Consider the following 144179-nt stretch of genomic DNA (forward strand, 5'->3'; position numbering starts at 1 on the left):
CTTCAATCTTTCCCAGGATCAGGGTCTTTTCAGAGTTAGCTCTTCCCATCAAGCGGCCAAAGTACTGGAGCTTCAGCATCAGTCCTGCTAATGAATAGTCAGGACTGATTTCCTTTAGGTTTGACTGGTTTGATCTCCTTGCAGTGCACAGCAATCTCACTAGTCTTCTCTAACACCACAGTTCAAAACCATCAGTTCTTTGTCATTCAGCCTTCCTTATGGTCCAGCTCTCACATCCATACATGACTACTGGAGAAACCATAGCTTTGACTAAATGGACCTTTGTTGGCAAAGTAATGTCTCTGCTTTTTAATATGCTGTCTAGGTTTGTCATAACTTTTTTTCCAAGTAGCAAGCATCTTTTAATTTCGTGGCTGCATTCACCATCTGCAGTGAGTTTGGAGCCCAAGAAATAAAATCTGTCACTGTTTCCATTGTTTCCCCATCTATTTGCCATGAAGTGATGGGGCCAGATGCCATGATCTTTGTTTTTTTGAATTTTGAGTTTTAAGCCAGCTTTTTCACTCTCCTCTTTCACTTTTATCAAGAGGCTCTTTAGTTTCTCTTCGCTTTCTGCCATAAAGGTGGTGTCATCTGCATATCTGAGATTATTATTTCTCCCGGGACATCCAGTCTCATGGTTTAATATACCATGTGCTATGCTTAGTCGCTCAGTCATGTCTGACTCTTTGTGACCCCATGGACTGTAGCCTGCCAGACCCCTCTGTCCACGGGATTTCTCCAGGCAAAAATACTGGAGTGGGTTGCTTTGCCCTCTTCCAGGGGATCTTCCCAACCCAGGGATCAAACCCAGGTCTCCCGCATTGCAGGCAGATTCTTTACTCTGAGCCACCAGGGAAGCCCTAATATACCATATTCTCTTTCAAAATCCTGTCTCTAGCTTAGACCTTTGCCCTGAAATTTATAGACATATATCTAGGCTTATATATTCAGTCATGTCCTACTCTTTGCGGCCCTAAGGACAGTAACCCAGACCTCCTCTGTCCATGGGGATTCTCCAGGCAAGAATACTGGTGTGGGTTGCTGTACCGTCCTCCAGGGGATCTTCTCACCACCATCAACTGAACATCAGAAAGGACCTGATTCTCCCATCTCAGTTAACAATAATATTCTTCCAAGTTCCTCAGTGCAAAGATCTTGAGTCCTTTTATTTCTCTTCCTATTACTCTCTACATCTAATTTATCAGCAAACTTAGCTGTACCTTCAAAACATATCTAGAGTCTGACCAGCTCCTTTCAAGCCCACTACTGCCACTCAGATCCAAGTCACAATGATCTCTCCAGTGGATTAGTTATGTAGGTTTCCAATTAATCCTTCAGTTTTAACCCTTGCTCTTTTTTAGGTGGTTCTCAACACAGACGCCAGAGTGGATCTGTAAACTAGATCATATTTCTGTTCAGAATGAAATCTAAAGTCCTTTCAATGGTCTATGAGGTTTTACAAAACATGCAACTCAACAATCAGATTTTTCATGCTGCCACCTACCCTCCACTCATTGCTTAAAAGCCACGCTGGCCTCTTACTATTCCATAACCATGCCTGCCCATGTTCCCAACTTAGAGATTATGTATTTAGTATTCTTGCTTGGAGAATTCCATGGACAGAGGAGTCTGGCGGGCTACAGTGCAAAGATTGACTAAACCACCACCACCAACACCATTTGTCTTTCTCTTAGCCTGAAATGTTCTTCCCACAGATATTCCCATCATTAGCTCCCTTGGTTCCCTTAGATCTGTACTAAAAGATCTTCTTAGTGAAGTTTTCCCTAACTACCAAATTTAAAATAGGAATCACATTTACCTGAATTCCTTCTATCCCTGCTTTATTCTTCCCCAAAGCACTTATTACTACTAATATTTTGTGTATTTTACTATTTACTTACATCTGTGTATTTGTTTCTGGTCTCATTAGAATATAAATTCTATCTATCCCTGCTTTATTCTTCCCCAAAGTACTTATTACTACTAACATTTTATATATTTTACTGTATACTTACATCTGTGTATTTGTTTCTGGTCTCATTAGAATATAAATTTCATAAGGGCAGGCTATTTGTTTTGTTCCTTTCTATATTCCTTATTCTGAGAAGAGAGCTGTCTAATAGCTAGGTGTTCAATATATGTTTGTTGAGTGAAGGATAAAACAGTATCCCCTAGAAATATGATGGTATCAACTTCTCCCTGATGAAAAGATACTTCACTTCTTTCTACATGTTTGTGCTTAAAAACCCAATGATAGAAATGGTTTCAGAAGGAGAAAAGTGAAAGAGAAAGTCACTCAGACTCTTTGCGAACCCTTGGAATGTAGTCTGCCAGGCTCCTCTGTCCATGGGATTCTCCAGGCAAGAACACTGGAGTGGGTGGCCATTCCCTTTTCCAGGGGATATTCCAAACCCAGGGATCAAACCCAGGTCTCCTGCATTGCAGGTGGATTCTTCACCAACTAAAACACCAGGGAAAGTAGCATAATAAGTCATTAGCATTCTGCTCATACTTCTTTTTAAAAGACAGTGATATGTTAACAAGACCTCACATTTTTACTAAAAGTTGCATCATTTGAAAACATTATTTTGATTATCTTCAAAGATGTGAGAAAGTCGAATCAATTACGTTACCTTTAAATGAACATTGATAATTTTAACAAAAGCAAATTAATCTCACTTTTAAAAAGCAGATAGAAATATGTTATTTTAATTTATTAAAGTGATAGTTAATTTGTTTAGAAGAATTAACTTATTCTCCTGAAATGCATACATTTATGAACTTTGCATGCTCAGTTGCTAAGTTGAGTCTGACTCTTTGCGACCTCGTTCTATGTGATTTTCCAGATAAGCATACTGGAGTGGATTGCCATTTCCTCTTAGAGGGGATCTTCCCAACCCAGGGATTGAACCCGTGGACCTGTGTCTCCTGCATTGCAGATGGATTCTAATTTAACGCTTCCATTAAATTAGATGGGCTTCCCTGGTTGCTCAGGGGTGAAGAATCCACCTGCAATGCAGGAGACACAGGTTTGATCCCTGAGTAGGGAAGATCCCGTGGAGAAGGAAATGACAACCCATTCCAGTGTTCTTGCCTGGATGATCCCATGGATAGAGGAGCCTGGCAGCTACAGTCCATGGGGTCACAAACAGTTCGACGTAACTTATCAACTAAACAACAACACAACTAAATTAGATGAGAGCTCAATTCTCTTATACTGTCCACCACTACTTCCCTACTATCCTCCACCTATTAAGTGATATCAAATTTTTCATTAACTCAATGAACACTACTAATATTATTGTGACTATCTTAATACTGTTTATCTGACATTACTTTATAAAAACTCTGGAACTCATTTTTAATTTTTCAAAGGTTCTTCTTATGATAGTTCATTTTCATAGATATGGATTTTAATTTGAGGATAAAATACCTTCTCTTGTGTGTCTGGGATAATTCAAGAAGGTTTTTTTAGATTTTTTCCCTACTATCTGCCTTTTCCTTTTTTTATATCAGATCTTTCTGTTTTGATCTCTTTGTCTTGACTTAAGCAGCCTTAGACTATATGGTTAACTTTGGCTGACCAGTCATATTTAAAATCAAAGCTTTACAAAGCTTACTGGATGTTCTGTGTCTAGAGGTGGCGACTGTTAATTTAAGGCTTCACTATATTGTCCTCGTGTGGCAAGCCATTTTTCTTTACCCACCTTTTTTTTTAACTTTAAAAAAGCCTTCTCTCTCAGTATCTAAAGGTTGTTTTTCTGTGATTTAGATAAGAAGAATACTTTCTTTCATCCTTGGGGATATAGACTTCATTGCTTGTTCACATTCTAGTATTTGAATAGTAAGAAAAAGACCTGATGCTTCACCTTGCAGATTGGCTCGTAATCACAATTTTTAAAGATGTCACACACACCCAGGGCTAATGTTTCCTGACTAGCCAATCTGAAAATAGTCACTCTCAAATTATGTTATCTTTAATCTTCTGCATAATTCTTGTCACTATCTGGTATTTTTGTTTGTCTCTTTATATTATCTCTATTCCCTTCTAGAATGGTACATAAGATCTTATCTGTTTTGCTCACTTCCTACTACATAGTATGTAGCTAACAAATATCTACCAAATGAATAAATGATTATATGAATGAATGAATGGGATCTGAACTCACTATTAATAAATTTCTCCACAGAAAAGATGCAGATTAGGAAGAGTTGGGAATGGTGGACAGAATTGCATGACTTACCAGTTGCATCTTCTGTCTCTTCCACTCTCAACACAGTTTCTTTAAAACCAGTGCCCATATTTTTTGCTCAGCATCTCAATCACATGGTCTGGTGAGGTTTATGGCCCCCAATTCTGGGCCTATTTCATTCTCTGTGCACAGATTAGTGGTTTCCATGGTTATCCACACTACACAGCTACTCAGCTACCACTCACTCCTCTATCAGCTCTGTCTTCTTGCTCTTCTCTTAGTCCTGAGGAGTTAATACTTCTTTTATCTCTTCTATGCTATTTATGTGGGAGAATCATAAATGTTCTAAACAACCGTGGTCTCTCCATCATGCACACCTAAAATCAGAGTACTTTGATATGGAAACTGAGTGTTTTATTTTTCTTTTCTTTGTCTCACTATAAGGAGTGGTTGCCATTTACTCACATCTCTATATTCAAAATAATCTTTTAAAATTGCAAATATGACTACTGCAGACTCCTTGCCCTCTTAAAATACTTCAATGACTTTGCACTGCTTTTAGGATAAGGGCCTGAAAGCCCTCTTCTTGTAGAATAGCCCTGTGTTGCCCAGCCTGCCTCTCTGGTCTCAGCTCTCACAGTTTTGGACAGCTAAGCAGGGCTCTTTATTTTAGGATCTCTCACATAACTTAGCTCTCCCTTGCCATAAGACCTTCTGCATAAACTTTTAGCCCTCCTTAAAGTCACTGCCCCAGGACATTTTTCCTTGACCTCCCAGACTAAGTAAACTCCTTCTAGTCTCCCACTGAACTGTTCTGTTTTACGTGTAATAGCACCTAACATAGCTGTGCATGAGTGCTAAGTCACTCAGTCAGGTCTGACTCTTTGTGACTTCATGGACTGTGGCCCACCAGGCTCCTCTGTCCATGGGATGCTCCAGGCAAGAGTACCGGAACGGTTTGCTATGCCCTCCTCCAAGGGATCCTCTCGACCCAGGCATCAAACCCACGTCTCTTATGTCTCCTACGTTGGCAGGCAGGTTCTTTACCACTAGCATCACCTGGGAAGCCCTAACATGGCTGTGGTTAATTTTTAACTTGGCATTATGTTCTCAAAACTAGTGAGAGAGAGCGAACTGTTAACCTCCCTGAGGTCATTAACATATGTCCACAACCTAGTCTGATTATTTGGCATGATACAGGTTCTCAAAAAATATTTTCTGAATGAACAAATAAATAAATGCAATCAAGCACAGAGTTCCAAGAAAAGACAAGAAGCAAGCCCCTACAGAGCACAGGGATCTTTGTCTTTTTGATCCTTACATTGTTTATTGGCTTCTCGTGTGATCATACATCTTGCTCTAGGCTTGGCCTGTAGGAGAATTTGGTAGCTTTACATGCAGTGTTACCACTGACTGGTATTTTTTTCTTGACATTCAGTCTTTGAATGTAAATTTGATTCAAAACAGGCACAGGTTTCAAAACTCCAGTACTATATTTGTTCTTTTGTGGGAGGCAACAGCCAAATGAAACTAGCCCTAAATCTTCTGAATTGCTCAATTCTATCATTCCTGCTACTATATACCATTGCACCATTGGTCTCTCAATGAAAGACTTGTTTTAATGATTTCTAAGAATTCAAAACATGGGCCTAGGGTAGTGACTTCAGGTATTTCACAATGGTGAATTAACTCTCATCTTAAAAAATACAAAATCTACTATTTTATTCCTCAACTGGAAACAGAAATCAAGTTTGCCCCAGTGTATCATCATAAGAATTCATATCAAAAAACAAAGAAAAGAATTCATATCATCAAATCAGGCTGTCAACAATCTCACATTTTGTCTACCAGAATTTGTGAAAAGCACTGATGACAAGAATCCTTATTAAGGTGTGAGCTAATGAGAGCATTAAAAATTGAACCATGAAAAGCTGACCTTACTTGGGAAAGCATAGAAAGCATACACAATTGTGGCACTGAATTCATGGTTTTATGCCTTTGCTACTGTCAGCTGTGTAAGGAAAATAAGTAAGAGGCACTTGCTTGCCCCTTTTCTGAACTGTTTCTCCTTTATCTCATCCTTTAGTGATCCACCCATGACTCAAGTAGGTGAACCCTAAGGAAAAGCCATCGGATGCTCTTCAGGCCATAAATTTGTGGAAAATGCTTCTTTCTTGACAAAGAAATACAGACAAGAAAGAAAATCAGTCCTCAGGTCTGAAATTTCCTCACTGAAGAAGGTAATTTTCTTGCAGTGAAGACTTTAGATGGTCACGTTGTTTATTACTATATGAAATGAACGTACAAAATGGAGCCAATAAAGGGGGAAAATGGCGCCAATAAAGGGGAAAAATGGCTTTAATTAGGAAAGTTGTGACAAGGACTCTTATTTTCTTGGTTTCTAATTTTTATCTGCTATTTTCTAAGGAAGAAATGTAATGAACAAGGCATTGAGCTTGCTGAAGAAAACATTTATTTTTAGCTACTTATCTGGTATCTTTAATTGCTAATTAATTTTTCTTTAATTGACAGGGACATTCTTGAGGTGATTATCTCCAGAATTCTTTCTGAATTAAAGGGCAATCTTTCTTAGACCTTGACTTGAGGATATCAATGTGTAACTTGTCTTAAGTATAACTCTGAGGTTTATACTTTGCCAATGTCATTAGTCCATAAGAATGCTATTCTTTTGTGGAATTCTTTCCATTACAAGACCTGTGCTTAATAAATTAATAATAGGGTCACCTGAAAGAATATCAATGCTTAAACTTTATATTTTAATCATGTAAATCATATACTTGGCATGTTTGCATGTAATCAGCCTATAATCAGATAAGAAAAGAACAGACACTTAATTTGAGAGCTCATTTACGTGCCATAGATAGGTGTATTTGTGTAATGCTCTTAGTCTAATCTGAATACCCATGTATGAAATTACAAAAGATCACTGAAGTGGATTTCTTTGTTTAGCCTTGAAATTCTGCAGAACGTATAACTTTGACAATCACAAGAAAAAAATAAACTGATTTGTGAGTTTTATGTTGCAGTTAAATAGGAACATGGTTCTGAAGCTCTCTAGAGACTGGCAGGGCACTCCATCATTTTCCCTTGCCATCTGACACCTTAAAGGAAAGATAAAGTGGAGATGAAAGGACTTACTCCAAGGAAAACTCCAAGGTGAGTATCAAATGCTGTCAACTCTCAAGGAAGTTGAAATATTATTTCTACATAGATTTTTTTCTGATAGAATTCTGCCTTTCCAGAAGCACACCAGTTAATCAAGGAATCTGAATGCTGGTGTTCCCATGCAGTGATATTTTACCCAAATAGTGCACTGTGAGAAAACTAATTAACTTTGACTTCACTGCACCTATCCCCAGAAGATTCAGCTCTCTTGTCATTTGGGTAGAATAATTAAAGAAAAATAAAATTTCCCCAAAGAGAACAACTTTTGGTTCAATACTGTAAAACAGAAATGAAATAAATTGTTGCCTTGGAAAGAAATGAACTGCAAACTCTTTCCATCTGTTTATTTAGGCAGGAAGGCAGGTGACCTCATCTTCACTGCCACAGACGATTATTAGCTCTTTTGTCCTGACTTCTGCAGCATCAGGACTTGCTCATCTGTCAACGGCTTCACACACTAGGCCTGGCTGTGCCTATCTTTGCCAAATGATGGGTAAGTGAAGTATGATGCCCCAGAACCTGGCTGTAGTGATCTATGTCAGCCTCCCAGTCAGCTTTGTTACATTTTTAACTGCTGCTCAGAAAAGGACAGCAGAATTTAAACCTCCAGGGCAAGACCCAATCACTGAATCTTCAGTTCAAAGCCTGAAATGTCATCCCTAATCAGTCAGTGGTTAGGGATCACAGAATATTCTTTTAGTTTTTATTCTGAAATTGGCTAGAGATTGAATATAATGTGAAGAAACCAGAGATTATCACACATTCCATCAAATTCCCTTTTGTGAGATAACCAGTGGATAAACTATGTCATTGGTGGCCGAAGTCTTGTTAATTGGATGGAGCACTTAGATTTTGAGTAGAAGATAAATAATTTTTCTAAATTAGAAGCAGTTTCATAAAAATAAAGTCAACTTTGTAAAAACCTTTGAAAAGTTCTAAACTCTTTTCACCAAGTCCCATGAATTGCAAGACTTTCTGGAGTTGTTAATTTAAGATAATAGGAAAAGTTTGTGAACCTTATGTCTTTGATTTACTTTTTAGGCTATAAATAAAATTTATACAAAACAAACTCACCACTCACATTTACAGTGATTGACAAAAGTGAATACGGGAACCAAAGGGATTTCTAAAGGATAAAAAATTATGCTACTTGTTTCAAAAATATTTTTTAAAACTGTTTTAATTGTTAAGCATTCTTATTTGAAGCTGGCAATAACTTGTGTTGCTCGGTTTTGACTCGACAACTGAAAGCAGGTCAGCAAATTTCTGTCTCCACAAACATTCTGAAGCTCATGTGAGATCTCTACATGGTAACCTAAAGTTACACAATTTTGGTAAACTCATAATACTTGAGAATAAGAATAGTGCTTTTGATACTGCTCCTTAAGGTCAGAGTACAAGGAAGGCTGACATTAAAATTCTGTTTGAACCGTCTGTCAGCTCTTCCTTCATGGCTTAAAACATGAAACAAGTTTTTGACCTTCAAAGACTGGAACAAAAACACCATATGTCTTTGACATTTCATGCTCAATAGACAATGTTTTCTGTTTTTCTGTTCTTAATTTTGGCAACATTTTATTAATTTGAGGCATGCTGCTCATGGGACAACATTCTTTTGCTTTTGGTCTCAAAACCAAGGACCCAGCTAATTAGCCTAGAAGATAAAATAGAAATTGATGTTGGAAATACATAACTTAAACTCAGTTACAAGAAATGTTAACTTCCAAAGACAAAACCTGAAGAAACGCCATAGAATGTTTGGCTATCTGCCTCCTTGGAAGATGTGGCAGGGAACCTAATATATTCCAAATATATTCTTCCATTCAATGATTTAAATTTAAATTCTGGGCTCTCAACTAAAACATTTCAAAGGAATGTTCCTGTGGACCCTGGGGTGGACTCTGGGGTGGACTTCGTTTCACCGTATGTTGGGTGTACAACCAGTTCAACAGGGCTCAGGGCAGATACAGCAGCATTATGTCAGCAATGCCGTACACTAGCCAAGGAACTATTTATGGGCCCGGTGTATTTCCTCCGTTCACCTAGAAGGGAGCATTCACTCTGGCCTCTGTGCCCTCAGGAAAGGACCATTAAAGTGATGTACATACAGGTGCAAGGGTGCGGGGGAGTGCTGCGGGGAGTGGGGGAGTCAATTTCAACTTCTGAGTTTCAAAATTAACTCTGGAAATACATTGGAGGCAATAGTTTTAAAGAAAAGGTTTTTGACTCTCCAAAGGCCAGAGGCTTAAAAAAAAAAAAAAAAAAAAGGCCAGAGGCTAAGGAATCCAAGTATAAAGTTAATGCCAAAAAGAACATGTTTGGAAGACTAGAGAAGATATAAGACCAAATTTCTGTTACTCCAGTGATTTTAAAATATCCCTCTGAAGTGGAGGTGAAGCTAAATTTAAGAATTATCAATTTGAGAGAGTGATGTGGGCCCTGAGAAGAGACAAACATGGGGGGGGGGGGTGCCCAAAGTAGAAAGGCCTTGTGTCCTGCCTCCCATGATGAGCCTGGAAGTGGCAGCCTTGCAGGATTCTCACCCAGTACCTAGTGTGCAAGTGTCAGCATAGAGATGGCTAAACGGACGACAGTGCTGGAGACAGAAACGTTTAGCCTGTCACAGTCTTAGGACTGTGTGGCAAAGAAGGGCATTTTATAAGCCCCCCAAAGTGAAAAGGGAGAGTCATTCAGTCGTGTCCAGCTCTTTGCGACCCCATGGATTATGTAGTCCATGGAACTTTCCAGGCCAGAACACTGGAGTGGGTAGCCTTTCCCTTCTCCAGGGGATCTTCCCAACCCAGGGATCAAATACAAGTCTCCCACAATGCAGGTGGATTCTTTACCAGCTGAGCAAGGGAAGCCCAAGAACACTGGAGTGAGTACCCTATCCCTTCTCCAGCAGATCTTCCCGACCCAGGAACTGAACCGGGGTCTCCTGCACCTTTACCAACTGAGCTATCAGAGAAGCCCAAGCCCTCCAAAGGGGGCAGAATTTAGATGAGAAGGGTGGGATGGGGTGGGAGGTGGGAGGGAGGTTCAGGAGAGAGGGGGCATATGTATACCTATGACTGATTCATGTTGCTGTATGACAGAAACCAATACAGCATTGTAAAGCAATCACCCTTCAATAAAAATTAAAAAAAAAAGAGTTGGTGAACTCAAAGAGGCCTCAAATGAAAAGCGACAAATTTATAGAAATAAACACAGCTGTCACCACAGACAATATTGGAAAGTGAATGTCCAGTGTGTCGGCGTGGAGGGCTGGGAGTGGCCAGGAGTGGACACTGGACCACAGACGCAGTTACAGACACACGACACGTGAGGACCAGCCTTTAGCACAGGGCCCGGCCTTAGTGCTCCAGAGTCACCCAGAGCTGAGGTGCAACCTGGGAGAGAGCGGAGAGGAAAAGTACTGAACTGCTCAAGGCGGAATGATCAATGGCCACAGCACGGATCTTGAAGTGTCAGGAAAGTTCTGTTACAGAGAATGTATTTGTCATAAAATTGCCGTCTTTGCACATGCTTGTGGCCCAATCTCATACTCCCTTCACGAATGAAAGACTGACTTGAGTAGATCAACTGCTCTCTAACTAGATACAGGAAGCAGTAAGAGAAAGCCCTGAGGAAAGAAATAATGCTGTTTTCAGTCATGTACTGTAGTCTTCTTCATGGCTACTTAACATGTCAATATTTGCATTTCTGACACAGGATTTGGCAATTCATGGCTCCTGAACCAAATTCAAACTGCTGCCTTCCTGTTTTGTTATAGCTTGCCAATTTAAATTGTTTTAATATTTTCAAATGGTTGTAAACAAATCAAAAGAATATCATATAAAATTATCAATATCTGGAAATAAACTTTTACTGGAACAGAGTCATGCCTACTTGTTTATAAAAGTAGCTTACTACAGCAAAGTTAAGTAGTTAAAACAGACCATACGACCCTGACAGCCCAATATTTTTGCCATCTATTCATTTACACAATAGGTTTGACAGCCCTAGATCTAGTAGGAAACTTCCAGGTTGAACATACACAGAACTCAAACTCATCAAATGTGTTTACTAGGATTCTGTGGCAGTTGGATACTAACCTATTGCTTAATTTGAGTGGGTGTCTGTATATACAGGGCTTCCCTGGTGCTCAGATCGTAAAGCATCTGCTTGCAATGCAGGAGACCCAGGTTCAATCCCTGGGTTGGGGAGATCCCCTGGAGAAGGGAATGGCAAACCACTCCAGAATTCTTGCCTGGAGGATTCCATGGACAGAGGAACCTGGTGGGCCATAGCCCATGGAGTCACAAAGAGTCAGACACAACCAAGCAACTAATATACACACACACTGTATGTAAAGGTCAGGAACAGAGTCTGATATACAGTAAGCACCATCTAAGTGATAGCTAATCTTCTCATTTGTAATCTTGTATAATTTGAAATTGTACTTTTAGCTGCTGCTAGGATTTACTTCTATGGTTTCAATATTATTATTTTACTTTTTAAACTCAACAAACCAAGTTTCCATTCATCAGTTAAAGTAAAAAGTCATCTAAATGTTGCAAGTCAAACCAGTAAAAGTCAATCATCATGCCTTGTTTACTCTGAAATATGGACCTAGATTATGAAAAGATGTCACTATTGCTCCAATATTGTTTCCAATAGAATAATAATGATAACAGCAGTTAGCTGTTCCTTCCAAATGTTAAGCATTTTAAATGCATATTTCCACTTACCTCTAATGACATCCCCACAAGGTAGTGCTATTCCCAATCTATAAATGAGGAAAATGGGGCTCAGAAAGACCAAGGAACTTGCTCACAGTTGTGGTTCATAATTGGCAGATCCAAGACCCAAATCCTCTATAAATCTCAGGTCTCCCCTGTAAACTGTATCACTTTTTTTTTACAATTTCTAGCTTCAAGTATCATTCACTCCTGTCTTCTTTCGATAAAAACTGGCACTAACAAGCTGGTTAAGGAGACCCAGCAGTCCAACTGATGGCTGGGAGCAAATTTACTTCCGTCAGACAAGGCCCTGTGTGCTAAGTTCACAGCCTTGCCCTCTTCAGCACCCCCTAAAGGCCTCTGTGGCCCAGCAGCTGGGTTGTCCGTTGGCCTCCTGGGGTGACAGTCTGCACGAAGGCAAATGTGCACGCACTTACCGGTTTTTCTTATGAATAACCCTGTCATTCAGACATTGCTGTCCTGACCTTTGCTTGTCAGGTAAGAGAGCTGCTGTTCTCTCTAGGAAGGGAGCTTGACTGAAAAGACTAGTGAGCCTCACAGCCCTTGACTTTACCAAGGAAACTGCCTGTTCTTTCCTGGACATTTTGGTTTTCATAACCCCGTCTTTTTGATCCTCAACAAGCATAGGCTGGGCATGAGAGGCTTCGGTGTTCTCTTCAAAAGTTCACTCCTTAAAGTCAGGAAGAGAAAAGCAAATATCATATAACATCACTTACATGTAGACTCTAGAAAAATGGTGCAAATGAATTTATTGACAAAGCAGAAATAGAAACAAAGATGTAGAGAATAAACGTGTGGATACCAAGCGGGGAGGAAAAGTGCAGTATGAACTGGGAGACTGGGATTGACATACATACTACATATATATACACACACACATACTGTGTGTGCGCTAAGGCATTTCAGTCATGTCTGCCTCTGCGACCCTAGGACTGTAGCCCTCCAGGCTCTGTGTCCCCAGGTGGGAATAGGGGAGTGAGCAGCCCTTTCCTCTTTCAGGGGATCTCACCCCAGGGATAGAACCCACATCTCCTGCACTGGCAGGTGAGCTCTTTACCCCTAGTGCCACCTGGGAAGCCCCGCACATGTATGTGTGACTATGGACAAACCAGGCAACTCATGAGAACCTGCTGTATAGCACAGGGAACCCTACCCAATGATTTGTGGTGACCTAGCTGGGAAGGAGATCCAAACAAACAGCGGGTACACGCGGACACATACCCGGGAGGGAGATCAAAACAAACAGCAAGTATACCCGGACACATAACTGGCTCAGTTTGCTGTACAGCTGAAATTAACATGACATTGTGAAGCAACTCTACTTCCATTTTGTTTTAAGTTCACTACTTAGAAACAGAAGATAACACAATAGATTCAACCTAATTTTCTAAGCTAGCTAATTTATTAGCTCATCTGAGAGTATATTCAACTGATAATTGTTTTTTCCCTCACACATTCTGCCTCAAATTGAATTTGCCAGTCTCCGGTGGAGTGTCTGGGACTTTTCTCTCTGCCAAACTAAGATTTTTTTTTAATGTGTTGATTAATAACCACCACCATGTTTGAGGCTTTATAAGACCCCATACAATTGTTGCTTAATAGATCTTTCTTGCCAGTCTCAGAACTTCTTTATGATCTTTCCAAATATCTTTAAATAATTTGATTCATTTCTGCATAAGGTTGAACAATAAAGCTGTATGCTAAGCAGACACAAAATGAAGACTATATCATCCCTGTCCTGGGGTGCTGTGCTAGTTAGAATTGTACTCAGCTAACGACGCAGTGCTTGACCTCAAATACACTGAGCGTTAAGAGTTTAATTGTGCCCCCCTCCCTGAAAAAGATATGTAAATATCCTAACCCCTGCTACCTAAACGTGGCCCTATTTGTAAATAGTGGTTTTGCAGATGTAATCAGTATAAGATGAAGCCATTAGTGTAACTCAGTATGACTGGTGTCCTTAAGAGAAGATGGAAGTTTAGACACACACACAGGGAGAATGCCGTGTGAAGACAGAGGCGGAAACTGAGGTTCTGTTGCCGTGAAACGAGGAATAGCTGGAGCTGCAAAAACTGGAAAAGGTGAGGAAGGGCCCCGTCCTAGAGGCTTTGGGGGGGGGGGTGGCCCGTCCTAGAGATTTCGCGGGGGGTGCGGCCCTGCTGACCTCTGGATTTTACACTCCTAGGCTCAAGATGTGTGAAAGAAGTTTCTGCGGCTTTAAGGCACCCAGTTAGGGGCACTTTGTTATGGCAGTCCTAAGAAACCAATGCTATGGATACACAAGTCCTACACATAAATGACTATGGCAGAAAGTGAGGGCTCAGCTCCTAAAAGTGATATAAAATGTGAGGAAGACTCAGAACTGGGAATCCAGAAAAGTTTCCTGGGACAGAGACACAAGATATAGATATGTAGGAATAGCAAAGTTCAGACATCCGGAAACAGGGAGCAGGGCTTTCTAGATGAAGGCACAGTCAATTGCATGGATATTGAATAGCAAAAAGGAGCAGCACAGGATGATAAGGTAGGAGAACTGAATGGGGAGGCTAGAAGGACACTGGACTAGATGGTGTGAGAGGTTTGAATGCTGAGGTGTTTGCTCTTAGGGAAATAAGGAAACCATTGAAGGCCTTTGAGGAGGTGAGTGATAACACTAGGACTTTGTTTTTAAAAAATCACTTTTTGTAGGATAGGTTGAAGAGGAGAAAGATTTAGAGACAAAGAGACCAGTTAATAGGCTATTAGAGTAGCCCAGGACACAGGCAATAAGGAATTGATCTAGGATAACTGTGATGATAATTGAAAGAGAAAGAAATATGAATATAAGACATTCTGCTTGTCTGTCTGTGTCTGCCTTATACAGAGCTGTGTCTCCTTGAGGCCATAGACCATACTGCTCTGCAGTCTCAAGGTTGGGGTCCAAATGCCAGCCCCATACCATACTAGCAAGCTCCTCTCTGGGTGCTGTCTGTAGAAGGGGGATACAAGCAACATCAACCACATGGATTGGTGTGAGAATGATAGAATGTGTGAAAAGCCCAAGAAATGTGAATAATTGTTATGATTATGCCACTCTTAATTTTCACTGTTACATGTTCTGTGTAGTGCTTAACACATAAAAGATATTGTTAAGTCTTCTGAATAAATTGATAAGCTAACAGATGAAATATATGGAATGAAGTGGGTGCTACTGAAAAGAGATAACAAGGGATTATTTGATTGAACAGGGACTAAAGAAGCAGAAGGGAATTAAGGGAATCAAAGGGAAAATTGACCTTGGAAAGATAAAGGACTTTTTGCCTAAGTATGTATATATATTTTGAAAGCCTTTGAAAATCAAACGTTTTAACTACTCACACTTGGTAGTTTTGGTTCTTGATCTTATTTTTTGCTGTTTCAGTGTGACTAAAGGTACACAGAGCACATCAGATAGGACTTTCTCTAGATCAGTGAAGATCAAGGAAAACCTATTTGTTACATCCTGAGAGCATGCTATTTTACTTTCTAAATGTAATGGGGCATAGACAGTATTTATAAAGGTCACAGGATGTTTCTTAATAAACATGCATCATTTGCAATATAAAGAGAGGAATTATATCTTTACAGATATTAAAATATTTCCACCTTCTAAAGCTCTACAGTAGATTTCACAAAACAGAGTGTAGTTGCTTTACTTGACATTTAAATTGTCACTTTCTTGACTTGACAGTTGGGGCACCAGTATATTTATGCCACTATGTAATTGGTCCACAATGCTTATAACTAGATGAGGAGTTAAGAACAATATACTTTAACAATGACCCTGCCAGAAATAATTTAATATAGTATATGAACTATTAAGATATCAGTATCATGTGTTAAGAAGTAGTATCTAAGATAAATAAATCTAGTTAGCAGCATCCAGGAAAAGAGCTCTGGGAGAATGGAAGGCTATACTGTATTTTCATAGTCTTCATATATTAGAATAGGATTCCTATCAGAGTTAAATGTGGGCCATTTCAGAATCAAAAACAATCGAAAGTTAGAGTTGGAAAGGAAATTAAAGATTCCTTTCAATTCTCTAATGTGTAGCATTAGAGAGGCCAGGAAAATTTGCCCAAGAACATGAAAAGGAAGAGCCGGTAGGACTGTGCTGGTTCACTGTCTTAAGGCTGGCATTGTGATGGATCTGGTGTTCAGTAAGTTCCTGTATGTGTGTGTGTGTGTGTGTGTGTACCACATGGACTATAGCCTGCCAGGCTCCTCTATCCATGGAATTTTCCAGCCAAGAACACTGGAGTGTGTTGCTATTTTCTACTCCAGAGAATCTTCCTGACCCAGGGATTGAACCAATGTCTCTTGCATCTCCTGCACTGGCAGGCAGATTCTTTACCACTTCATCACCTGGGAAGCCCCTTCAGTAAGTAGTTACCCTGAGAATAACCAACTAAATAAACGCTTGATTGAAACTCTTGTATGCTTACAGCTCAAACATTAAACATAATTGTGCCTTTCCATTTTGAATGAGGAATTACAAAGAATATGTAATATGTCATCTTTTTAAACAAAAAAATTATTTCCCTTTAATAATACTCTTTAATATTTATCTTAATGTCTAAGAAAGAAACTAAAACAAAAGTGCAAAAGTGAATTCAAGGATAATTTTAAGTGAGTCCACCTAAATTGAGAATGAATAATTTTATATTACATTATGTAAAAAGATCAATTATTTTTAACTTTGAAAACTGAAACTATGAATTATGAAAATAAGGTGATTTAATTTGTATCTTTAAATGTCTTGTTATAATTACAATTTTGCACTAATCTTTCATACAATGACTCAACTATTCATTGATTTGTATAAGAAATATTTATTCTAAGAAAATTGTGTTATGGCATATTCTACCCTTCAGATTTGAATTTCATATCACAGAAGCAAAGAGGCTCATTCTTGTTTTCAAGATTCACCTTTTAGCCTTTTGGTTTTCATATTATCCCCTAGGGAAAGCCCATCACGTACACACCATGTTGCTTCTTTCCTCCAACTTGAGTCTCACGTTTTACGGGCTGTGTATGAGAGCCAGTTGGTTTTCCCAGGTCACTTTGTAAAGCTTGACTCTTGCACTTTCAATCTTCAATCAAACTGAATTGTATTGTTGGATAACATAGCAACTGATAATCCTCAAAGCACTGATTGATTATATGACAAGATGCTGACTGACATCAATATTGTGTTAAAAAAGGAAGGATATTCCACTGGGCATTAATCTTCTTAGTGCTTAGTTACTAATTAATATTTTAATTTAAAAAGTATTTTATATTGAAATATAGTTAATTTACAATGTTGTGTTAGTTTCAGGTAACACAGCCATGTGATTGAGTTATATATTTGTCCTCCTTAACACAACATGATTGTCTGTTTTCAGGTAACAAATAAGTGGATGATACTTTTGAACACTTACAGAAATCATATGATGTTTTATATAAAGTTCCAGGGGATGCATTGTTTATGTTCAAAGTATCACAGACATCACATTCAAATGGAATTTTCTAAAAAGTATGAATTACATTTGAATCATCTTAGAATGGTAATCCTGCCTCACTTCAATATCCATCAGCAAAACTGTCTAAAGATTATTATCTCTGCCACACCTGACTTCTCCAGATTCACCCATCAAATTAGTTTTTACAGAAAGTTTCCACTTTTTCAAATGAATAAAGTTCAGAGTCCATAAGATAAAAGGAATTTAAACTTAAAGAACATGACATTTCTTCCATTAGCCTCTAAGAATAAAGTTCTCCCAACCTATTTTCAGTTTTAATTTCACTTTCTAAAGGTTTAAGAGTGATTTCACCAACAGATATGTACTCACTGAGACAGCCTTTTGGGGAAAGATGAAAGTTATGCTATGTGGTTTAATATACTAGTATTTATATAATTTATATAAAATTATGTATATTTGTTTTCTTCCCTAAACTGCACTTTAAAAATGACAGGCTGAATTCTCAATGGTAGGAATTATAAGCCTTCAAATATCCTAAATGACTACATACTACTTGGATATATCTTAACTTAAATTATTATAGCCAAAACAGAGACTGTAAGTTGAATAAAACTAACTTTGCCACCTTTCTTATATAACTTAGCTGGTTGTGTAACTTACAGAGAAAGATTACATCAGAAGAGTCCTAGTTTATGATTTATTCAAGTACTAAGAACCATAATCCTAGCAGCAAGATATGCAAATCCCTGTGATTATTCTCCATTCAGTACAGAGAAAAAAATGTTTTCTGACTGGTCTATTTTATATAAATTCTGACAATACAGTTTCATTTATCTTTCCACATAAATTTCAACATAAGTATTCTGAAAGTCTTTTAAAAATTAGTATACAAATTAGTCCAAAAAAATGCATGACTTGACACACAACACTGGCAATAATATCTGATGACCTTTCATATAATTAAGAAGAACCACTCTTTTATTTCAACTTAATTTAGTTGCAATCTAGCAAGTATTTATTAAGCAGCTGTCTCAAAGTAGCAACTGTGGAGATGTGAAAGGGCATAAAAGTTACTTCCTCAGATTATAATCCGTGGCAGAAATAATGCTTACAGATCTGAAACTATCACAGACTTAAGAGATGAATTATAGTTGGCTCAAAATTGAGGGACCCCCCCCCAGACAGCTACCTAGGTGCCCCCAACTCTTTGGTGTCCCCTCCCTTTTAATATGTAAACACTGCAACTTTACTTTATCTCATGTGCTATGAAAAACCCAGTCACCACTCCAGTAGATGGGGATCATCGGGGAAGCGTTTCCCCTACTGTCCTTGGGCTTCAGTTTCCTGACTCTGTTCTTGAACAGTTTACACTCAACATCTCACTTCTGCAGCTGCCCCCCTTGGTCTGTGCAGCCGTGCTCCCCACTGGCCGCAGCTTGGATTCCTTCACTCCTTCAGGACGCCACTGCACAGGTCAGAGGTTTACTTAAGGTCTGGCACTGCGGCAGGTGGGCTTTCAGCACAGCACCAGCGTTAACTTAAAGCTAGTAAGTGTATTATTCTTCAGCCTGCCCCAGGCATGGGTAACTTCTCACCATCCCTGCTCCCTTAGCGATATTAGCTACATTTTTTCAGACTCCATGTCATCTCTTCTCCAGTAGTTCCAACTTCCTACCCTCTCTCGTACACAACCTCAGGTAATCCATATTTCTGCTCTTTAATTTGAAGAATTTGGCAATCTTTCAGTAATCTATGCTACAAGGAAGCTTCACTATTCCCAAAGAGTCTATTGAGTTTTTTCCCTAAAAAAAGAGTCATCTCCCCTTACATGAAAAAGCTACTTGTCTAGTATATGAAAAGTGGTTGTAGTCAATTCCTGGTTTGCATATAAATTTTCATCTTCAGATTTCATGAGCAAGTGAGGATCAGTAAATGAGAGTTCACTGCAAGCTGACTTGTCCACTAGGCTTCATGCAGAACATGGGAACTGGGCCAAATGCAAGGGTCATTAGCATCTGAGTAGATTGAAAAGAGAAAGATACACAGAAGAACAAACAAATATGAAACTATGAGTGATTCACGTGGGAGAGTGAGAGAATTACATAATGAGAATTGAGAGGTGGTGAATGGCGGAAAATGAACTCAGAGAAATAGTTTGGTAGCCAACTATAGCATAACTAGAGAGCATGAAAATAATTTAAACTTGGAATAATAGAAAACAAGAAATAGAGACTTTGTGGGATTCCTTAACAGAAGTGTGGGTGAAGAAATATTTGCTGTAACAGAGGTGGGTTGATGGAATAAAGGCCTAGCAGCTGAGACATCAGTCTATATGACATAGTGGTAACGGTGAGGGGAGACAGGAAATGCGCCAGCCTGTTGACCCTGGAAGGGAGGACACTGTGAGAATTGAGAAATAATACAAAGGATCCACCTGCCTGAACTTAAGGCTGCACACAGCTACACAATCCTGATGCATTTAGCAATGAACTGGGACAGAGAGGTGGATAAGAGAGAAAGAGCTGTTTATCCTCCAAACCGCAGGGGTTGTGATCAAAGCTACAATTTAATGGTCCTTTTCTACTCAGTTTGCCTCTCAAGATTTTTCCTTTGTACCTCTCTAAACTTATGTAACACTGTTAGCATAATTTTAAAATACGTATATATCTTAATCTTTTACAAGCTATTTTTGTTGTTTTTTATAACAAAGACAATAAATGTTGATTGAAGAAAACATATAAAAGAAACATAAAATAAAAACATCAAGAATCCATCATCTAGAGATACACCTGCTAATATTCCTTTGGTAAATATACTGTTTATGGGGCTCTCAAGGCAAGAATACTGAAGTGGTTTGCCATTCCCTTCTCCAGTGGACCACATTCTGTGAGACCTCTCCATCATGACCTGGCCATGTTGGGTGGCCCTACAGGGTATGGCTTAGTTTCACTGAGTTAGACAAGGCTGTGGTCTGTGTGATCAGATTGGCTAGTTTTCTGTGATTGTGGTTTTAGTCTGTCTGCCCTCTGATGCCATCTCTCATGCCTACCGTCTTACCTGGGTTTCTTTTACCTTGGACGTGGGGTATCTCTTCACGGCTGCTCCAGCAAAGCACAGCCACTGCTCCTGAGCATGGACATGGGGTAGCTCCTCTTGGTTGCGCTTTTGCGCCATCCATCACAGCTGCCTCACTTCCAGAAAACATCTGTTTCTGCTTTATTGACTATGCCAAAGCCTTTGACTGTGTGGATCACAACAAACTATGGAAAATTCTTCAGGAGATGGGAATACCAAACCACATGACCTGCCTCTTGAGAACCCTGTATGCAGATCAGGAAGCAACAGTTAGAACTGGACATGGAACAACAGACTGGTTCCAAATAGGAAAAGGAGTACGTCAAGGCTGTGTATTGTCACCTGCTTATTTAACTTATATGCAGAGTACATCATGAGAAATGCTGGGATGGAAGAAGCACAAGCTGGAATCCAGATTGCCAGGAGAATTATCAATAACCTCATATATGCAGATGACACCACCCTTATGGCAGCAAAGAAGAACTAAAGAGCCTCTTCATGAAAGTGAAAGAGGAGAGTGAAAAACTTGGCTTAAAGCTCAGCATTCAGATAACAAAGATCATGGCATCCGGTCCCTTCACTTCATGGCAAATAGATGGGGAAACAGTGGAAACAGTGGCTGACTTTATTTTTCTGGGCTCTAAAATCACTGCAGATGATTATTGCAGCCATGAAATTAAAAGACGCTTCCTCCTTGGAAGGAAAGTTATGACCAACCTGGACAGCATATTCAAAAGCAGAGACATTACTTTGTCAACAAAGGTCCATCTAGTCAAGGCTATGGTTTTTCCAGTGGTCATGTATGGATGTGAGAGTTGGACTATAAAAAAAGCTGAGTGCCAAAGAATTGATGCTTTTGAACTGTGGTGTTGGAGAAGACTCTTGAGAGTCCCTTGGACTGCAAGGAGATCCAACCAGTCCATCCTAAAGGAAATCAGTCCTGGGTGTTCATTGGAAGGACTGATGCTGAAGCTGAAACTCCAATACTTTGGCCACCTGATGCAAAGAGCTGATTCATTTGAAAAGATCCTGATGCTGGGAAAGATTGAAGGTGGGAGGAGAAGTGGACGACAGAGGATGAGATGGTTGGATGGCATCACCGACTCAATGAACATGGGTTTGAGTAAACTCCGGGAGTTGGTGATGGACAGGGAGGCCTGGCATGCTGCAGTTCATGGGGTCGCAAAGAGTCGGACACGACTGAGTGACTGAACTGAACTGAACTGAAATATACTATATTTTTAACAGGTTAATGTGTTTAATTTTGTCTTCTGCATAGTTCACTTGTATTGTTTTTAAACTATGGCTTCTACAAAGGCTTTCTTAAAAAGACAAATTCATTAAGCTTTCTGTCCTTCAATTTCCCTATTTAAACCAATAAAGAAAAGAACACTTGATATTTTCTGGGTATTGCCAGGGCAGAATGGTTAAGGAAGGGAAAGTGGGAAGACAAGATTCTGAGAAAGACTTTCAGTAACAGAAATGTGTCTCAGGTTTTGTGATTCCATTCTTTTTGGCCCATGACATTAACCTTCTCAAAAACTTGATGTTTTTAAATGATTCATGTTTAATAAAGAGAAGCACTGGCAAAGTATATGAAGGCAAGAAAAGATATTTTGTACCTTGAATTTTCACTGACTCCAAGATCCGCAAACGTTTGTTTTTCAGGTACTAGATTCAAAGAGAGGTTTTTCTTTCTGCCTCCTATGGTAGCCAGGAATGAAAAACCATAATAAAATATACTATTTGAAATCAAATGCAACAGAATATTCTGGGACATCATTTATTTTATTTAGTAACTCTCGCTATGGAAAACTCAGTAACTCCTACAGGGACCTATTCTTTAGAATGGAGAACTATTTTCTGTCCATAAATGATGACATTATTTTTGAAGAAGAATGACTTGCCATTTTCTTCTCAGGGTTCTAAACATAGTCCAATTTAAACTCTGCTATAAGTTGTAAAACAGTATAACCATTGCTTTTCTACTCTTCAGTTCTGACAATAAAATATATTTCTTATTTTCAAGAGTTTTATAGACCTTAACTACTTCTTGGAAATAAAGTGTCTAGGAAGAAAGAAGGAGCTACCTTGGTTAAGTATCTTGGGGATTTGAGATGAGATCTGGTGAAAATTTGTCAATAACTAGTGTATTGACCTTAGGAAGGCCATTTAGTCTCTCTATATTAAGACTTGATTCTAATATGCTTTCAACTATTCTTCTCATTTAGCTAAGCCATCACTTACATAGAATACTAGGAGAAACAAAAGAAACAATGGTTTTTAAGCACAGAGCATATAAAAGAGTGTCTACATGCTAAGCAGAGTTACCCACCCCTTATACAGAGAAGTCAAGTTGTCCAAATGACTCATGGAATGACTTCACTTCACATATTTGGAAATAAGATGCCTAGTGATCTCAGCGGAGAAGGCAATGGCACCCCATTCCAGTACTCTTGCCTGGAAAATCCCATGGACGGAGGAGCCTGGTAGGCTGCAATCCACGGGGTTGCAAAGAGTCAGACATGAGTGAGTGACTTCACTTTCACTTTTCACTTTTATGCATTGGAGAAGGAAATGGCAACCCACTCCAGTGTTCTTGCCTGGAGAATCCCAGGGATGGGGTCGCACAGAGTCAGACACGACTGAAGTGACTTAGCAGCAGCAGTGATCTCAGAGTAAAACAAAATAGCCACACTTTTGACCTTTTCAGCATTCCAAAATGCTTAGGAGCAATAAACAAACAAAAAACCAAAAAAAAAATTTGTTTATTGCTTACAGTAAACATATTGCCTCAAAGACATACAATTTCCCTTCTTAGAAAGAGGAGAAATAGGTCAAAGTCATGCACGTGTAGTTCTGAGTGAATATCCACTGATGATTTTGAATTAGAGAGAACTTTCACGTCATAATCCTCAGCCTCCTGCTCGCCTTCCCTTCCCTCGAAGAGACTATCACTCTAGACTTCACACCATGCAGTGCTTTTATTTCCATGAGCTGAAAAGGGCACCCATCCCAGAATACACCTAGAACATACCAAGACGAGGAGGGCAGAGGGTAGGCAAAAAAAGAACCAGCTATAAATTTGTCATCTGGTTCTGCGACTTCCAGCATAACCTTAAAATTTCAACTTTGTATTCTCAGCAATACCACTTTTCAGTGTTGTGCGCTATCAACTTACAGTTTGAGAGGAGGGCTATTGTTCATGCATTGTGAAAGGAAACAGAAGTTAGGTCACCAGAGGGCAACGGGTTTGTTCTTGCTTATTTTCTGATAAGTAACAAACATTTATTGAGTACCCACTATATGCCCAGGGCTGTGCTTGGACCTCCCGGGAAAACATGAAGATATATTAGGTATCAAGAGCTTTCATTTAATTAAGAGAAGAGAGGAAAATACATCACAAAGGGGCTGCCTAGCAGACAAAATGAGGTCCAGTGGGCCAGCAGCCACTGGTTCACCTGAAGTTAGCTAGAAACACAGACCCTCAGACTTCCCTGGTGGTCTGCTGGTTAAGAACCCACCTGCCAATGCAGGGGACATGAGTTCCATCCCTGGCCCAGGAGGATTCCACATGCCACAGGGCAACTAAGCCTATGCACAACCAGTGAGCCCAAGCTCTAGAGCCTGCAAGCTTTAACTACTGCACCCACTCACCCTGGAGTCCAGGCTCCCCAACAGGAAAAACCACCACCATGAGAAGCCCGCACACTGCAGCTAGAGGAGGACTGTGTGCAGCAGGGAAGACCCAGCACGGTCCAAAAAACTCAAATAAAAATTTTAAAGGCATCTCAATATTGCAATTACCTCTGGCCTAACTCCCAGCTACTCTCTTGTGTAACTGTAATAAACTATGTATTTTTGAAAAAGAAAAAAATAGGGGCTCGCAGGCCCCATCCCAGGCTGATTGCATCAGAAGTTATAGCTGAACAAGATTCCCAGGTGATGCACAAGAAGGTGTAAGAAGTGAGGACAAACAGAACAATGTTTTCCCCCCTCAAAATCTATGCTACAACATTAGAGACGGCCACTGGTCCAACCCACATGCCAAGACTGTGAACATGCATGTTCACGGAGGACAAGGAACCATTTAAATGGAACATGCCTAGAAAGCAGGGCTTCCCTTGTTGCTGGTCAGTAAAGAGTCTGCCTGCAATGCAGGAGACCCGGATCCTATTCTTGGGTTGGGAGGATCCCCTGGAGAAGAAAATGGCAACCCACTCCAGTGTTCTTGCCTGGAGAATCCCATGGACAGAGGAGCCTGGCAGGCTACAGTCCATGGGGTCACAAGAGTCAGACACGACTTAAAGTCTAAACCACCACCATGCCTAGAAAGCGGGAGAGGCACAGACAGCCTTAGCAAAGAGGCTGTTATTCATTTATTAGTGCCACCGGAGTACAAAAAAAACCCCTGATTATTTAGCTTGCTACTTGTAAACCTCTAAAAGGTAAAAATTACTTCTTTACAGTGGGAGAAAAAAAATCTAATGTCTGAAATTTGTCTACATTACAAAGATAGATAGTATCTAGAGGTTACTCAATACTGTTCATAAAAAAATGTTTCTGATTTAGTGATTAAGATTCTTGTTACATTTTTTTCTGGAATTAGCATATCTCTATATTAACAAAAATATATCAGCTAAGGAAGATTTTACTCAAAGAACATTTCAGTTTGTATATAAAGGGGAAAACAGTATCAGGGTGAGTTGTGAAAGGCTGAAATATGTAGTTTAAGTACACCCTAAGCAATACAATGTCAAAGCACTTTCATATTTATTGGAAATCAACAATAGATAATTTTTTTACTCAATAAGATAAACTTAAAAACCAGTTCAAAAGTGATGACTGACTCTGGCATAAAACATATATTTGCTTTGTGTCACTGGACCATGAAGGAAACATCTAAGAATTTTCAGTGATTACTAAATTGCTCTTCACAGTACTGATTACACTTTGTACTATATTGTGCAATTAGGTCAATGTATAATTATTATGCATTACCATTATATTACTATTCTTATACATTCGTTCTTTATTCTTTCAGATTTGTTAAAGAATCAGCGACACTCCTTGAAGCTAAAATAGATTTCATTTACATTAATGACGATTTTGATTAGTTAATAGAAAATAATTCCATGTAACTTTCTGTACTGAATTACCTCTTACATTTTTTTCACATGACTCTCTACTCTTTGTTTGACATTAGCATTTGTGATACAAAATACAGTTCAAAGAAGTAAGGTGTTTTTTTTCTTTTCTGACTCCATTTAAATGCAAGATTAATCACATTAATCACCAAGTGTGATTTCTGAAAGTCACATTGGTCATTGAAGGACTATTTTTTCTCCTTCTTTGTGAACCTCAATTCCCAATAGTGATTAAATCTTAATATTAACTAAGAGATGGAAAATATAGCTGTGATACTAAAAGAAATTTAAAAGATACTCTCTTCCCAGTATTTCTGTATTAATGAGAACATAAATTTGTAGGAGCATGGCAAAGGCATTTGCTTCCACTCAAAGTATTTGTCCTGCTTAGCCTGATGCTGTGAGATACAGGTTAAGAGAGGCTGAAATAACTATGTAAATGGCCAGTCCTTTCTCAGTCTGGAGAATGTTTTATGCTGTTGTTCCATTTTTTTTTTAATAAGTTATCAGTAAAGTATTACTTGACCCTAAAATGCAAATATTTTGGAAAATAAATATGTAAGTACATCCTGGGAAAAATATAAAATATATTTAATAAATGTATATCAGTGTAATACATAAAATGTGTAAGTTTATATAAAATGTCAAATATTGAAACTTTTAGTTCCAGATTATAAAGTTTTGGTTTGTCATATACCTTAATTGACACATATTTCTTCTTAATGAATTCTTCTAATGTATTCTACAATACATTTATTGTAAAAATACAACTTGGATTTCATGGTCATTATGGTTCACATCTGAGATGAGAAAAATTATTTTAAATAGGGTGAGTAGTTTCTATTTTCTCAGACTCTCCAGCACCTATTTTGTAATCATATCCCCATAGTTGCAGTTCCCTTCGATTACAAACAAAACTATTTTAACATTTTAAACTATGGAAAAGAATCAATATCTCATCTTTTTCAGTATGAGGGAGCCACTTTTTGGGCCTCAGATAGACTCATGGAGATGTTGGTGACCAAAATAAGGAAAGCTTAAATCAATGGTTCACTTATTTTTCAAGTCACATAATAGGAATGAATAAATTAGATAATGTCAGTTATGAAAACAGAATAAAATAAAAATCATAGAAGAAAAATCTTATGTAATGAAGCCAGAATCAAGTAAGGAAGAAAATTCTTAGAATTATAGACTTCATGCTAAAGTTATTCTGTTTATTTTCTTAGTGTTTATTGAGGAATCATAGACAGAGATTTTCCATACATAATCTTTTTGTGAGTGAAAATCTAAATCTTTATGGAAGGCTTACATATTGTTTAAAATAGTACCCTGCCATTAGAAACTTCTATGATGATGGATAAGTATAATGTCTTTCTGAAGACAAAATGAATACCCATATGGAACCACAAGATGGCCTCATCTGCTTTACAAAACTCTAAATTGTCTGAAAAACTATCCATTTGTAACCAACAGAATATTACCAATACTCCTGCTCCTTTGGTTCAATGTTTGCATGAGAATTTACTCAAATACATGAGAAAGAAGAGTGATGTGATACCACCTTGTCCTATGCTGTGGTGTATAAAAGGTTCTTTCCCAGAATACAAACAAAATGGCATTTTATATAAAGTGAAGTGGAGCCTATTATACAGAGTGAAGTAAGCCAGAAAGATAAAGACCAATACAGTATACTAACGCATTTATATGGAATTTTAAAAGATGGTAACATTAACCCTATATGCAGAACAGAAAAAGAGACACAGATGTACAGAACAGACTTTTAGACTCTGTGGGAGAAGGTGAGGGTGGGATGTTCTGAGAGAACAGCATTGAAACAAGTATACTATCAAGGGTGAAACATATCACCAGCCCAGGTTGGATGCATGAGACAAGTGCTCAGGGCTGGTGCACTGGGAAGACCCAGAGGGATGGGATGGAGAGGCAGGTGGGAGCGGGGATCGGGATGGGGAACACATGTAAATCCATGTAAATCCATGGCTGATTCATGTCAATGTATGGCAAAAACCACCACAATAAAAAAAAAAAAAGACAAAAAAAAAAAAAAGTGAAGTGAAGTCGCTCAGTCGTGTCTGACTCTTTGCGACCCCATGGACTGTAGCCTACCAGGCTTCTCTGTCCACGGCCTTTTCCAGGCAAGAATACTGGAGTGGGTTGCCATTTCCTTCTCCAGGAGTACTTCCTGACCGAGGGACTGAACCTGGGTCTCCCACGTTGTAGGCAGATGCTTTACCATCTGAGCCAGTTAATTTCATAACATGTTATATACAAAGTACCTACTATGCGAGAAGTACAAGGCATTGTGTTAGGTCCTGTTGGAGAAAAGGATGTAACAAAACAAATACGACACAACTTGATAAGAAGATTGCAACTCGTAGAGATGGAAGTAGCACAGTTACTCTAAGTATACTTCAGTTCAGTTCAGTTCAGTCGCTCAGTTGTGTCCAACTCTTTGAGACCCCATGAATCACAGCAGGCCAGGCCTCCCTGTCCATCACCAACTCCCGGAGTTTACTCAAACTCATGTCCATTGAATCGGTGCTGCCATCCAGCCATCTCATCTTCTGTCGTCCCCTTCTCCTCCTGCCCCCAATCCCTCCCAACATCAGGGTCTTTTCCAATGAATCAACTCTTTGCACCAGGTGGCCAAAGTACTAGAGTTTCAGCTTCAGCATCAGTCCTTCCAATGAACAGCCAGGACTGATCTCCTTTAGGATGGACTGGTTGGATCTCCTTGCAGTCCAAGGGACTCTCAAGAGTCTTCTCAAACACCACAGTTCAAAAGCACCAATTTTTTGGTGCTCAGCTTTCTTCACAGTCCAACTCTCACATCCATACATGACCACTGGAAAAACCATAGCCTTGACTAGACAGACCTTTGTTGGCAAAGTAATGTCTCTGCTTTTTAATACGCTATCTAGGTTGGCCATAACTTTCCTTCCAAGGAGGAAGCGTCTTTTAATTTCATGGCTGCAGTCACCATCTGCAGTGATTTTGGAGCCCAGAAAAATAAAGTCAGCCACTGTCTCCCTTGTTTCCCCATCTATCTGCCGTGAAGTGATGGGACTGGATGCCATCATCTTAGTTTTCTGAATGTTGACCTTTAAGCTAAGTTTTTCACTCTCCTCTTTCACTTTCATCAAGAGGCTCTTTAGTTCCTCTTCACTTTCTGCCATAAGGGTGGTGTCATCTGCATATATGAGGTTATTGATATTTCTCCTGGCAATCTTGATTCCAGCTTGTGCTTCCTCCAGCCCAGCGTTTCTCATGATGTACTCTGCATACAAATTAAATAAGCAGGGTGACAATATACAGCCTTGACATAATCCTTTTCCTATTTGGAACCAGTCTGTTGTTCCATGTCCAGTTCTAACAGTTGCTTCCTGACCTGCATATAGGTTTCTCAAGAGGCAGGTCAGGTGGCCTGGTATTCCCATCTCTTTAAGAATTTTCCATAGTTTATTGTGACCCACACAGTCAAAGGCTTTGGCATAATCAATAAAGCAGAAATAGATGATTTTATGGAACTCTCTTGCTTTTTCGATGATCCAGCCCCCACCAAAAAATAGTGCCATGAGAAAGATTTAAACAAGGAGTAGACCCTGATGGCTCAGATGATAAAGAATCTGCCTGCAATGCAGGAGACCCAGGTGTGATCCCTGGGTCAAGAAGATCACCTGGAGAAGGGAACGGCAACCCACTCCAGTATTCTTGCCTGGAGAATCCCCATGGACAGAGGAGCCTAGTGGGCTACAGTCCATGGGGTCGCAAAGAGTTGGACACAACTGAGTGACTTTCCCTTCAGACAGACATAAAAAAGAACAGATAATTTCTTAATAGAGAATTCTGAGGGAGGAGACATTTGATCTCCATACATGTTTTGTTTTCAACTCCCATATTCAATCACACGTTAAAAAATAACCACATCCCCTAAATTGCTACCAGCTTAATTTCATGGGTTTTGGTCATCACTCTGGCATTTGCTGGAATGTCAACAATTCCTCCACGAGACCTCCACTTGTCTCTAATCAGTCCAGCACTCACTCTCTACATCATCTCCATTGTTAGGCCTCTTCATATCTCCTCCAAGTGTGAAGGGAACTCTGGACCTCTGCTCTACTTAGACTTGATAAGCCGCCCCTTAGATTCCCAATGAGAAGTAAAAAAAAAAATCATCTTTAAGCTTCTCCCTCTATTTTTTGGAGTCTCCTCTAAAATTTTCTACAGTTATTATATATCTCTCCTATGGAGGATACTACTTTGGCGTGGAAAGATTTGATGGCAAAGATCCTTGGAGTGAGCACAAACGGACAGCTTGCTGAGACATGGCCATGATTTTGCCACATTGAGATGACAGCTTGAAGCAGCCCCTTCAGGCTGCAGATAGGTAACTTGAGGGAGGTCAGGATAATGTCCGGGTTGTCCGGGTGTGAGGTGAAGGAAGAGATGGCTCTGTCAATTACCCCACCCAGAGTGAAGTTATGATACAACAACATGATAGAACAGCCATTTTCTCAGTCATTCCTCCATGAGCACAGTACATCTAATCTATGTTTCATCCAGGTACTTGTCTCTTTGAGACCAAGCCTGGATCATCTCTAAATTCTTAGCACCTAGTTGAGTCCCTGACTTAATCTAGGTTTTTCATTCATTAACTTATCAGCTAATTACTAAAGAAGTTCAGGAATATATATATTGAATAATGGTGCTAAGGAATAAATCACTGAATATTTGGAATGAATGATTAAAAGAAGGTTACTATGCAGTTCTAATAATGTTGCTTGTATACTATTTCATTTTGATCATGTCACCAAAAAGTTATTCTAAGTTTTCACACTGAATAAGTTCAAATCACACCACCAATCTTGTGCTTTAAAAAGTATAAAAGCCAGATATTAAGTCTATGTGAATTAGTAACCAGTAATATTTAAATATATGGCATTTTTCTGGAATCAACAGTGAATGGGCTGTTAAAAGTTTCACTTATAATAGTGTCCCTTATGTACACATAGGTGCACCCAACAGTTATTTTTTAAAAAGAAAACTTAATCACTGATGAGTTCATGTGCTTACCTACTCAGAATTCTCACTTATGAGGCGATTACCAGTGAAGCACATAGGGACCACTGCTACAGAATATGAACTAGACTCTTCCATGGCTCCTATACAACATCAGTTCAGTTCATTTCAGTTCAGTCGCTCAGTAGTGTCTGACTCTTTGCGACCCCATGAACCGCAGCTCGCCAGGCCTCCTGTCCATCACCAACTCCCGGAGTCCACCTAAACCCATGTCCATTGAGTCGGTGATGCCATCCAACCATCTCATCCTCTGTCGTCCACTTCTCCTTCTGCCCTCAATCTTTCCCAGCACCAGGATCTTTTGCAATGAGTCAGCTCTTTGCATCAGATGGCCAAAGTATTGGAGTTTCAGCTTCAACATCAGTCCTTCCAATGAACACCCAGGACTGATCTCTTTTAGGATGGACTGGTTGGATCTCCTTGCAGTCCCAGGGACTCTCAAGAGTCTTCTCCAAACCACAGTTCAAAAGCATCAATTCTTCTGCACTCAGCTTTCTTTATAGTCCAACTCTCACATCCATACATGACCACTGGACAAACCATAGCCTCGACTAGATGGACTTTTGTTGACAAAGTAATTTCTCTGCTTTTTGATATGCTGTCTAGATTTGTCATAACTTTCCTTCCAAGGAGTAAGCGTCTTTTAATTTCATGGGTGCAATCACCATCTGCAGTGATTTTGAAGCCCATAAAAATAAAGTGTATTTTCAGCCATTTTCTACTGTTTCCCCTTCTATTTCCCATGAAGTGATGGAACCAGATGCCATGATCTTAGTTTTCTGAATATTGAGCTTTAAGCCAACTTTTTCACTCTCCTCTTTCATTTTCATCAAGAGGCCCTTTAGTTCTTCACTTTCTGCCACAAGGGTGGTGTCATCTGCATATCTGACATACTTTTTGATAAATTGAACATACCTTACACATTGCATTTTTCCAACTTAGCATGCTTATACGTGGCTCTTCCCTGTTCACATTTTCCTTCATGAAATTAAAAAAAACACATTTGCTCCTTGGAAGAATAGCTATGATGAATCTAGACAGTGTATTAAAAATAGAGACATTACTTTGTCAACAAAGGTCCATATAGTCAAAGCTATGGTTTTTCCAGTAGTCATGTATGGATGTGAGAGTTGGACCATAAAGAAGGCTCAGTGCCAAAGAATTGATGCTTTTGAACTGTGGTATTGGAGAAGACTCTTGAGAGTCCCTTGGATAGCAAGGAGATCAAACCAGTCAATCCTAAAGGAACTAAACCCTAAATATTCATTGGAAGGACTGGTGATGAAGCTGAAGTTCCAATATGTTGGCCACTTGATGAGAAGAGCCAACTCATTGGAAAAGACCCTGATCCTGGGATAGATTGAAGGCAGGAGGAGAAGGGAGCAACAGAGGATGAGACAGTTGCATTATATCACTGACTCAGTGGACATGAGTTTTAGCAAACTCCAGAAGATAGTGAAAGACAGGGAAGCCTGGCATGCTGCAGTTCACGGGGTCACAAAGAGTCAAACACCACTGAACAACAACAAAGTACATAAAGCACCCTGAAGTTTATCTCTTCTCAGGTTCCCTGTCTCTTCCCTTTGGCTTCTTCAATTTACTTTTCTTATTATTTTTCCTTCCAGTTTTATTGAGATATAATTGACATATAATATTGTGTAAGTTTAAGGTGTAAAGTGTGATGATTTGATACATATATATATTGTGTGGGTACCACAATTTTAGGGCTTCCCAGGTGGCGCTAGTGGTAAAGAATCTGCCTGCCAATGCAGGAGACACAAGAGATGCAGTTTGATCCCAGAGTTGGGAAGATCCTCTGAAGAAGAAAACAGCAACCCACTCTGGTATTCTTGCCTGGAAAATTCCATGGACAAAGGAGCCTGGCCGACTATAGTCCATGGAGCCTCAGAGAGTTGGACACAACTGAGTGATTAAGCAACAAGCATTAATCACAATAAAGTTAGTTAATACACCCTTCCCCTCACATCATTGCCACGTTGTTGTCGTTACAGTGAGAACATTAAAGTTCTACTTTCACAGCAACTTTCAAATACAGAGTACAGTATTGTTAACTACAGTCACCAAGCTTCATATTTGTTGTTGTTCAGTCACTTAGTATGTGCCATTCTTTGCTGTATATTAGGTTCCCAGAACTTATTCATCTCATAACTGAAATTTGTATCCTTTAACCAACACCCAGGATTTCCATCATCCTTCTGCCCTGACAACCACCATTCCACTCTGTTTCTGAGTTTGTTTTTCTAAGGTTACATATACAATGAGATCACATGGTATTTGCTTTTCTCTGACTTATTTCACTTAGAACAATGCCCTCAAGGTCTATGCATGTTCCTTCTTTCTGTGGCTGAATCATATCCCCAGATGTGTCTGTGTGTGTGTGCATGTATGCTGCTTTATCTTATTTATCCATCAGTGCACAGGTAAGTTGTTTCCTTGTCTTGGCTGTTGTGAGTATTGCTACAATAATGACCCAATTAATTTTGAATTTCTGCCTTGGTTTGATAAATTTTTAAGAAAACATTGTAAATACATCTGTGCAGAATTCCAAAAGTGTAGATCTTGAAGGGTTATTTGTATGTGTCTTTGTAAAGTTGTACATGCTAGTCCCTTTGCCGAAGAGCCCATCCTTATATGTTTGTTTTTCAAGATTCAATTCAAATGTCATCTTTCTTAGAAACCAACTCTTATCTCCACACCATTTTACTGAAAAGGAGTCATTAATTTTGCCTCTATTTCTCACTGCGACAGTTTACACACATCTCAGTTCTTGTATATATATAGTACCTTCTTATAATCATCTCTTTACAGATTGAATTCCCCTTACTACATTTTAAGATCTGTGAGGTCAAGGATTATCTCTTTTTAATCTTTACCTCTTTAACTATTAGTACATTGTCTCTTTGCTTAGTGAGTGAATGGATCATTCACTAAATGCCTAAATCTTAAAGAAGGCAAGAACAAAAATATAAGTACTCTTATTATGTGTACAAAGAAGTCAAGACTATGATAGAAGGTGTACAGTTTAACAACTCAGTGATGAAATGCAATTTAATTTCTGGGCCTTTAGTCTAGTAAGCTACTACCATCCCCTATATCAGGCTATCTTCACAGCAAACTAGGAACAGTTACAGGACTGTAAAGCCAATTTCATGAAACTACCAGGAAATGACAATTCAGTTACAAGTGGTTTCCCAGGGTTAGAACCCATCCTGTGAGTGCATGTGGGCTCAGTTGCTTAGTCGTGTCTGGCTCTTTGTGACCCCATGGATTGTAGCTTGCCAGGCTTCTCTGTCCATGGAATTCTCCAGGCAAGAATACTGGAATGGGTTGCCATTTTGTGCTGCAGGGGATCTTTCCAACCCAGGGATCGAACCTGCATTTCCAATATCTCCTGCATTGGCAGGGAAATTCTGTATCACTGAGCCATCTTAGAAGCCCTAAAATCCATCCCATACAAGTGTAACTTTTCTTTATCCAATTTTGATGATAATAATGATTATGTTTAATGAATCCTTGCCATATGCCAAGTAAGTTTTAAGTATTTACATGATTTAATTATCACAACATCTCATTTAGTCTGTATTTTTTATCCCCATCTTATGGATGTGGAACACAAAACATATAAATTCTATTATCTACCCATACCAAAACTGGGGTAAGTGACAAAATAAATTATATTATACACTTTTACATTAAGCCCACTGTTATGATTGATTGTTGCTAACAGACCATTTTCACAATAGGAGCGGCCATGGCCACGTGCTTCCCCCTCATGTACATGGTGCTCATCCGCACTTCTCGCCAGAGAAGCCTGCTGGACAACAGTGACAACGGCCTCCACTCTCAGTTCCTGGCCTTGGGCACACCTGAACCTCCAAGCCTCTGTGACTGAAATGGGAAAAACAGAGCATTGCCTCTCTTAATTAGCCCCATCTCTATGAGGAAAAAAAGGGGGGCAGAGGAAGGATTTTGTGAATATAAAAGATCATACAAATGTAAATGGTGTTATTAAATGTGATTTTCACCACACTGTCTGCATTCAAGCAAGGACTTTATTGTGAACCTCATACAGAGGAGAAGAGCTTCCCTGAGGCTCAGGGTCGCTTTACAGGCCTCTGAATGCTTTAAGGGATGAATCTCGGCTGGACCCCAGAGATCTGCCTCCCCACCAGCACCTCTTCTACCATGTCATACTGCCTTTCTGCATGTGGAGTTTTGCGGGTTTCATGTCCACATGATTCAAACCTTCACTTTTGAAATAGAAAAAGAGCCTGAAATGTTGTGATCTAACTTATTGGCCTATATTTTGGATGCATAACTGAATAAAAATGAGAAACTGCACCATCAACTTGTAAGTGTTGTTTATCCATTAAACAAAAGCCCCACCAACCACAGCTGTGCAAGTCTTCACATGTTACCGTGATGATCAATTTCAGACCTCTCTATGAAGTGGAAATAGATTCGAAGCTTCATGTTAATTTAAACATTTCCTTCTCTACCGAGACTAGCAACAAGGCCACCATTTGGCATCCTTTTGATTTAGCATTTAAAATAGCTCCTGATCACAGTAAAGACCCTGCCATTTTCTTTACAGGGGTAGTTTCAATGGTTTCCATTCCAAACTCCAGTCATTTACACATGATGTACCTACCACAGAGCAGCAAATCACCTGCACAGCCTGATTTGATAGATGGACAAACAGATGTACGTATCTTGGATATGTCCTTGGGACTCCTGAGGTTGGGTTTCCTTTCTGGAAAATAAAGACAAGCACAGTAAGTACAATTAGATTAAGCACATATATATGTTCACATTTTTCATTCTCACACACACAAATATAACATTTAAACATATTTCACTTAATCAATAAGAAACAAAATAATATGTCTGTTAAATATGTTTTGTCACACTGAGAATCCTAGATTTCTATTCCCTTTTTGGCATATCACGTGGTAACCATAGTTAGAATCTTGCTGTAGTTGCAATTGTTGGCTTTCTGTGGCATTTGGGTTCCATTCTAAAACATTATTAAAAAGGTGACAACTTAGGGGTGGTGGGATGGAGTGGGAGAGGAGAGGGGGTTCAGGAGAGAGGGGACATATGTATACCTGTGACTGATTCATGTTGATGTGTGTGTGACAGAAGTCAACATGATATTGTAGAACAATTGTCCTCCAATAAAAAGAAAAGAATTTTAAGTTTTTGTTTGTTTGTTTGTTTTAAGAGGATTTCCTAGTGGCTCCGATTGTAAAGAATCTGCCCACAATGCAGGAGACCTAAGATCGATCCTTAGGTTGGGAAGATCCCCTGTAGGAGGGTGTGGCAGCCCACTCCAGTATTCTTGCCTGGAGAATTCCATGGACAGAGGAGCCTGGCGGGCTACAGTCCATGGGGTCACAAAGAGTCAGACACGAATGAGCAACTAGCACTTTAAAGAATATACTGTTTGACCTCCCATCAGCAGATGAATGGATAAGGAAGCTGTGGTACATATACACCATGGAATATTACTCAGCTGTTAAAAAGAATTCATTTGAATCAGTTCTAATGAGATGGATGAAACTGGAGCCCATTATACAGAGTGAAGTAAGCCAGAAAGATAAAGAACATTACAGCATACTAACACATATATATATATGGAATTTAGAAAGATGGTAATGATAACCCTATATGCAAAACAGAAAAAGAGACACAGAAGTACAGAACAGACTTTTGAACTCTGTGGGAGAAGGTGAGGGTGGGATGTTTCAAAAGAACAGCAAGTATATTATCTATGGTGAAACAGATCACCAGCCCAGGTGAGATGCATGAGACGAGTGCTCGGGCCTGGTGCACTGGGAGGACACAGAGGAATCGGGTGGAGAGGGAGGTGGGAGGGGGGATCGGGATGGGGAATATGTGTAATTCTATGGCTGATTCGTGTCAATGTATGACAAAACCCACTGAAATGTTGTGAAGTAATTGGCCTCCAACTAATAAAATAAAATTAAAAAAAAAAAAAAAAGCAGAGACTTGAAAAAATAAATAAATAAATAAAAGAGCCTCTATGATCAACTACATTTAAAAAAAAAAAAAAAAGAATATACTGTTTGACCTGAATTGAAGGCAAATTCAGGCATTAATAAACCTCTCAATAAAATATTATTTCAGTTAACTTCATAGCTCTATGACCATATAAATGAATCTTGAAAATTCAATGAGACGTACCATAGATACCTAATAAAGTAGTATCTATGATGCAGCTTAATAACTTTTAAAAAATAAGATATAGTAACAGCAGTGAGGGTGACACATTCAGTTTCCACCTTCACCACTGAAATGATGGGAACACTATCTAAGAGGCTGGTGGGAGGTCCTGAATCCCAGACCCTGCTCTACACTAATGCAGAGCCAGGCTTGCTGTCTTTGGACCCCTCTGGATCTGAGCAGTTCCACTCTAACGCTTACATCGTGCCCTCTTCCCCTTGTAAACCCGCTGTGAGCCTATTAAACACCGGAGGATCTACAATGCAAATAAGATATGGCAGGGGATACTAAGGTATCATTCCTATCCTCAGAGCATTAATGAGAAATGTAATGAAGAATAGATTTAAGGAGTTAAGCAGAGAGACACTGAGAGTGAAAAGGCTTAGCCCTTGTATTAGTCAGCTAGGGCTGCCAAAACAAACTACCACCCCCTGGGTAGCTTAAAGAGAATTTTATTTTCTGGCAGTCCTGGAGACTAGAAGTCCAAGACCAAGGTGCCATCAGGGTGGTTTCTGGTGCGAGCTGTCTGGCTGGTTTGTGGATAGCCACCCTGCCGCTGCATCCACACAAGGACATTCCTCTCTGTGCACAGACAGGGAGCACTCTGCTGTCCCTTCCTCTTCTTCCATCAGTTATGAGAGATCAGGGCCCCATGCATACAACACCATTTAAATTTTATTACAACATGAAAGACCCCAAGTCCAAATACCATCACACTGGGGACTAAGGCTTCAACGTATGAATTGGCGGGGGGCGGACACAATTCAGCCTATGACATCTCTCTTTTAGGTCCACCATGTAGAGCTCAATGTTTCAGACCAAACTATTTAACTTCAGATTCTTGTTTTCCTTACAGAGAAAATAATAATCATGCATTCTTCAAGAAGAGAGTATGAGGATTGAATAAAGATTACAACATACAATGTTATAAAATATTAAAGAAACACTACTCACTAATATTATAAAAATGGGGGGGTCCCCGAGATGGTGGAGGACTAGGATGGGGAGACCACTTTCTCCCCCACAAATTCATCAAAACAGTATTTGAATGCTGAGCAGCTTCCACAAAACAACTTCTGAACTCTGGCAGAGGACACCAGGCACCCAGAAAGACAGCCCATTCTCTTTGAAAGGAGGTAGGACGAAATATAAAAGACAAAACGAGAGACAAAAGAGTTAGGGATGGAGACCCGTCCTGGGGAGGGAGTCCTGAAGGAGAAGTTTCCAAATAGTAGGAAACCCTCTCACAGGCGGATCTGTGGGGAGTTTTGGAATCTCAGAGGGCAACATAACCAGAGGTGGGGAGGGGAAAAAACCCACAGAAAATGCGCCTAACCTCGACTGCCAGCAGAGAAGTAGCCCAGATGCTCGCGTCCACCACCAGCGAGCCAGGGCTGGACAGGGAGGCGGCGGCTGCATCATTGGTGCTTAGGGTAAGGACCGGGCCTGAGTGCCCTGAGGACAATCTGAGGGGGCTAACGTGAGATAGAAACTCAAACTTGGATCACCAGAGAGAAAAAAGAAAGAGAACTTTCCTAAGAAAGGCTCTAACGCACAGCCTGGCCTGCTCACAGAACAAAGCATTGAGCGAACACCAAAGGAGAGCTAGCCAGGTGCATACAGACCTCTCCCCACCCCCTGCCGGAGGCAGAGAGGCAGGCGTGAGATAGGCAGGGTGGAAGGCAAGCGGCTGCTGCACTCTCAGCCCCAGAGAGGGCATCTTCCACCAAACTGTGAGCTAATCCCAGTTGCTAACCACGTCCTGGGATGCTGGATGGTCGACATCCGCCAGGAGGGTCGCAGCCTGAGATCAGCTCCCTGGAGGAGACACACGGCACACCTGAGACCGTGCTCTCACGGCGCACCCGGGAAACCGAGCAGCCAGGACGGGGAGGTGATGCAGATGCACGGCCCCCCTGGGACAGTGCGCGCACCAAGCACCTGGTCCCCTGAGCTGCTGAGACCTGGGAAGGGCATGAAACCCAGGGCCCACCTGTGACAGCGCCTCTGTACAGCGCCCCTGGAAAGCACCGGGGAGCCCGAGCAGTGTAGACCCAGGAAGCACACGCCACCTCGAGCTGGGGAAAACTCAGGGTGGGCCACACTGCGCGCACTCCCCACACACGCCAGCAATGTTTGTTTGCAGTGTCCCTCCCCAAAGCACAACTGAACAAGCGAGTCTAAATAGGTGACCGCCTTCGCCCCCTTGTGTCAGGGCAGAAATTAACACTGAAGAGACTTGCAAAGAGAGGAAGCCAAAATAAAGAGGGAATCGCTCTGGAAGCGACAGGTGCAACAGATTAAAAGCCTGTAGTTAACAATGACTAAGCATCAGGAGGGGGCCTATAGAACTTGAGAACAAATACAAGCTGGAACAAGGAACTATCCGAAACTCAACTGACCCCACAGTGCCCACAACAGCTCAGGAGAAATTCCTAGATATAGTTTTACTATTATCATTTTTTAATTTTTTAAAGTTCTTTATTACTCCTTTAATTTTCATTTTTATAACCTACTATAACCTTGTAAAAAAAAAAAAAAAGACCCCATTTTTAAAGCAAGCTTCATATATATATATATATATTTTATAATTTTGTGATTGATTTCTTTTGTATTTTTAATATGTTTTTGAGAGTCTAACCTCTACTCTAGATTTATAATCTTTGATTTTTGCTATTTGTTATTGATTTTGTACCTTTAAGAATCCAACCTTCAGTATCCATTTTCACCTGGGGAGTGAATACTGGCTTGATTGCTCTCTCCCCGTTTGATTCTCCTTTTTCTCCTTATCACCCTTATCTCCTCCCTCCCCCTACTCTTCTCTACTTAATTCTGTGACTCTCTCTGGGTGTTCCAGGCTGTGAAGAGCACTTAGGGAACTGACTACTGGCTAGACTGTTCTCTCCCCTTTTGACTCCCCTTCTTCTCCACCTGGTCACCTCTATCTCCCTCCTTCCACTTCTTGTCTCCATGTAACTCTGTGAACCTCTCTTCATGTCCCTCACTGTGGAGAATTGTTTCACCATTAACGTAGATGTTTTATCATCTGTGCTGTATGGATGGAGAAGTCTTGAGGCATTACAAGTATGACACTGAAAGCCAGAGGCAGGAGGCTTAACTCCAGAACTTGAGAACATCAGAGAACTCCTGATTCCAGGGAACATTAATAGACAAAGCTCACCCAAAAGCCTCCATACCTCCACTGAAACCAAGCTCCACCCAAGAGCCAAAAGTTCCAGAGCAAGACATAACATGCTAATTTTCCAACAAAGCAGGAACAGAACCCTGAACATTAAAAGACAGCCTGCCCAAAGCCAGGTGAAACCCGTAGACACCCCCAAAACTCACTACTGGACACTTCATTGCCCTTCAGAGAGAAGAGATCCAGCTTCGCTTGCCAGAACACAGATGCGAGTTCCCCTTACCAGGAAACCTTGACAAGCCACTAGTCCAACCCCATCAACAGGGAGCAGGCGCCACAAAAAAGAGGAACCACAAACTTCCAGCCTACAGAAAGGGCACCCCAAACACAGCAATCTAAACAAAATGAAAAGGCAGAGAAATATTCAGCAGGTAAAGGAACATGATAAATGCCCACCAAACCAAACCAAAGAGGAGGAGATAAGGAGTCTACCTGAAAAAGAATTCAGAATGATAGTCAAGATGATCCAAAATCCTGAAAACAAAATGAAATCACAGATAAATAGAGACAAAGATTGAGAAGATGCAAGAAATGTTTAACAAGGACCTAGAAGAAATAAAGAAGAGTCAACCAATAATGAATAATGCAATAAATGAGATCAAAAGCACACTGGAGGTAAACAACAGTAGAATAACTGAGGCAGAAGATAGGGTAATTGAGGTGGAAGATAAAATGGTGAAAATAAATGAAGCAGAGAGGAAAAAAGAATTAAAAGAAATGAGGACAACCTCAGAGATTTCTGGAACAATGTTAAACACCCCAACATTCAAATCATAGCAGTCCTAGAATAAGAAGACAAAAAGAAGGGGCATGAGAAAATACTTGAGGAGATAATAGTTGAAAACTTTCCTAAAATGGGTAAGGAAATAGCCACCCAAGTCCAAGAAAACCAGAGAGTCCCAAACAGAATAAACCCAAGGCAAAACACACCAAGACACATATTAATCAAACTAATGAAGATCAAACAAAAAGAACAAATATTGAAAGCAGCAAGGGAAAAGAAACAAATAATGCATAAGGGGATCCTCATAAGGATAACAGCTGATCTTTCAATAGAAACTCTTCAGGCCAGAAAGTAATGGCAGGACATACTTAAGTGATGAAAGAGAAAAACCTACAACCCAGATTACTGTACCCAGCAAGGATCTCATTCAAATATGAAGGAGAAATCAAAAGCCTTACAGACAAGCAAAAGCTGAGAGAATTCAGCACCATCAAACCGGCTCTTCAACAAATGCTAAAGTACCTTCTCTAGACAGGAAACACAGAAAAGATTTATAAACTTGAACCCAAAACAACAAAGTAAAGGGCAACGGGATCATGTTTACCAATAATTACCTTAAGTGGAAATGGGTTGAATGCCCCAACCAAAAGACAAAGACAGGCTGAATGGATACAAAAACAACACCCCTATATATGCTGTCTACGAGACCCACCTCAAACCAAGGGACACATATAGACTGAAAGTGAAGGGCTAGAAAAAGATATTTCATGCAAATGGAAACCAAAAGCAAGTAGGAGTAGCAATACTCATATCAGATAGAATAGACTGAAATAAAGGCCTTGAAAAGAGACAAAGAAGGACACTACATAATGATCAAAGGATCAATCCAAGAAGGAGATATAACAATTATAAATATATATGCACCCAACATAGGAGCACTGCAATATGTAAGGCAAACACTAACAAGTATGAAAGGGGAAATTAACAGCAACTCAATAATAGTGGGAGACTTTAACACCCCACTCACACCTATGGATAGATCAACTAAACAGAAAATTAGCAAGGAAACACAAACTTCAAATGATACAATAGACCAGTAGACATAACTGATACCTATAGGACATTTCACACCAAAACAATGAATTTTACATTTTTCTCAAGTGCACACAGAACATTCCCCAGGATAGATCACATCCTGGGCCATAAATCTAGACTTGGTAAATTCAAAAACTGAAATCATGCCAAGCATGTTTTCTGATCGCAATGCAGTAAGATCAGATGTCAATGACAGGAAAAAAACTACTAAAAATACAAATATAAGGAGGCTAAACAACACGCTTCTGAATAACCAACAAATCATGGAAGAAATCAAAAAGGAAATCAAAATATGTATAGAAACAAATGAAAATGAAAACACAACAACCCAAAACCTATGGGATTCAGTAAAAGCAGTGCTAAGGGGATGGCTCATAGCAATACAAGTTTACCTCAAGAAACAAGAGAAAAATTAAATAAATAACCTAACTTTACACCTAAAGCAACTAAAAAAAGAAGAAATGAAGAACCCCAGGGTCAGTAGTAGGAAAGAAAACTTAAAAAATTAGAGCAGAAATAAATGAAAATAAGAGAGAGAGAGAGAGACTCTAGTAAAAATGTACAAAACTAAAAGCTGGTTCTTTGAGAATATAAATAAAATTGACAAACCATTAGCCAGACTCATCAAGAAACAAAGGGAGAAGAATCAAATCAACAAAATTAGAAATGAAAATGGAAAGATCACAACAGACAACACAGAAATTCAAAGGATCATAAGAGACTACTATCAGCAACTATATGCCAATAAAATGGACAACTTGGAAGAAATGGACAAATTCTTAGAAAAGTATAACTTTCCAAAACTGAACCAGGAAGGAATAGAAAATCTTAACAGACCCATCACAAGCACAGAAATGGAAACTGTAATCAGAAATCTTCCAGCAAACAAAACCAGGACCTGATGGCTTCACAGCTGAATTCTACCAAAAATTTAGAGAAGAGCTAACACCTATCTTACTCAAATTCTTCCAGAAAATTGCAGAAGAAGGTAAACTCCCAAACTCATTCTATGAGGCCACCATCACCCTAATACCAAAACCTGACAAAGATGCCACACAAAAAAAGGAAACTACAGGCCAATATCATTGATGAACATAGATGTAAAAATCCTTAACAAAATTCTAGCAAACAGAATCCAACAACGTATTAAAAAGATCATACACCATGACCAAGTAGGCTTTGTCCCAGGGATGCAAGGATTCTTTAATATCCACAAATCAATCAATGTAATACACCACATTAACAAATCGAAAGATAAAAACCATATGATTATCTCAATAGATGCAGAAAAAGCCTTTGACAAAATTTAACATCCATTTATGATAAAAACTTTCCAGAAAGCAGGAATAGAAGGGACATACTCTCAACATAATAAAAGTTATATATGACAAACCCACAGAAAACATTATCCTCAATGGGTGAAAAATTGAAAGCATTTCCTCTAAAGTCAGGAACAAGGCAAGGGTGCCCACTCTCACCACTACTATTCAACATAGTTTTGGAAGTGTTGGCCACAGCAATAAGAGCAGAAAAAGAAATAAAAGGAATCCAGATAGGAAAAGAAGAAGTGAAACTCTCACTGTTTGCAGATGACATGATCCTCTACATAGAAAACCCTAAACTCTACCAGAAAATTACTAGAGTTAATCAATGAACATAGTAAAGTTGCAGGATATAAAATTACCACACAGAAATCCCTTGCATCCTATACATGAACAATGAGAAAACAGAAATTAAGGAAACAATCCTATTAACCATTGAGACAAAAAGAATAAAATACTTAGGAATAAAGCTATCTAAAGAAACAAAAGACGTATACATAGAAAACTGTAAAACACTGATGAAAGAAATCAAAGATGACACAAATAAATGGAGAAATATACCATGTTCATGGATGAAAAAAATCAACATAGTGAAAATAAGTATATACCCAACGCAATCTATAGATTCAATGCAGTGTCTATCAAGCTACCAATGGTATTTTTCACAGAACCAGAAGAAATAATTTCACAGTTTGTACGGAAATACAAAAAACCTTGAATAGCCAAAGCAATCTTGAGAAAGAAGAGTAGAAATGGAGGAATCAACCTGCCTGACTTCAGACTATACTACTAAGCTACAGTCATCAAGATAGTATGGCACTGGCACAAAGACAGAATTATGAAATAAAATAGAAAGCCCAGAGATAAATCCATGTACCTATAGACACCCTATCTTTGACAAAGGGGGCAAAAATATACAATGGAGAAAAGACAATCTCTTTAACAAGTGGTGCTGGGAAAACTGGTCAACCACCTGTAAAAGAATGAAACTAGAACACTTTCTAACACCACACACAGAAATAAACTCAAAATGGATTAAAGATCTAAATGTAAAACCAGAAACTATAAAGCTCCTAGAGAAAAACATAGGCAAAACACTCTCTGACATAAATCACAGAAAGATCCTCTATGACCCACCTCCCAGAGTAATGGAAATAAAAGCAAAAACAAATGGGACCAAATTAAACTTAAAAACTTTTGCACAACGAAGGAAACTATAAGCAAGGTGAAAAGACAGCCTTCAGAAAAAAAAGGCAGCCTTCAGAATGGGAGAAAATAATAACAACCAAAGCAACTGTAAAAGAATTAATCTCAAAAATACACAAGCAGCTCATGCAGCTCAATACCAGAAAAATAAACTACCCAATCAAAAAGTGGGCCAAAGAACTAAACAGACATTTCTGCAAAGAAGACATACAGATGGCTAACAAACACATGAAAAGATGCTCAGCATCACTCATTATCAGAGAAATGCAAATGAAAACCACAATGAGGTACCATCTCACACCACTCAGAATGGCTGCCATCAGAAAGTCTACAGACAATAAATGCTGGAAAGGGTGTGGAGAAGAGGAAACCCTCTTACGCAGTTGGTGGGAAAGCAAACTGGTACAGTCACTGTGGAGAACAGCATGGAGATTCCTTAAAAAATGGAAAATAGAATTGCCATACGACCCAGCAGTCCCATTGCTGGGCATACATACCAAGGAAACCAGGATTGAAAGACCCGTGTACCCCAATGTTCACTGCAGCACTGTTTACAATAGCCAGGACATAGAAGCAACCTAGATGCCCACTGGCAGTCAAATGTATAAGAAAGTTTTGGTACATGTACACAAAGGAATATTACTCAGCAATTGAAAAGAAAGCATTTGAATGAGTTTTAATGAGGTGGATGAAACTGGAGCTTATTATACAGAGTGAAGTAAGCCAGAAAGAAAAACACCAATATAGTATATTAATGCATATATATGGAATTTAGAAAGATGGTAATGATGACCCTATATGTGAGACAGCAAAAGAGACACAGATATAAAGAACAGACTTTTGGACTCTGTGGGATGAGGCGAGGGTGGGATGATTGAAAGAATAGCATTGAAACATGTATATACCATATGTGGAATAGATGACCAGTCCAAGTTCAATGCATGAAACATGGCACTCAAAGATGGTGCACTGGGACAACCCAGAGGGATGGGATGGGGATGGAGTTGGGAGGGGGTTTTGGGATGGGGCACATGTGTACATTTGTGGCTGATTTATGTCAATGTATGGGGAAAACCACTATAATATTGTAAAATAATTAGCATCCAATTAAAATTAATTAATTAATTAAAAATATTATAAAAATGATTACTGCTTGGAATAGTAAATTCGTTTGGAATTGAAAAAAGCATAATCTATGGATTACTGTTATCAGAAAGCATTGAAGCTGAAACAGGAATACAGTATCTTGGTCATGAGTAAATTATTTTTTAATCACAAAACCTTGAGTTCAAGTCCTGCTCTTACTTACCATGTGAATTTGGACAAACTTTTAAGCTAGCTCTCTCACCTTTAAAATGAACAATAATATCGCCTCTATCAGATGTCATAAAAGTGATAATATTGCAGCTTCAGTTACTAATAATTTAATAAATACTGCTTATTATTAAAAAAGACAGTAAAGGATATGTGAGAAAATGTAAAAGTGTCCATAGGAATAGGTAAGTGTATTTAGTGAATAGAGAACAGTCAGGGAGTAATGAGTTAATTTTAAACAGAAAAAAATAATATATTTGAAAAGATTAAGTTAAAGGAAAAGAGGTTACTATATAATAAACCACTTTGAAAACTCAGTGATTTAAAACAATAGTTATTTATTCTCACAGGGATGGCCAAGGATGATCTGGAGTGGACATGGTTAGGTAGCTCTATTGGCTGGCTGGGCTGAGCTCCTCACATCATATTGGGCCTATGCATACTCTGTGTTTCTCTCATCTTCCTTGGACTAGTAGTCTAGCTGGGTCACGTGCCTCTCACAGGAATGACAGAAGTACAATTTGGCAAGTCCAACAACCTAAGGGCATTTCATGACTTTATGTTGTGTCTGCTACAACTCTCTTACCAAAGTAAGTCACATGGCCAAGCCCCTAATGGAGGGTGGAAAGTCCATTCTGCCTACTAGGAAGTCAAAGCAAGTCTCAAAATAATATCAAAGCAAAATCAACAGGGTGCTTAGGAGTGAATAGTTTTCAACAAGACTCTAATACATTACACTAACAATATAAGGCTTTAGTTTGAAGACAAATGGGAAAACTATAAAGTTTTTAGAGCAGAGAAAATGTATGGAATCCATGTGTTTCAGAGACAATCTTCTATAGATATTGAAAGGAGGGAGTCAGGGAGGCTCGCTAAAAGGCTAAACATTTCAGCCATCTGGAAGGTGACAGTCTGAGCTAAATTGGGGGGTAACCTGATAATCATACTTCAAAGAAATGACAGATAACAAAATCACATTAACATAAGAAGCCATGAGACTGAAAAGTTCTTCAGATAGAGGAAAACAAGTGAATTTTGGAGGAGTGGTGAAAGAGCTGCATAATCAATTACCCCAAACTCTGTGGCATAAAACAGCAATGCTTCTAATCTCGGGCATTCTCTGAGAGAACTGGGAATTCAGGAACCATTTGGCTTGGTGGTTCTGGTTCAGGGTCTCTCATGTGGATGCAGTTAATGGGACAGACGTCAGCCTACCATCCACAGGCCTGAGTGAAGCCAGAAGAGCCACGTCCACGTGAGCTCACACACATGGCTGGCACGTTGCTGCAGCTATGACTGGAAGGCTCTGCTCCTCTCCACATGGACTGTGAGGCTGCCCTCACAATATGGTGGCAAGTTCCTCCCACAGCGAGTGACATAAGAGCAAGCAAGGCCCAGAAGCGGCCAAGTCTTTTATGACCTAGCCTCAGAACTCACACATGCCACTTGTGCCACATTCTATTCATTAGAAGAGATTATTAAACTCAGCACACATTCTTTTGAAGGAAAGAATGTCAAAGAATTTGCACAAATAGGAAAATAAAACCAACCACAGGAAAATAACTACAGTATTTAGTTTTAAATCTACCCAAGTTTGTGATAAGTAAAACAATCAATGGAAAGAGCAAATGGACAGCTTAGCTATTAAAATAAAATATGGGCCAACTCATTTTGGAGTTCTCTTCCACATGGTTGTTGTAGGTGAAGACCTAAAGGTGGCTGAAAACACTGAGAAATGAAATTCAGAAAGAAAGGAATAGGGTCATATGTACATTTTAAGAAGTAGAACAGAAGGACGATATCAGAAAAGAAAATAAAAACAGAGAAGAGTCAAAATACTAAATTTTATGTAAAAATCAAGGATAGTAAACACATTGCAAGTGCACTAACATATCTTTGGTACTAGATAGAGATATGACTAGGAATCAGATGGTAAAGAACCTGCCTGCCAATGCAGGAGTTGTAAGAGACATGGATTTGATTCCTGGGTTGGGAAGATCCCCTGGAGGAGGGCATGGCAATGCACTCCAGTGTTCTTGCCTGGAGAACCCCATGGACAGAGGAGCCTGGTGGGCTATAGTCTATGGGGTTGCAAAGAGTCAGACACAACTGAAGCGACTTAGCACAGCATGAAGAGATAATTGGAGGTGAATCAGGAAAATTGTTCAGGACAATTGCTCTGGAATTGCTCAGGACAGTTGCTCTGGACAAAGCAACTGAAATATTGTTAACAGCATTTTCTATATTTAAGACAATTTTAGATGGTGTAAGTGATTCTTGAGATTGCTATAAAAGAACATTCAGGAGTAACATGTCTGGACTTCACAGAAAAAGCAAACTAATGATAAAATCAAAAAGCAAAACAATATTTGGTAAAGTGAAGTGGGTTCAAAAAAAAAAAGTTTGAGAACACAATACAGTGTAGTTGTGTGGGAAAATTTACCCATGAAGAAATCCTGCTAAACCTGACATTTCCAATCATAGCACTCTCACAAAGTATTTTCAACTATGCAGTAGTGGATAAAGGCAGTAATATGAAAACATGCATTTCTTTTTATCTTTGTTTCAATAGAGTTTAACCAACTAAAGAAATCAAATGCATTCTAAAATATAAGGTAAAATTGACTAAAATTCCCATCAGGAAGTCCAAAGTGTTGTCAGGAAAAAAAAGAAAAAAGAACAATAATAATAATCTTTCTCCAAGTAAAACCTCAGCAAAACTATGAACAGGCTCTGTGATCCCATTTAAAAAATAAGGACTGACAACAGACTTCCGTTTGCCAACCAGATAGAAAATGACATCACCTTACAAAATAACCTCAGTACCCATGGCCGGATTTCCAAATAGCTATTACGTTCTTAGGTTGACTTTTTCATGGCTAAAAGAATTTTATACTTTTTTTCTGCAGGCAGAAGGGTTCTACATATTTTGTTTAAAGGTTTGGTTCCCTTTGGTTCTTTAAACAGTATACAGGTCCCAAACCCATGAAACTCACAAATCTAGCTTCAGCATTCATGTTCTAAAGAAGCTGCCTTTCTACAAAGTGTCCTTGTGATGTCCGTCTGTCTGGGTTCCGTGCAGGTTCAATTGCTTCATTGAAAGCATAATAATACTATGGAGAATGGAACTTGGTGACCTTGTTTCACAGTTTTCCAAAGCACAAGAAAAGAATCGAGGGCATTGAAAAGTGAGTCCCAACTTTTATGGTTTTTCTTTGCCCCAGACCTCAGACAACAGCATTGTCACGAAGCAGTAGTATTCCTAAAGGGGAGTCTGGGTATTGATATGCAAATTCAGGCTACAAACATCCCATTTGGCTCCAGCATTCCTTCGTCCAGCACTGTCACACAAATAGTTTTTGAATCTGAGAAGTTTATTCAGGGCCATAAACATGTGTTTCACCCTGGGAGCAAATTCTGTTTGCTCACAGAGCTCACAAGCAGTGAAATACAAGGTAGGCTATAAACAGCCCCATTGGATAAGATGTGCCTTGAAGCAAAGACACTTTTAAAATGAATCCCGTTTTTACTTACTGCCCAAGATTTCTATGCAAATGTAGCATACCGTAGATAGTAAGTGTTTTAAATTATTAATTTAAGGTAGGTCCTCTGTATTGAAAAATCTTACTTGCTTTTAGAAAAAGACGTAAAACAATTTTAATTCATGTGACTAAACATTGTTAGTAAAGTCATAAAAACCTTACTATTGCTTAACAGATCAAGTAGTGAAAGGAAGAAAAATAATTTTTAAGACATCTAAAAAGGAGATGGAATGCGGATGGAACTTACTCCGGGAAACAATGTAAATCAACTTCTACAATAGCTTGAAAAAACATTCCAACCAGCAGAATTCTACTTATCTCACAAAATTTGTATCAGCTCTACCCACATTTCCAGTGCTATTTCCAGCTCCTCCCAACCACCCTTCTTTCTATAACTGTCACCTCACCCCCTCCTGCAAGGTAGCTGCTGGCACGCAGCAGACACACGGGATTCTCCCCATTTCACACTTTACTATAGAATACACATAGGGCAGTGTGAGGCAGAGTAGGGGAAAGTACTCTTTTTTCATGAGCTCCATCTTGATTCTTTAAAGCACTGAACCCATGATTATGTGTCTGTTTTCATAACAAATTAAAGCTGAAAAAAGTTAGAGAAACTCAAGATTCCAAAGAAAAGCATAAAGCATACATGTCTATATGGATGAGTCCAACAGGGCACATAACATCAAAACAGAGGCCAAGCTGCACTATTCCAAGTGCATTCTTCTTCGGATGGCTGCAAGATAATGAACAAATGTAAAGCCTGTAACTGCACGTCAGATAGATGACTGCACCCACCCACAGTCGACGTTGCTTTAATTATCAGTATCAGATTATGCGGTTCTTATGCAGAGAATCTCATTCTTGGTTTTCCTTCCCTTGATTCTCTCTGCATTCCCCAGACACGGACATGGAAATGGATGAGTACTGAGTCACAGTGGGTGAAGAGAAGGAGTGCTTTCTCAGAAATTCAGAGGAGTCACAACAGGCTACACAGTTCCTTTGTTTGAACACCGCTATTAAATCACACAATTTAAAAATTAACAAAATTCTGTCATTTTCACACATGTGCTTTACATGTTAATCCTAAACAATTACATATTTCATCTAAAGCATTCTAGAACCATAACATTTCTCTAAACAAATAGCTTCTCAGAGTATTTCTTAAATCTCTTAAGTAGGGTGATATATTAAAGATCTATCTAATGACAAATTAATACTGTTATGTGTTTCAAATCATTAATTTGACCAAATTAGATAAGTTACTATAACATGTTAAAACAATATGCTATCATACCTCTCAAAAATATTAAGAAATCCTACTTTTTAATATGACTTGTGAACTTTAATCAGTTAATAAAATCCATTAAATCTGCCTCCTTAGCGCAGTAGGCAGCACGTCAGTCTCATAAAATCCATTAAGTTTGGATAAAGCATAAACTTTCAAATAATGGAAATGGTGAATCTAAATTAGTTAAGTTGTAAATAGTTAACATCTAAGATAGTCTAGTTTCTTATATTAAAAAAGAAAGGCAGTAAGGGGCTTTTAAAAAATCAAAGAAAAACAAAAGATCTCAAGAAGTTGTGAGTAAACATTTGTTCATTTTTAATTTTAAAAGAAAAGAAAAATTGTTAATCAGTCCACTGGGAAAAAGAACATAACAATATTCAGGAAGGAGGATGTTATGATTATGAATCAAAGCTTTCAATGCCAAGAAAACTTTGAACAACATTAATTTTCTCAAGTTAAATTTTGGAAGTATTGGCTCTCCCTTGCTTTCCTTTTCTAGTTTTCAGCACTACCTAATGTATGTCTTTTCATTTGTTGTAAACAGTCAATGAGCTACCAATTATAATGAAGACAAAGGACAGCTTAGGAAAAAGGAGAAACTGAATAATCTCTATTCCTTTTTTGATTGTTTTTATAAACTTTTCAGGGAAAATACATCTAAAAAAGTCATTTTGGAATTCATCCTAACCGTTGAGGAGACTTACTTGCTGAAATAATCTCCCAGTTTGTGTTACTTTTTTTCTATGTAGTCTTTACTTTCCTAGAATAACTGTGAAGAATTACAAACTGAAAATTTGAAGACATTTTTAGAAAGATAAACATGTCATTTTATTTTGCATTTAACTGAAGATCGGAATGATTCTGTAATATTGTCTTGGATTTTAATGACATCTGCTTACTTTTAAATGTGGGCTCTTTCTAAATTTAGCCACATGAGTTTTATTTGAGGCACTAGTGGCATCTGCTGGACACAAATAAAATTACAGATTCACAATTGCTGTTCTGCATAAAGTCTTAACAACTATAGACTTTGTTCCTAAAAATGGAATCTTTGTAAAAATACTCATTATTCTTTTTAATGTACCTGAAAAATATTTATCTTCAGACCTATGTTTCAATTTGTCATTCTGGGACAGATTATATTGAAAAGTCATTGTGGAATATTTGCCATCACAAATATACTTTTAAAGTATATTGAACATTCAACAAAGCATGCATTGAGTATTTTAGGAACACAAGATGTAAAGGACTCAGGGACTGGCCTTCAAGATACCTGTATTCTCATGGGTTGATAGGTTGAAATAAATAAATATAACACAATTAAAATGATGTCACAGAATAATTCCATCATTCTTATGAAAAACAATGCAAAGATTACCTACTCAAAAACAGCATAGAGTATACTAGGTATGGGACTTCAGACAACTGACCAATTTTGCAACTGGGAAATGTAAGACTAAAACTGTAATGTCTTATTCAAATAATATTGCTAATTGGTGCCAACCTGAAACCAGAACCCAGATCAACTAGTAATGTTTTCATGATTTCCTCTTTCTACACAATCATTTCTTACTGGTTATTTTACAGATAACATAGTGAAGGTAAAAATACTAATAAAAATGAAGGCATGTAACAGGCAATAAAGACAATATCCAAAAGAAAACGTGATACACAAAATGGAAAATTATGCAACCATAACAAGCAGAAATCTTGCCATTTTTAACAACACTGATGGATCCTGAAGCCATTATTCTAAATCAGACCTAGAATGATAAATACTCAATTATATGTGGAATCTTAAAAAGAAGAACAAAGACACAAAGAACAGGCTGATGACTGCCAGAGGCAGGGACTGGGAGGTAAGCAGATGAATGAAAGTGGTTAAAAGGTGTGAACTTCTAGTTATAAAATGAAGAAGTCCTGCAGATGTAATGTAGAGCATGATGAATGTAGTTAATAATACTGTGTTGAATATCTGAAACTTGTTAGGAGAGTAAATGGTAAAAATTCTTATCACAAGAAAAAATGTGCAACTATGTGTGGTGACGGATGCTAACTAGATTAATTGTGGTGATCATTTCATAATATAAAAGTATACTGAATCTTCTAAGTTATACACCTGAAGCTAATATAATGCAATATGCCTATTATATCTCAATTTAAAGTAATAATAACATCCAAAGCATAAAAAGCAATGAGAAAAAGTATTTCAAAATCTTCTCACATTTTTTAGTCATACATTTATGTTTGTTGCAACTGATTTAATGTATGCCCTTTTCCACTAGATTATAAGCTTACATAACAGAGTCTAGTATCAATGCCTGACAAATGCCCAGTAGGTCTGTGATGAATGCAGATTGGTGTATATAAAAAGAATGAATAAAAAATTGATAGGGTAATAAAGAAGGTTGGAATTTGATCTTATTTTATTCACATACACACTGGAATCCCTAAAGAAAGAAAAAAAAATTGAAGTCACTCAGTCGTGTCCGACTCTTTGTGACCCCATGGGCTGTAGCCTACCAGGCTCCTCAGTCCATGGAATTTTCCAGGCAAGAATACTGGAGTGGGTTGCCATTTCCTTCTCCAGGGGATCTTCCCAACACAGGGATGGAATCTGCATCTCCTGCACTGGCAGGCAGATTCTTTACCACGGGCCACTTGTGGAGCCCACACTTGGGTATAGTGGATACAAAACTGTAATGTCTGGGTGCTTTTTTCACATTCATACCAACTAATATTTCTTGAAGTACAAATATATGTTGCAACAAAATTACAAATGACTAGATGCCATGGACCTTGGGAACATTTAATCACACTGAATTAGATCATTTAAGGTTTTGAACACCATGATAAGTATGCTTCTCTGCATGTTGTATAAAGTCAATTAAGACTTTGAATATTAAAAAGCACAGATATCTGTTGAGATGCAGTCTAAGGAATAGTGTAGTGAATCACAGCTCAGAAGTACTGGCCTGATTATGCCATCAGTTAACTAGCATCATCATTAGTAAAAGAGACACATTCTGGGTGTTGTTTTTTTCATGCCTCATATGTTTTTAATAAAGACTACAAACTGAGTGCCGAAGAACTGATGCTTTTGAACTGTGGTGTTGGAGAAGACTCTTGAGAGTCCCTTGGACTGCAAGGAAATCCAACCAGTCCATCCTGAAGGAGATCAGTCCTGGGTGTTCATTGGAAGGACTGATGCTGAAACTGAGACTCCAATACTTTGGCCACCTCATGCGAAGAGTTGACTCATTGGAAAAGACCCTGATGCTGGGAGGGATTGGGGGCAGGAGGAGAAGGGGACGACAGAGGATGAGATGGCTGGATGGCATCACCAACTCGATGGACATGAGTTTGAGTAAACTCTGGGAGTTGGTGATGGACAGGGAGGCCTGGTATGCTGCGATTCATGGGGTTGCAGAGTTGGACACGACTGAGCTACTGAACTGACTGACTTTGTACATAAAGGCTATGGTGAGTATATAGTGCTGTTCATTAATAGATGCTTATGTTGATGCCCAGTTACTATGATTTTATAAAGACATAGTATTTATTCTTCTTCTACTCATATATGTTATTCTAGAGTCTGAGAAAACAGTGGTAAGTAAATGGACATGACCTCAAACTAACAGAAACACGTTTTTTAATAAAAAATATTTTGGCTTACACTGGGAATCTATTTATTCCCAGATATATTTGCATTAATAAATACAAGCATATGGTGCACTGGGAAGACCCAGAGGGATGGGATGGAGAGGGAGGCGCGAGGGGGGATCGGGATGGGGAACACATGTAAATCCATGGCTGATTCATGTCAGTGTATGGCAAAAAACACTAAAATATTGTAAAGTAATTAGCCTCCAACTAATAAAAATAAATGGGAAGAAAAAAAAGAAATATAAGCACATATAAGTTATATGGAGACCATGTTAGATGATATTTTCTTGATTTTTTGGTGATTTTTGTAAAAAGTTTAACAAAAGAAGATAATTCCAAAATGGTGGAAGTTACAGAAGTTTGCAATTTGTTGATGGGTATGCTCCAAAAGATACAGTATATAGTCTGAATTTTATCTAGACAGAAATCACTAAAGAATTCATTAAAAATAAACAAAACCAAATAAAGTTGGTAATTTAATCAGGTTTTGTGGTTTATTTTCCTAAAATTGACTCAAATATGTTAAAAGATAATCCCCTTTAGAGGGTTTCCTAGATTTGCATTCTATCCTATAATGAAAAGAGGTAAGGATATTGTGTACACAAACATAAACAAAAATTCTGCTTATACATAAATACATATGCTGTATATACATATCTTTGAATAGAAGGATTTATTTAGGTGAAATATATCATAGACTTTTGAAAATGTCTTTAAAATTCTTCTTTCCCATAATGAAACACACTAGAAAAAAAAAGGATCATTTTACAAGAGGGTTTTATTGTTGCCATATTTCATCATATTTGAAGAGAAGCAAAAAGTTAATCTTATGGCAATGCCAGACTCTGATACGCAATACTACTTGGTTTTCACTGCAGATGTAGCTATAGATAATGAGATTGCCACTATTCAACTGAATAAAGCAGATCGACTGACAGTAAGATTGATAACAAAGATATTAAAGCCTTTTGCCAAATATACATACTCACACACAGAGCTAGTTCACAAAAGCATATAAACTTAAGTCGTTTGAGAATGATTTACTAACAATCAACTACTTTGCAAAATACGAAGGCAAAGCTTACACACAGTCTTCGGGAAAATTATCCAAGTCCTGTTTACATTTGAGCAAGTATCTTCAGCTATATTTATATGAAAAAAATTAAGCTGATTTTGAAAGACTCTATGAATTCCAAAGTTTCTCTCTGAAAACTCAGCATTTATTGAAACTATTTTCTTCCATGGTTTTCACCTCCTCAAATGTAAGAAATTGCATATAAGGCATTAACAGATCAAAATAAAATTCTTCAAGGTGAGAACTGAATTCATTGAAGATAGAAGATACATAGTTTGAAAGTAATATTTGAAAATTTCAAAAACTTAGTCATTTCTGACTTAGTCATTTCTGGACAATTCTTCTTTGGGAAAATGAAGTTAAATATACTGGATTTGTCCATTTAATAGAGAATTCACCCCTTAACCACAGAGGAGAAACTGTCCAAAGCAGATGAAACAATCAGTCATAATTGTGAACAGCTGCACACCTACAGAAACTAAGGAAAAATCCTTATAGAAAAAGGAGAAAGAAGCATTTGTTCTTTTTAGCCAAATGATTTCCCATGAGGAGCAAAACTTAACAATAATTGGTCAAAAACTATTGACCAAGAGAAAAGTCAAGAATAAGAAAAAATACATATGACGGGAAAAATTCAGTTAGGCAGAGCTTAAATTTAATCTGTCAGATGTAAAGGCACTTCTTACACTCCAATGTTTAAAGAAGGGCATGTGCCCAAGGGCTGAGAGGGCCACCAAGTCCTCTACTGGATTACCAGATCATTGATAATCCGATTAAAAGAGCATTAAGCTGCAAGGGCTGAGGGACTGAGTATCCAAGTGTATCCTCTGGGGACCAATGTCACTTCCATGGGATCAAAATCATAGAATGTTCCCTCCATCAATTTGTTGTATTTTTTCAATAATTTCACTACAAATGCCATATGCAATGTATCCTCATGTGTCTAACTTGGCAGACTCACTCTGGAACAGAATGTAAAAATTTACTATGCCTTCTTTTGTTAATGCCATGGAGAAGGAAATGGGGTCCATGGAGAAGGAAATGTGACCATGGGGTCACAAAGAGTTGGACATGACTGAAGCACGACTTAGCACTTTGTTAATGCCACTGGATTACACACGTTCAAAAATGGAATCCAGTACAAATGACGCTGAAGACGAGTTTGGCCACTTATGCAACCTGATTGAGCGTCAGCCTTTCTTTCTCTCCCGCATCCCCTAGTCAGATGTTGAATACGAGTTCCAGGGGGCAGCTGTGCAAGGGAAGTACGGACATCGCGAAGAATACTGATCATTAAGAGACACATTCTCCATCAGCAATGAGAAATGTCTATACCTAGCACTAAACATTTCACACCCCACATCCTGAAAGTTGAATAACCCAGCCCCCAACTGGGTCAACTTCTGAAGATCCTGTACCACAGCAAAATTATTTTTGTTTCTTTTCTAAGGAAGTTTGCTTTCTCTTTTACTTTCACTGCTGTTGAGCGAATATTTGTTGTTCAATCGCTCAGTCATGTCTGATTGCAGCCTCATGAACTGCATGCAACACACCCGGCTTCCCTGTTCTTCCCTGTCTCTCAGAGTTTGCTCAGATTCATGTCCATTGAGTCACTGATGCCATCTAGCCATTTCATCCTCTGCCACCCTGCTCTCCTTTTGCCTTCAATCTGTCGCAGCATTAGGGTCTAATACCATTCAAAGGGTAACTTAACAGAATTACAACTCAGGTAATATTTTACAAATGTAAAATTTTTAACCTTGACTTTTAAGAGTAAATTGTTGCTGTTTTAAATTTCCTTTGCTTATCTTTTAAAATAATCTTGTAAAATTTTTGTTTTACTGATGTTAAGTGAATATGCAGTTGCTTCCATTGAAACTTGGTAGAATTATAATTCTTAAGATATTATTTTATAAATATAGATTATTTAAATGTGACTCATGCACAAACTGTTGACATTTTATTCTAGTTCTAAACAGCATACATGTAGCATTTTGGTTTTCATTTTTAATAAATCCCCTATAACCTGAACTATAGAACAATGGAATATGTGAGAATTAAGGGTCATGTCTGCATTCCAGGGTCTGTATTTACTCTACTTATAAAACAAAATGAGGGAGCTTGATATCTGTATGACCAAATTTTAATTCATTTTTAAAAGTAACTATTAATTGTTCTCTACTATCATATGTGGGCTTCCCAGTGGCTCAGTGGTAAAGAATCTGCCTGCCAATGTAGGAGACGTGGGTTCAATCCCTAGGGTGGGAAAATCTCCTGGAGAAGGAAATGGCAACCCACTCCAGTGTTCTTGCCTGGAAAATCCTGTGGACAGAGAAGCCTGGAAGGCTACAATCTACGGGGTCACAAAGAGTCAGACAGGACTTAGCAACTAAAAAACAAAAACAACAACAATTATAAGTAATCCTCTGTTCTGGCCTGTAAACTACATACATAAAATGGGCAGTCTATGCCCTTAGAGAGTTTACAACAAAAAAAAGTAACCATTTAAAACTTTCTAGTTAAAATTAAAGTTTAAATTTTATATCCTTACCTCCAAGAGCACACATGCAGCTTCCACTTTTCTGTATGAAATGGCATCCATTTGTCCTGATGAAACATTCCTTCTAGGCAGGGACCATCAGTGCAGTTCAGTATCTGTGAATACAGTAGACCTATAACATATTGCACATTGATTGATGATACAGTATGAACCTATTACACATTCACACAGCATTTGTTTTGTGTAAAATTTAGTCATAAGTACTTTATGATAACTAATCATTCTCCTGAGGTAAATATTATTACCTCTTATTTAAATATGAGTAAACTGAGTTACAGGGAGAATAAGTAACTTATCCAAGGACACACAGCTCTCGGTGACACAGCTAGGGTTCGAATCCAGGTGACGTGAGATCATGAGTCCACCTATTTAAACACCGTACCATTCTGCCTTGAGTGAGCAGCAGCAGCATCCAGTGATTGAAGCTAGTATCAGCAAGCACTGTTGTGAGTGCCACAGTCATTAAAATTTTATATTCTTCCAGTCTAAATTCTTTTTGATCCAGGTAACTTCTTTTACTCTCTGAGACTCTAACATTTTGCTAATTGTTTATACATTGACACAGAGATTTGCCAACAATTAGTTTAATAATTGAAAAGTAGCTATATGAAATGCTTTATCTAATGTGGATGGAGTCATTTATACAATGTCCTTTTCCCTGGAAGAAACATCCATTTTCTGCCACATCTTTAGAGGTGTGATCAAATGGTTTGCTTTTCTAATAAAATCATTCCTCAGAAGTTCTTTCTGACTTTCCAAAAATGAACTAAATACTCAAGGAAAATAAGGTCTTTGAGAAAGACAGAATTTATCCTAAAAGAAAAAGAATGTACAACAAACATTCTAGGACAACAGTATGTAATAAATCTAAGAAAATTTTGCACTGTCCTCACCATAAAATGCTAAGGTTATCACTGAGAAATTATCAAAAGCTTTTATCCCTCAAGCTGCCTACTTGGAACTGAGGAGAGGGCCCTGGACTGCTGTAAAAACTCTTCAATATTCATAATTGTAAGTAATTCAACCCTGTCTGGGGCAAATATTCAGAGGACAAAGGGCTCCTGTCTTTCCCTTTGTTACTGAGGTTCTCACTTAATCTCCTTTTTATGACAAACGACTTGTTATCCATAAAGTCACATAATTTTGGCAAATATTATATAATTCTGTCAGCACTTGAAGTCAGACTTGAAGGTGGTCAGGAAGGAAGGCTCTAGCCAGCCTGGAGGTCAGAAGTATTATTCTTGGGGAAAACTGGAAAGAGAACAGAAGGTCTCTCATCCACTGTTAAGTATCCTGTGGGGCCAGAAGCTGAATCAGTCACCGCCGGTCTCTTTAGGAAATGCAGTTGAATTAGCCCCTATTCTCAAGAAAGAAAAAAAAAAAGGTGCAATAAGATAGTCAGATTACATAGTCATGCACTAAAGATTAAAAACGGTGTCAACAATAACCACATGTGACAAAAGATAACACCTATGTTGATTTTGGTTTGAAAAGAAAGCCAATTAAAATAAAGTCAGAAGTCAATGAATACAAGTTTCACTACTAAAATATTTAATAATACAGCTATTCCAGAAGATAGAATAAATGTATTTAGTTAAAAAAAAAAAACTGAAAATAAAGTGTAGATCCCAAAGACATTTTTCATTGAGATAACTTAGAAAGTAGAAAACAAAACTTACCTTTTTTGTTCCTGTTTACTAAGATAAACAGCTAACATCACAAAAAAAGCCGGTCATAACCTTGTAAAATCATCTACAAGCCTTTAGACTAAAGGCGGATCTTGAGAGATAAATAGGTAGGTAGACAGACAGACAGATGATAGACAGGGATAATCTATTCTAAGAGGAAAAGTGAAAGTGAAAGTCGCTTAGTCATATCAGACTCTTTGTGAACCCACGGACTATACAGTCCATGAGATTCTCCAGGCCAGAATACTGGAATGGATATAATTCTCTGTGCCTTTCCCTTCTCCAGGGGATCTTCCCAGCCCAGGGATCGAACACAGGTCTCCTGCATTGCAGGCAGATCCTTTACCAGCTGAGCTATCAGGGAAGCCCATTCTAAGCGGAAAGTTGCTAATAAATAATGAAATTTATAGCTTTATTTTATTGAAATAAAGTTGATTCACAATGTTGTGTTCATTCCTGGTGTACAACAAAGTGATTCAGTGATACACACACATATTCTTTTTTATACTCTTTTAGGGTATGAATTATTACAGGATTTTTAAATTTTTATTTATCTATTTATTTTACTTTACAATATTGTATTGGTTTTGCCATACACTGACTTGAATCCTCAATGAGTGTACACGTGTTCCCCATCCTGAACCCCCTCCCACCTCCCTCCCCATCCCATCCCTCTGGGTCATCCCAGTGCACCAGCATAGTTCTCTGTGCATACAGTAGGACCTTGCTCTTTTTCTATTCTAAACTGAATAGTTTCCATCTAGTAATTCCAAGCCTCCAATTCAATACTCCTCCACTCCCCACTCCCCCTTGGAAACCTTAAATCGGTTCTCTGTAGCTGTGAGTTGATTTCTGTTTCATAGTTAAGTTCATTTGTGTCATATTTTATATTCCACACATAAGTGATATCATATGGTATTTGTCTTTCTCTTTCTGACTTACTTTGCTTAAGTATGCTAATCTCTACATCCATCCATATTGCTGCAAATGGAATTTTTTAGGTCTGAGTAATATTCCACTGTGTATATGCAGCACAGTATTGTTACCCATTCATCTGCTGGTGGACATTCCCGTTGTTTCCGTTTCTTTGCTATTGCAAATAGTGCTGCTATGAACATTGGGGTGCATGTTTCTTTTTGAATTACAGTTTTGTCTGGACATATGCCCAGGAGTGGGATTGCTGGATTATATGGCAACTTCACTTTTAGTCTTCTGAGGAACCTCCATACCTTTCTCTATAGTGGCTGCACTAATTTACGTTCCCACCAACACTTTGGGAGGGTTCCCTTTTCTCTACAACCTCTCCGGCATTTGACATTTATAGCTTTTGTCTTATAAATACTTACTCTAGATGTTCATTCACAAAACTTATAGATTATGAGCTAGTCATGTCAATGCAATTAAAGATATATATACAGTCACACATACACACACACACACACATATCTGAAGTTGGAGGCAGCATAGAATAGAAGAAAGCACATAGGTTTGGAGATAGAAGGACCTTTGTCTAAATTGATTTTCTGCTACTTACTAACTCTATGATATACAGAATATATGTTAATGGGCAACATGCTAAGTGATCATCAAAAGTAATCTGTTTATAACTATTCTTCTAAGATTTTAAACAATTAAAAATAAGCATTGAATAAGCAAATGAGACCTAAAGATATAACTAAGAAAACACATAATTGCTACTATTCACTGAGTTTCAATAAATAAAACTAGTTTCAATAGTCAAAGCTATGCTTTTTCCAGTAGTCGTGTATAGATATGAGAGTTGGACTCTAAAGAAAGCTGAGCATCAAAGAATTGATGCTTTTGAACTGTGGTGTTGGAGAAGACTCTTGAGAGTCCCTTGGACTGCAAGGAGATCCAACCAGTCCATCCTAAAGGAGATCAGTCCTGAATATTCATTGGAAGGACTGATGCTGAAGCTGAAACTCCAATGCTTTGGCCACCTGATGCGAAGAACTGACTCATTGGAAAAGATCCTGATGCTGGGAAAGACTGAAAGCAGGAGGAGAAGGGGATGACAGAGGATGAGATGGTGGATGGCATCACCGACTCAATGGACATGAGTTTGAGTAAACTCCGAGAGTTGGTAATGGACAGGGAGGCCTGGCGTGCTCAAAGAGTCAACTGAGCCACTGAACTGAACTGAGTTTCAACCCATGTAATAGGCACAATAGGTGCTTTTATGTATAATACTCAATCTTTCCAGCAGAGCTGTCAGTTAGACACTTTATTGTTCTTTTTCAGATGAGAAAATAGAGATTTAGAGAAAGTAAGAAAGTTACCTGAGGCCAATGAGCTAGGAAATGATACAGCTGGTAATCAAACCCCATCCTTTCAGTAGCCAAAACTACTATAAACCCTTAAAATGTATCAGCCCATTTTGGGTGGTTGTAGATCTACTGACTCTCTGTAAAGTCCTCAGAAATTCTTTAGAAAATTTTCTCAAAATGTCAATTCATATATAGCACCATTCATAGATAACACATAACTGAGACCATAGTGGCCTCTGGAGCTTTGTTGCTAAGTTCACTATGAGAAGATGCACCAGTGGTAAGAAACAACCACATTTGAGAAAGGCTCAACATAGTAAATCCAATTCCAGAAAACATTTTTTTTGCAAGAAAGTAATAAAGTGGTTTCACGGAAAAATTTTGCAGTAGAAATTGAAACATCTCTGGAAAAATTTAGACTTCTTCATTTTTGAATTAAGCATGTAGTATAACGTCCATAGTTTATACTGAGTGGAATAAATGTCAAAGGTAAGCAGAATTCTTTCCTATGATTTCACTCCACCAAAAATATTTAACCTGTATACCAGATGAATCAAAGTTACGTAAGATTTCTAAAAATCTTTTTATTAGTTAATGCCCTATTGGTATTACATACTAATTTTCCAAATCTGTAATTCTAAAAAGACATATTTCCAAGAAGACCCACAAATTCCCAGAAAATAATATTTCAAACTCTAGATTATAACAAAAGATAAGTGGTAACTTTTTTGGCATTATTATCTTCAGTATTTAACCTTCAAATATTACAAAGATCTTCATTCAAGGCAGAATAGTAAAAATTTCACTAAAGATTGCCTGTGAATATCGATGCCTTATAATTGTGCCTGGAAATATAAATATGTGTGGGTGTGTGTGTGTGTGTGTGTGTGTGTGTGTGTGTGTGTGTGTACACACATGTTCCCTTTTAGAAATAGATTTTTGTGAGCATGGAAATATTTTCTTCCATGACTCTCTGAAAACATGACATTTGTTTTCCCAAATTCGTAACTTATTCCTAACAATTTCAAGCCATCTTGAATATCTAAAATATATATACATAATCATCTGTATGCTTATTATTATTATTAAAAAACTATACAATAATAATAATGCTGTATTATAATAGAATCATAGTATCATTTTCCTGAATAATATAAGCTTTATTATCTGAATGAAAGGTTTAATTTTTTAAAGATCCACATTATATTTGTTTTAGTATATATTATGTTTGATTGTATAATACAAGTGAAGGGTTAACCTGAAGTCAAATAAAAATTTTCAAGGTTATCTGACAAGTATTTTAAAAGTTGCAACTTGGTTGGTATCACAAAATACATTTTAGAAATATGAAAGAAAATAAAACTAAAAAGTGCTTGGATTTTGGAAACACAAAGCAAAAGATTAAAATTATAAATGATTAGCTGTCATCTCTTTTCTTTGCCTATCCCAAATAAACACACTGTTTATTACTCATTGACTTCCACTCTATGTCTACCTCCCACATTTCTTTCTTCATATTTTTTTATTCTGGTATCTCTCCTGAGCCGTTAGTAAGAGATTTTAAAGGCAGCAAAGGAGACAATAGAAGCAATTTGAGTTTCTAGGTGGACTTCATCAGTGATATTCTGTACATCTTACTACAACTCAGGGAGAGCTCCTGGAGATGCTAAACAGCCTTAAACAGTCTGACATTTAACATCAACCAAAGCATTGAGGATAGCCATTCTGACCATAAGATTGTATTTTACCCTTAGAAACAATGTTCTGCAAATAGGCCGTCAATATTCATTGCTAGAGAAGTTAAGGTATTCTCTTAGTCTTTGTATGTCTGTCTTTTAGATCTCAATAATCAGGATTTAAATTCCCATGTGACATTAGTGGTAAAGAACCGGCCTACCAATGCAGGAGACATAAGAGATGAGGGTCTGATCTCTGTATCGGGAAGGTCTCCTTGAAGGAGGGCATGGCAGTCCACTCCAGTATTCTTGCTTGGAGAATCCCACGGACAGAGGAGCCTGGTGGGCTACGATCCAAAGGGTCACACAGTCGGACAAGACAGAGTGACTTAGTATGCACAAAGAGGACACGTGGGCTAAATAAATATATAAATATATATTTATATGATCTAATATAATTAATATAATCAAAATAAGGTAATTATATGATTATATTATTATAATATAATAAAGTAAATGCATAATTAACTATAACAGAATTACATAATTATATATAATTAAATAACAATATATTATAACATATAATCTATTATCATTATAATATATGATAATATATTATATAATATAACAATATACAATATTATAAAATATTAAATATATTAAATAACATTAATATATATTAAATATATTCATAGAAAATATATTGAGTATATTAAAAATATTAACATAAATATATTAAAAATGAAAATAATATAATATAACAATATATAATATATATTGTATGTATTATATATAACATATATGTAATATATTATATATTATATATATATTATAGATATCAATAATATCTTTATTAAATATAATTATATTATATAATATATAATATAATAATAAGTATTATATATTATAAATATAAATAAATAAATATGAATATATAAATATTAAATGTAATTTAAATATCTACATATATATATGAATATATAATTGTATATTATATATAGTGTATATTATAGTATATATCATAGTATATATAGTATATATAATATATATAGTACATAGTATATATATGACAATATGTAAATATATATTTATATATGAATATATATTTATATATAAATATATATAGCATATACAATATATATAGTATATAGCATATGTAGTATACATACTATATATATGTAGCATAGTATATAATTTTATAATATATAAATCTATTATAAATATTATTAATATTATACATATGATATACTACATATAATTATATATATTATATAATAAATATATATATTATATACTGTTATAATGTAATAATATATATTATCATTATAATTATCATTATATATATTATATACTATATATGTATATATACATATGTATATGTAGTATAGATACAATTTATAACATATAAATATATTATAAATATTATTAATATTATTAGTAATATTTATAATATATAAATAAATATTTATATATACTAGTATATATATAAATATATATAATTATAGTATATATAGTATATTTAATATATATAGTATATAGTATATGCAGTAAGTATATATATAAGTTATAGTCAGATGTACAGAATGTCTTACATTGCTTATATATATATACATGTATATATATATACATATATATATATATATATGAAGTTTCTAGGTTGACTTCATCAGTGACATTCTGTACATCTGACTACAACTTATATATATACTTACTACATATACTTATATATATATACTTACTACAACTATATACATAATTATATATATTAAATATAAATATTTACATATAAATATACATCAATATATAATTATATATGTTATATATAATATAATATAAAGACTATATATAAATAAATTATGTAAATATATTTAAATTTATCAATTACATATAAATATGGTATCTATTATATACATTATATATAATATATTATAGATATAATAAATTAAAGATTATATGTCTATAATTATATATTATATATAATTAGTATAATATATAATGATTATAATTATATTTTATATAACTATAATTATAATATCATATATGATATATTATATATATATAGAAAAGACCCTGATGCTGGGAAAGATTGAAGGCGGGAGGAGAAGGGGACAACAGCGGATGAGGTGCTTGGATGGCATCACCGACTCAATGGACATAAGTTTGAGTAAACTCTGGGAGTTGGTGATGGACAGGGAGGCCTGATGTGCTGCAGTCCATGGGGTCGCAAAGAGTCAGACACAACTGAGCAACTGAAGTGAACTGAACTATGATGTCAAAATTACAGTGTGGAACTTTTAAGTAAATAAAAACTAATCTAAACCATCACTGCATGCATGCTAAGTCACTTCAGTTGTGCATGACTCTTTGTTACCCCATGGACTGTAGCCTGCCAGGCTCCACTCTCCATAGGATTCTCCAGGCAAGAATTCTGGAGTGGGTTGCCATTTACTTCTCCGGGGGATCTTCCCAACCCGTGTCTCTTACCTCTCCTTCATTGGCAGGCGAGTTCTTTACTACTAGTGCCACCTATCATTGACAAGGTGCAAATTAGACTTTATGTTCAAAAAACATGTGTAAGAATTATGCAATCTTTTATAGAAAAACTATGAAAATTTGCATCAATTACCTTTGAAATGCTTTATATTTATAAATCAAGATGAAATTTATGGGGCTAAACAAATCAATATAGAAAAGAAATCCCTTAATCGTTTAAATTCTGTATTAGTCAACTTTGTGGCACAATAAATAATCCAAAATCTCAGTGGCTTACTAAATAAGCATTTGTTCCTTGCCCACTTTACAGGTCATTAGTTCAGCATTAGCTTCTTGGTTCTGTTTGTCTCTGTCCCATATGTTTTCTCATTTCTGTACTCAGGCTAGGGAAGCAGCTCTTTAGGAGAAAAATCTCATAAAATCTGGAAGAGAGAAGAGCAAAGAGAGGCTAGCCTAAGCAACACCACTGCATTTAAAGCTACTCTTTATCTGTGGACAAAGTAAGTCACGTGGCCAAGCCAAAGAGCAAGGGAAAAGGACATATACTTCTCTCACAGGAGCTAGTAAGTCACACAGCATGGCATTGTATATAATCCTCCTACTTGGAAGGAGGAAGTAAGTAATTGTGAATGAGATCTATCTCAGTTCACCTTCTCAATCACAAATACTTTCTACAGTTCTTCACACAAAATTCACTCATACCTACAAGGAAGACATCCTAAAAGTTTCAGCCAACCAAATCATCAGCCTTGAAGAGCATGAACCTATCTACATCAAATCCAAATTGCTCCTCTTAATTTAGCCACATGTGATTTAAGTAGAAAACTATCTACCCCACATGCACTGAACATAAAATGGTGCAAAAGAGGCAGGACAAACATATAAACATTCTCATTTGTAAGTGGAAGAAGTGGAGAAAGAATACTCACTGGTTCATAGAAACTCTGAAATCCCACCAGGGAAACAGAAGGGCACCGGGGATAGGGAAAATGAAGTGTATTTGATTGGGAGCCTGTGACTAACCCCTCAGATAATTTGCTCTTGGAGTACAAAATGAAGCAAGGTAAAGGCTAACAGAGTTTTACAGAGAGAGCACACTGGTGATAGCAAACACCCTCTTTCAACAACACGAGATGACTCTACACATGAACATCGCCAGATGGTCAACACTGAAACTAGATTGATTATATTCTTGGCAGCTGAAGATGGAGAAACTCTACACAGTCAGCAAAAACAAGATTGGGAGCTGCCTGTAGTTCAGATCATGAGCTCCTTATTGCAAAACTGAGACTTAATCTGAAGAAAGTAGGGAAAATCATTAGACCATTCAGGTATGACCTAAATCAAATCCATGATGATTATACAGTGGACGTGAGAAATAGATTCAAGGGATTAGATCTGAAAGAGAGTGCCTGAAGAACTATGGATGGGATTCGTAATATTGTACAGGAGGCAGTGACCAAAATCATCCCCAAGAAAAATGATGCAAAAAGGCAAAATGGCTGTCTGAAGAGAACTTACAAATAGCTGAGAAGAGAAGCAAAAGGCTTTTGGAAAGATATATCCATCTGAATGAAGAGTTCCAAAGAATAGAAAGGAGAGATAAGAAAGTGCTCTTAAGTGAACAATGCAAAGAAATAGAGGAAAATAATAGAATGGGAAAGACTAGAGATCTCTTCAAGAAAAATTAGTGATACCAAGGGAATGATTCATGCAAAGATGAGCACAATAAAGGACAGAAATGGTATGGACCTAATAGAAGCAGAAAATATTAAGAAGGGATGGCAAGAATACCCAGAAGAACTATACAGAAAAGGTCTTAATGACCTGGATAACCTGGTCACTCACCTAGAGCCAGACATCCTGGAGTGTGAAGTCAAGTGGGCCTTAAGAAGCATCCTTATGAACAAAGCTAGTGAAAGTGATGGAATTCCAGCTGAAGTATTTCAAATCCTGAAAGATGATGCTGTGAAAGTGCTGCATTCAATATGCCAGCAAATTTGGAAAATTCAGCAGTGGCCACAGGACTGGAAAAAGTCAGTTTTCATTGCAGTCCCCAAGACGGATAATGCCAAAGAATGTCAAACTACTGCATAATTGTCCTCATTTCACATGCTAGCAAGGTAATGGTCAAAATCCTTCAAGCGAGGCTTCAAGAGTACATGAACTGATAATTCCATGCGTACAAGCTGGATTTAGAAAAGGCAGAAGAGCCAGAGATCAAGTTGCCAACATCCATTGGATCATAGAAAAAGCAAAAAGAGTTCCAGAAAAACATCTACTTCTGCTTCATTGACTATGCTAAAGCCTTTGTCTGTGTAGATCAAAACAAACTGTAGAAAATCCTTAAAATGATGAATATAACAGACCACCTTACCTGCCTCCTGAAAAACCTGTTTGCAGGTCAAGAAGCAACAGTTAGAACCAGCGATGGAACAACAGACTAGTCCAAAATTGGGAGGACAGTACATCAAGGCTGTATATTGTCATCCTACTTATCTAACTTCCATGAGGAGAGTACATCATTCAAAATGTCAGGCTGGATGAATCACAAGCTGGAATCAAGATTGCCGGGAGAAATATTAGCAACCTCATATATGCAGATGGCACCACACTAATGGAAGAAACTGAAGAGGGACTAAAGAACCTCTTACTGAAGGTGAAAGAGGAGAGTGAGACAGCCGGCCTAAAACTGAACATTCTCTATGGCTAACGACAACCTGGAGCGATGGGATGTGGGGGGCGGTGAGAGGGGCACACAGGATGAGAGGACACATGTATGCCTGTGGCCAGTTCACACTAATGTACGGCAAAAACCACCACAATATTGTAAAGTAACTATCCCCCAACTAAAATGCATCAATTAATTTAAAAATAACATTCAAAAAACGAAGACCATGGCATCTGGTCCCATAACCTTATGGCAATTAGTTGCAGAAAAATGGAAACAGTGACAGACTCGGGTTCCAAGATCACTGTGGACGGTGACTGCAGCCATGAAATTAAAAGATGTTTACTCCTTGGAAGAAAAGCTGTGACAAACCTAGACAGCATATTAAAAAGCAGAGACATCACTTTGCTGACAAATATCCATACAGACAAAGCTATGGTTTTTCCAGTAGTACAGAAGTGAGATTTGAACCACAGAGAAGGCTGAGTGCAGAAGAATTGAGGCTTCCAATCTGTGGTTCTGAAGAAGGCTCTTTAGAGTCCCTTGCACAGGAGATCAAACCAGTCAATCCTAAAGGGAATCAACCCTGGAAACTCACTGGAAGGACTGATGCTGAAGCTGAAGCTCCAATACTTTGGCCACCTGATGCGAAGCGCTGACTCACTGGAAAAGAAGATCAGGGTCTTCTACTCATGAAAGATTGAGGGCATGAGTAGAAAGGGGTGACAGAGGATGAGATGGTTGGATGACATCATCAGCTCATTGGCCATGAGTCTGAACAAACTCCAGGAGACAGTGAAGGACAGGGAAGCCTGGCATGCTGCAGTCCATGGGGTTGCAAAGAGTCAGACATGACTGAGGGACTGAACATCAATTTTCTCCAGCACTGTCGGTTCCCACCTCTTCCTTCCCTCTTCCTTTGCCTCCCTTGACCACACCTGAACAGAACATTGGAAAACATGCCCTCCCTGGAGCTGAGTAGCACTTTTGGCCTGCTTCATTTCCAGAGAAAGCTGGAGGTCCACAAGTCAGTCTAAGATATTAAAAAAAAAGCCTCCCAACTGCTATATCAGGCTGGAGATACTCTGCATTAAAACTCATCTCAATTTTTTTTATCTCTTCTTTTCTTCTATTTATTTCATCTATTCTGCTCCATATATTAAAAGACATGTTCACTGTTCTTTTACCGATCTGTTTCTCTCTACACTGAAGCACACATGTTGGCTTCAAGAGATCATTCCTTTGGCTTCTTTTTCCTGAACCATTTTGTCCAATTGAAAGGATTTAGTGAGGGACATCTTAATCCAATCAAAAGGTTTTGTGCACATGCCAATAATTTGGGCTTTGTCCCTAAACTGAGTCTTAATCTGTGTCTTAATTAGCCTTTGGGACTCAAAGTGTTTCTATTTTAACCAGTTAGAGATGAGAAACAGTTTGGTTTTATAACCCTGTGAATCCTGTAGTTTCTCATTTTAATTTCCTGTTCATCCTAAACAAGTCACTTATGCTTGAGATCATTGTCCTTCTTGTGTTATCTTATCAAACACAGCTTCTAACAACCGAGTCACATTAGCAACATTTCAAATCTTCTTTACAGAAAGCCTTGAGAACATGATATTCATGTTTGCCTTTCAAGTTACCTCAGGTAACGTTTTACCAAATGTTTATTTACTGAATAAAAAGTGTCACCAATTTTCCAGCCTCCATCAAGTTCCCTCATGGCTAGGTCTCCTGCCCCCAGAATCAGGGTCACATATTTTAAGTTTTTATATGGGAACACTCCTTGTCTAAGTATCAGATTCTGTACTTTTCAACTTTTCTGCATAACAGCTGTAAAACCTCATGAACTTACAAAAACAAGCATCTCCTTCTTAATGTTTCACAGAGGCAGCAGCTGAATGGATGCAGCCACAGTGGCTCTGCTTGGCCTGGCTTGGCTCTGTGGGTCTTGTTGGAAGGTTTGGGCTGAGGTTGAAGCCTTTATGTGGAGCATACCATTTTTCAAACTAACATTTTGAAAAGCAAGAGGCTGAGCCAATGCTTAGAATTTAATTTAAAGCTTCTAACTGTATATAGTGCAGTCATATCTGTTCACATTCCAATGACCAGAGAATATTGCATGGCTATATTCAATACCAATGGAGATGGAAGGAAAATATATACTCTCCACAATAGGAAGCAGGCAAGCCCCATGGCAACGAGTTGGAAGACACAAACTAATACGAGGAAGGGGTACATTGTATAACTGTGCATAGAAATACAACCTACCAAATGCATAGCTTAGCAGTTTCTTAAAATGATCTATGATGTAAATACTCCGAGTAAAATAAGACTCATTCCACTTTCCCAGAAAATCAAACCATTTATGGAGCTTCAAACATAACCTCTGTTTTAAAAAACGGTATTAAACCTCGTTTTAGATTTCTCTCATTGGTAGGAACTGTTTAGGAAGTTATTTCTCTGCTCCAGAAAACCTCCCATTCTCCTATCTCAGTTGGGCCAGATCAGAACAGCTGCAACTATAATTACCATATTTACAATAATCTCTGGCACACACCTGGAAGACGAGGGCCAAGCAGCGGGAAACAAAAAGGAGTTCAGGGGTCATAACTTTGTCATTTCTGTTCATTTGAATCTTTATGGCTATCACTGTCATTACCAATATGGGCACTGCAATGAGACATGCTAGGACCTCAAGGCCAGACCTCAAGGCTGGGGTACAACAGACATTCTATTACCATCTCTTGAATGCTGTTAAATAATCTAACATTACCAGATAGAAACAGCACATAAAACCCTGCCCAGCTTAAACTGGTTCTGCCTCTTTAAAAAGGTGGATCAATTAATTAAACCTTTAGTTATCTTACAGAGAAAGCACTGCACATGTGCAGGGTAGGAATTATATCTCCAGGATATCTTAAAGCCAAGAATTATCAGTCTATGGAACTCAAAGAACAGAAATATTGCCATCAGAGCTCTTTAAGAGTATTTGGCTTGCTGCTGCTGCTGCATCACTTCAGTCACGTCCGACTCGGTGGGACCCCATAGACGGCAGCCCACCAGGCTCCCCCGTCCCTGGGATTCTCCGGGCAAGAACACTGGAGTGGGTTTTCATTTCCTTCTCCAATGCATGAAAGTGAAAAGTCAAAGAGAAGTCACTCAGTTGAGTCCTTCTCTTAGCGACCCCATGGACTGCAGCCTACCGGGCTCCTCCATCCATGGGATTTGCCAGGCAAGAGTACTGGAGTGGGTTGCCATTGGCTTAAAGCAGCAAAATTAGCTTATATGAACTGATTTCAGACTAGCTAATCAGTTTCCAGAGTAAAGTGTCTGCCTGCAATGCAGGAGACCCAGGTTTGATCCCTGGATCGGGAAGATCTCCTGGAGAAGGAAATGGCAACCCACTCCAGTACCCTTGCCTGGAAAATCTCATGGACAGAGAAGCCTGGTAGGCTACAGTCCATAGGGTCGCAAAGAGTTGGACACGACTGAACAACTTCACTTTCACTTTCCAAATTTGAAACTCCTCTAACTACTAAAAATTTCCCCCAAATCCTGGACCACGAAGACAAATTTGAGACCCTCGCCTCTGTCTCCTTACCCCTTATCCTCACAATAAAGCTCTTTCTTTTCTCAAAAGCTGATGCCATGGTATTAGCTTCTATGCAGGTCAGACAAGATTACTGGGATAGAATCTTTAAATGGTCCCCACCATAAGCCTATCTGCTGAGTCTGGGCATATAAGCAACATAATTCCACTGTGGCCCTCACTACATTCTCTCTCTCGAAAAACTGCCTTAGAACCTAATTATATATTGATGCTGTCTACTTCCAAAAATAACTTGTGTTAAGATGGACTTGATTTCATCCTTTCAAAAGATATTTTCTTTTCAAAGAGGAAATATTTGTATTCAAAAGTTTTTTCTGGTAAGGGAAAATATTGTCGAGAGAAAGCTGCTTTTCCCTCAATTTCAGAGTTTTGTCCTGACAGCTTGCTACCTGCCCAGGGTGTTCTTTGCTATCCCAGGGACATTATACATGAGGTTCTTCCTAGAGCTTTTTCTTCCACACTCCACACTTCCTTAAATAATTAATCCCTAATTTTCTTATAAAGCAAAGCCGAGGAAAGATTTTCATGACCCTCTAGATTAGTTTATCACCTTCTGATGGAGACTTTTCTAGAAACACATGCTTCTTGTTCCTAACACTGACCATATTTGAACACTTCAAATTATCTCTGTAATTGGTTAGTGATTGATTGTTTCTCCAGCTAGAATTTTATCTCCATAAGGGCAGAGACCACATCTAACATCTTCACAACTGTATACAGGATGGTTATCCTATGTGGTTACCATCACATATTTGTTGAATATATGACTGTGACTGAATATATAAATGGGAATTTTACTTTAAATTCTTGCTATATAATTCATTTTAGAAAGAGCAGCAACTTTCTACATAGCCTCCTGAAGGAGGAAATATGGCAGAAAAGCTCCCAAGTGCTTTCTCACTTCCCTACTGAATTCATCTACCCACTCTTGGTGGCCTCTTCCTGTTGGCTTACCTTAAATATTCCTTAGTATTTCCTGAACTTTTAGTACTTCATGACCACCCACAACCAAACATGTCTCAGAAATTCCCCTAGTTGCACAATTTCAAGCTGCATTGTTTGCATGTGTGAGTGTGCCTGCACATTTGTGTGATTTAGGAACTATGTCTTGTTTAACTTAAGACATGATTATGTAAGAGACACAACTTTTTTAAAAAGCCTATTGTATTTTTTTTTTAATTGCAATCTGGGAGGTACTGAAAATGATGTCATTCCCTAATGACCTCATTCATGATAGAATTGTGAAGTGGGTTATGACAATGAAAGCATTACTGGGAGAGCGTCCAAATCCATCTGGCAAGCACAGGCCATATATTTTAACAGTGATCACTCAGTTCCAAATATGATGTGCCAGGACTCAATGTTAAATCACGGGAAAACTAAACATCAAAGACAGCAAACGTAAATGACTAGTATTAGGCCCAAAGCAAAAGGAAACTTTACATTCTATGACGTGGTTATCATGGTTTTCATACATGAGTATCATGAACACACATTTACTGGATATTTCTGATTTATGCTTACATTATTCTACTCTAATAACTTTTAACCAATTTTTCCAGATAATGCATTTTTAATCAGCTTTATTAAAATATAAATCATATATAGTATAACTCACCCAATTTTAAATTGTAATTCAATTACTTATAATGCAATTCTGACATATTTTTTCCTTCAAAACAGAATTGTAAATTTTATGAAAAAAGAAAATTACATGAACTGTAATCTCACATATCAAAAATTTCTTTTTAAAGTGAATTTTCAAAAGCACATAGGTCTTTTGCCCATTAAGAGCTTTACCTTAGAGAAATAGAAGATAAGATACATGGGGGAAATTAAAAAAGAATTAAGCTAAAAAATTAAAATTAAAAACATTAATAAAGTGAACTTTCTGTATTGCTAAGCAATGAATGTGATATTATTATGAAATCATTAATTTTTAAATCACTTTAGAAAAAAAATTATTTACTAACTCCAAGTCACCCAGGACATACAATTTATTAAACTTAACTTCTCATCCACTGAATTTCTCAGGTGAGGGTCAGACCCCAGTTCACTATGCCCAGCATATATCCAGTACTGAAATGTCTTTTCAAGGGCTCTTCTCTCTCTCAAATGAATATAAAAGGAAAAATCTCCATTCTGCCTACCCATCAAGTTGGAAGAGTTATTACAGCATTCAGATACTTCCCTCTCAAATATTCCTCTTAATCTTTAACTATCTTAAATATTTAATATTTTTGATAGAAGTGAGAAACTTAAAAACACTAAAAATGGTTTATGACACATCCTTTGAAAATTACATACAGATGGCTAACAAACACATGAAAAGATGCTCAACATCACTCATTATCAGAGAAATGCAAATCAAAACTACAATGAGGTACCATTACACACCAGTCAGGATGGCTGCTATCCAAAAGTCTACAAGCAATAAATGCTGGAGAGGGTGTGGAGAAAAGGGAACCCTCTTACACTGTTGGTGGGAATGCAAACTAGTACAGCCACTATGGAAAACAGTGTGGAGATTTCTTAAAAAACTGGAAATAGAACTGCCATATGACCCAGCAATCCCACTCCTGGGCATACACACCAAGGAAACCAGATCTGAAAGAGACACGTGCACCCCAATGTTCATCGCAGCACTGTTTATAATAGCCAGCACATGGAAGCAACCTAGATGCCCATCAGCAGACGAATGGATAAGGAAGCTGTGGTACATATACACCATGGAATATTACTCAGCTGTTAAAAAGAATTCATTTGAATCAGTTCTAATGAGATGGATGAAACTGGAGCCCATTATACAGAGTGAAGTAAGCCAGACAGATAGAGATCATTACAGCATACTAACACATATATATGGAATTTAGAAAGATGGTAACGATAACCCTATATGCAAAACAGAAAAAGAGACACAGATGTACAGAACAGACTTTTGGACTCTGTGGGAGAAGGCGAGGGTGGGATTTTTTGAGAGAACAGCATGTATATTATCTAGGGTGAAACAGATCACCAGCCCAGGTGGGATGCATGAGACAAGTGCTCGGGCCTGGTGCACTGGGAGGACCCAGAGGAATCGGGTGGGGGGTGGTGGGAGAGGGGATCGGGATGGGGAATACATGTAACTCCATGGCTGATTCATGTCAATGTATGAAAAAACCCACTGCAATGTTGCGAAGTAATTAGCCTCCAACTAATAAAAATAATTGAAAAAAAAAAAAATTTGGCATCAAGATTCTTCTAACTTCACTTTGGAGAACAGTGTGTTCTCCAGTGCATAAGCCAAAAATTTCAATCTAACTTTAATTGTTTTTGTACACAGTTGCAGCAAAACAACTTAACTAAAGACTTCACTAGTAGGTTATCTCCTAAGGACTTGACTTAAACTTTGTTTTTCAAAGGTACACAAGAAATTTCCCCTGACTATTCCTGGGATACCTGTAGTAAATTACTAATTGTTAACTCAAGGAGGTGGGAATGCAGGGGATTGGAAATTTCCACTTCATTCCTATCCATATGTATACATTTTTGTATTTTTCATGTGCCTCCAGGAAGATATATTACTTCTATAATTTAAAACATGTTGAAGATTTGAAATACAAGTAAAACATAGATATAAAAAGTCTAAAAATAAAACAATAAAGCAGAAAGTAAAGATTTTCCTAATAAGCATGGAATAAGGAGAGAATTAGTAGAAGAGATATCTTTCTTCATTCAAAATGACTGCATCAAAAAGAATTTTTTAAATGGTTACATGGGACTTCCCTGGTGGTCCAGTGGTTAAAATTCCATGCTTCCACTGCAATGGGCACAGGTTTAATCCCTGGTCAAGGAGCTAAGATCCTGCATGCTGTGGCATGGCCAGTAAGGGAAAAAAAAAAAAAGGTTACAGTAGTTCCTCCTTATTCACAGTTTCATTTTTTTTTAATGATGTAGAGTTTCATCTTTATTCTTTTGCAGGTGAAATACAGATACAGTTATCCCACCACCATTTGTTACAAATTTTACAAAATGTTACAAAAATTACTTTTCACAATTGAACTGTCTCCACATCCTTGTTTAACAAGAATTGATCATATTCAGTTAAGCAGGATAAACAAGTCCTTCACAGTTTTGCTTTCTGAGGTTCCAGTACCCCAAACCCTGCCAATACACACACACACACACACACACACACACACACACGCCTGAAAATATTAAATGTAAAATTTCAGAAACAAACGATTCATTTTTTGCACCATTCTGAATTGCATGATGAACCATCCCACTCTGTTCTGCCCTGGATGCAAATCATTGCTTTGTCCAGCGTATCCCACGCATTAGTCACTCATTAGCATCTTGGTTATCAGCTTGATCAATCAACAGTTGTGGTATCACAGTGTTTATATTCAAGTAGCCTTTATTTTACTTAATAATGGCACCAAAGCACAAGAGTAATGAGGCTGGCCATTCAGATATACCAAAGAGCTTCCTTAAAATGAAATGTCAAAGTTCTCAAGGTAATCAGGAAAGAAAATATTGTTAGTAGTAGGCTGAAGTTACTAAGATCTACAGTAGGCATGAATCTTCTCCTGTGCGTGAAACTGTAAAGAAGGAGAAAGGAATCTGTGCTAGTTTTGATGTCTCACCTCAAACTGCAGAAGTTACAGCCACACTGCACGATGAACGCTTAACGAGGACAGAAAACACAGTAAGGCTGTGCGTGCAGGACATAAACACAAAACACAGCCCGCTGACAGCAACATGTTGTTCCAGAAAGCACGGAGCCTGTACAAAAACTTCAGCAAGGAGTCCCCTGAACTGAGTGACACCAAGCCATTAACTGCAGGTTACACAGATTCAGGAACAGGCTTAGACGAAAAAACACAAAAATTACTAGAGCAGCTACGTCTGCAGATGAAGAAATCACATTTCCAACAGAGTAGAAGGAGCTGATTGAGGAGAGAAAGGACTGTCACATAACTTTCATTATGGTATACAGTTATAATTTTTCTATTGTATTATTGTGTGCATGTGTGCTCAGTCGAGTCCAATTCTTTGCAGCCCCACGGGCTGTGGCCCTCCAGGCTCCTCTGTCTGTGGAATTTTCCAGGCAAGAATACTGGGGCAGATTGCCATTTCCTCCTCCAGGGGATCATCTTGACTCAAGGATCAAACCCACATTTCTTGCATTTCCTGCATTGGCAGGCAGATTCTTCACCATTGTCCCACCTGGGAAGCCCATGTTGTATTTCAGGTAGTTGTTAATCTCTTACATTGCCTAATTTATAAATTAACCTGTATAATAGGTATGCATACAGTGGAAAAATAATATATGTCCATATATAAATATAATAATATGTGCCAGTACCATCTGAGGTTTCAGAATCCACTGGGGATCTTCAATGTTCCCTGTGGATGAGGGGGAACAAATGTACATCAGTGTCCTGCTTCCCTCACCATGGAGACCACACATCACTTTCCAACGCTTTGACCAGATTCTCAGAGCCATCCTCGACTATATAGCCTGCATCTCATAGTACACATGGATGCCCGCTCTGTTCCTTGATACAGATTTCACTTACCTCATTAGGATTTGATCTTGTCCGGTACCTAGCTACTCTTTATGGTAACACATTTAGCTTGACCCTGATGCCAAAAAATCTATAACGTTGCTTCTATATGAAAGAACTTCATGCTGCTCATCAAACTATCTCCTGAGTCTTGAAATGTGAGCTTCCTCACCTGCTCCTTCTACTGTAAATAAATGGCCCCAGAGTCTATTTCTAAAATTGCACCAGCCACTTTTCCAATTTTCCTCTACCTAGGTAAGGGTACCTTAAATGCTGTGCAAATTCCAGTGTCTTTTTCACAGAGCTACTAGTGGCACTAACATAGCATGTATGGTATGGTCACCAAGCACTGAAATAACATTGCCCATCACTGCTGCTGTCTGGCAGTTTACTGCCGTTAACACAGAAAATGTCACGGCGCTGGCAACCAGTGAAGACATTTCAGGTTAGACTTCAAATGCAAAGTGACTCCCACCAAAGGGGCCTTTAAATAATCTCTCCCCTCACCATGGCTCTGCCACATATGAATCCTGACAGAACTCCACAACCTTCAAAGATAACAGGCCATAATTAGAAACTCAGGTGAGAGACCAAGAGCTCTCCTAACTGAACCATTCCAGAATTTACACATAAAAAGAGAACAACCAGATTTACAAAGGATACTAGAAAAGAACAGCACTCTCCTAGAAAAAATTGAAGTTCAGAACTTAAAGCGGGACAAGTCTATTCATAAAAATAACTGATGGGGTTCTGTAACTTGAGACTTTACCAAGAATGTATAAACTCATGGTCTCATCTGAGAACTGCACTCAGTTCATACACAAATGTGTATATATCACAAACTGCTGTATTAGCCACTGTGCAGGGGAAAATCTACCTCCCATTGCATTTTGTTGGGAAGTAAGACTTCTACGAAGAACAATCAAGTGCACAGGAGGATAAGCTGTGTTTTCTGATGACAATCACAAGTTGCTTTTTTACACTGGGAAGCTGGGCTTTGTGTTGTTGTTGTTCAGTCGCTAAGTCATGTCCAAGTCTTTGCCACCCCATGGATTGCATCACGGCAGGCTCCCCTGTCCTTCACTATCTCCTGGGCTTTCCTGGTGGCTCAGATGGTAAAGAATCTGTCTGCAATGCAGGAGACCCAGGTTTGACCCCTGGGTCAGGAAGATCCCCTGGAGAAGGAAATGGCGATACACTCCGGTATTCTTGCCCAGAAAATTCCATGGACAGAGGAGCCTGGTGGGCCACAGTCAATGGGGTCACAAAGAGTTGGGCATGACTGAGCAACTAACACTGATGGAGTCAGCTCAAACTCATGTACAATTGAGTCAGTGATGCCATCCAAACATCTCATCCTCTACTACCCCCTTCTCCTCCTGCCCTCAATCTTTCCCAGCATCATGGTCTTTTCCAGAGAATCAGCTCTTTGCATCAAGTAGCCAAAGTATTGGAGCTTCAGCTTCATCATCAGTGAGTTGCCAATTAAATCAGATTAGAATTTCCATCTCATCCACACTTATTTCAGTGTGTTTCCTACTGAAGCCAGTTAGTACAAATACAAGTACACATACCACCCATTAGACTGCTTGTTGAGTCTCCAAAGTATACTATTTCTCTAGTAGAATTGAAAGGGAAAAAAATTAATCTTAATCCAAATATAGGAGTGAGGAGACTAATAAAAAAAAAAAGGGTCATTTACAAGACTGAGTTAATTGAGTCCATTAAGCAGAATCCTAAACATATTCTTTATTTTCTCAAATATTTAAGATATATCCAAAATGTTCAACTTGGCATCGTAGAACACCTAACTGCCTCCGTATTCTGGAAACCATAATAACCAAAATTCCCTTTCAGTTCCATCTTTGACAATTCCATCAGTTTGCCATTCCAAAGGAACACAGATGCATCACACTATCATAGTAGCACGATACTTTAAGTCTACCAGGCTTTTTCAGCCAATAAAAATACCCAAGAATTTGGAAGCATCTGCTTTGGTATCAATCCTGGACTCAATACCTATACATCTCTCTCTCTCTTTCTCTCTAGATATATATCTCACATAATCACCATAACCACCAGTGATGTTTGGCCATTGTTGCTTTTAATTTTTAAATGTAAAATAAAATGAGGATAACAATGACTATGAAGTAGATTTGTTGACCATCTGAGACATCATTTGATGACAGTCAAGGTTTCATTTCCTACCTATACAGCCTACTCTATTTGAAATGGAGTCTGAATTCATAGTGAGGAGGGGGACGTATATTTGGTGTGAGTCAGGGCATTTGATTTCCCCTCTGAAAGACCCACTACTCCAGGAGAAAATAAATGAAAGTTAGCAGGGTCCCAGCGGGGACTATTCTGTTTGGTCAATGTTTTCTGTTAGTGGCATATGGCACTATCTGTGTGATTTTTACTGCTTTGCTTTTATTTTATCTAGATATCCTCAGTACTTGAGAAAAATGTAATAAAACCTTTGTTTTCCTGAGAGCAGTTCTATCCTTCACTTCCAACAGCATTTAAGGTCCTTCAAACATTTCAAAGGAAAATGTACAGCCCAATAGATTATTCAGTTCACACATCCCACATAACACAGTGATCACAAAAGACAAATACTTCCTGGTATGATTAAATCCAGCAATTTATTTACAACAGCATGTCTAACAAGGCAAAACTGTCAACATAAAAAAAAGAAAAGTGGTTTAATATAAATAATTCCTCTTTACGATTCACTGATCACACATAAGTAACACGGCATCCAGTCCCATCACTTCGTGGAAATAGATGGGGAAAAAGTGGAAACAGTGACGTGTTTTATTTTCTTGGTCTCCAAAATCACTGTGGATGGTGATTACAATCATGAAATCAAAAGACGCTTGCTCCTTGAAAGAAAATCTATGACAAGTCTAGACTGCGTATTAAAAAGCAGACATCACTTTGCCGATGCATGGTAGGCAAAGGTGCATGGAGTCAAAGCTATGGTTTTTCCAGTACTCATGTATGCGTGTGAGAGTTGGATCATAAAGAAGGCTGAGCGCCAAAGAATTGATGCTTTCAAACTGTGGTACTAGGGAAAACTCTTGAGAGTCCCTTGGACAGCAAAGAGATCAAACCAGTCAATCTTAAAGGAGATCAACTCTGAATATTCATTGGAAGGACTGATGCTGAAGCTGAAGTTTCCATTCTTTGGCCAGCTGATGTGAAGAGGTGACTCATTGGAAAAGACCCTGATGTTGGGAAAGATTGAGGGCAGAAGGAGAAGAGGGTGACAGAGGATGAGATGGCTGGATGGTGTCACTGACCTAATGGACATGAGCTTGAGCAAACTCCAGGATATAGTGATGGACAGAAAAGTCTGGTGTGCTGTAGCTCACGGGGTCACAAAGAGTCAGACATGACTTAGCAACTGAACAGCAACAACTCCTCTATCACAAAGCAAACACAGCCGAAAAACATTACATTTTAGAAATTTCATAAAAATGAAAAGGTACAATATCACAACTTAACAAAGAGTCAACCAAAAAGAGGAACTAAAAGGGATATTTCTATATTCATTTTTTTTTTTTTAGTTAGTGAAGATTGAAAGTAGCACTTTAATAGATGAGTGGATATATGCCTTTAAAAAGGACCCTCTTTGAAATGATTATCAGTCAGTTCCTCCTGATCTGAACTACTGGTTAAAATCCATAATGAAACATTGAAGCTGAAACAGCATGTATAATATACATGCCTAATGGACATGAGTTTGAGCTGTAATATGCAGCTCATCTGTAATATACTACATAAAGAAAAAAAGTAAGAAAAAAGCAAAACAAAAGAAATACTAATAAAAATGGGACAAAATATTTTACTACAGTTGGCTAAGCACTTGAGTTTGAGGTTTCAGGTTTTCTAAAGCTAATACTCATTCTCAGTCTAAAACACCTGTGTATTGCCATTTCTCCAGCTCACAGGGAATCATAAATTAGTTGTCTTCAACAGCACATTTGCCATAACAAAATTCCATAGACTGGGTAACAAAGAAAAGAAACCTATTTTCTCACAGTTTTGGAAGCTGGGGAGTCCAAGATCGAGGTGTGGGCCAATTGAGTTTTTGGTAAGAGTTCCCTTCCTGACTTGCAGATGGTCTCTTTTTCACTGTCTCATGGTAGAGAGAGGGGGAAGGCAGACTCTCTGGTGTCCCTTCTTATAAGGGCACTGATCCCATCATGAAGGCCCCACCCTCGTGACTTCATCTAAACTTAAGAAACTCCCCAAGGCCTTATCTCCAAATACCATCACACTGGGGAGGCGGTGGTTAGGACTGTAGCATATGAATTAGGATTCTGGGTGGGAGTTGGGGGGGAAGGTCACCATTAGTCTACAGCAAGCAGAACACTCCATCTCTCCTCCCATCACACACAGACATACACATGGGCACAGCCCCAAGATAGAGGACTAGATGATACTACCGTCATCATCCAGCAAGGTATACAGGCCTTTACCTTCTTCTCCTGTCTTTACAGTGTCCTAGCTTACTCTAAGAGGGTATGTTGGAATAGATTGTGGAAGATTTTGAGGTGCAGATGGGCAACACTCCATCTGGTCATCAAGAAAGTCCTAAAAATTTTTAAGTGAAAAGTATATTCACTGGACATAGATTGAAAAAACAGTCCATTACATACTCCCTGGGCACAATAAATGGACAGTATTTGGAGGCTGGAGAACAGCATAAGGAAATAATCAGAAATGCAGGCAAAGAATTATGTACCAGGATGTTCACAGAAGCATTACTCAAAATTGTAAAACAAGCCAAAAAAAGAAAGAAATATTGGACACAAACCAAACAGCCCAAAATAGGGGATGGTTAAATAAGACTGACTGTTAAACAGACATTAAATAACATGTTTTCAGAATATACTTAATTAAATGGAAAAATACATATAATATATTGTAAAGTAAAAAAAAAAATGCACAGCTATACATACAATATGTTTTACATCAGTGTCAAAAGTGCTATGTTCAAAATGAACTGAGAATTGTGAAAAATACTTAGGACAATATAAAGTACTTTTCCATCATATTTTAGGCAATGAGGAAAGAAAAGGCAGGAAAAGAGAGCAATTTGCTAACATTCAGTAGAATTTTATTTTCCTCCAGCAACAAAAATGATCTTCAAGTTCTAAAAACAGAATATACAACGGAAGTATGTAGATTTCAACTCCAAATGGTGAAGAAAGCTAGTTTATAAACTAGATAAGGATAAAAATCATATCCACTTTTGTGTACCACCATGTCTATAACACCTGGCATGTCAGTACATCGTGGCATCTCAGTTAAGGTAGTGACAAACACATGCATTTAGAAATGAATACACAATAATAAAGGTAAGGGTGCTACCAGCAGCTTGGTGAGAGGGTCGGGGGGAGGAATGCATACAAATGCCAGCTCTAAGATTAACATGGAGGAGTTATGGTACAGCACAGTGACTGTAACTAATGATTCTGTATGATGCACTGGAAAGTTTCTGAAAGGAGACCTTAAATGTTCTCACCACAGAAAAGAAACGGTAACTCTGTGACAGGATGGAGGTGCCAGTCAAAGTTATGGTGGCAATCACTTTGCAATAAATAAACATACTAAATCAAAATACATGCATCCCTTAACATGCATCCCTTAAACTTACACCATGTTATATGTCAATTATAGCTCAATGAAACTGGAAAAGAAATTGAAGCAGGATCAAGTACTTTAAAAAGACTTAGTGGCATCTCAAGCTGCTGACAAAATGTACAAGTATGTCCTTGAAGTATTTGTAGAAAAGTTTAAAATAGTCAATGAGTGTTTTCAGAAGAGTGTGTAGAGAAGATTTCTCAAGAATTGACTGGGGACATATCAAGATGGATATACTGCTGCATTCAATCCTGATGCTCAAGGAGATCTTAAAGTAGACTGTTGTACAAATGATTGGTGGGAAAGGAAATGTGATGCTTAAAGTCAGAATAATTTTATATCCTTTCATCCATCTGTGACATTACAGAACTAAGCTTCTGTTGGCAATTGTATTTTAATAGTTGGCAAAAAAAATTAATTAAAAAAATAGGGAACAATTGGAGATTTTTAAACAAGGAAACACCATCAATTCTGTATCTAATACAATGGATATTGAAGAGATTGGAGGCCTGAAGATCAAGCATATGGCAAACAAATTTTCTAGGCTGAATGTGAAAGTCTTAGTTGCTCCGTTGTATTTGACCTTTGCGACCCCACGGACTACAGCCCTCCAGGCTCCTCTGTCCATGGAATTCTCCAGGCGAGAATACTGCAGTGTGTGGCCATGCCCTCGTCCAGGGGATCTTCCTGACCCCAGTCTCCTGCATGGATCAAACCCTGCCCTCCTGCATGGCAGGCAGATTCTTTACCATCTGAGCCACCAGGGAAGCCCCAAGAATATCAGAGTGGGTAAAGAATCTTCCCAACCCAGGGTATCTAGTAAGGTGATGCTTTAATTCAATTATTGATCAGAATACTGAAACTCTGTCAAAAATAGTGCAGTGACTCTTGGGGAGAGATGGAGAAAATAAAGAAACTTTCAGTATGATGCTGGGGAAGACTGGAGAACTAAGAGCTTAGAACCCCAGTTCATCTAGCAGCAGAAGTCCCCTGTTATTATTGCCATGTTGATTTATATTGCACTAAATATCTGATACATACACAAAATAGTGCATGAGATAATGAAACCACCTGTCTGGAGAAACCAAAATACACATCTGAGAGTCCCGTTTCTGGGGTCATAACAGACCCCTGGAGACCAAGGCCCCTTGATTGTGCACACAGCCCAAGGGGGCAAAACACATCATCCGCTGTAACCGATATTCAGAATAACAAGTCTACAAAGAGTGAACGTTCACTTAGTGTTGAGGATAGTCTACTCTCAAGCTTCCCTTGTGGCTCAGCTGGGAAGGAATCCACCTGTTCCTCTTATCTCGTTGTTCACTGTGTGCTAAAGACCCACCAACACATAAGGCAGTTTCTTCCTGCGATTGCCAGGTGTGTGCTCTGGTCGCTCAGTCATCTCCAGCTCTTTCTGACCCCATGAACTAGAGCTGCCAGGCTCCTCTGTCCATGGAATTCTTCAGGCAAGAATACTGGAGTGGGTTGCCCTTCCCTTCTCCAGGCGATCTTCCCAATCCAGGGGTCGAACCCCAGGTCTCCTGCATTGCAGGAAGACTGTTTACCATCTGAGCCACGAAGAAAGCCCAAGACTGCCATATAACACATATGTTTAAGGTTTCAATTTCCAGTACTCTTTGAGAATAATACAAAGGCATTTTGTAGAAATAGCTCTATCAGAAATAGTAAATTAAAAATTTAGGTTTGGCATTTATTTGTCTATGCCTCCATTATTTGAGAAGTTCACTGACATAAAATGATCCTTCTTGGACAATGCTAGGAAGATCAGGTTTCTCCTCATTGGTTTAGTGATATTAAATCATAGATTATATATAGATGGACTTCCCAAGTGGTGCCAGTGACAAAGAAACCACTTGCCAATGCAGAACATGTAAGAGACACAGGATCTTCCCTGGATCAGGAAGATCCCATGGAGAAGGAAATGGCAACCCATCCCAGTATTTTTGCCTGAAAAATCCCAAGACAGAGGAGCCTGGCAGGCTACAGTCCATGTCATTACAAAGAGTCGGATAGGACTAAGCAACTTAGCACGCATGCACATACACAGACAGTGAAGTGATTGAAAGTTAATTCTGATTTCCTCTTCAGAAAAAGGGATCAGAGTGATTTTTTTAAAAAATAATCATCATCAAGTACAACAATGGCAAACATTCTCAAAGCACTGAGTGTTGCAAGCTATTTATGATGTCTATTTCCTTTTAGGAAAGATAGTCAGTTGATACTGCAACTTCAAATATAAACATACAGAGTGCTATATCCTCTTCCAAACCAAGCTTCAAAACCCTCAAAGATGATTGTCCACAATAAACAAGCCAAAATAGTTTACTTAGGGCTCAGAATTAGATTTTGAAGTTTGCCTTTAAAGAACATATTTGGAAGTAGTTATCAAAAAGAATGTTACTTATGAGAATGAAAAGAAATATTAAATCATTTAAAATTTTTATTTTTAATTCTCTTTGAGAAATGCCTTAATGACTCTTTTGATATGATTCATAATACCCCCTTTAAAACACAGCAACAACAAAAACTTCTTTAAAATCAGCAATTCACAAACAAAATTTAGTAATTCAAAAATTCTATGATCCCACAATCAATATCCATCTAGAATCATAATACCAAATTGATTGTAAGGGTGTTCTTATTTTAAGTACCACAGAGATAGGAAAATAAATACTGCGACATAAGTAACAACACAATGTTTTCGGTAACTCAGAACTTTTACTACATACTTATTGATAAGACTTTTTAATATTTATTAAGGTGTAGGTTTTTCTCTTATGTCATTCTTAAGCCTACATAAAAATGAAAACGCAAGCAAAACTAGTTGGTTAAAGAATTTATACTGGTATGAAACTAAGAGAAGCAGAAGACATTAAGAAGAGGTGGCAAGAATACACAGAAGAACTACACAAAAAAGATCTTCACGACCCAGATAACCACAATGGTGTGATCACTCACCTAGAGCCAGACATCCTGGAATGTGAAGTCAAGTGGGCCTTAGGCAGCATCACTACGAACAAAGCTAGTGGAGGTGATGGAATTCCAGTTGAACTATTTCAAATCCTAAAAGATGATGCTGTGAAAGTGCTTCACTCAATATGCCAGCAAATTTGGAAATTTCAGCAGTGGCCACAGGACTGGAAAAGGTCAGTTTTCATTCTAGTCCCAAAGATAGGCAATGCCAAAGAATGCTCAAACTACCACACAATTGCACTCATCTCACACGCTAGTAAAGTAATGCCCAAAATTCTCCAAGCCAAGCTTCAGCAGTACGTGAACCATGAACTTCCAAATATTCATGCTGGTTTTAGAAAAGGCAGAGGAACCAGAGATCAAATTGCCAACATCTGTTGGATCACTGAAAAAGAAAGAGAGTTCCAGAAAAACATCTATTTCTGCTTTATTGACTATGCCAAAGCCTCTGACTGTGGGGATCACTACAAACTGTGGAAAGTTCTGAAAGAGATGGGAATACCAGACCACCTGACCTGCCTCTTGAGAAACCTGTATGCAGGACAGGAAGCAACAGTTAGAACTGGACATGGAACAACATACTGGTTCCAAATAGGGAAAGGAGTACATCAAGGCTGTATATTGTCACCCTGCTTATTTAACTTATATGCAGAGTACATCATGAGAAATGCTGGGATGGAAGAAGCACAAGCTGGAATCAAGATTGGCAGGAGAAATATCAATAACCTCAGATATGTAGATGACACCACCCTTATGGCAGAAAGCAAAGAAGAACTAAAGAGCCTCTTGATGAAAGTGAAAGAGGAGAGTGAAAGAGTTGTCTTAAAACACAGCATACAGAAAACTAAGATCATGGCATCTGGTTCCATCACTTTGTGGCAAATAGATAGGGAAACAGTGGAAACAGTGGCAGACTTTATTTTCTTGGGCTCCAAAATCACTGCAGATGGTGATTGCAGCCATGAAATTAAAAGACACCTGCTCCTTGAAAGTAAAGTTATGACCAACCTAGACAGCATATTAAAAAGCAGAGACATTACTTTGGCAACAAAGGTCCATCTAGTCAAAGTTATGGTTTTTCCAGTAGTCATGTATGGATGTGAGAGTTGGACTATAAAGAAAGCTGAGCACTGAAGAAATTATGCTTTTGAACTATGGTGTTGGAGAAGACTCTTGAGAGTCCCTTGGATTGCAAGGAGATCCAACCAGTCCATCCCAAAGGAAATCAGTCCTGGGTGTTCATTGGAAGGACTGATGCTGAAGCTGAGACTCCAATACTTTAGCTACCTGATGCGAAGAACTGACTCCTTGGAAAAGACCCTGATGCTGGGAAAAAATGAAGGCAGGAGGAGAAGGTGATGACAGAGGATGAGATGGTTGGATGGCATCACCGACTCAATGGACATGAATTTGAGTAAACTCTGGGAGCTGGTGATGGACAGGGAGGGCTGGAGTGCTGCAGTCCATGGGGTCGCAAAGCGTCAGACACAACTGAGCGACTGAACTGAACTGAAAGCTCACTCTCATTTGAAGTCCAGTTTTTCAAAATGCATTTAAATTCAAAGTCACGAGGCACATGGGAGACTATGTTTTCCTGCACAATACTGTCATCTATGCCATCAAATGGGCTGGTGATGCCATACTGTCTCTGAAATTATATTGCATTTGCTGACACTCATTCTGCATGTTTTCGTGCACACAAACAAGCAAGGACAAATCCATCAGGCCTACCACGAGATACAACCTGTTTCCAGAGATGTTACAGCATGACAAAAAAAATGTAAATGTTAGAATCTTTGAATTGTGGTATATATTAAGTGCCAAGATTTGTAGAGAAATTTGGTCTAGAGCTCCAGGTTCTTATAGGCATCTTGGAATTTCTTCACTGTTCATCTGAGCTTGTAAATCTGGAATTTGAAAAACTGTTAACTTCACCTTAAAAGGGTTAAGTTAGAGCTGGAAAAAAGTAAACAGCAGCCACCCTACTGCTTCTTTTACTGTAGTGACGATGTCAGCACTGGCACTTTTACCAGCTGCGGCAAAGCCATCATTTTATTTGCACTTACATCTTAGGGATTATGAAGTCTACATAGAACTGAAATAATCTTATTCTCACATTCCCAAGATTCAAAAAAGTCCTTGCTTCTCAGCGGTTATAAGGAAATCTAAAAGAGATGGCCTTATTTTGAGAAAATCTTGTCTTCTTATTTCAAGTCAAGTTTATAGGCTGATTTCTGGAAATTAGGTTCAAATTTTCTGAAGCTATAAACACTGAGTCAAGCACATACTCTTGAAGTAAACATCCTAGGAGTCAGACTAGTATGATACATATGATTAAGGCACTGCTGTGTTCATTTTTGGAAGTTTATACTTAAACCAGAGAAAATCAGCTACAAGATGAATCTAAATAAATATTATGCCTGAATATATTACATACACTGAAGTTTTCATCTTTCAGCTTTCATAATAGCAGTAACAACACTGATCAACTTAGAGACTTTTTTTTTTAACTTACCAAAATTCCCATAAAGCAGAAAACACAGAAATAGTGAAATGCTTTCTAGAATTTACAGGTAAAAATGTGTTTAAAAGCTAAATTCTGATCTATGTACCACTGGGAAAATCACATATAACTGCATCTATATTTTGAGGTAAGGAGATTAGGAAAAAAGCAAACAGAAAATAATATGCTTCACTAGACACTTTTCTTTATGAGTATATCATTTCTTTAAAATATTATCAATCTTTGATTAAAAGCATGAAAGGAAAGCAACCTGAAATGGGTCAGCCAAAAAAAGAAAATCATAATAACTATAAAACACTAAAAATAAAACTACATTAATGGTCTCCTTTATTTCAAATAGGAAAATAGACATAGTTAGGGGTGATATTCAAAGTGTTTAATATCTACTGGGCACATGCATACATGCTGAGTTCCTTCAGTCCTGTCCAACCTTATGTGACCCCATGGACTATAGCCCACCAGGCTCCTCTGTCCATGGGATTCTCCAGGCAAGAATACTGGAGAGGGTTGCCATGCCCTCCTCCAGGGGATCTTCCCAACCCAGGGATCCACCCAGGTCTCCTGCACTGCAGGCAGATTCTTTACCATCTGAACCACCAAGGAAGCCCAAGAATACTAGAGTGTGTAGCCTATGCCTTCTCCAGGGGATCTTGCCAACCCAGGAACTGAACCAGGGTCTCCTGCATTGCAGGCGGATTCTTTACCAGCTGAGCCACCAAGGAAGCCCCAACATGAGATATTCTCCACAAAATTACTCCGTACCTTAACATACAAAATAAATAAATGAAACATTTAAGTTATTTATTGTTTATTTACTTACCAGATTTTTTTAAATTTCTTTGGACTGATCAGTTAATGTAGGGGGGAAATTCTGATTTTATTTGTTCAGAAAAAAGTTGTGAAACTTTTTCACTAATGGGCAAAGGATGATGCAGATATGGTGACCAGGTACTTGAATTACTAGGGCTGGCAGAAAAATCCGGTAGACGGAGAAAAACGGAATTCAGAAAAATGACAACAAAGACAAATGGCCAATGAGGAACTCCAGCCAGCATGAGGACTTTTAGTTCTAATTTAACTTGTTTTTCTTTGCTCTTTCTGTGTTTAATCCTCCTTATTATAATCAGCCATATAATCTAAGACACACAGACAGTCTTCTTGTGGTATAATTTGGGGAAATGGGAAAAAATGGCTGAGTTTATATCAAAGAAAGAAGCAGAGCAGGAAAATGACAGAAACTAGAGAAAATGAAAAATAGGAAATGAGAAATCTACAGAGGCCAGAGTTTAGAGTAGACTAAAAATGACCCACCTTAAACCAAGAATCAGTAGAAGTATTCAGCAAAACAGTATGCCTCTCACAGTATTTAAGACAGAAGTTAGTCTACTAAGATTGAATACATACAAAAAAAAAAAAAAAAAGAGGTAATACCAGAAAGCTAGAATAACTGGGACATCTTTGCTTTACTATATAATATTTTACTCTATAAGAATTCTTGTCATTAGTTTTTAAATTCTCAGGGTCAAAGAATATGAAAGCTATTTTAAAATAGGCATAGAGTTATGTTTATCTGATATATATGTTACTTTTCTTATTTTTATTTTTTTTAGAAACATACCCATCTCAATTATTCAAACCTTTGACTCAGTATTTTCTAACACATTGCAAACATTTTAAAATATTAAATGTTTCCATCAAATAAACCAAAAAACTTCCTCTCTTATCCTACAAACTATAGTCATTTAGTGTTATTGTCACTCAAGTGCATGGATAATCTCTCACATATTTTTTAGCCATTTGGATGGAAATACAGAAAAAAGAATATTTTTGATGTCAGTTAAGCATAATCACTTGTGTGGACCATAACCGACACTGCAACCAATTTCTTCGTCAATGTTTATATAGGAGATGGCTTGGAAATGGGCCAACTCTTTAAGCCCCACCTGCGTCAAATCAAACCCTGGAAACCAGGGTAGAGGTAGGAATTATGTGAAGCAGCTAAAATTTTTATTTACTTCTTGGAATTTTATTCGAGGTTTCAATATCTAACATAGAAATTCCTTGAAAATGGCTATTTAGAACATTTGAGTGAAGTAAGCTAATTAGACAAAACAAAAGACTGAAGAACATCATGAATCTCGACATTTGAAAACAATTCTTGATTTCTGTGGGGTAATATATTTGCCAACACAAGACAATATTTGCCTGGAATGCAAGAACTAGGTAGAACAAATAAAGAACTGAATTAAAAAGAATAAAAAGTTGAAGAGTTTCAGAGTCCTAAGTGGAACTCCAATCCTTGCTGCTTCAGAGGACATCCTTAACAGTCTGAAGGTAGAAAGCAAAGTCGATTCGTCCTCTGAGGCCATTAACAACATGGCATCCGTGAAAGAGTGACGCATACTCATAGAGGAGTTACCAAAAGGCTCTCTATCTTTCTCCTTCTGTTAACCCTGATACAGTTCAATTTAACAAAACTACTGATGGAGGCCACTTCACAATTGATTTTTTTTTTTTTTTGTATATGGATTTTGTGTCTTGCAAACTTGCAAATTTCACTTAATACATTTTGAATTAGTGTAAATAAGTTTTATTATTATTATTTCACTGGATTTTGTACAGAGACAATCCTGCCATCAGTCAATAGACAGTTTTACTTCTTCCTTTGCAATTTGTATGCCTTTGGGTTTCTTTCCTCCCTCCGTGTCTAGAACCTATAATATTGAATAGAAGTGGTAAAAGCATAAAACCTTCTCTTGTTCATGATGTTAGTGAGGAAAATACTCAACTTTTCATCATGGAGTATAATTTTAATCATAGTTCTTTCTTATAACTCTTTATCAAGTTAAGAAAGTATCTCCTCTTTTCTGCAAGATTTTAATCAGGAATTGATACTAGATTTTGTCAAATGCTTTTGTCTGCATATATTGAGCTGATCATGGTGTATTAAATTGACAAATTTTCAAATGGTAAAACTAACCCTGCATTCCTGGGTTTATCTTGGTCATGATGTATTATCACTTCTACAGATTGTTATATTTGATTTTTGATAATTTTTTTAAAACTTTTTGCATCTACATTAAAGACAGATATTGGTCTATGATTTTTTTTCCATGTAATGTGTTTGTCTGGTTTTGATATCAGGTAATTTCTGGTCTCATAGAATAGTCTGGCAAGCAGTATCTCCTCTTTAAATTTTGAAAGAATTTACACAAATTTGGTATGATTTCTTTTTACATTAGAATTAACCAGTGAAACTATCTGGGCATGTTTTTCCAGTGTTTTGATTTTTTGAGGGGAGGTTTCTAGGTAAAAATTCAATTACTTTAATATATAGGGCTATTCACACTATCTAATTTTTGAATGAGGGTTGATATCTTTTAGGGACTTGGTCTGTGTCATTTATCTAAGTTACTAGTGTGAAAATGTATATAATATTCCCCTACTATCTTTCTTTATTGAGATATAACTGACAAATAGCACTGAATTAGCTTTAAGTGTACAACATAATGATTTGAGATATATATATACATACACACACACACACACACACACACACACACACACACATATATATATATAGCAAAATGATCACAATAATTTAGCCAGCCATGTTTAGGTACAGGCTTCCCAGGTGGCGCTAGTGATAAAGAACTTTTCCTAGTGATGATGACTTTTATGATCTACTATCACAGCTTTCAGAGTATTGCTAACCATAGTCACAATATTCTACATTACATTCCCAGGACTTTTTTATCTTATAACTGGACATTTGTACCTTTTGGCCATCTTCTCTCATATCACCACTCTAATACCTCCCACTCCCTAATTCTGGTAACCACCAATCTGTATTCTCTATGAGTTCAGTTTTGTTTTATTTTCTTTTTAGATTCCACATATAAGTGAGATCATTCAATATTTGTATTTCTCTATTTCACTTAGGTCCATCTATGTTGTCATAAATGGTAAGATTTCATCCTTTTTTATAGCTGAGTGATAGTTCATTGTATATATGTGAAGAAGATATATCACATCTTTCTTCATCCATCAATGGACTTAGATTGTTCCCATGTCTTAGCGGTTTAAAATAATGCTGCAATGAACAGGGAGGTGCAGATATCTTTCCAAGTTAGGGTTTTTATTTTCTTTGGCTATATACCCAAAAGTGGAGTTATTGAATCATATGATTGTTCTATTTTTAATTTTTGAAGGAATCCCCATACTGTTTTCCAAAATCACTGCACCAATTTACACCCCGCCCCAACAGTACACAAGGGTTCCATTTTCTCCATATGCTTGCTCACATATTTCTTATCATTCTGATAATAGCCATCTTACAGATGTGAGGTCACTGTGGTTTTGGCTCACATCTCCTTGACGACTAAGGATGCTGAGCATCTCTTCGTGCATCTGTGGACCATGTGTATGCATTCGTCTCTCATCTCTTTAACGTATTTGTATAATCTGCAGTGATGTCATCTATCTTATTCCTGATTACTGCAATATGCATCTCCTTTTTTTTCTTGATCAGTGGAACTAGAATTTTGTCAATATTATTGATAATCTCAAGAAATCAGCTTTGAGTTTCATTGATTTTTCTGTTATTTTGTATTAAAATTCATGAATTATTGCTAGCATTTTCATTATTCTTTTTCTTCTGCTAACTCTGGGTTTCATCTTTCCTTTTCTAACTTCTTAAGGTTAAAACTTGGGTCATTGGTGATCCTTCTTCTTTCCTAAAATATGAAATCAGTGTTACAAAATTTTTTCTATGTACTGTTTAGCTGCATTCCATAAAGTTTAACTGCTATGTTTTAGTTTCATTCAAGCCAAAATATTTGTTAATTACCCTTTTCATTTCTTTTGTGAGCAATGGTTTATTTAAGAGTGTGTTTAATTTTTGATGATTTATCAAAAATTCTTTCTATTACTGATTTCTGATTTAATGCCTTTGTGGACGCTTACTCCTGGGAAGGAAAGTTATGACCAACCTAGACAGCATATTAAAAAGCAGAGACATTACTTTGTCAACAAAGGTCATCTAGTCAAGGCTATGGTTTTTCCAGTGGCCATGTATGGATGTGAGAGTTGGACTATAAAGAAGGCTGAGTGCAGGAGAATTGATGCTTTTGAACTATGGTGTTGGAGAAGACTCTTGAGAGTCCCTTGGACTGCAAGGAGATCCAACCAAAGAGATCCATCCCAAAGGAAATCAGTCCTGGGTGTTCATTGGAAGGACTGATGCTGAAGCTGAAACTCCCATACTTTGGCACCTGATGCAAAGAGCTGACTCATTTGAAAAGACCCTGATGCTGGGAAAGATTGAGGGCAGGAGAATAAGGGGACGATAGAGGATGAGATGGTTGGATGACATCACCAACTCAATGGACATGGGTTTGGATGGACTCTGGGAGTTGGTGATGGACAGGGAGGCCTGGTGTGCTGTGGTTCATGGGGTTGCAAAGAGTTGGACACGACTGAGCGACTGAACTGAACTGAACATGTTTAATATGATTTTAACATTTTAAATTGTATTTAAATCTATTTTTTGACTCGGCATACAGTCTATCTTGATAAACACTTCCTGTGCACTAAAGAAGAATGTGTATTCTGCTATTGTTAGTTGGAGGGTGCTATAAATGTCAAGTAGATCAAGATGGTTGATGATACTGCTCAACTCTATAATTTCCCTAATACTCTGTCTTCTTATTCTATTAATTATTGAAAATGAATGTTGAAATCTCCAACTATCATTGTGAATTTATCCACTTCTCCTTACAGTTCTGTTTTTGTTTCATGTATTTGGAAGTTCTTTTATTAAGTACATAAACATTTGGAATTGTTACATGCCAGTGGCACCAAAAAGTAGGATGCCGCTTTAGTGAAAAGTGGAAGTGTTAGTTGCTAAGTGTGTCCAACTCTTTGTGACCCCAAAGGACTACAGTCCACCAGGCTCCTCTGCCCATGGAATTCTCCAGGCAAGAATACTGGAGTGGGTTGCTATTCCCTTCTCCAGGGGACCTTCCCAACCTAGGGATCGAACTCTGGTCTCCTACACTGCAAGCAGATTCCTTACTGTCCGAGCCACTGGGGTTTAACAGCTACCTAAAAATGTATAAGTGACTTCAGAACTGAGTAATGGGTAAAGGCTAAAGGAATTTTGAGGTACATGATACAAATATGGACATTAAGGGTGATTCTGATGAAAGCTCAGCAAGAAAAGATTCTTCTTAAAGAATACATAAATAATCATGACTAGAATCTTGGTAGAAACATGGATGGCCAAGGACATTCTGACAAGATCTCAGATGGAAATGAGGAACATATCGAAAACTGAAGGAAAGGCGATCCTTGCTATATAGTGGCAAGGAACTTGTATACATTGTATTCATGTTCCAGTGCTCTACAGAAGATAGAACTTGCAAGCAAAGGAATTGGATATTTAGCAGAAGAGATTTCTAAGGAAAGTATTGAAGGAGTAACTTGATCACTCCTGACTACCTACAGTAAAATGCCAAAGGAAGAAATAAATTGAAGCATAATTGTTAAGTAAAAAGGAACCAGAACTTGGAGCTGTGGGGGAAAAAAAAAGAAAGAAAAAGAAAATCACAGCCTACCCATGTTGCAAAAGTGAGAAAACTTGTTCTGAAGAGAACACTCAGTGTGTCTGAGCAATCATTTGATAAAAAGGTCATGAGTGTGGCTCATGAAATTATCAGCCATCTCAGCAGAGACCAGAGATACCGATAGGATTAAAACAGCAAAGGCACTGCCAACTGAAGTAGAAGGGGACAGAGAAAGTGGGAGAGGATGAAGGAAGGCTGTCAAACATCTTGAATTTTACACCGTGAATATTTTTCAAGAAAAGGGAAGGGAAGAAGGACCCCAAAGATTATTCGGAGATCATCAGGCCTGCCCACTCCCGCCACAGGCCCAGTGCACAGGCCCTGGGCAAAGGCAGGACAAAGGTGCCTCCATTGTGGTTTCAGAGGAGGGGGCCACTGCCCCCACATAAAGCCCCAGTATGGTTAGGGCCTCTGCAGAAAGCCTTGGCCCTGCCTAGCCACAGGGGTGGGGTCAACCAGAGGAACTGGGAAGGTGACTTTTGCACCCTAGTGGGCTTGGAGGATAAAGTATTAAACCAAGAAGGACTATTCCTGCACCATCATAGCTAATGGATTTTCTCTGATAGGTTTTAGAACCTTTGGAACTTATCATCCCTCCCTTCTCTCCTATTTCTCCCAGTTGGAATGGGAATGTCTATCCTATAGTATGCCCTACTACTGTAGTTTGAAAAAGAATAACTTGTCTGATTTTAAAAGTTCACAGCTAGAGAAGAATTTGGCCTCAGGATGAATTGTACCTTGAGTTTCATTTATATCTGATTTAAATGATACTTAGCTGAAACTGGACTTTAGAGTTTAGAGTTGATGCTAGAACAAGTTGAGAGTTCTAGGGAAGCTGGGATGGAATACACTTTGCATGCAAGGAGGACACGAATTGTGGGAGGCCAGTGGTAGAATGCTATGGACCAAATATTTGTGGTCCCCCCGCCAAATCCATATACTGAATCCCCAAAGTGATGGGATGAGGGGTTGGTGGTCTTTGGGAGGTAATTAGGTTTAGATGAAGTCATGAGGGTGAAGCTCCTGTGATGGGATTAGTGCCCTTCTAGGAAGAAGAAGAGAATCTCAGTTTCCTCTCTCTACAAAGTATGAGCACAGCAAAAGGACAGCCATCTGCAAGCCAGGACAAGGGCACCCTCATCTTGGACTTGCCAGTCTCCCCAGCTCTGAGAAATCAATTTCTGTTGTTTAAGCCTCCCCAGTCTATGATGAACTGAGCACAGTAATATACCCAGTGATACATTTTGACAGAGATTAGGAATTCCAAAGGTTGGAACTTGTTACCAAGTCTACATACTAGACTCTCAATAAACTGGCAATAATAAATATGGATTAAGAAGAATCAAGAATTAAGAATTCTCACAGGAATGAAGGATAAGCAAATGTTTTATGGATAAGATCGATGTTGGGAGAGAAGTTACTTTGTGCTGAAATAAATAAAAGCTACACAAAAGATTATCTTGGATCTTACACAATTTTGTAGATAGAGAAAACCTTTAAAAAGGATGTTCCTAGAAGAAAGAACTATAAAAAAAGAAGTGGAAAATGAGAAGCATGACATATATGAGGATAGTGTGTAAATTGTTTGCAGTGGAAAATCAATGTAGGGAATGGTAAGAGATAATACAGGACAGAGGCATTTAATTTGTTTTGGATGGGGACTTGAATAACATATCATTGCATCTGAATATTGTCATAAAGCCCACTAAAGAGTTTTCCAGAGGGGACAGACATTAAATGAAACATCTGCTACACCTCGATTCATTTTCTCTGCTTCTTCCCCAAAGTTGATTCAACTACTGTAGGCTCATCCCCACAGCAGTTTACAACGTCAATATCACTGTTGGATTAGCCTCTCTAGATATGATGATCCAGCATTAACAGCTGGATTTCCTCAAGCCGATCACCTCCATCACTAACCAAAACTAAGGTCCAGTGAATTAGGTATAAGCCTGGGGAAATCATGTAGACAGATACAGTTGGTCTTATTCATCAGACTGTCTGGCTCTATCTTCCTCTCTTTTTCTGCCAGATTAATTGGTCTAAAATCCCAGCTCCTATATTCCAGATATTCCATCCCACCACACACAAAGAAACTATAAAACTGAAATCCTGTTTTGAACCTCAGTGAGTAACAAGGAGTCCCTAATTCTCTGCCTCAATTATGATAAAGCTTTTCTCCACATGATTATTGCACTCTGAACTTATCCCCCACTGGCAAGGGAGCTTCCAAGTGGGACGTTTTTGTGAGATGCATGTCACCTCCCTGATCTGCAAAATTTCTAGTTAGTGTTCTTTATTGCTATTTCCCAGTAAAAGGCATGATTCCTGTTACTACGTGAAAGTGGAAGTGTTAGTTGCTCAGTTGTGTCCAACCCTTTGCAACCCCACAGGCTCCTCTGTCCATGGAATTTTCCAGGTAAGAACACTGGGGTGGGTTGCCATCCCCTTCTCCAAGGGATTGTCGACCCTGGGATCAAACCCAGGACTCCTGCATTACAGGCAAATCCTTTACTGTCTGAGCCACAAGGGAAGCTCTCCTGTTACTAAAAGTGCACGTTTACTGCTTGAGTTTGTGAGCTTGCCATGGACAAGATCATATATGCAGGTCAGGTTGTCAAAACCCAGTTTCATCTATTACATTTTCCTCCTTTTCCTAATTAGATGAGAATTACTTGTAGTCCCAGGATATCTCTTAACTATGCCCATCCAAATTTAGTATGGCCATCATCCTGGCAGTCAAAAAAAAAAAAAAATACTTTAATAGCTTACCAATTTGTACTTTATAAAGTCCAATATGTACCAAATTCATGCTCCAAATTGAAGTTTCTCAAAATTCTGTCTCAATTTTCCTTTTTAAAATATCATTATCCAACAAAGCTGGTTACTGAGCTACCTCCAGAATATTACTGACCTTCTCCTTATATATGGGCTTCAGCTGACAATTCTTTCTAAATAAGTGAAAGCGTTAGTTGCTCAGTTGTGTCCAACTCTTTGTGACCCTATGGACTGTAGCCCGCCAGGCTCCCAAGGGATTCTCCAGACAAGAATACTGGAGTGGGTTGTCATTCCCTTCTCTAGGGAATCTTCCCGACCCAGGGTCTGAACCTGGGTCTCCTACAAATAAAGCATAACCAACTAGCTTTCCTCCTAATACTATAATCATATTCCTATTTCAAGTCTCAGTTGAAATCCTACCTTCCCTCCAAAGATATTTGCTTAAGGGCACCCTCCCTGGGCTGAGGTAAGAGGACAGAATACTAAGTAGTAGAAATTACCCAGGAAGAAACTTTCACAAAGGATGTGAGCTCAAACATAATGGACTATAAAGCTTCTTGAGAGTCAAGCCATGAAGAGTACATCCTTATCTTTTGTTCAAGAGACCTTGTATCCTCTTCTTTACCAGACAAGAAACATAGCTTTATTATAGCCAAAAAAAAACATTGTTTATATTACCTTAAATTCCCCTTTAATTAGTTATGGCAAGATCAGAAGCAGCGCAAATGGAAATGGCATAAAAACACAGCCTGCCACCTTTAGAAGTGTTAATCAATGCCCCGTGGATTTTTTTTTTAATTGCATGAGAACAACAAGGAAATGTCTCCATAAAACTGGTGCTTCTCGGGGAAAAGTGTTAATGCTATGCAAATTAAAATTTGAAAGTCTACTTAACAGAAATCAGCAACACCAAGAGTTGTGCATGTGGAAAACACAATTTATCAGTCCTGAGAACAGAGCCGTCCAAGTTTTGATAGCTGTACATATCTCTAGCTTAGCCATTTTAGGGGATGCTCTCATTTTATGACGCAAAGTAAGCAAGGAGTTCTAACAGATTTCGAAGAGATTTTTCCCTGGATGAGGTGAGGAGGGAGGGCTAACCTGATTTCTTTCTTTGAGAAAATTTCACAAAGGCTAAAGACTTGAGAAGTTGACGCAACTGCACATGCATGCCCTTAAGAAACTTTTCATCCAGTGTGATCCTTGAGTTTCTCCATTAGACAACTGTTATTTCTAAAAAAATTTGAAATGAAAATTTGGGGCTTTGGCTATAGATATTAAAACATATTAAGTAGTTTTCCTATTCTTCTCTTTATATACTTTGAATGTTAGAAAAGCAGTTATATTCCCACTCTTTTTCTCATTCCTTATCAGCTTCGGGCAAAAAATTTTAATCATGTTACTCTCTGATAGCACAGTTAAAAGAAATCATTAGTCACAGTGTGTATAATTTTATAAATTTTAGCTTGGCATTAGCCAAGAGAAAGCCTAAGGCTTTACAACCTCGAAAAGATACACTTCTCTGCTAAGAACTAATAGATACACATTATGGATATATAATGCTTTGGGTGATTAGCTAGAACACTGAAGAAAATTTAAGAAATATAGAAGTATTTTACATAAAGAAATGCAAAATCAATACTTTAAGCTTAAAAAAAGCTTTTTAATTTACCTGAAGCAACATTTGCTACACAGAGAGATCACCGCTTTTCAAAAGTACACGTCAGCTTCATTTATTCAAGACGAGTTTCCTGGCGACTGCCAGCTGCCGTCCATGTGAGGAGCCAGGCAACTCAAGGGAGAGACAGGGTCACGCGCTTGACCCCAAGGAGCACCGTACAATGAGGAAGATCATCGACCCAAGGATCAGTGGCAGCGCAACGTGATGTGTGCTGTAATAAGAACTATCACAAAATACTGTGTGGACCAGAGAAAGCAAACATGTGGGAAATTGCAGTGATAAATAAAATGGACACTTGAAAAAAATTTTATAGAGAATATGATCTTTGAGTTAGATAGACCTTGAAAGATGAGAATGATTTCATTAAGCAGAGAAATAAGGCAAGGTCAGTCTGGACAATGAGATCAGACTGATGATAAGAGGCAAAGTTACAGGGACATCATATAACCTTTAAAAGACTTAAAGTCCTCTAGTACCATGCTTCTCAAAGTGTGGTGCAGAGACCAGAAGAAACAGCATCTCCCTGGAGGCTTGTTAGGAATGCAGAACCTCAAACCTTCTGGATTAGGGTCTGCATTTTAAGAAGATCCCCTGGTGAGCTATAGGCACATTAAAAGTTAAGAAGCACCAGTCCAAAGTCTGTGGTAAATGGGAGAAGACTGATGTGAGAGGCGAAGATGCAATAAGTGTGTGTCCTTGGTATACGACGTTACGTTTATACTGATTTGAAGGACTTAAAGGGTTTCTGAAGCAAAGAAATTGTGTAATCTGTAACTTAAAAGATAATTCTAGTGGCAATATGGAGATATGTTTGTGTGAAGAGAGAATTGGACACAGGAATATTGGTTATGGGACTACGATAACATAAGAATTATAATCACTATTTATTAAGGGACTACTACATGTCAGACATCATGGCATAAAGCTTATATATTATATGTGTGATTTTAATAGTCCCATAATCTCCACTCTGCAGATGAGAAGAAATGTAGGAAAGGTTTTAAAAAATTGTACGAAATCATACGATAAGTAAGCCACAGAAGAATTTTAACCTCAGTCTAATTTCAGATTTTGACCTTGACTCCAAAACACATCCCAAATCTATCTACTTAATTTACCTCCACCCTAGCATATAATACCACCATTTTATGAATTACCACAATAGTCTATCAGCCTTCATTCTTGCTTGCTCCCATCTATTTTTTTAATGCAGTAGTCCAAGTGATGTTGAAAAACAGAAATCCTCTCTTTAGTATCAAACAAATAATAAAAGGTAATTTTTTTTAACCATAGTCCACAAATCCCTAATAATCTGGATCCTGCCTTAAGTTGGAGATCTCATCTTGTGACATTCAGTATTACTGTACTCTGTCACATTATACACTGAATCACATTAAGCATTTTCCCTCTCAGATTTTGCTCTTACAGTACACTTTGCCTGCGACACTCTTGTCCTGTGACTGGCTCCAAATCAGAGATAATTTGTTGATCTCAGTCAGCAGCATCATATCTCATCCCCCCCTCTATAACTGTTTCCATCCCAGCGGCTGAGACTCCTTCCTTTTCTAAGGCCATTAGAGCATCTTGCTGGCTCCATTCAGTGGTATTTTCACAACAGAGTAAAAATTACCAACATAATTTTCTATTTCCCATTTTAGAAACAAAATATCAAACTGGTCAACTGATGGGAGAGTAAGTGGGGAACGAAAGGACAGTAATAACATATTAAAACATCTCCCCTTCAAATACAATAATTCTCATTTGGGATTAAGCCTGAAGATCAAGAGTTACCTAGCAGCTTGTTTTTTTTCCAAGTTGGTGGAGAAGCACTTGACTATTCAGTAATTCTACCTTGATGGAGGATGCAAGGAAGAAAAGCTCAAGAAAAATGTGTACTAGATTCATATTAAAACTCTCTTTGCATACCATTCTACAGTTTAAAATCAGTTTGTGTACCTTTTATCTTATTTGATTACACACTAATCACATGAATTAAACATTGGGCAACCAGAATTTTCTACTAGGTTACTCTCATCAACATATATTCTATTGTTCCTATTTATATTTAAATAATTATTAAAAAAAAACAAAAAACTTCTTTTGAACCCACTTCTCTTCAGAGACTACCACATCCTGTGCACCAAAACTCCTCTAAAGACCTCTTAAATCCATTCCAGCCTGGCTTTTGCATGCACCATTCCACAGAAATTGCTTTTAGCAACTCTGATGAAATTCATCAATTCCTTAAAAGAGCCAAAGCATCACATTTCACTCAAAAGGAAAAAGGGAATCTTAACAGTCTTTTATCTATTAAAGGGATTGAATTTGTCCTTAAAACTTTCCAACAAAGACAATTCCAGGTACAAATATTTTCACTGGGAAATTCTACTCAACATTTAATAAAGAAAATTATAAATTATGCACAGCTTGTTGCAGACACTAGAAGATGAGAAAACATTTCCCAACTCATTTTATGAAGGTCTCATTTATTTTGGTCTCAATTATCTGAGACCAAAAGCAGATGAAGACATTATGAGGAAATAAAAGTACAGACCAATATCCATCACAGACACAGATGTAAAATTCTTCAGCAAACTACCAGCAAACCCAATCCAGTAATAAAAAGATTGTTTCATCATGACCAAGCGGAGTTTACACCAGCATGTAAGGCTGATGCAAGATTTTTAAAAATCAAGCAATAGGACTTCTACTTCATTTAAGACTGAATAAGGGGGGTTAAATTTACATTCCCTCTTGAAACAACTGGGAAAAAAAAAACAGACAAAATATATGAAAAAAACAGTATTCAAAACATTGGATATCAGGAAATGAAGGACAGGGAAAAGTTAAAGTTCAAGTGAGTCCTTTGATTACTAGTTTACTGCCTGAAGAACATTTCTGGTGTATATTGCACGGGAGGGAAATGTCGCATGGAACCAGGGATCTCCTTAAGTGATGAGACAGAGCTAGGTGTCCAGGAAAATTAAGATACTAAAATTTTCATCACAAGTACTGGAAGGGACGAAGAGAGAAGTCTTGAGATGGGCAGACTGAGATCTGCAGAAGTCTCTGTTGTGTGTTAAGTGGAGTCCTGATCAGCATATGCATAGTGAGGAAACTACCTGAGGCCAAGCGAAGACTAGAGGGAGCAGTGTGAGGAGCCAGACAGGGTCAGAATGATGTCTGTCTCAGCCATCAGGGCTTCCCTGGGAGCGCAGTTGGTAAAGAATCTGCCTGCAGTGCAGGAGACTCAGGTTCGATCTCGGGGTTGGGAGGATCCCCTGGAGAAGGGAATGGCAGCCCACACCAGTACTCTTGCCTGGAAAATCCTATGGACAGAGGACCCTGGTGGGCTACAGTCCATGGGGTTGCAAAGAGTCGGACGTGACTTAGCAACTAAACCACCACAGCCATCAAAGTGTAGAATTTCATTATACTCTTAGTTCAGAGTACTAAGAAGGATCCTGCCTCACCAGTGGGGGTGAGTTAGCACTAGACTAAATACAACTCTACTTTCACCTAACGAAGCTTGAAAGCAAGATCCATATAGGATCAACTGTTTTCCAGCTAACTATAGCCTAAAACAAGCTCAAGAATACCTTAATAGAAAACAAAAACATTAAACATTAAACACCCAAGGTAAAATTCATAATGTCTTATATCAAACTGAAAAATTACCAGACATACAAAGAGGTAGAAAGTATAATCTATAATGATGAAAAATCAATCATAACCAACACAGATGATAAGTCTATAGACAAGGACTTTAAACCAGTTACAGCTGTATTCCATATATTCAAGCAGTAAGAGAAAAGTTTGAAAATAAGTAAAATATAGAAGATATAAATGTGACCCAAATGGACTCTAGAGAGTAAGATTACAATGTCTAAGAGGGAAAATATGAGAGAAATTAATAAATTACACACTGAAAATAAAGTAAAAATTAATGAACTTGAAGCCACCGCAACGAAAACTGTCTAAAATGAAACATAGAAAAAAATATTGGAAACATTAATAGAGTATCCATTAACTCTGAGATGACCAAAGGCAGCCAAATATGCATATAACGGGAGTCACCAAAAGGATGGGTGGGAGAAGGGAATGAATATTTAAAGCAGTAGCAGCTGCAAATGTACTAAATTTGATTAAAATCATAAACTCACAGATCCAAGAAACTTAGAAAACCCCAAGAACAAGAAATATGGAAGAAAAAGGGGAAAAAAATACATTAAGGCATGTTATAACAAAATTATTTAAAATTAGTGCTAAAGAGAAAAATCTTAAAAGGAACCTGAGTACACAGACAATATATAAACACAAAGATAGTAGTGACAGATTTCTTGCAGAAAACAATGCAAGCTAGAAGATAAGTGCAACAACATCTTCAAAAAGAAAAGCATGATAAACTCAAGGTTTATTTCAACATAAGAAAGAGGAATATTGTATGTGTATATATATATAACAAATCTTAGAATTTCATAATACTAGTTTCTTGCTCTTAATCCACTGACTTGTATTTACAATGATAAAATGTTCTATCTGCTTATACAATAATCATTTCACAATCAGTTATTTAAACATGTATATGAAAACATTTTTATGGACTATATTATATTTTAAATTATAATATGTTTCCAAATCAAACCAAATATTCTTCTTTTTGCATTATTCTCAAACATTCTCAAGCAATTCCCAGATTGTTATCTCTACAGAAAATTTTAAAAATTAAGAAATAAATGTCAGTGCCTATAAAATGAAGTGAAAACATGTACTCTACAACTACCCTCACATTATTTGGTTGGAACATGAAGAATGCTAACAAATGGCCATTCCCACTTCCTGGTCTATAGTTTAAACTAGAGTGGAAAAATCACTCAGACTCCACCATCTTGGTAAATGGACAGGGAACCTTGAGAAATAAATAAGAAGTGGATGAAGGAGGGGACAAAATAGCAGGGGAAATCAGTGTTTGGATCAAGGCTGGGGCTTTATGGGCTGTGTGGACTTTCAAGCTTGAGTGGGGTACAGAGTCAGTTAACTTAGGACTTCTAATGGCCTTGGCTAACTGTGCAGGTGTGGGAGGCAGGGATTAGGTGTTTTTAGACCTTGCTGCATGGACTATTTGTAGCTTTTCTTGCGTTTCTGAGCCAGTTCTTCAGGCCTGTACTTTGAAGCCCAAGAATAGATGTATAATATGGCCTTGAGACGTGGCTGCTATCTGGGCTTTGTCCACTTCCAAGCTGTGTCACCTTCTCTGGGACCCTCAGGTCACTGCTCTTGATATTAGCCCCGCACTGCAACAGAATGGGGGCGAAACGTCCTTTACAGAGGAAAAGTGTGTGTCTTCACGTGGGCCAGTCAAGTCAGAGTCTTTAGCAAACAGATGCAAAAGCACCCCAGAGGGTTCCATTGCCTCCACAGAAAATAAATGATGAAGAATGCAAACAAAACAGAGGAAGTTATGAAGTCTGCTTTGATGATGATTATGACCACCTACAGCATTTGAAAGAAGCATCTGGGCCCTACATGCTTAAATCCCAATTACCTTCAGTACATATAATAGGAGAGAGGAGAAAGAGGAGACTTTGATAATTCTAGGCCGCACAATTAATTTGCCTTAATCAGAGTTTAAAACAGAGTTTAAGAAAGTTATTGATTGGTAAATAAACCCGCTCCTATTTTGGGCCCTCAACTGGATTTGGTCCTGACATTGTTGCAGCTCTTAGTGATGATTTCAACTCTGTTACCCAGATAGTATATGTGAAGGTGACTTTATCTTTCAGATTAGTGAGGAACAAGAGAGGAAGAGGGGATGAATAGAAAGAAATCTGAAGCTGAAAATGTCAGCAAGTGGAAAGATGTGGATGGGAAGAAAAGTGATAGGGAGAAATGACGACTATGATGTATAAATGCCAAACTCAAATGAAGACGATCTGGCTGCCTGGGCAAACTTCAGGAAGGCAAAGATGCTGGTTTTTTTCTTCTTCTTCTTTTTTTTTTTTAAGAAGAAAAAATAAAAAGTCACCTTGTAGAGAATTCTATGACTTTCTCAGTCATGAGAAGAAATGAATAGCATGAGTAGTTTGAGTATTATGAAAGTTAAGATGATAAGATTGGAGCTAAGTTAAGATGATAATTCAGTGGCTCAGTACTCTCTGATTCTTTGCGACCCCATGGACTACAGCACACCAGGCCTCCCTGTCCATCACCAACACTCAGTTTACTCAAATCCATGTCAATCGTGTCAATGATGCCATCCAACCATCTCATCCTCTGTCGTCCCCTTATTCTCCTGCCCTCAATCTTTCCCAGCATCAGGGTCTTTTCTGGTGAGGAAGTTCTTCCCATCAGGTGACCAAAGGATTGGAATTTCAGCTTCAGCATCAGTCCTTCCAATGAACACCCAGGACTGATCTCCTTTAAAATGGACCAGTTGAATCTCCTTGAAGTCCAAGGGACTCTCAAGAGTCTTCTCCAACACCACAGTTCAAAAGCATCAATTCTTCTGTGTTCAGCTTTCTTTATAGTTCAACTCTCACATCCATACATGACTACTGGAAAAACCGTAGTTTTGACTAGATAGACAAAGTAATATTTCTGCTTTTTAATATGCTGTCTAGGTTGGTCGTAACTTTTCTTTCAAGGAGCTAGCATCTTTTAATTCCATGGCTGCAGTCACCATCTGCAGTGATTTTGGAGCCCAAGAAAATAAAGTCAGCCACTGTTTCCCCATCCATTTGCCATGAAGTGATGGGACCAGATGCCGTGATCTTAATTTTCTGAATGTTGAGCTTTAAGCCAAAGTTTTCACTCTCCTCTTTCACTTTCATCAAGAGGCTCTTTAGTTCTTCTTTGCTTTCTGCCAAAAAGGTGGTGTCATCTGCATATCTGAGGTTACTGATATTTCTCCTGGAAATCTTGATTCTACCTTGTGATTCATCCAGCCTGGCATTTCTCATGATGCATATAAGTTAAATAAGCCAGGTGACAATATGCAGCCTTGACATACTCCTTTTCCTATTTGGAACCAGTTTGTTGTTCCATGTCCAGTTCTAACTGTTGCTTCCTGACCTACATACAGATTTCTCAAGATGCAGGTCAAGTGGTCTGGTATTCCCATCTCTTTAAGAATTGTCCACAGGTTGCAGTGATCCACACAGTCAAAGGCTTTGACATAGTCAACAAAGGATAAATAGATGTTTTTCTGGAACTCTCTTGCTTTTTTGATGATTCAGCAGATGTTGGCAATTTGATCTCTCATTCCTCTGTCTTTCCTAAAACCAGCTTAAATATCTGAAAGTTCACTGTTCACATACTGCTGAAGCTTGGCTTAGAGAATTTTGAGCATTACTTTACTAGCGGGTGAGATGAGTGCAACTGTGCTTTAGTTTGAGCATTCTTTGGCATTGCCTTTCTTTGGGATTGGAATGAAAATTGACCTTTTCCAGACCTGTGGCCACTGCTGAGTTTTCCAAATTTGCTGACATGTTGAATGCAGCACTTTCACAGCATCATTTTTTTAGGATTTGAAATAGCTCAACTGGAATTCCATCACCTCCACTAGCTTTGTTCGTAGTGATGCTTCCTAAGGCTCCCTTGACTTCGAATTCCAGGATATCTGGCTCTAGGTGAGTGATCATACTATCGTAATTATCTGGGTTGTGAAAATGATTTTTGTATAGTTCTTCTGTGTATTCTTGCCACCTCTTCTTAATATCTTCTGCTTCTGTTAGGTCCAATCCATTTCTGTCCTTTATTGAGCCCACCTTTGCATGAAATATCCCCCTGGTATCTCTAATTTTCTTGAAGAGATCTCTAGTCTTTCCCACTCTATTGTTTTCCTCTATTTCTTTGCACCGATCACTGAGGAAGGCTGTCTTATCTCTCCTGGCTATTCTTTGGAACTCTACATTCAAATGGGAATATCTTTCCTTTTCGCCTTGCTTTTCACTTCTCTTCTTTTCACAGCTATTTGTAAGGTCTCCACAGACAACCATTTTGTCTTTTTGCATTTCTTTTTCTTGGGGATGGTCTTGATTCCTGCCTCCTGTACAATGTCATGAACCTCTGTCCATAGTTCCTCAGGCACTCCCTCTATCAGATCTACTACCTTGAATCTATTTCTCACTTCCACTGTATAGTCATAAGGGATTTGATTTAGATCATACCTGAGTGGTCTAGTGGTTTTCCCCACTTTCTTCAATTTAAGTCTGAACTTGGCAATAAGGAGTTCATGATCTGAGCCACAGTCAGCTCCTGGTCTTGTTTTTGCTGACTGTATAGAGCTTCTCCATCTTTGGCTGCAAAGAATATAATCAGTCTGATTTCGGTGTTGACCATCTGGTGATGTTCATGTGTAGAGTATTCTCGTATGTTGTTGGAAGAGGGTGTTTGCTATGACCAGTGTGTTCTCTTGGCAAAACTCTATTAGCCTTTGCCCTGCTTCATTCTGTACTCCAAGAATGGTTGGAGCTCTGGATCATGCCAAATTGGAGGGTTCCATTCATGTAGAGAGCAAATGGTTACATGAAAGAGAAGGTAGAGAACTGTGTAAAGCTGAATACGCCTAAGATTCTGAGGATGAAGGTCTGCCAGTAAATGAGATTGATGAGTCTGTGGAAGAAAAATTGTTTTCTGTAGTTGACCAGCAGCAAGAGAAGCAGGACTGTGAATTCATTTGCAGCACATGCTCACATTTAACCATCCTTAGTTTGTCAAATAACCAAAGCCCAAACAAATTCAAATATTTAATAAAAGAGGAATACCTCTCAACACTTTATCAAAGACAGACACAGAGCAAAGCAAGTTAGTAAGTGCAGACAATTAATGGCAGTCATCTGCCTGAGGTACTGACTCAACCACATTCTGAAAATGAAAGCAAAGCAAATAAAAGAACAAGAAATCAAGTTATAAAAGAACAGCACAGGGAACAGAGGGTGGAGAAAATAGGCAACAGATCATCCTGCAAACTGGAAAGGGCAGGAAAAGGAGCAGTTAAATATTAAGGGCCCAAAGTTATGAAAGTGGGACATTTAGAGGAAACCACATCCCCCTGAGGGACGCCTCATTATGTTCAGGAAGGGGGCTTCCCTTGTGGCTCAGACAGTAAAGTGTCTGCCTAAAATGCGGGAGACCCAGGTTCGATCCCTGGGTGGGGAAGATCCTCTGGCGAAGGAAATGGCAACCCACTCCAGTACTCTTGCCTGGAAAATCCCATGGATGCAGGAGCCTATTAGGCTATAGTCCATGGGGTTGCAAAGAGTCGGACATGACTGAGTGACTTCACTTCACTTCACTATGTTCAATGATGAATTGCAATGTTCAAATGACAATACTCTACCATTTTTATTGACAGGTACTGAGAAAACAAGTATAGTATTTGAACTTAATCTTATAGCTCAATTATAAAACTGTTGAACAAGTTTCCCCTGCAGACCATAACATACATAGTATCATTTTTTTTCCATTTATTTTTATTAGTTGGAGGCTAATTACTTTACAATATTGTAGTGGTTTTTGCCATACATTGACATGAATCAGCCATGGATTTACATGTGTTCCCCATCCTGAACCCCCCTCCCACCTCCCTACCCATCCCATCCCTCTGGGTCATCCCAGTGCACCAGCCCTGAGCATTTGTCTCATGCATCCAACCTGGACTGGCGATCTGTTTTACACTTGATAATATACATGTTTCAATGCTATTCTCTCAGATCATCCCACCTTCGCCTTCTCCCATAGAGTTCAAAAGTCTATTCTATACATCTGTGTCTCTTTGTCTCGCATATAGGGTTATCATTACTATCTTTCTAAATTCCATATATATGCGTTAGTATACTGTATTGGTGTTTATCTTTCTAGCTTACTTCACTCTGTATAATGGGCTCCAGTTTCATCCATCTCATTAGAACTGATTCAAATGTATTCTTTTTAATGGCTGAGTAATATTCCATGGTGTATATGTATCACGGCTTCCTTATCAATTCATCTGCTGATGGGCATCTAGGTTGCTTCCATGTGCTGGCTATTATAAACAGTGCTGCGATGAACACGGGTACACAAACTGAAAGAGACACATGTACCTCAAATTTTTAATTTAATGTTTATTCTTACTGTTTTTAATGTTTAACTAAATTTAATGTTGTGCTATAAATTTACATCAGTGCTAAAATGACTTCATGAATGTGAAATGTGTTGATAAATTATTGGAAAATATCATCATGGCCTGCAAAAAAACTGAAAGGCCACAAAGTTCGATAGAGGCTCAATAGTAATGGATGGAGTTCCAGTTTTAAATTCCTAGTTCAGGCCCCTGATGGGCCGCTTAGATCAGCTGCCCTGAATACTTTTCATTCTTATTCTGCTTTAAACTATGTTCAGGGCCAAGGAGAAATCTCTGAAAGAAATCTGTGAAAGGCTTCACTTCAGGAGCCTACAGCTTTGCCTGTGGCCTCAAGCCTTACCCTCTCACCACTGGAACACAGCCTGTCTTTGGTGCATAGAATCTGATCATAGTTTTAGATATCAGTGACCCAAGCTATTATTTCACCAAGGGAAGATTGATAGATTTTATTAATGAACTAAAACTGGAGGAAGCTGTTATAAAAGAACATTTCACCTTCTTAAGGTAAAGAAACAGTTCTGAATATAAATGACAAAATCTGAGAAAAATTATTTAACAGGGCTGCCTGTGGAACAATCTAATTCTAAAAATTGGATATACTTTAGAAATTAGGAATAAACGGAAGTGGCTTTAAAAATATGGTTGAGTCTTATTTGCACAATTAGAGAAGTTTCAGTATAATAACAAAGAAAGAAAAATAATAGCATTAAAATAGAAAGAACTAGAAGAAAACCTAAGATCTTAAAAAGGCAGGTGAGACATAGTGACAAGGGAAGTCATAATTTCTCTTCAGAGGCCAGGCCAGAAAGACATAAAAAAGAGGTGCCCTAAAGGCAGTCTTTGAAAACTGCCCCCAAAACTCCAGATTACAAACTAGCTCTGCTCTTCAAAGATGCCCTCAGAAATTCCAGCCTCATGACATTTACGATAGTTTCTTCCTACTTTTTACCTGGGTTCGTCAATGTATGAACAATAGAATAAACAGAAGTGATGTGTTACTTCCAAGGTTAAGTCATGATAAGATACTGCGACTCTTTAAATCACTTCCCCTGGTGGAACCAGATGCCATCTCGAAGGAACACTCAGCACACATGCTAAGGCCAATACACAAGGAACTAAAACCTTCTGCCCAGGTCAGTAAGGGGCCAGGGGTCCTGCTAAGAACCATGGGAATGAGCCATCTTGGAAGTGGATCTTCAAGCCCCAGGAAAGAGGTCAGAAGTTTACAGATACACACACACACAAAGACTAAAGGAAATATTCATCTCTGGGGTGTTGTAACCATGAACTTTTTTTTTTTTCGCTGAAATGCTTTTATGTTCAAAGTTTTCTAAAATTGGCACTGTTTAAAATTTAAGACTGAAAACGACAATGATGGGGTGTTGCAACCATGTATTTTTTTTCTCTGAAATGTTTTTATGTTCAAAGTTTTCTCAAATTGGCACTGTTTAAAATTTAAGACTGAAAACGACAATAATGTAAGTAACAGTTGGGAAGTAGGGGGACATGCATGACCAAGATACAGGCTTGAACAGAACCAGAAAAGGATGAGTTTACAGCTGAATAAGATTGGCAACCCTCAGAAGAAGCTCCTGAAACTAGGACTTGATGCAACTTGTTCCCAGAAGCACTGGTACAAAAGTGGACAGGTGAGACCAAGAAGGAAAGGAAAGAAATACTGATGTGCTCAAGTCAGATACCAGGGTGGGCCACTGGAGCTCAAGTCCATCGGAGACTTCTGGGAGACCCGCCCAGAGAAGAAAGCTGGGGAACTTAATCTCCAAACTTCTGTCATTGGTTGGGGGCTTCACAGCGATGTACAGGTCTTGCACACTACCTTATGCCTAGGCTAAAGTCACACCTGCAGACACGGTGCTCCCGATAATAAGTGCACAGGAATGCAGAAAACTGGGGAAAGATGGTCACACACACACTGAGGAGTCTGCTGAGCTGCTGGATCAGCAAAGGATACACAAAGGAGACACTGGCCAATGACCCTGGGAAGATAGACTGGGACTGATCTGCGGTTTTTATTCTTAAAGAGCTTGGACTTCATTTTATGAGCACATAAAGAACTAAAGAGTTGACGTAATTTTTATTATGCAGAATTTCAAACATACATAAGATTATAAAGAACAGTCAGCATCAACTCTGGCCCATCTGTCTATGCTGCCATCCATGCTTTCTCACTCTATATGATTTGAATCAAAACCCAGGCATCGTATCAATTATTCATAAACATTTTAGTATTTGTGTACTATTTTTAGTATTTGTGTATTAATACCACCAAATGCCCAGGCAACATTCAAATTATTGAGTGAGAACTTTAAGAGGAAACTTATGTGTGAAAAGTTCCCCTCGTACCAGCACACACGATGCTTTAATGCCACGAGAACCGGAACAGAGGAGAGAGAGTGTGAATGCCATCAGCGCAGGACGGGCATGAGACAGCCGAGGTGGGCGCCAGTGTGACGGTGACTGAGACAGAGACACGGGCCCTGCATGAGAGAGGCCTGGTGAATGCAAGGATGAAGGCAGCACAGGCCTCACCAGGTCACAGAGAAGCCGCAAGGGATAACGGACACAGGATGGGAGGTGATGGGTTTAGCCACGGATCCACTGGCTTTAAAGACTAATCTCTGGCTGGAAATGCAGAGAGAATACTTGGAAGATACAGAACCGTGGTTTGAGGGAGAGACTGGAATTCGAGACTTAGATCTGAGAATCACAGAGGTTATGCGTAATTGAGAGAAAGTGTACAAAAGAGAAAAAAGCAAAGGGGAAGACAGAACTTCATCCTCGCCTTAAGGACTAGAAATGAAAACAAAGGCCATGAAAGCAAACAAATATGGAACAGTCAAGAAGGCAAGAAGGAAACAAGAGCTGAGATTTATCACAAAAGCTACTTTCAAGAAGGATGAAAAATCCCCAAATATAAAAGATACAGGAAAATACTCCGGGGACACCAAAGTGTGTTAAACGCTCAGTGGTATTCTACCGTATGTGTGGCTGTTGGTTTAATGCAGCTGTGTCACTCTGCAACCCTGTGGACTGTAGCCTGCCAGACTCCTCTGTCCATGGGGTTTCCCAGACAAGAATACTGGAATGGGTTGCATTTTCTTCTCCAGTCTATCATATACTACCCTGCAAATCTTAAAGAGTTCCCATCATGTGCCGAAGACTGTGCTGAAGGTCCTGGGCATGAGATGGAAAACCCAGCTCAGACCTGTCTGTCTCGGAGCTAACCCTGTAGAGAGAGAAGCAGTTATTCCACTGACTGTACAAAGAGATAATTACCAGCTGCAGTGACTGCAATGTGGGGAAGCCTGAGGTTGCAGGACTGAGGGCGCACATTAGGGGAAGCAGGTCTATTCTGGGAGAGGAGGGGGGATAACAGATGGTTTCCTTGGAATCTTGAATAGATTGGACAGCCACATCCACAGGAATTCTCTGGCATTACTCCTGGACTTGCTAGTAAAGAATGACAACATTGTTTTTGTCATTCAAAAAAAGAACATGAAAACATGTCATCCACATTTCCTAGTAAAGTCAACTAGACCTTTATTTTGAAGAAAAAAAAAAAAAGAATTTTAGGAAATTTTGATAATGGATTCCTTGTTGAGATATTTTATACAAATGTTTACAAAGAAAAGAGATATGATCAAAAGCAGTGTATGGGAACTTCTAAATTATTTTTAGTGAGATCAGACATATGAGTGTCATAAGAGAAAATGCGTATTTTGGCTTCAATTTCTGCCATAAAACCCTATGACTGAAACGAGTATTTCTTTTGGAAATCAATATTTTGGTTCTCAGGGCTCAAGCAGTCATTTTGTTTGGAAATTATCTTCTCATACTTACAGCGAGGACAGAACTCTGCAAAAGTACCACACTATGCCAACAACCACTGATCAAGTTTTTACTGTATTCCCACACTGCTCACATCTGATAAACTCATATATATAAAATTACCTCCAAAGAGATGAAAAGTAAAGGCTTTAAGACATCATTCACACAACAGACAATAAACTCTAAAGTTGATTGATTTAAGAATTAAGAAATTTAGCTCAGAGATTTGAACAGTGCTCAAATGTTTTAGAAAGCAATTTGGATGCAAATTAATCCTTAAAATATCCTCAGACTATTCTTGGGATTGCTTTTTATTATTGGAACATTATACTTTATTATTTTTAAAATAAAAATTCAGATTCCTTTTAGAAACCTTCCTTGAGAAATAGGTCAAGTTCAAAAGTATTAAAAGTTTACTGACACAGTTTCAGATTTCACATGACAACTTGTCTTTAACAAACTATTATTTGTTGAGATTTGATGTAATATTAAAAAGAATATCCAGAAGTATCTGGAAAAGTTGTTAAACCTGTCCTTCCTTTCCAACTACATATTTGCATGAAGTCAACTTTTCTTCATATGTGTCAACCTAAATGCCATATTGTAACAAGCTGAATGCAGAAGCAGATTGAAAGAATCCAGCGGTCTTCTATTAAGATATATATTCAAGACATTTACTAAACGTAAAACAGTATCACTCTTCTCACTATTTCTTGTTGTTCTGAAAAATCCATATTATGTATTTTAACATGTAAAGTTGTTGTTTAGTAGCTAAGTTATGCTTATTTTGCTACTCCATGGACTGTAGCCTGTCAGGCTCCTCTGTCCATGGGACTCTCCAGGCAAGAATACTGGAGTGGGTTGCCATTTCCTCCTGCAGAGGATTTTGTTGACACAGGGATAGAACCCGCGTCTCCCACATTGGCAGGTGGATTCTTTACCACTGAACCACCAGGGAAGCCCCAACATGTAATTATTCATTATTATCTTAAAGTATAGTAATAAAAAAAATTCAAAGATTTCTCAGCTTTAAAATCTAATGTGATAAATACTCAGACATAACCTATGTTAATAAAAGTTCTTTAATGATTTTTCATAGTGTTAAAGTGTTGAGAAATCCTCAATAGATAAAATTTCTGTTTACCATCTTTACTATTTGTTATTTTGGATCATTCCTAGGTTGCTTTAATCTACTCTAAGTGCACCTTCCATTGAATGTTTGATTTCAACAGCCTGGCCAAATCAGCAGTGCGAAGGAAAGAACAGGGTATTTGCCCCAACAGGTTTTACAAGGTTCAAGAGGAAAGGAAAAAGTTATTGTCAAACTATATTATAAAATTATTGTCCAATTATATATCACCTATGCTGGAACTCTGTGTTTTTTGAAACTGAAAATATTTATCTTTCCTAATTATAAAAGGATCAAAAGCCTATATAATACAGTACAGAAGATTTAATAAATCACCCCCAAATCACCCAAAGATATACATTTTGTTATATTTTCTTTCAGACTTATTTTTTTCATACTATAGTTAATGTGTGTGCCAGGCAAGGATGAAATAACCCATATATAAATTTAGCTATAAGAGTTCCAGGACAACAAAGGATCTCAGATTGGAAATCTCTGGATCCTGAAAATCATTGGGATATAAGTAAGAAATCTACTGTATAAACCTAAGTGATTTGATTTCATTAAATTAAATGTATACTGCTTGATAAGCTTTCAGTCTAAAATATAGCTGAGTAACAGATCTGAACATTAAACAGTCTTCCAGCTAAAAGTTTTAATATATAGAAATATTTAACATGCAGAAGCTATTCTACTAACAATATTAAAATGTTATACAGTAGAAGGTGCTTCCCAGGTGGCGCTAGTGGTTAAGAACCAGCCTGCCAATGCAGCAGACATGAGATGCAGGTTCGATCCCTGAGTCAGGAAGATCCCCTGGAGGAGGGCATGGCAACCCACTCCAGTATTCTTATCTGGAGAATCCCATGGACTGAGAAGTCTGATGGACTTCTCTGCAACAGTCCATATGCAAAGACTCAGACACAACTGCAGTGACTTAGCATGCACAGGCATGCATTATAATAAGAATGAGTAAACATCATAGTTCTCTATTTTGGCATTTGGTATTATTAAGAATGCCTGTTTTTAAAAAAAAAACAAAAAAACACCAATGCCTGTATTTTAAAAATCTTGTTTCAGTGAATCACTACAATATCTACCAACTCTGCCTTAGAACCTTACTTACAATAGTGAGGATTTCCTTTTGGTTCAGTGGTAAAGAATCCACTGACCAATGCAGGAGCCACGAGTTGGATTCTTGATGCGGGAAGATCGGGCATGCCATAGAGTAGCTAAGCCCATAGGCCACAACTCTTCAGCCTGTGTTCAACGGCCTGGAAGCCCCAACTAATGAGCCACATGCTGCCACTTCCAAAGCCCAAGTACCCTAGAGCCCATGCTCTGCAACCAGAGAGGCCGCCACAAAGAGAAGCCTGCGCACCACAACCCGAGACAAGCCCGTGCGCGACCAAGATCCAGCACAGCCTGAAGTAAGGACTCCTGCTTACAACAGTGACTTGACCTCATACATGTGCTGGTGTTCGTGTGAAAGGTAAGAAGTAATTAGCAATAAATGTTTCTTAAAGACCATCTGCTTTCAAATTTTCCTCAGATGTTTTATGAACTGTCACTATGAAAAATATTAACTTTCCAAAAATTAAGCACATTTGAAACAATTTTTAAGAGGGGAGAAAAACTGACAGAACTGACCATTACACAATAAAGTTGAATGGTAACATACAAAATATGTTTGAGAATGCTTTTTCTTAACTACCTTGCAAATGTTTCAACACCATATTTTTAAGTACATAATCTGCTTTCCTAAAACAGGCAGTTTGTGGCTTCCTGAATTACTTTTGTATCACTTTCAAGCATCACTGATAAATTCCAGCAATCACACTTTGAACAGTAATTATCTAAAATAACTTATTGAAACCCTAGAATTTTTGTTGTACTATACTGAAAAGTACTTCACTACATTTTAACACCTTAGATTGAGTTTTGTAGTAATTTTAACTTACTACATATTATTTATAAACTTTTTTATTTTTAAATTAATATTTATTGGAGTATAGTTGCTTTGAACTGTTGTATTAGTTTCTGCCATACAACAAAGTGTATATATATCCCCTGGGATACATGTACAGGGCGATTTCCTGCATTCAGGTCACCACACAGAACTGAGTAGAGCACATAATATCAGTAGCAAATATATGTCAAGCCCAGTCTCCCAGTTCATCCTGCCACCACTTTCCTCTTGCATAAACTTCAATTTTTAATTATTTCTTCTTGGTTTCAAAGTTGTCTCACATGACCTATTTGCATATTTCATGAATATGAACTCAAAGGCATCAGATATTAAAAAAAAAAGGCCTTCACAAACTAATATAAATGTGGTCCAAACAACAAATATAAGAATCATGTTAATCTGTCATTGTATTTTCAGTCTGTTGTGGTTTAATGTAATAATTACATTACTGTCACTAATGAACATACTTAAAAATATAAAGAGCATCTACTAAAAACATATACACTGCTTTTAGATATTATCAAAATCACAGTGTAATTCAAATGGGTATTAAAAATCTGGCCTTAAAATAATCTCATTTCTATGCATGTAGATGCTCTCACAGGCTGTAGAAAGCCGCCACCATATTCATTTTAAGATGGATATAGACAGCATTTACTTCAGTTCACAAAGTGTGGGCATAAAACAATCTACAGAAGCTTTTTACAGGGTTTAAGAGTTCTAATCACCCATGCCAACTGCACTTCTTTCTCAACACAAAACTGCCTTTGAAACCAAGCATTCATTTGCTAAAGCAAGGAATCTGCTGTTAAAGAGATTGATTATCCTAGGGCCTGACCTAATTGGGAGATTAGATATGGTTCTCTGTTCTGGGTGGGATGGTTTATAGAGGGGAAAAACAACAGAAAAAGAGCAAACTTCTTTTGAACTCCAATGCACTTCTACTTAATTCTAATTTTCTCTAAATAGAAACAGTATTGTAATTGTCAGACTGGTGAAACTGGTGTGTTATAAATTAAGAATGCATTGAGTTTTTCACATCATTTTGTTAGTAACAGGTACTTTCATCACATAATCCCACTTTCATCACATAACCCAAACATTATCCAAAAAATGACTCTTTTTGGTCATATCCCACTGAGTTAAAATCACTATATAATGCACACACACACAAACAGAAATCAGAACTTTTACTGATGTATCATTTCAGTGTTTTCTATAGCCAGTTAGATAGCAGGTTTTCCCCCCAAACACAGACATCACTTCATTGCTGTGGCTAATTGCATTTTTCTTCCTAGCCTTTGATAATCAGACCTTTGTTAATACTATTCACCATATATCAGATTCAGGTCATCCATCCAAAAGACGACAAAAGACCCAGATGCTCATGTAAATTGCACTCCCCCAAAGCACTGCCCTTTTCCTGCATAAGGATACAGAACCAGGACCCCCTCCCATTTCTGTTCACTCTGTATTCATTTAATCTGTCATGGTTGGAGAAAAGTATTCATAGGCTTTAAGAAACATTATGCTTTGTTTACTTGATAAATCAAATAATCAGATAATTATGAAGTGCGATAAAATTTTCTATACAAAATTTAATAATTTATTCCAATTCAACTTCAAAATTAGGTCCAATTTTCAGAATAGACTCTTTTCGACTTACTTTTCATCCCTTCTTGAACTCTCAAGATAAAACCAAATTTGACTGCCCTCTTTCACTAAAGAAAAAAGGTTTCAAGAAGGGTGGACTGAATCATTCATAAGTTATCTCAGAATTAAATAGCTAATTTAACAACATGATGTATTCTTGTTGTCTTCAGTTAAAATCTGTATTAAGCATTAATTACTCAGAATCTCTACTTTCTAAAGCATTCAGTAGCTTCAAACTGAATAATTTCAAGAGACTTAAAAACTACTATAATGATGCTTTTAAATGGAAACTACTATAGAGTCAAATCATACCAGGATCATATGTGTGCAGATGAATCCATACTCCAGGATTAAAACTTTTTTCTGTTCATTTCATACTTTACTTCCATCCCATGTATTCTAATATCCGCTATGTTGTGGATACTGAAGTAGAAACGACAGTTGTTTTTTTAGAAACCCTTTATTGTTTGTAGAGTTTGGCCGTGCTGGGTCTGCATTCCTGCGCATGGGCTTTCTCTAGCGGCAGCAAGTGGGGCTTCTCCTTGTTGCTGAACAGGCTTCTCGCTGGAGTGGCTTCTCCCTTCAGAGGCTCTCGGCACGCAGGCTTCAGTATGTCCAGCATGCGGGCTCCCGAGCACTGGGCTTTAATAGTGTGGCACGCGGGGATCAGCTGCCCTGCGGCCTGTAGACGTTTCCAGAGCAGGAATCAAACCCACGGCCCCTGCATTGGCAGGTGGTTCTGAACCACGGGGCCAGCAGGGAAGCCAGTTTTAAACAGAAAACAATTTATTCAAGTAGAAACCACCAACATTGTGATATTTCAAAGAGAGCATAAAGATCAAATTAATCTATATGAATTTCTGATCTCAGTTCTAGAGGCTTTCAAATTTAGTTAAAATTGAGTGAAAACTCAGTAAAATGGTAAGAAACTTCTAGGGTTCCCAGGCCTACTATCCAGTCACAAATATGACCACACTAAATTTAATACACTCAACAGTTGATCACAGTACCAAAAACCAGATATATCTTATTGCACTTACATAACAATGTGATATCAAACACTAGTAGCCATTGAAGTTTAATAAATATTACAGAATATATCATTGATCTTAGCAAGTGAATGACGCAGGCCATCAGTTTATTAGGATCCTCTGTGATTGAGGCTGAATAGACAGGACAGAGAGAGAGCAGCGTGACTCACGCAGAAAGAACAGTGGAAGGCAGAGCAAATAAGGTCGAGAGGAAAGGACAGGAGATTTTTTAAATGACTGGAAATTTAGGGGAGTTAAAGAACCATAAATATCATACACCAAAGACACCTTTAGAAAGGGGAAAATGGGGGGGACATTGATGAATCTGTGATAATGGGGCAAAACCTGGGATTCTCCTGGTAATTACAGCACTCAGCAGACTTTAAACACTGAAGTACTCAAGTGCCTCTTGCTTTGCCTGTTACTATAACTCTGCAGTCTGTATTGCATGTCACACTCCTCTGTCCATAGGATTTCCCAGGCAAGAACACTGGAATGGGTTGCCATTGCCTTCTCCAGGGATCTTCCCGACCCAGGGATTGAACCTGGGCCTTCTGCATTGCAGGCAGATGCTTCACCATCTGAGCCACGAGGGAAGTCAACAACTCTGTAATCTGTACTTTACACCAGCTATCCTAGTACTACTAAACATCACTCTATATTCCCAAGTCCAAAACCTTCAATGGCTCTCTAAAGTCTCGGAAAAGGACAAGTTTTCCAGCCTGTAACAAAAGGAAAAAGAAAGAAGACCCAGATGTGATCTGATTACATGAGAACTGTGTACCAGGTAAAACCAAGCTAATTTATTGTTTAAACCTTGGGTCTGTTGATTTTCAGTTCTGTGCCTGTAATATCCTACTTATATGTTTCAGTTCAGTTCAGTTCAGTTCAGTCGCTCAGTCATGTCCGACTCTTTGCGACTCCATGGACTGCAGCACGCCAGGCTTCTCTGTCCATCACCAACTCCCAGAGTTTACTCAAACTCATCCAGTGAGTCAGTGATGCCATCCAACCATCTCACCCTCTGTCATCCCCTTCTCCTCCTGCCTTCAATCTTTCCCAGCATCAGGATCTTTTCAAATGAGTCAGTTCTTCACATCAGGTGGCCAAAGTATTGGAGTTTCAGCTTCAGCATCAGTCCTTCCAATAAATATTCAGGACTGATTTCCTTTGGGATGGCCTGGTTGGATCTCCTTGAAGTTCAAGGGACTCTCAAGAGTCTTCTCCAACACCACAGTTCAAAATCATAATTTCTTCAGCACTCAGCTTTCTTTCTAGTCCAACTCTCACATCCATACATGACTACTTGAAAAACCATAGCCTTGGCTAGACGTACCTTTGTTGGCAAAATAATGTTCTCTTCTTTTTAATATGCTGCCTAGGTTGGGCATAACTTTTCTTTCAAGGAGCAGGCGTTTTTTAATTTCCTGGCTGCAATCACCAGCTGCAGTGATTTTTGGAGCCCCCCAAAATAAAGCCTGTCACTGCTTCCATTGTTTCCCCATCTATTTCCCATGAAGTGATGGGACCAGATGCCATGATCTTAGTTTTCTGAATGTTGAGCTTTAAGCCAACTTTTTCACTCTCCTCTTTCACTTTCATCAAAAGGCTCTTACTTCTTCTTCACTTTCTGCCATAAGGGTGGTGTCATCTGCATATCTGAGGTTATTGATATTTCTCCCGGCAATCTTGATTCCAGCTTGTGCTTCTTCCAGCCCAGCATTTCTCATGATATACTCTGCACATAAGTTAAATAAGCAGGGTGACAATATACAGCCTTGCCATACTTCTTTCCCTATTTAGAAACAGTCTGTTGTTCCATGTCCAATTCTAACTGTTGCTTCCTAGATTTCTCAAGAGGCAGGTCAGTGGTCTGGTATTCCCATCTCTTGAAGAATTTTCCACAGTTTGTGGTAATCCACACAGTCAAAGGCTTTGGCATAGTCAGTAAAGCAGAAATAGATGTTTTTCTGGAACTCTCTCGTTTTTTTGATAATCCAATGGATGTAGGCAATTTGATCTCTGGTTCCTCTGCCTTTTCTAAAACCAGCTTGAGCATCTGGAAGTTCACATCTAAAAAAGGTTATTTCCCTACTTTATGACTCAAATTGGACTTAGTATTCTCCACTAAACCTTCCCTAACCACCACCCATCTCGCCAGCCAGTTTGAAGCACTCTTGAAGTTGCCTTCCAAGAAACATTCCCATAGTTATCTTGGAAATCATTGTGCATTCTCATCTGATACCTCCTTATTTGAAGCTATTTTTGTGTACTGGCTTCCCAACTAGATTTGCCTGGCAAAGCAAGGTTATTTTCTTTTCTTTCTTGCAGCTACACAGTACCACACCACAAGATAAATATTACTCAATAAATGTCTACGGATAAAAAATCTCTCTTGAGAAAACATGCTCTGTATTGTTACTTCTCCTTGGCTGATGTTTCTTCCCACTCCCCACAATGGCTGCTGCACTGAACACCTTGTCTGCCCATCTCTACTCCCCTCCCCGCCTCTCCCTCCACTGAGAACTAAAAGTTACTGCAATACTGTGACTCATAGGAAATTTCTGTATTTGTTCATGACCAAGCATATGTGAGAAATACACAAACACACACACACACACACACACACACACACACACACACACACACACACACATGAAGGTGTTTGTGTGTGTATGTTAGGTAGGAAGTGAGGCATGAGCAATGATGAGTGGACTAGCAGGAAAAGATTCAAGTTGATCTCTAAACCCCACCCCAGACACCCCCCACAGTGTGGCCCAGGAGAGCTCACAGATATGCTACAAAATTATCAGACTTCTCCAACTCCTGCCTTGCACCCTAGGCACAGGGTAGATACAAACTAAACACAGGGGCTTCTCCAACTCGGCACCTGCGCCCTTGATGCAGAGCTGTGTACTCAAGAGACCTCAGGAGCCCATAAAAGATTCATAAATATTCTATACATAGAGACACCTGATTATAACAGACTTAATTATGGGAAAGATGCACAGGAGAGCCCACCGTTATGTAACTTGCAACTGTAAATCAAAACTGCTAGCTCACGTCCACCTAAATAAGTATGTAAAAGTCCAGTCACCAAGGCCCCTCCTGCTTGGCCCACCTCTCCCTTGAGGGGCTCTGTGCTTTCCTTAATAAACTTCTTCTTGCCATGGATAGACCTCAGATTCTTCTCTTCGTCCTTACCGACAACTGAGCCCCGTGAGAGGGTCCTTGAAAGGTTGTTGCTGAACGATAAGATGCAGGATTTTTGGCCTCCAGAGGAGACGAATTCAATCCGGGGCCAGAGACGAGGCTGGATCGCTCAGAGCTTTTGTGTAATAAAGTTTTATTAAAGTATAAAGGAGATAGAGAAAGCTTCTGACATAGGCATCAGAAGGGGGCAAAAGAGTACCCACTTTGCTAGTATTAGCAATGGAGTTATATACTCTCCAATGAATCCAAAGAATGTCTGGAGGTTGTAAAGACCTCACCAGACCTACTCCCATAATTTACATTTTAAGATAAGAGTTGGCCAGAAGGTTTAATCCAAAGATTGTCCTCAGGCAGGATACATCCTTGTAAAGACCAGACCTACTCCCATAATTTATGTTTTAAGATAACAGAATTAGCCAGAGGGTTTAATCCAAAGACTGTCCTCAGGCAGGAAACATTATTGTTATATAGTCACTCACAATCTGTTAATGAAAAGAAAGGAATGTCATAAAACTTAGAATGGCACCAGATAATTCATCCCTGGCCATAAAACGATTGACTTGAATCTTGTAGAAGGGTAGATTACCAACAAATAGTTTCGTTTACATAGATTAGGGGAACAATACCTGAGTAAGTAGGTTGGGCCATTTGGTGGAACCAACTTGAAGATAGAGTCATAGCTTAAGACAACATTTCCATAAGAAAAAGAAATGTATTGGTTAACTCAAGGATTGAGAGTAGTTAGCTTCAGGTGAAACCAGGTGTCATGGCAACACAGCATTTTAAGAGAAAGTGCCTTTTAAATTTGTATAGAGAAGGAAAAATATCGCTGGTTTGTTTTCCTCCTGTCGCTTGAGAGAGATAAAAATGTCTCGCACTTGCAGCCTCTTTCCTCCGTTTGGAGACCCCTGGCCTTCCTGCCTGTTACCCTCTCAGTCCTCTTCGACCCTCCCTTACCCGGTAACATATATAACACACACACAGAAGGGCCACATACATACCCAACAACAGACTGGTCTTCATCCAGTTTCTGGCTCACAACTTCCAGAACCCTTGAAATGTCCTGATTGAAACGGGCAAAAAAGGTAACATTTGGTCTCTTAACCTTTGGTTGCAGACAGAGCTCCAGGGAAGGTGACTTTTGGCTTCCACCCAAGGGTGGGGGTTAGCTGCCAGGAAAACCAAAACTAATCAAAACTGTGATTAGACAAAACTTTCAGTCCCACCCCCAGGGACCGGAGGTGGGATCCATCAATCAATCATGACTATGTAATGAAGCCTCCGTAAAAACCCAAAAGGACCACGCTTGCCCTTTTCCAGAAAGCTTCTGTGTAGGGAAACCAGAATACCTCACGCGTCACATAGGGCTTCTTTGTCCAGGATCTCACCCTACGCATCTCTTCATCTGGCGATTTATTCATATCCTTTAATAGTCTTTCATAATAAATGGATAATTAGTGAATAAATAAGCTTTCCTGAGTTCCATTATTTGTTCCAGCAAATTAATCAAATCCGAGCAGGAGGCCGTGAGAACCTCTGGTTTGCAGCCAGTAGGTCAGCAGCACAGGGAAACAACTCAGGCTTGAAACTGGTGTTGGAATGAAGGGTGGCCTTATAGGAGACTGAGCCCTTCACCTATGGACTCTGACTATATTTCTGGGTAGGCAGTGTCAGAATTGAGTTGAATTCTGGGTAAGTAGTATCAGAATTGAGTTGAATGAATGCTAGGATACTGTTGGCATCAGAAAATTGCTTCTTGCTGTACTGAAGCCAACACACACACACACACACACACACACACACACACACACTGACACATGGTCCAGAAACTCTTTGCAGCTATCCTCACTTAATGTTTCATAAAGAAAAATAAGAATTCTATACTCTCACTTCTCCTTTCTTGCATATTTTCATTTCCCAAGAAGAAATGGTCTCTTTTAAAGATTATTCTCCATCTAGGTCCTCGATGCTGCTATTTTCTGTGGTCTTGGACTCTGTTAGTTACACCTTTCCAACTTCCAACCACAGTTTATATATTTCTTCTGGCTCTCTTTCCTCTATATTCCTAAAAATAAAATTTCCAAGTTCCAGCAATTGGTCATGTTATCACCCCACTCTCCCTAACCCTCACTTGCAAACTCCTTGGAGAAGACGTCCATCACCTCTGCATGACCCAAATTGCTTCCTCTCAGTTCACCAAAGATCTTTTAAGTGCAAAATCTAATGTTTTCCCATTCTTATTCATACTGAATTGTGAACTGAACTACTAAAATATTCTACCACCCAACTCAAATTCGTTTCGTAGGTTTTTAGGACATTCATCTCCTGATTTGCCTCCTACTTCTTCATTTCTTCTGAGTTTCCATCACTGGAAATCATGTGTCATTTTATTAGTTATTACCCCCAGATCCTTCCGAGTCTTTTCCTCACCCAAACTCACTTGAAGGAAAATTAATCCAATTCCACAAACTGAATTATCATGATCTCCATGTATATAATTCCACGATGACCTCTAAGATACCAGACTTAATTCTTCAGAGTTCAAACACATGAACACATTTCCAAAATGTCTGAGATCTGTCATCCCTTTATATTCTTATTGTACTGGACATTCTCATTTCCTTTTGTTGGAACTATCGAGAGTTGGCAAGCTGAGAAGGCTGGATTTCAATCACCAAGCTGTTTCTTAGCCAAAGCATTTATATAGTGCATAAAATAAAACCACTTCTGTTGTTCCAGTCCTACTCAGGTACCCTTTTTGGTTGCCCACTCTTAACCTGAAGAGACAATACTTCAACCTGGACAACCCCTAAGCCCAGGGTCTTCTCTCTATGCTGAGTTTCCACTAGGTTTCCAGCCATTCAGCTTTGTTCTATTCCACTGCTGGATGGGTTCCAGGAGTTTCACATCAGGAATAGAGGGAAGGACAGAGCATAAAGGATCCCTCAAGCTAGATTATTAAAAATAGAGTCAGACCTTCCACACTTTTAGGATTCATATCCTGCTATCATCTAGACTTTCCTGGACTTGATTTCTGTTCTTTTAGCTGCGTGACCTTGGATAAATTAATCCAATCTCCTTCTGTAACTTAGTTTCCTCCATTGTAAAAAATGCAGATAATAATAGTACATAACTCATGGGTTTGTGAAGGGATGAAAAACATTGATTCCCACAAAGCACTTAGAAGTGTGCCTGGCAGAAAATAAGAGCTTAATAAGTGGCAGTTAATAGTAGTATTATTTCATCTTTGTTACAATGTTAAGAGTGTGTGTCCCCATCTTTGCTTTAAGTTGCTCAATTACCTAAGGACTCCTTTAGTTATCCTCTACTAAATATGTACCTGACCCAGGAAAGTTGCATTAGAAAATGGAGGGAAAGCTACCTAAACAATAACAACAACAAGAGTAATATAATACATTAACAGTAAATCAAGGCTTCACTTGCATTATCTAATGGAATCCTCACAAAAATTTTATGTGGCAAGTACTATTACAACTTCCATTTTACATACGAGGGGAAAAGGTCCTTAGATAACTTTTCTTAAATTGTTCAGATAGTCTGCCTCTATAAAGTGTCTGGGACACGCTATTTTGGCAACCCTTTCTTGCACATTTGCCTATGAAGTCTGCCTCTGATAGACTGCTTGGAGATTCCTGCTTCTTCAGACAATGCCATGACACTCTACCCCTATGCTACCAGCAGTAAAGCTTTTTCTTGTGATCCAAGTGGGTTTTTACCACATAAGAACTTGTCAAAACTCCTAAGAGGGTATTCATTCTACGACTTCAGCACATTTAGGTGGAAAATGAACGAATGTGCCTTCAGCACATTTAAGTGGAAAAGTCTGGAGCTCTCTTTCCCAATAAAGATCATGTATTTTCCTCACAGGACTGCCCTGGCAGAAGCCAGCAAGGAGAACAGTAACTCAGATTTCTACACAAGAATGCAAGTTGACTATCCTGGCCACATCCATTTCACGTCTGCCTTGGAGAGGGGGACAAGCAAGGACCACAACCATCCCCAACTCCAGGTGATATATCCTGTAACCAGCTGGGTTTCTGCATATACTATCTAAACCAACTATTTCCACAGTGGGATTGTACAAACCGATTCACTGGGGTACAGGAAGAAATGTAGAATTCCCATTTAAGTTGATTCTTTTATCCAAGAAAATAAACTAAGCTGTACTAAAACGTAACAAATGGATCAACTCCGACACCTTCACAATCTGCACATCAGAAAGTCACAGATCATGACTTGTGTCCTAAAGAAATGAAAGTCAACAGTTGCAAACCTACTGGTGCTTTCTCTGTGCAGTTAACAATAGATACTGTGCTGTCTAACAAGAATTTCAGAAAAATTAACATTTATGTTCTTTCAAAGAAAAAGTGACTTAAAATGAGGAATTTTTTTTTTTTCCAGAAGACACTTGTGTGGCTGAAAGAGAATGTCTGTGTCAATTATTTTTTTAAAAATTTCATCTGCACATTAAAAAACTCAGAAACAAATTTTTCTAATCTATTTATAATATTTTTAAATTACAATCTATTTCCAAAGGCAATTAAGATGAAAGCAATTTGTTCCAAACTAATAGAAAGGTACTAAGTTCTCATAGTTTTAGGAAATGGACCAAAAATACTTAAACTTTCAGTTTTAGACCCATTCATTAAAACTATAAAGCTGCAACATTTTTAAATTAGTTTGCAAGAATATTTAATTGGTACCAAGAAAATGGGGAATTCAGTAGTTTTTCAAGACTCTACATAATTGCTAAATACTGATAAATAAAAATAAGAAGTCAACAATGCACTTTCACTTGGATCTTCATATATTTGTGATGTATCTTTTTTAGCTATGATGGCCAAAAACAAAGCAAAACTAAAACAACAACAACAAAAAAAAACAAGTATTAAATTAAGTTGAAGTATCTGACTTTTACGGAGAAGGCAATGGCAACCCACTCCAGTACTCTTGCCCGGGAAATCCCATGGACAGAGGAGCCTGGTGGGCTGCAGTCCACCGGGTCTCGAAGAGTCCGACATGACTGAGCAACTTCACTTTCACTTTTCACTTTCATGCACTGGAGAAGGAAATGGCAACCCACTCCAGTGTTCTTGCCTGGAGAATCCCAGGGACAGGGAAGCCTGGTCTATGGGGTTGCACAGAGTCGGACACGACTGAAGTGACTTAGCAGCTGCAGCAGCATTTGACTTTTAAGTCACTATTTAAACCAAGATTTTTAAGAATAAGGAACATGCTTCCTTAACATGTTAATCACATAATTCTTAATATAGTTAATATAGTGATAGTAAAATTATTTTAATATATTTATAACATATATTATTTTATAATTATTATAAATTATTATATAATTATTCCATTATATATAATAATATATTATATATTATTATATAGTAAAATAATATATTTAGTGATATAAGAATCATCTTTAAATAAATACTTCTTTACATCTTTAATTTCCTACATACATACACACACATGCACACACCGTACCTAATACTGTGGAAAATGTCTATCATTAAAGATAAAAAAACCTATATTGTGGAGAAGGCAACGGCAGCCCACTCCAGTACTCTTGCCTGGGAAATCCCATGGACAGAGGAGCCTGGTGGGCTACAGTCCATGGGGTCACAAAGAGTCGGACACAACTTAGTGACTAAACCACCAAAACCATATTGGGGTGTATTCACTATTTTCTCTGTTATTGTTGAGATACATTATTTTAAACAAGATCTTCGAGAAAGAGATGAGGATGGAGCATTTACATTTCCAGAGTCCTTTGAAGAACCTTCCTTCAAGCTCCAGTCTCCCTGGAGGTATAGCAAGCTTACCTGCGGTACTGAAGGCCTGCTCCTCCCACCCTGCCGATCTTTTTCCCAAGGCCGGCAGCCATCCTAGGAATAGCAACACACACCTTCTTAAGTCCCTAAAATGTTCATCTTCTATGAACAGTGGTATTTTGGACTGCTCTTGGAAAGTAAATATTACAATTTCTTATTAATTTAATAGAGACTAATGATAACTCAAAATTAAAAAGAAACTTGACTCAGATCAGGAAGATCCCCTAGAGAAGGGAATGGCTACCCACTCCAGTATTTTTGCCAGGAAAGTACCATGAACAGAGGAGCCTGGCAGGCTACAGTTCATGGGTTACAAAGAGTCAGATATGACTGAGCGACCATCACAATAAGAATCTTAATGTAAAATTCCAAAAACAAAATGCTGTGCTGTGCTTACTTATTTGCTCAGTCGTGTCCGACTTTTTGCGACCCCACGGACTGTAGCCCACCAGGCTCCTCCATCTATGGGATTTCCCAGGCAAGAATACTGGAGTGGTTTGCCATGCCCTTCTCCAGGGGATTTTCCCAACCCAGGCGTCCAACTGAGGTCTCCCTCATTGCAGGTGGATTCCTGACCAACTGAACTACCAGGGAAGCCCTGAAATCTATGTCATTAATACCTTTTTAATTACACAAAAAAAGAAAAAAAAAAACAACCCCACACATTTCTTTTAATAATAAAATTCTGCAAATAAATTTTAAACCATATATATGCTTCATTCTGTTGTTTCTTACATAGAGTATGCAAGAATATTCTTGGAGATATACTAATTAAATGAAATTTGATTTCAAGTTTTCTTTTATTTTGATAATAGCATAACACAGGTTTAAAGAGGTATATTCTAGATCACCCAAACAACTGCAATCTATTTTGAAGTAAAATGTTTCCATCTATATTTACAACCATACTGGGACTTAGCAAACATAAAGAGACACTATTTAATATTTAATCCATTTGCTCTTCAACATTAAACCAAAACCTTTGGAATTCAGAAAGTCTTTGTGCTGTTAGTTGATGTTTACAGGTTACATACACCATTCAAGAACTTAAAATGCTGTCATATTCAATTCATAAGTAGAAAAGCTCAGCACAAATAATAGAATTAATGTGCATGAGTGATCTGTAACCTGATAAATATGGCTTGACTACTATATTGTTTGATTGAGATATAAACACAAGGCAAGTTATAAGAAAACTGTTTCAGTTGAAAAAACCAAGCTTATATAAATAGAAAAATATAAACAAACTTAAAGTGATTGTTCATATGTTCACAAAGCTTTTTCTTCCCATAAATGTTTTATAAAATGATACTAAAAAACATTTGAGAAACACCCAACTTATGGCTTGTCTATGGAATATCTCAAAAAATATTTTCCACTTACTCAGCTAACATCTTAATTTTATTATTAGTTAGTAGATTTAACAAAACTAATTCATTTATATGCACATATTAAGAACAATAAAAATGATTTTATCTACAAAAGATTCATAAACAACATGCTTAAAAGGTACTACAGGCATAAAATATTTAACCAAATTTAATATGTAATTATAAAGTCATTTAACACTTCAAATCTGTTTTTATCAATTTAATTGCAACCATGGCTTTTAATTTTTCATAGAGTCTTTGTGTTTTTAGTTTCCATATCAGACCCTGTTATGACTTGTTTGAAATTTCACTTGTATTTTAAAATATCCTCTGCTGTCAGAGGCAACTGATTACAGGACCCATTTTTCATATATATATATCACACACATATTTGTTGATATTTGTAAATATATAAGTGCTCCATCAAACAATCTCTGAGAATTAGATATGAGTAAGATTATCATTTTACTTTCAAATTATACCTTTTGGTGCCTAATTATGGTTAAGCTATGGAAGACTTCTAAGTCTCTATGTATCATTTATTATAAAAGAATTATAATAAAACAATACAACATGGTAATACTTTCTGATAAGAACAGCCCATATTTTTCATTACAAGAACTTATGAAATTATTAATATGTTCTCAATAATTTTTGTACCTAATTTTTACTAAGGTAAAATTTTAATATCCTATGTATGAAACTGGATCATTAAAAATGATGAATTATGCAAGTACAGAGATACATTTGTTAATTAAGCCACTGTTTATTAATAAAATTCCATGATTTAAAACTGTTCTATTAGCTTGAACATGCGGAACAACAATCAAACAGTCCTTAAGAGGAAAGTATTTGGGGAAAATGGATCTTTAGGAGATTTACATTATGTAACTTAATTTTTAAGCTTATGAATAAATGTAAACATTCATTTGACCTACAGCATAATCTGAGTAGGAAATTTCTGATTTTAATTCTTGCTCTTCAAATCATACGAGAGATCTATATAAGAAATAGAGTAACACAGACTCATGACAGCATCCTTGCTGTTCAAGAAGGCAAATTCCTCATATTGACAAATGTGCACAAATGCCTATGTGCACAGAATTTTTACCTAAATTTAGTAAATAAATGTATTAAAGTTATTACAAAGATAAATATTCTTGCTTCACCCATTTCAGAACAAAATGCTCCATTTAAAGATACTGGACTCAAGAATAAAATAACATCTGGAAATTTGATGGAAAACCGTCCTCAGTCTATCAGAATAGTGATTCAACTATCCAAAATGTTTTCTCTCTCCATGTGAAAACAAATATGCAACTTAAATGTAAATATAAATAAATATGCTTTAGGGCATGAGTGTGTGCATACACACATATTTAAAAGAAGGATACAAGTTCTGTAATATCTTATGATCCAACATTTCATTCTGATGTGTTCCACATATGCAAATACCTTAGAAATCACTAAATTCTTTTTCCCTCATTTCACTTTGAACTAAAGCACACATACAGGGACTGAATTTTCTAAAGGTATTATTTCACATGTAAATAGTGCCATCTTGTGGCAGTTGCAGCTATTTGCATTCTGGCATAAAACTGATTATGGATTGTAACTGCCATGGTTCCTGGGGTGGGAAGATCCCCTGGAGAAAGGATAGGCTACCCACTCCAGTATTTTGGGGCTTCCCTTGTGGCTCAGCTGGTAAACAATCCGCCTGCAATGCGGGAGACCTGGGTTCAATCCCTGGGTTGGGAAGATCTCCTGGAGAAGGGAAAGGCTACCCAAGCCAGTATCTGGCCTGGAGAATTCCATGGACTGTATAGTCGATGGGGCTGCAAAGAGTCTAACACTAACACACTGACACCTATAAGGCTCCTGAAAGTTCACAGGATTTCCTCAGTGGCTCAGGGCTAAAGAACCCACTGCCAACTCAGGAGATGTGGGTTTGGCCCCTGGGTTGGGAAGATCCCGTGGTGAAGGACATGGCAACCCACTCTAGTATTCTTGCCTGGGAAATCCCACGGACAGAGGAGCCTGGAGGACTGCAGTCCATGGGGCTGCAAGAGTTGGACACAAAAACAACTCAGCAACCTAAGGTTACTGAACATGCTCAGTCTAAAATAAGTTAATATTTTAAAAACAAGCATCTTCCAGAGTATCCTCAAACAGAAATACTTTTCAAAGCACTAAATCAGAAACCCTAGATTCTACTACTAAATTTTCTACTAACCAGATACTGGGTTAATAGACAGGAAGCCTGGCATGCTGCAAACCCCAAACTCCATGGGGTTCCAAAGAGTCAGACACAACTCTGCAGACACGACTCAGTTATGAGCAACTGAACAACAACAATAAACCATATACAGAATAAACTATATAATCACTCTGGACCTCATTTTCTTCATCTCTAAGATTGTCCAGCTAAGTTATTGTGACTTTCTAAAATTCCATTTGATTCTAGCTTTAGAAATTTGCATGAGTATTTCTGATTTTAGCATCCTAATATGGAATACAGGCCTGCTTATGACATATGTTTTCATATTTATCCTTTTATTAATTCTAGGTTGTTTGGTTATGCAGTCTGCTTGAATTTTCTTTAGAAATAAATCTCAATTTATACTTCTCCCCGTCCAAAAAGCCTTCAAAACACATTAGAAAGATGTCACCAAATTGTGAATAAAAGTCAATTCAAGTAACTGAAAACAAGTTTTAAAAAACTTTTTGTAAGGATAAGAGTGTATGCTTTAGATAAGATGGGGTCAACATCAAACCAAGCACCCAAAAGTTAATGGGGAAGGAGTTCCACCAAAGCTTCTAGAATCACATGTTACAGTGATAAACAAGAAACAGAACAGGCTCAGAGTTAAGCAGCTTTGACCAACACTAGCATATACTGCATGCTTGCCACTTTGGATTCTGTACTACCATTTCATTCTTCCTCCGCATCAGTCATCAAAACTCAATTCTTTTTTCAAAACATCTTGCTCTGATGTACATCTTCTTATTTAAGCTCTGGCATCCACTTTGTCCAAGAATTCAAGCTCCTGGGACGGCATTACTAAAATCACCATCACAGTTTACTGCTTTTCAAAGAGTGATTTAAGAACTTGCATCAGAATCATTTGGGATTCTGATTAAAACAAGTTATCTCTTAGATTCCATAGAAAAAGACCAACGCTATCCAGTAGAAACAGAACACAAGTTACATATGTAATTGTAAAATGTTCTGGTAGATTAAAAAACTAAAAAGAAAAAAAAGTAAAATTATTTTAATATTTTATTTAATTCAATGCACATATAGTATCATTGCAATAAGTAATCAATTAAAGACATATCAATATACTTTACTATCAATATACTTTACAGGGTTTCCCTGGTGGTTCAGAAGGTAAACAGCCAGCCAGCCTACGATAGGATCCCTTGGTTGGGAAGATCCCGTAGAGAAAGAAATGGCAACACACTCCAGTATTCTTGCCTGGAAAATCCCATGAACAGTGGAATCTGGTGGGCTACAGTCCATGAGCCCCAAAGAGCTGGACACGATTGAGCACCTAATATATATATATACAGACACACACACACACACATTTGTTTTTCATACTAAGACTTCAAAATCTGGTACTTTATTCTTGTAGCATATCTCTATTCAAACCAGCATATTTCAAGTTCTTAAGTCACAAGAACTTAAGTTCTTAAGAACACAAAGAAAGTAAGTACTAACAAATACTTCCTCTACATGGAAACCTCATATATTTCACCAGCCTTCTAGAATTCCCAAATTATATTTATACTAATGATTATTTGCATCTTCAAAAAATTTACAAACTATAGTATTATGAAACTGAAGGATATCTTTTCTGAAGTGCTAAGTAGTAAGCTCCTTAGAAAGAGAGACAATTTCTATATGGAGAAAGGTGGGCACCATTTTCTACCAGCATGGCTCTAACCAGAAATTCTGGTGGAAGAAATGAAAAGGTGATTTAAATACACACAAACACACTTGTACCACAGAGACTAAAGGATGTAAGGAAAGTATTACTGGATCAAGTCAGCTTATTAGCTATATACCTGTTTCACTCTTCAAACTGATTAAATTCTGATATATAACACTGTATATAGACAAGTGTTCTAAGATGGCCCCCCAAATTTGTGATCTCCAGGGAACATATCCTATATAATCCCTCCCCTTGACTGTGGTCAGACACGTAGTTATGAGGCAAAATCATTTTGAAGATTAGGTTTAACAAAGAGGAAATCATCTGCCGGGGTCTGACTTAATCACATGAGTTGTCCTTTTTAGGACCTCCTTGGAAAGAGAGACAGTTGAAGTGTGACAAGGGCTCAAGACTGGCCTCTGGCCAACAGCTAGCAAGCCAATGGGGACCTCAATTTAAGAACAAAGACATTAAATCTGCCAGGAACCAAGGACCTCAAACCCAGAGTTTAGATGAGATCCCTCTTGCAGCCAAGTGCCTTTACTTCAAACTTACAAGAATACATAGAGCACCCAGCCATGCCATGCCCAGACTCTTGATCTAAGGACTGAGATCATAAATGGGTGTTTTTTTAAAAACCACTAATGTGTCATAATTTGTTACACATCAATAGAAAACTACTACACTTTCTCATATAATTAAATAACTATATCCGGGCAGGTCTCTCAGACTTCATTTTACAAATAATTTCTCCACCTGCTGTAAAAATACAATTGCTTCACAAGTGACATGACATTAGTAGTGCACTATCTGCTTAATTGGGTTTCCCTGGTGGCTCAGTGGTAAAGAATCCGCCTCCCAATGCCCTGGAGGAGGAAGTGGCAACCCACTCCAGTATTTTTGCCTGGAGAATCCCATGGACAGAGGAGCCTGGCGGGCTCCAAGTCCATGGGTTCGCAAAAGAGGCAGACACCACTGAGCGACTAAACAACATCTGCTTAATACTTCTCATAGAAACATTAAAAGCCACTGGATTTGAGTCAAAATTCACTGAGAAGCTCTTCAGTGTTGACGAGCGTTTTTGGTGAGATGACTCTATTCCTGACCAGTTGCCTAGGGGTGGCGGGGTGCAGAGTAGAAGCTGGACTATCAGACGTAGACTCTTGCTGCCCCGTCTCCGCCGAGCAGCGGAGCGGGATCGGGGGTAGACGCGAGCTGAGCCAGGACGAGGGGCAGAAAAAGGGATGCCGTTCGTCCCTTTAATCCCTAGCCCAGTTTCTCAGGAAAAACACTACGCCGGCCCAGTAATACCTCTAAAACCCTGTCCGCCGCACGCAGCTGCTTTGAAAGAAAGTGAGAGTGTTAGGCGCTCAGTCGCGTCGGACTCTTCGTGACCTCATAGGCTGCAGCCTCCCTGGCTCCTCCTACCATGAAATTCCCCGGGGAAGAATACTGAAGTGCGTTGCTGCCATTCCCTTCTCCAGGGAATCCTCCCAACCTAGGGATCGTGCATGGCAGGTCTCTGGCACTGCAGAGTCCTCACCGTCTCAGCCACTAGGGAAGCAAACTCCCAGAGAACCCAGCAAGTTCCGACCGCTAACTAAGCATCACTGGGGCCACTCAGCGTGGCGGACAGTTCATAACCCTTTCAAAAGATCTTTCAAACTCGGGAATTGTGCTCCTAGGTCGCTCGGTCCGCAGACCTAGAGAGCGGCCACTAAAACCTGGACCTACCGTCTTCCCCTCTAGCCGCAAGCTCGCCAGCCAGCCCACAACTACAGCGGGAACCCGGCCAGGTGTAACCACCCGGAACGGCACCGCCACGCTTCCCCACTGCGCCTGCGCGAACCGCCGCTCCTAAAGGGGCAGAGAACCCGGCGGGCCCCGCTGCGCAGGGCGGAGTCCAGAGGCTCTTTGCGCCTGCGCAAAGGGCGCGACGGGCGGGGTCTAGAGGCGCTCCGCGCCTGCGCAAAGGGCGCGACGGCGTCCTGCGTCGTTCCTTTTTTAAACGAGTGGCGGGGAACTGCTCCGGAAACCCCTGGCGCCGCTGTCTACTGGGTGGAATCGCGTACCGCCATCCGTGGGCCTGGCAATGGCGCTGCAACTCTCCCGGGAGCAAGGCATCACCTTGCGTGGGAGCGCCGAGATCGTGGCCGAGTTCTTCTGTAAGTCCTCCTCGCGCGGGGCGGAGGCCGGGGAGAGCCGAGCGCAGGCCGCCCGCAGGCCCGCGGCTCGGCCGGAGCGGTACCGAATCCCGGCCCTTGTAGCCGCGGCCTCGGATGCCGGCAGGAGGTATGAGGAAGAGGGGCGGCGGGCACCGCCTCCGCTCGCGTTGCTCCGGGCGGAGGAGGCCCGTCTTGCGGTGGGCCCCTTCGCGAGAGCGTTTCTTTCCAGTGCAAAGCTCCTCCCACACCCCCCGCCCCCGCTACGGTGAGGCCTCGGGGGTGGACCGAGACGGGCTAGACTTCGGGAAGCGCTGTTCCGAGCTCGGCCAGGTGTACCTGCTGACAGAACCTGGCAGGATCGGTGAGGAGAAAAGGAGGAAAGAGACGTGGGAGAGGCCTGCCTGGGCTTGGTACCCGTCTGTCAGTTGCCTATTTTGACACCCTCTAACCATAAAATAGGCATTTGGACTTGTTTTACAATGAAATGAAATTTTGGCACTGGTAGATTAGTGGTTTGGCATTTTTCTTCTATTGCCACATATGCAGCCATCACTTAGACGCAAGATTTTAAGGATTTTTTTAAAATGCCACTTTGTACCTACTCGGCTTTCAGCAAAACACAAACACGTGTTTAGACATTTATAACTTTACACTATCATGAAACCATAGCCCCATCTACATATGCTTTATTTCCCCAGAAGTTACAACGTGACGATGACTTTAATATTTCTTACCGTTTTCAGCGTTCGGCATCAACAGTATTTTATATCAGCGTGGCATATATCCATCGGAAACCTTTACTCGGGTGCAGAAATACGGACTCACCTTGCTTGTAACTACTGATCCTGAGCTCATAAAATACCTAAATAATGTGGTGGATCAACTAAAAGGTATTCTATTATTGGACACAGTTTTGAGTTTTGTGGGCCTTTATGTTAACAGGATCCTCGGGTCTTCCCAGGTGACTCTGGTAAAGAATCCACCCGCCAATGTAGGAGACACAGAAGACTCAGGATCTGGAAGAGCCCCTGAAGGAGGAAATGCCAACCCACTCCAGTATTCTTCCCAGGATAAGGCCATGGACAGAGGGGCCTGTCGGGTTACAGTCCTTTGGGTTGTAAAGAGCTGGATACCAGCACACGTAGGATCCACATTTTCTAGCTTCTTGGTGGTCATTTTTCAGCTCTGTATAGGGTAGTGTAAAACGCACTACCATCTCCGATATAGTGAACCCGTTGGGAGGGAAGCAAATAACATACAAGCTGAAAGAATTCCCACCCTTACTCCACTTTTGAATAGGCTGACTATTTTAAGGTTCAGAATCTGATAGGGCTTAACAAAACAATCTCCATCAACTCCTTCAGGGATGATAGAACACATTGGGATTTTATGTAATTGTGATGGAGTTCCTTATCTGAGAGAAATCTACTGCATATATTTTTTGTAGCTACTTGGAATCTAAAGCCATCATTATATTAAGATGAAGGAACTAACCTTAAGATGAAGGATTTAACCTAGGGAACTAAATTTTAAAAAGAAGGAACTACTAAATAACAGCACTCATTAGAATTTTCTTATTTTTCATCTGTTTCCATTTGTCTGTTGTTTTTTTTTTTCAATCGTGCCTCTGAGTCAGTAAGCCTTTTCTATCTGCACACTTATTTTCTTCTTTTAGCTCAAGAAGTTGCAGTATTATGGGATCAGTATGCTCCATATATTACTTTTATTTCTAGTAGTTTCTCTTTCATATTTCTCTCCACTTAGGATTCTTGTTTCTAATTTCTCTGTGTGGTAAAATGTTTCTCCCTTTCTGCCCATTAGATCTTCCAAAATACTAGTTCTAAAAATACTACAGCCTGCATTTTTTTTTTAACCTTAAAATTCATGAATCAATTTTGTTGTTTCAACTAGCTTCATTTTCAGATTACATCATTGTGTTTTCATTAACTTCAGAGCTAAGCCACTTATAGTCGTTCATACAGCTGCACTCAGATTGTTTGGTATGGAACCTCTAGGCATCTATGGATGTATGTCGTCATCTTAATCTGAAGAAGTAGCAAGCCAGCCTTGCCTAAGTTACTGGTTTTTGGTTTGTGTCCTTTGAGACCAATAACATTTCTTGTCAGATGTATATACACTTTCCTACTTAACTTCTCCCTTTGAGTTAAAATGGAGGACATGCTTTACAGGCAAATTATTCAGTCTTTTAAATTCCACTTCTCTAGCCTTAGGAATTTGACCCTATTTCCTCTCTCTTATGTTGTCAATTTCTCTGTTTTCATTTGGATTATTCCCATTGGTTTCATTTCCATTTTTAAGAGAGGAAAAAAAAATCACCAACTTCCCCATATCTTCAAATTACCACTCAATCTCTTTTTCACAGGTAAACTGGTAAAAGTTGTTCATATATGCCAGGGGTGAGCGAGGCCAACAGGCCAAGTCCAGCAAGTGGCTTATTTTTGTACTGCTTGCAAGCTAAGAATATTACACATTTTAAAGAAGACTATGCTACGTAGGTGACCCATAAGCCCTCAATATTTCTAAAATATTTTCTATACCTGCCGATTCCTGAATAAAGTATTCTCAATTTCTAAGATTACTTGAGGGCTCAATCTGAGGCCCTCTTACATGTAGATAATTTTAGTAACAACTTGTGTATCTGACTCTTGAACCAATATCTAACCAAAGCCTCTCCTAACTCAGCTCATATATTGAGTGACTCCCTTAATGTCTTGAGGCAGCTATATAATATACCACTTCACACTCAGTATATTAAAAACTGAATTTAGGATCATCTGCATTTCAGTTCTCTTTCCTCTTAGTGACTGGATCAACCATCTGACTACTGATATAAATCAGAAACCTGGGAGCTATCCCTGATTCATTCCTCTTCATTACCCTAAGGTAATCCAATAAATCTTAACAGTTTTAACCATGAAATCTCTTGAATCTGTCTACTGCTCCATCTCTACCAGTATATCTTTCTCTAAGTCTTTATTAGCTCTTGCTTGAATTATTCATTAATTAGTGCCCTAGATCCCCTGTTTACTTCCAGCTTACTTTCTACATCGTATCCAGGAGGATAGTTTTCAAATACAACTTGAATTACATCATACTCTGCTTCAAACACAGTAATGACCTTCTTAGTTCACACAGTATTAGGTCTTTAATTCTGCTCCCATGACTCCGTGTGGTCTGGCCCATTTATCTTGTCAGACTAGCCTTGTTCATTCTCCCTTTCTTAAACTGCAGTTTTATTGGCCTCCTTTCAGTCAGTCCTCTGATCCAGTGCTCTGTTCTGAGTCTAAGACCTATACCTTTAGCAAGGAAGGTCCCACGTGCCACAGCTAAGACCTGACACAGCCAAGAACAAATTACTTCATATTTTAAACCTATACCCTCTTCCCTGTTTTGCATATGTATACTGTTGTCTCTTAGAACAAAACTCAAACCCCGTGAGTCAGAATTCCCTATTCTGTGCTTTAATTGTGCTCTGTGTTGCCCCATGATGGGTAACTGCTATTACATCATAGAAAACTGCACCATCATGGTGGTTACAACAATTATAATTTCACACTTATTGTTGTGATTCGATTAGTGACATCTCCTACACCCTTCCCTTGGATTAGGATGGAAGTTCACTGTTCTTAGCACCCAGTGCTATGCCTGGCACAAATAGTGAGAATTTGAAATCTCACTAGGAGCTAGGCTATTGATGGGGAAAGTTTTCTGCACAGTTTGGAGGAGATCCAAAATAGCAGTGGGAGAAATTTGCTGAGGATAGGAAGTCGGTCTTGAGAGGAGAGTTGCTTTGTAATGCAGTAAACTAAAAAAGATGCCTTGTTTTGTGTATTGCAGAATGGTTATACAAGTGTTCAGTTCAGAAACTGGTGGTAGTCATCTCAAATATTGAAAGTGGAGAGGTCCTTGAAAGATGGCAGTTTGATATTGAGTGTGACAAGACTGCAAAAGATGACAGGTAAGTAGCAGTTACTTCCATTTTCATATGTTTTAAAATTTATTTTCTTTACTAAATGAGTTCTAATTATATTGAACAAGTTTCATATAAAGTACAGTTATTTTCTAGGATGTTAATTTGATCCTTAGTCTCCTGTGGCAAAGAATAGTCCACTGTCTTATATAGATAATGTACTTTTAACAGACTTGCCTATAGTGTAAATGGGTGAATCTCACCTTCAGTGTTTATGGTAGTATGTTCCTGGTGGCCCTTTAGTGAATTGTTTAAAGGTACTTTTAACCATAAGAGATTATCCTAGATTCCCCCAGCCTAAGATTCAGCTCTATTGTATTTCACTGAATGCCCCAAATCTTCTAAGACACTTAATAAAAAAGTTTCCAGACCACCTGTATGGGAAATGCCCACATGATCATGTCTAGCATTGTCCTAGGCTTGCTTACTGGTAAATTCAGAATCATTTCTCATAAGGAAATGTAGTTTGCTTCTGAAGCCTTTGGTCTATTTTAGGAAATTTTTAGCTTATAAAAATAATTTGATAGTTAATTTAATATTTTATTTGAAGCAGTAGGGAATTAAGCATTACAAAAAAATGCCAAAGTGATTGCACCAACAAAATATTTTAGATACTATTATTATTAGATACTACTATTTTCATTTTTTAAGGGGCTTCCCTGGTGGCTTACAGGATAAAGCGTCTGCCTGCAATGCAGGAGACCTGGGTTCGATCCCTGGGTCGGGAAGATCCCCTGGAAAAGGAAGTGGCAACCCACTCCAGTACTCTTGCCTGGAAAATCCCATGGACAGAGGAGCCTCATAGGCTACAGTCCATTGGGTCACAAAGAGTCGGACACGACTGAGTGATTATGAAAAATGCCAAAGTGATTGCACCAACAAAATATTTGAGATACTATTATTTTCATTTTTTAAAAGGTGCTGTAGTTTGCCTAACTTGAAGCACTTGGCCAGTTTTCCGATTATCTGATACCAAATGACCTGATTTTAAGACCACCACTAAAAAATGACTGAAATGATAAATGAAATAATAAAAATCCATTTGCCTCTTGTGGTATATAGGCCCTGATGATACACTTATAACTTTAAAAAAAAACACACAAAAAACTCCATTTTAATGTATTACTTATTTGATCTTGGAAACATTTAATCAGTTAGTCTTACCAATGTTTTAAATAATTTGTTAACATGTAAATTGATTTGGTTTCTCCAATAGTGCACCCAGAGAAAAGTCTCAGAAAGCCATCCAAGATGAAATCCGTTCAGTGATCAGACAGATCACAGCTACAGTGACATTTCTGCCACTGTTGGAAGTTTCTTGTAAGTATTATACAGCTTCACATTGACTTAAAATTTGTCAGGGAAAAGACTAAGCTATTAGTTTAAGAATTAGCCCTTTATTAAAATTTTTCTTAATTATTAATAGTACATAATAAAAATGAAAAACATATTATAAAGCAGAAGTAGTGTTATATGCATTCTAGAAATTTGGAAATTCTGAAAAGGAAAGGAATGAAAGTATTCCACAGTATTCATTCTTGAATGTCTTAATGTAATCCCTTTCATTATCTTAATTTTTTATGTATATTTTGAAGGCTAGCCATAACTGTCTTGCTTTTCTACCTTATCAGATATTTCCTGAATGCCTTCTATATGCGAGACACTGTTCTAGGCCCCAGGCTACATCAGTCACAGAACCCAGATGTTAGCTTTCCTTCGGGTTACCTTTATGCTATCCTATGTGATTAGCTATATACTTCCTGCAAATAATGGTTTTCTCTTTTAAAAAAAGCAAACTTGAAGTTGTCATAAGATAAAGCAAAAGGAGTGCAATATTTTCTGTACTACAGTAAATTTCTATTGAGGAAAAGCAATTGACTAGGCATTACAGACCAGGCTAAACTCTCTTTTCTAATACTGTGGGTGGTTCAAAATGTGAGAGAGACAAGGAGGGTTCTTCTACTTTTGAAAAAATAATGTACTTTAATGATTTTCTCTCCAATTTAGGTTCATTTGATCTCCTAATTTATACAGACAAAGATCTGGTTGTACCTGAAAAATGGGAAGAGTCAGGACCACAGTTCATTACCAATTCTGAGGAAGTTCGTCTTCGTTCATTTACTACTACAATTCACAAAGTAAATAGCATGGTAGCCTACAAAATTCCTGTCAATGACTGAGGATGAGATATGGACAATAATGTACTTGTAACTCTCAAATGTGGTTTTCCTTCCAGATCAACTATAGTTGGTATGTTTTATTTCATTGGTTAGTTTTTAGATGAGGAAAACTTAACATGATGCTTTACTGAATCTGTGCAAAATTGTTCCAGTTTTGGTACCTATCTGACTTTTCCATAGGGTTGACATAAGTTACTGCACAGATTACACCAGTACTGCAGTGTTCTTTCAAGGTAGTAACCATAGGTGGAAAAACTTTTGCTAAATGCCTTTCTAAGTCAGGCTTTTGGTCAAGTAGCTTGACTCAGAATGTAGAGAAATATTTAAATATAAAATAGAACAAAAGAAATACAAATATTCAGAATCTTCATTTAGATCCTGAAAGTAACTAATGATAATCCATAAGTAGTGAAATATTGCTCTTTATTGGGTCCTTTTGCCATTTATTTCATTTGTATAGTTTCCATATTGAAAAAATGTCCAATTATTTGAGTTTAATTTATGTAACTTGAGTCTATAAAGCTGTGGGTATTCCCACTCTTCAAATTGTTGTGATATAGAACTCATAAGAATGTCTTTTCATGTTTTATAAAATCAAGCTTTAAATGACAATGATGAAATAAAGTTAAATGTGTATGCTTTAAATTTGTATTAAATTTTTTATATTGGTGTGTTGATACAGTTAAGTAGTTATGGATTCAGTTATGGATTATTTCTTGTGCCTACTATGTTGTAGGGAGGGCCCAAGGATACAAAATTGAGTAAGTCTTGAGGTACTTTGAATTTATTGGGCAAGCTTTAATTAAACCTCCTTCACCCTATAACAGTAGATTTAAAATAAACATTGTTCTTTATGTAAAATGATAAGTGTCATTTGGAATTAATTCAGTTTAGCAAATGTTAGATTGTATATAACCTTTCTATGCTCTTAGGTTTATTATCTGTATAATTTTCCGTATACAGTTGACCCTTGAACAACATGGGGGTTGGAACCCTCTAAGCAATTGAAAATCCCAGTAAAACTTAGAACCAGCACTCCATATCTGTGGTTACCCCAAACCCATGGATTCAGCTAACCATGGATCATGTAGTACTATAGTACTTACTATTCAAAAATAACCAAATATAAGTGGACCTGCACAACTCAAACTCTTGTTCAAAGGTCAGCTGTATCCTTAAACATCATGTTTATTCTTCTGCCTGTGCCTTCATTAATACTCTCATCAGGTATATTCTTTCAGTTCCCACCTATTTTTCCAGGGTCAGTTTAAGGCA

At 38.3% G+C, this 144179-nt stretch overlaps 1 protein-coding gene and 2 pseudogenes across 1 annotated transcript; all 3 read left to right on the top strand.

Annotated features, from left to right (window-relative positions):
• The first annotated feature begins 38963 nt into the window (after nucleotides 1-38963).
• Nucleotides 38964-106341, top strand: LOC136148114 (protein LTV1 homolog; annotated as a pseudogene).
• Nucleotides 106342-108894: 2553 nt separating this feature from the next.
• Nucleotides 108895-109437, top strand: LOC136148115 (protein LTV1 homolog pseudogene; annotated as a pseudogene).
• Nucleotides 109438-136558: 27121 nt separating this feature from the next.
• Nucleotides 136559-143549, top strand: MAD2L1 (mitotic arrest deficient 2 like 1). Its single transcript, XM_065907285.1, has 5 exons — nucleotides 136559-136733; nucleotides 137477-137623; nucleotides 140592-140712; nucleotides 141941-142044; nucleotides 142732-143549. Exons 1-5 carry the CDS (start codon nucleotides 136661-136663, stop codon nucleotides 142902-142904), a joined length of 618 nt encoding a protein of 205 aa, XP_065763357.1. The 5' UTR covers nucleotides 136559-136660; the 3' UTR covers nucleotides 142905-143549.
• Nucleotides 143550-144179: the final 630 nt, after the last annotated feature.

The sequence above is a fragment of the Muntiacus reevesi genome, chromosome 16 (genome assembly GCF_963930625.1).
Source record: "Muntiacus reevesi chromosome 16, mMunRee1.1, whole genome shotgun sequence".
NCBI classification, from domain to species: domain Eukaryota; kingdom Metazoa; phylum Chordata; class Mammalia; order Artiodactyla; family Cervidae; genus Muntiacus; species Muntiacus reevesi.

Coding starts and splice junctions, on each gene's coding strand:
- MAD2L1 (XM_065907285.1), top strand. CDS start 136,661: ATGGCGCTGCAACTCTCCCGGGAGCAAGGCATCACCTTGCGTGGGAGC. Junction 136,734..137,476: donor GATCGTGGCCGAGTTCTTCT/GTAAGTCCTCCT, acceptor TACCGTTTTCAG/CGTTCGGCATCAACAGTATT. Junction 140,713..141,940: donor AAGACTGCAAAAGATGACAG/GTAAGTAGCAGT, acceptor TTTCTCCAATAG/TGCACCCAGAGAAAAGTCTC.